We start from the raw sequence: 133,043 nt of genomic DNA on the forward strand, positions 1-133,043 counted from the left end.
TTTTAAGCCTACTCTTAAACGTACAGATGGTGTCTGCCTCCCAAACTGAAAGTGAGGACAGGGAGGTTATGGTTCAGAAGGTAGAGCATGTCGTCCACCAACTAGAATATTGGTTCCATTCAGAAGTTTCCTTGATACTGAATCCCAAAATTGCCCCTAAAGGTCTTGTGTGAGTGGTCTGGATTAAAGTGCTGCATGAATGTGTGTGAATGGCTGGATGACAACATTTGTAGAGCACTTTGAGTGTTCAAGTCTAGAAAAGTGCTATAAAATTACAGATCATTTATCATTGACACAAATGACACACCAATACTTGACACCATTTATTGGGTTGTTTCCTGGCCCATGCCTCATTCCTCCTGTGTGGTGCAGAGGTTTACGTCAGGCTTCCTTGGTGCATGGTGGCAGGTTATGGATGATTGTTACATGTTTGATACATGTATGCTATTGCTGTGTCTCTATCATTGTGTTGCCCAGTTTTGTGTCACCTGATGTAATTTCCTTGGGTCCATGTTGAAAATGCATGTCCTGATTTGAGTTTGTCATTCCTCGGATTTGCTTCAATGGATTTCACAAATCCAATAAAACAAATCAAGTCAAAACTCTCATTTTTTTTATGGTGGCCCATGAAGGCATCACCAGCTGCCTGCTGCGGATTCAGATTTTTTCCCCCTCCTCGCTTCTGATTGGCTGAGGTGGTGGTCCAGGGGGGCGGGAGCTGTGTGAGTGTTGGCACCAGTCTGCCTGGTTAACAGAGAAAGGTGGAGGCATCTCTCACCGTCACACACTCCTGACTGTCACACACACTTTAACACACACTCAGCCACCGGATCGGGACGCAGCTGAACGGTGAGTAGCTTTAAAACCACATTTGTCGTGTGTCATCGCGTGATCGTGGCTGTATCCTCGCGTTGCGCCGTCCTGCCCCGCGTTTATGAATGAACGATGAAAAATTCCTGTCATATTTACTGGGTCATCCGGACAGTGCTGCGCGGCTACGGGCCTGCGTTTCCACTGCATGGCGGATGATGGTGCGCGGTGTTTACCATCTTAATGATGGAGGGTAGTGGGCGTGTGAGGGGAATTGGGAGGAGGAGGAGGAGGAGGAGGAGGAGGAGGAGGAGGGCGGAGGTCTCATGCGGAGCTCCGTGGATCCGTGTCTCTTTGTTATGGTGGTGCCGCAGTCAGGATGGTACACCCCCTCCTGTACTATCCCGGGTGATACAGTAGTACGAAGCTATCTCCATGGCAGCCCCGCATCAGCTCCATGTGCTCACCTTGGATCATTGATGACTGCAGTGTGGCCTCCTGGCATCTAACGACATTTCACATCTTTATATTAATAATCCTTCATGAGTGACCTGCACTGACCCATGACAGTGACTGCGAGTGATCTAATTGCCTGTGTAGTGTTTACAGTAGTAGTGCATCGTTGTCGGAGGGAGTCAGGTGCAGCTCCACAGCTACAAGGCCTTTGTTACATAAAGGGTCTTTTTTTCCGGATTGTTGCACAGCATATGCCCTACACCAGTTTAGGGGATATTGTGTTATGTTCTAGGACTAAATCAGCCATTATACAATAATGCCCCACCCCCCATCAGCCCACTTGACACACACATTCACACAAATTCAGACAGACACACGTACAGTGCATCCTCTGTCTCAGTGTGGATTAGTACACATTGTTCCCCCAATGCTCGTGTCTTTCTCTCTCTGTGGCAGTGTCTGTCGCAAAATGGATCAGTCTTCAGTCTATTTCGTATGTGAAATTGCCTATGCAGTGGCCGAGGGGGATTAATGACCCGTAGATTCTGAAATGTAATAACGTGACGAAGGTGTATGGACATTTTTAATCATCCCCTGAAATTCCCCTTGAAGTAAAAGCTGGTGCTGAAGTTTGAGTAAACATTGTACTATCTGTCCTACATCCTCTTGTCCCTGCGCTTCAATGATGATGCAACGCTGAGATATTTTCAGCCAAGACACACGGCTGCACCGTTACATAAAAGGGACACATTCTGTGCTTCAGCTACACAATCCGGCTACACAACCTGACATGTTCCATCTATGATCCGCATCTTGTGGGAGGTTGAAGGTGTAGAGGAGAAGTGTGAATTATATGACGTTTCGTGTTGGCAGGCTCTGTTGCATCCTGCAGGGTTGAAGAGGTCACAGTCATCTTTTCTGACACTCCATGCTTGTGTGTCTCTTTATGTTGGTCTTCTGTCTCTCAATCTGCCTACCTGTTGCCTTTTTACTGACAGTCACATTGTATGTATTCAAGACATTAAACCTTATTTATCTTTTGACATAACGGCGAGGCAGAATTAGATAAATCTGATTCAGTTGGTGGGAAATGAAAAAAACATTCTGGTAACACACGACATAGCAGATGAAAGATCATGAAAGTGGATAAAATATCTCAATCCATCATCATAAGAGGAAATAAATGGTTTTACATACCAAGTTACAAACCAATCAGTAGCATTAAGCATTAGAAGGCCAGCTTAGAATTTGCAGAAGCACACAAAAGGGCTGCAAAAGCTTTGGAACAACATTTTGTAGACTGATAAGCTCCAAATGAGCCAAACCAAAGTGATAGACAGGAGAAATATTGGAGAAAGAAATGAACTGCTCCTTGAAGCGGTGTCATGGAGACTCACCAATCTTTATGGATGATGAAACTCAGTATGGCTGCAGCAGAGATAATTCTTATGTCTACAGAAACATTTTCTCTGCCAATTTACAGAGAATTGCCTCCAAACTTCATCATGCAGCAAGACAATGACCCAAAACACTCTGCCAACACAACAAAGGGCTTCATCAGAGGGAAACAGGGGAAGGAACAGAAAGAGGCTGCGGTAGAAGGCTGGAAAAGCACCACAGATGAAACAGTTATTCCTGGCAAGCTTTATTCAACCAAGGATTTACTTTGATACTAATTGTTCCTTTATTTTCAAAATGGAACAATCTGACACAAAAGGTGTTTGTCCATACCAGGATATAAAAGATGAAATTCTGTCTCATATTCATCTTTTGATCAATGTCCAATAAAAACCAAGAAATTGGCCTTGACCTCCAAGTTGGTTTGGAAAAAGGAAGGCCTACAACAACAACTAACCACTATTGTTATTATTGATTAATCTTCAAGTTGCTTCCCAGCCAACAATCCATCATCCCTAACACGTTTAATGGATCATATGACTGTGATAAAAGCAGTGAGTCAATTTTTGAAGCCTGAACTATGAAATATTTAAATTGAATGAGCCCTTATTCACAAATCATGTCATTGCCTCATTGAGTGTAAAATGCTAACTTATTATCGCAACATATTGCAGCCTGTTTTTCTGGGGATCAGCTGGTTCATGTTTAAGAATATTTAATGTGCACTTGTAAAAAATAGCTGAACAATAGGTAGCCTATAGTTTGCCTACAGCCTACAGTTCTATTGCTTCATGTTATACCTGAAAACTATAAATACAGTGAGTGCTCCACAGCACAGATCCTCAAGCAGACAGGCAGGTTCTCTGCTTGAAGCTAGTTTCAAAGGCCTTTTCAAAAACTTGATAATAAACACATATCTCAATAATATGAACATTTTTTATATTTTTTATGCTTCACAAAGTGAAGCGCTAAGTCTTAATATGTTCATCTGACTGAAAATGGGGATAATTTCTGTAATCCAGACAAGAAGGCTCTGGCATAGGTTGAGGTTGACCCACTCATACTCCCTTGCCAGTAGACCGATGATCTATTCCTGGTTCAGTGTGTTGTGTGTGTATGTGTGCTGTGAAACATACAGTAGTTAACTTACCCACATTGAATGCCTCAGTAAAGATCCAGGGAGTGGAGTCCTTCCAGCTGCCTTGATGATCCTCAGAGTCTGATGTGTGCCAGGAATCACAAAAAAAGCAGTTTACTCACATGGAAACCACCCTCACTTCAGTGAATTTCATAAAACAATGTAATAATTAGATGTGCCCATTTTGCATTTCTGTGTAGTAAGTTGATATTGACTCATTGACTGATTATGTAAATGCATTTGGGACAAACATCACGCAAATCCGTATGTGTGCCTCTGGACGTTTTCTCATCCATGTGTCTCCTCTTTCAAGGCTCAAATTAGGGCACTCAAGCTCCTCTGTTGGGTCTTGATGGCCTCTTACTGAGAGAGAGGTGGTGTTTGTCATTCACTTCCTGGAAATGTTGTTATTAATTTGTCTTGATGGTGGTCCCTGAAGGTGGCCATGCACCTTATATCATCTGGTGAGTCCTTGCAGGCCATGGCCAGTCTGTTTGCAGCACAAGCCACAGCCCCTGCTGCACAAATGCTGCAAAACCCTTTTCACTTGCCCTGAATTCATAAGCATGGGATTCATCAAACAAAAGAATCTCACTTGGGCATAATATAATTACCCATCACAATGGCTACCTCTTCAGCTCTGCAGAATTTTTTTCGTTGAAAGACCCTTCTTCCAGATTATGTTCTTAACAGCTGCCTTAGCAGCTGTCTTAACAGCTGTCTCAAAAGAATTTGCTCTTTCATCGGCTATAGGTACCAGGTCTAGGAAGAGATTGAGGGAGATGTCCCTCTGTATCACGGTATATAGAGAAAGCATAGTCAAGTAGTCAGTTAGGATTTAATTAGTTAGGAAAGAAAGGGATTCTGAAGACCACGTGATACATTCTCCCATCCTAGAAATGCAATGCAGCCTGGACGTAGATGCTGGAAGTCAGTAAAAACACATCTGTACTGTCGCCTAAACGCTTGTTATGATCTATTCAGATTCTCAGATTTGGTTCATATGATGACTTGAGCTAAAATTTTAAGCATGTCCTGATACGATGATACTTATTATTATTCAAAGGAATGCATTTGAAATTTTTTAAAGAAAATATTTTTCTAATATAAGTATGGGCATTATCTTAGATATACTTAATATACATAATTAACCAAGCTGTTGGCACATATGTTTAGTACATTACACACACTTGCCCGCCCATCAAGGCCACTTGAATGTGTGCCACGTACATATGTTATTTTTTTTTCTTTTCAGAAAGAGATAATAGAGCAATAGAAGCAAGGAAGGCACCAAAGCAAATTGATACTGTAAGTGCTGAGTTTGGAAATGGTAGTCAGATGTAGGTGGCTGTAGTTCTGTAAAACCTTCTGTAAATCCATTGTCTGACAGTTGTTTGTGTATTCCAAGGAAGATGTTAGGCAAACAACAGTTATATGCAAAATACACAGCAATAAAAGTAGCTGTACTGCAAATTTGTTTATCATTTGAAATGCTACAAACTGCTAAACCAAAAAATGCATAAAAAACCACATGTCTTTAGCCATTTTAAGACGTGAACTCAGGAAAATGTCCTGATCCAAATGTCCGTTTACATATTAACAATGTGTTAGAAAATCATCTGGGTCAGATGTGTTCATCAGGTCCGTGTGTGGGTTGGCGTCTGAGTAGAGCATGCAGAAGAAAGGACATAACTCATTCTGTATTAGACACCACATGTTTTTTTTACAGCACATCAACACCAGCATTGACCCACATAGGCAAAAGCTCTTGAGTCTTGTCTTTCCAAGTTGACCTCTTCTCCGACATCTTCAAAGTATATGGTTATTCTTATTCATCCCGAGATATTTGTATTTAATTTTTTTTTCAGTTCTGCATCTCCTGTATGGTAGAAACGTCATCAACAGGCCTACTAGCTAACTGTGAATTCTTTGGAAAGTATCTTGGTGTATTATCACATTGGCTCACTCAGAAAATATTTTACTTTTATTAAAGTTTTTACTAAGGGGCCGTCAGGAAAACTCTGGAGAATGTCTGGAGTAACTGACTCGGCATTTGCATTTTCCCATACTGACCTTATGTACTGTAAGCCTACATACCGAAGCCTAGCTCAATAGAACGGAAGCTCAAAGAAAGAAAAAAACTGCATTTAACCAGGAGCCATGTGAAAGACATTTGATAACTGTGTTAATAAACTGGAATCTGTAGGTACACAAGTATTAACATGTTAAACTTAACAAACATTGTAAGCATGCTAACTGTTAAAAGTTGCAAAGGTACAAATAGATAGCAAGCTACTGTATTCTACAGTGGAGGGTGATATTGTAGAGCTGTGCTTGGTGAATTGGGTTTGAAGTGAGCCAATGCAACGGGTAGTGTGAGCAGCTACACTCGAACATGCACATTTATGAGGAGCATGCACATCTATTAGGAGCATGCACATCTATGAGGAGCTAAAGTTAGTGTGATGAAATAGAGTAACGACAGACTGCTGATGCTAAAGACTACAAGCAATGAGCTTTATGGATTATCAGAGATGTTCTAATGCATGCTTGTTGTGATAATGATGATGCCATGATTTCTGATTTAGGGATTGGTGGGATTACATGCAATCCCTCCCAGATTACCAGCCAAGCACTGTAGGCAGGAAGTCAGGCTAGCAGTCATCCAACCAGACATGGTTAACGTTTTCAGGCAGTGGGCCATTCAGAGGCGGTTATCCACCCAGTTAACCAATGAAACAGACACGCCAGTCACCTAAATGGCCTACGTTGACTGTATAGTTAATTTGTTAAGAGCAATAGTGATCAGCTCTCTGTGCAGGAAATGTGTAGACTCATTCATTAAATCAGTATAAAGATGCTCTGATGAATGTGGAAGGTAAAGTCTTGAAGGTTTAAAAAGACAGTAGTGATGCTGAGTGCTTGTTACAGAGAGGATGTCCTGAGTTCAGATAAGAGGATCTGCAGACGACAGCTGCACAGCCAGGGAGCAGGATGTCAAAAACATATGGATTTGCAAGCAGTAAAGACATGGAGGGGGAAAGTGAGATTTGGATTTACAAACAGCATTTAAATCAGCTTCTATAGCATTTAGGCAAAAGCATTGTATCTGACATTTACAACATGTACAGTTTTGGAGGTGGTGAACTCAAGAAGGAAGCCTGGTTTCTGCAGCAGAGGTGATGTACAAACTGCCTTGTGTTACCCAGTCAAAAGCTATAAGTGTAGCCATTACTGCCCACTTATAACAGCTCACGTTTCAGAAAATTTAAGTCAGACCAGCTACGAGATTAATCATGACCATTAAACATTGGATCCAGAGCGAAACAAAGGCAAAGGTGCAAGACTGTACATCATTATTTTAAGGGTGATAGAACTACGCACTCCACAAACCATTGAGAATGATCCCCTTCTACCAACTTCCTGCTTGCTTCGGGAATTTATTTTGAATTTGACATGTCTTTTATGTATTTATTTGTATAGTGTTTCATAAACTGTTTAGTATAGTAACTTGTGTGGTAATGTGTGGTAATGTAGCCATAGTGTTGTTAGTGACATGGCTCATTGCTTTGTTCCCACTTGCAATCATGGGAAATCATAGTTGCTCTTTGGTAAAGGTATTGATGTAAATGTATTGATCGTTGCTGACATGAATTTTGTGGTTATGGTAACATTTCCATAGTAACAGTGAGCACCACCAATCAGAGATGTCGCTCTTACACCATGGATGGAGAATTTTTCCATGACATTGTGAATTTAACATCTTTTTCATAAAACACAGTTGATACCAAACAGTAGTGTGATTTGTACAGGAGCAAATAACATTGTTTCTCAATCTCGTAACTTGTGGTTTCAATATTATGGCTGATTATCAAAATCTATATTCAGAAAATGAAAGGGATTTTTACTTCCGGAACCATGATGATGAGTTCTGTGTGCCTATAAACCTAGGAATACAGGGCATATATCTGTTTTTAATTAATGTTTTTGTCTGGATGTGCCCCTGGAGTCCTATGAAATCACTCGCTTATGTACACTCCACGCCCCCGCTAAGTAGAGCTCAAAGAGAGAGTGATTAGTCCGGGTTCCTAAAATAAAATGACTCCTTCCTGTATTAGTCTGTCCATCTGGGTATGCTGCCTGTTTATTTACATAGGGAGCTTCTTTAGTGAGTTGGTGCATTATGTAAATAATAGATAATAATGCAATATTGATCTTTTAAACAACTAGTTAAAAAGGCAGATGTGATGATGGGTGAGATGGGCTGGCCAGTTCATTGGAAAGTGAAGTTGGTCATCTTGATCCTGATTTTCTAGTCCTCATTTTCTATCCATCATTCTATGATACAAGTAAATAATTATCGAAATTTGAGTTATGGCCAATGGCAAAAGAAAAATATAATTGAAAATGTTTAATACTCAAAGCTGCACCATATTGTCTGCATTTTAGGTTAATATCTGAAATCTGTGAACATTTTCAAAAACTTGAAGTATGAAAGAAAGTGTAAAAAAGAATATCCTGTATTCACTTCTTTGTCCGGATCTGCCCCAAAATTGAAAAGGCTATTCTTTAGCCCTTTACCAAGTTTTTTATGATAATCCATTCTGTAATTGTGCTTTATCCTGGTAACATACAAATAGAGAGGGGTGAACATATTTTTGTAATTTTTCTTTTGTTATTCTTCTACCATGAATGGAATGAAAGCAAAAGAGAAGGACAAATATGGAGATGCAGATATTTCAGTTTTATATCACAGTACAGTCCAGACTGCAACATCTAAATAACATTAACAAAAGCTCTGTGCGGTTTTGAACAGGTCTTTTGACATCTGCAACAATGAAAATCCTGCTGCACACAGCAGAGAGATATTTCTGACATGTCACCAGAAATCCATCCCATCGTCACACAGCCACATCGATCAGGCCCAATCAATCTATGTGGCAGTTAATGTAGTGCTATGACCCTGCATAAAAAAGTCAAATGACAATTTATCTGGCAGATGTTCAGCCGCATTATAAAATGAGTTGGTTCCGAACTAGGTTTTATTCTGTCCTGTGTCTGATGGGTTGGGGGATTTGCGTCTGGAGAGAGAGAAAATCTGATTGGTGCACTGCTGGTCTGATGCTGTGTGTATGTGCATGCTCAGTAGGTGAGTGTTGTGTGTGCAGTGTCAGCAGTAATCCAACGTGCTGCTCATCAGAAACACTGTGTGTGTCCGTCTGAGGAACTGCTGAGTCACCATGACAACTGGCTGGGCAGCCATGACAGTATGTTGTAACCACGTTATATGCAACACATCTGATGGATATAAAACATAGTTTCAGCTTTAGATTTGGTTTTTGTTCTTCTTTTTAATTCATCTTTTTTCCTCAGAGTTTAACCAATTGAGCAAATGTTTTCTCAGTGTTGACCCCATCATATAATGTAATTCCTATCCTCTAATCAGAATCCAACATTTGTTGTAGTGGATTTCTATTAAAAACATAAAACCAAACATGAAACGAAGGAAAGGGAGAAGGAACTTTCTCCCTTAGGCCCATAGACATGATTCAAACATTTCGTTGACGGTCGACTTTCAGAATCGCAGCTCTGAAAGGAAAATCTAACTGACTCCCAGACACATTTCAGCTGCCCAGACCGAATAAATGAGGCTTCTCATTTATCCTCTGGGTCCGCCGGCCTTCAACATCAACGCATTCTGTCATTTTGGGAAGTTATCAGTTGTAGCTCTCTGTGTAATTTCACAGATGACATTCATTTTCAATCTTCTTAAGATGGGGAACAAAACTTGGTGGAATGTCAGGGAAGAATCCAGAAAATCTTGGATCTTAATCAGGGGCGGATATAGGATTGTTTTATCTCTTTCGCTTAGCAATTGATGGATCTTGATGGAAACAATCAGGCTTGAATGTAAGGAAACAATTGGTAGAGGTATGCACTCTACTGAGTATAAGAACAAGTAACAGTTCTAATAAAAGAAAATGCTCCTATTGGTTTTTGGAAGAATGGTTTTAAGCTGGTTCTACTTTTCTCTTCCTTTCAACACAACATATGACAAGTTCAGAAGCAGCCAAAGTCTTTCAGACTCAGGCTCAGCCTCATGCCTAAAGACTGGGTTCTGCTGAAGAGATACAAATCTTTAGAAGAAAGATCAGAAATTCGGTATTTAAGTTAATTTTTCTTTTCAGGAAAATCGTTTTTAGACAGCAACACAAAGAGTGCAATTTGGTACATCTTGGACTGTTGGCGAAGGTTTTTATGCTCTACTTTATGAGTGTCATTCTATTTTTTATTCTTATCTTCATGTTTATATCACCAGACGAATTGTTGAATGCACATTTACTTAACTTTTTCATATACTTTAGAATTTAACTCTCTGGTTCAAATTTTTTCCCACTGAACTTAACTTGCAGCTTCATGTGGAGGCGAGGAATCATTGGTGAAATTCCAGTCGCACTTTCAGTCTTGCTTCTAAAGAAATGAGTTAAGCTGATCTCCATACACAGTTTTTGTCCTGCTTGTCCTCCAATTTGCTTTTTTGACTAGTGTCAGTTTTATAATCTGTTGCAATTTGCTCAGACTTTAATCCTATGTACAGTATAAGTTGTGTGATGATGAAGAGAAAATCAATGTTTATGAAGGCTTTTGAAAAAACTGTTGATTTAGTGTCCAATTATTATCTCATCACCTTTAATTTATCACAGTTGGACTGGTCAGTCAGGTCAAATGTATTATATCAGATTCACAGTGATCCACACCCTAATCTTAACTCCTCTTCTTGACAACAGTTATTCTTGCAGCATGTCCTGGCGTCTATTTATCTCTTGCACTACATATGAACCTTCAGTGGGGCTGGGAATGAGCTGCAGTGTCCTTCAGTCAGGTCAGAACTGGGAGGAAACTGATGTGCTCCTCTGTTCATCAGGTCACATGAAACTTTTCTGTGCCACTTTGCGAAATACAATCATCATGAAGTCTAGCCATAAAAATAAGTCTTGTTTATTGACACTAACATATAAAGTGTCATAAAGCTTGATATGTTGTGGCTAGTTGGCAATGTAGTGGGTACTCCATTTCATCATGTTGCAACAAAGCCGAGATTTATGGTTTTGAAGAGAGTTGATGAAAGTAGGAGGAGGCAGGTTCTCAGGGTCACTAACCTCTCCATTCACTGCTGAAGCATCATTAGCACAGACACTGAGCAGATATATTCCTCTATGACTCACCACTGAACCGGACTGACCTACGGCTGTAAAGACAACTCACATCACACTGTGGAGCCACAACAGCTGTTTTCTGTAGATTTGTTGTGACGTATATTGACTTGAGGTGTTTGTTAAGCGGGGTATTTTTTTCCCCGTACAACTTAACAACAGTGATTGTCTGACCAATGACAATTTGGGCGGACGACTCTTTGTAGTTAAATATTTAGATTTAGATCTAACGTTGAGAATATTAAGATTTAGTAAGTGATGAGGAGTACATTCGGTTAAATAATGACTTTAGGGTACACACCACTTTTTTAAATATTTTGGAGTGGTTATTTCAAAACATGAGCCGCTTAACAATCATCTTCCCATACAGATGATCAGTTGGTGGAGGCATTTTTTTTTTTTTTCAGTCGTTTTTTTTAAGTTGGAAAAAGTGATCGCCATTTACATCAATTTAATAAAAAAAAATTCTGCAACGCTGTGTACCCTGAGACTCAAAGTGTTGTTTTGCACTCAAACACTCCACCCACCTCTCCGTCGGCATAGTGGTGAGTAGATAATGAGTGAATTTTCATTTTTGGGTGAACAAACTCTTTTAAGACAAGATCAATTATGTAACAGTTTGGTTCCCTTTGGCAAACTCTAGGCGTGCAGTGGATTATTTTTAGAACACCATATCTGGTTGAATAGCATTCATTCAGGCCAAGGACACCAGTCTTCATGCAACCATGATGTCCTTCAATCTAAACAACAATATAATGGAGGTTGTTGGTCCCTATAAACCCTGATGCAACCCCTGAGAGCATTTCCTGAAATACTGCCCCTATGGTGGCAGGCACACTAGACCTTCATTATCATTGATACAATAATTAATGTGGTTAAATGGTCATTTGGATAGGTTTAGGAAGATAAACAACTTGGTATAGTAAATAATCATGGTTTGGGTAAAATTAAATATTGAAGTTTAAAGTACCTTAGTTGTCATGGTTACAATAAGAAACATGCAGTTAAGGTAAATTAAAAGTTATATGTATTTATGTCGCGTTTTCCAGTCTTATCATCCACTGGTCTCACACACTGCCATCACGTGTTTCCATCAGGGGCAATAGGACATTAGTATTTTGCCCAAGGGCGCTTCAGAGTGCAGGCTGAACTACCAACCTTCTGGTTAAAGAATGGCCGCAACTTCACATGCTATTTTTTTCTTTTAGTTTCCGTTACAGATCTGGCATTTTTACCAGTTCTCATTCGAAAAGTTGTTCAAGGATTAAGACTTGGTTTTAAGGTTTAGGTTAGAATTAGGTTTAGGGTAGGTTTTCAGCTTGGATGGCTGAGGTTTCGGTACAAGGGGCTAGGGGATGCATTATGTCAATTAGTGTCCTCACAGCGATAGAAGTATTGTGTGTTTGTGTGTGTGTTCTTGCGTGAGAACTGTCAGTGTTTTGGAGGATGAGATGATTACTCAGAGAGGGCGGGGTGGTGGATGTTGGAGCAGGGGATTGTGGGTACAGAGATAGTCTTTAATCCCTCAGAGTGCAACAGCTGTCCGACGATTCCTCCTCATCGCCATCGTTTTATCTCTCTCTCTTTCTCTTTCTCTTTCCCTTGCTATCTGTCTATCTCATACACACATACACACACTTTTTTTGCCTACCACCAGTTACGCAATATTTGTGTGTACCATTCATTTTGGGCATCTCTGAGCAAGTTCAAGTTGAACTCAGTCCTTGGTGTTGCACCTTTATGGTGAGTTGTTGTACCTAATGATTATTTTCTTTTGAGGCTTATTTTCTGGATGTATCGACTGATCAACAGAAATGTCAGAAAAGATGAAAACCAATTGCATCATTGTTTATTCAAGCTCAAGAAGACTCATTTAGCTATATTGACCTTATTGGTGTTCAAAGTTCTAAAAGTTATTTGAAAATATTTTATCTTCAATTTACATTATGAATTAATGAATGGACTTATTTTTCCAGCTTCAAACTAAATGCATCATCACTGTAAGATATTAAGTTTTCTACAAATGTATTTTACAAGTGCCATTCTGGAGGTTTATTCAGGGTTCTCAGCTCAATTTTATAAAAGTCAATCTCATCAAATTTATTAAAATATAAAAGTAGGTATACTACAACAACCAGCCAGAAGGAACAAACACAAAGCACAAATGGTAAATTATTTGCTAAGTTTAGGAGACTATATACAGACGTATAGTTATTTGTGGTCTGAACTTAGGTGGTTTTGGTATAAGTCATGGTGTGACGACCTGAATCTGTGTGCACAGTAAGCGGACATGTCTTCTCTATGGGGACAAAGAGTCCACGTTACATAATCTTTAAATTTTAAGGCGTTCTGAGTTTAGGTCCTAAGTAAAGGCTGGACTAAGTTTCTAGGAAATCAATGTAAGTCAATGACGTGGCCTCTGAAGTCCAGTTTCATGAAGGAGGTAACTGATCAGCCCAGTGTGAAGTCTCCTATGCATCACAAAGCTCTTCCTGATCCTGTATTCATTATGCGGTGTGGTGTGGTATGGGCTTTGCGGAGGTCCATTCTCCATGTGGTTGCTAAAGGATTGGAAGAATCAATAAAAGCAATACACAACCTTTCATGGATATTTCAAATATGTAAATTAAATAAAAGGAAAAATGTGATTCTGAGTAATCTCAGGCCAAAACGGAAGATAAAACATAGAGCAGCAGGTCCAGCCTCCTGAATATTCTAGCTTATGAAACCTCTCCAGTGGAGCGGTAAATATTGCAGAATAATAGGCCAAGAGGGTAATGGAGGGTAGGAAGCTCCAATTTAGGATTGGTTCATTTTCTTATTGAAAAGATTAAATTATTGAGTTCATTGTGTGTGTGTGCTAGTGTGTGTGCTAGTGTGTGTGTGTGTGTGTGTGTGTGTGTTTGGTACAGTCACAAGACAATGACAGCTTGTTTGCTTGGAGGGTGGATGGAGGGATAAACACAAACCATAGAGAGAAAGGAAAGTTTGTTCAGGGGTCATGCTGTCTATGAGATGGGACCACTTTATATGTTTTATGCTTATGGCATTTGGCAGGAGTAATGGAGTGTAACTCAAATACAAACTCTCTTTGCAAGTCATTGACAAATCATTAAGATTATGTCACGATGAAGCAGATCGACTTTTTCACTTTGTCCCTGTTTGTCTCTGCAATCACTCCGTCACAGCTCATGTGGCAGATAGGCTGGTGTATTTGCATCTGATTTCTGTAAATATAGAGGCATGTACATTAGTATACAACAGTATGTGACACTAATTAGAACGATACCATAGTGAAAGCAATAGCTCTCCTTATTTGATCTCAGAGCAACAGTTTTGTCCCACTACAGTATAAGTGTCCTGTTGACAAAGTCTGGAGCTTTGCATATTCTGTATATTTATGCGTGTATATTAATCTACTAATTCCAAAAATCTCTGTCTGTTGGTCTGTCTGTCTGTCTGTATTTGGCCAAAGTATCTCGAGAACCCTTCATCTTATCGGCTTCACACATGTTGGCACGAGGGTTTTGAAGGGCCAAAGGAGGTGCAATGTTGAATTTGGTGGGGATTTAGACACATGATCAAATTTGAATGAACAGTCAATCAGCACTCAGTAACAGTGGCAGTTGGGACTCATCAGTGTAAGTCCTCAGTCACAACAACAGCCTGCTCGTGATAACTGCAGCAACAACTTATTGGTTTTCTGCATACGGAGTCAAGCTTCATTTAGAATTTTAACAGTTGAACAGCTCATTGTGGAGCAGGACGGAATCCGACAATCAGAAATATTTTGAAAAGACATTTGATATATACACTTAATTGGAGTGTTGTATAACTAAAATGAGGTATGTTTCAGTCTGGTCCATAAAGTGAGGTAAACTGCTGTATCCTACTCTGAGTTGTGGTTTTTATCTAACAAGTGAGTGAAGGTGAAAAATCACTGACAGGCCTCTCAAGTTCTTTTACACAGTCTGCTCCTCTCTCAGTGATCCTTCTTCTGTGACTTATCCGAATGTCTGGGAAGTTAAAGATACATATGCAATAGTCAGTTTTTGAGTGAAACTACATTAAATGGCAATTCCCTCATGTTAAACACAAGTGCATACATTATCAAATCTCCAAATATGGACTATTTGATGATATATATTGTTTCTAGGACATTGGATGGCCAGAGGTTTCATTTATTTCCAGTGCTGAACACAGTTGATTCAGGGGTTTTACCATCAGAGGCTTTTTCAATTAGGTCATCCAAAATTCATATTTTAGGTTTGACCCTCACTTTTCTCAGAGTAACGCTGTCAACCCAGTGCTTCTTCTGGGCACTAAAACTAATCTAATCTCAAAGAGTCATAATCTGAATCAAATGAAAAAATCCAACCATGTTTTTTAAACCTCCAATATTTATATGGACATATTGACTCCTATTTTGACAACAGTCCAATAGCACTGTATTGAACCATTTACATGTTTGAAATATGAGAAACCTATATAAGGAGAAACAGGGGCTGGATTGTGGGTAGGCATGTGAGGGAGGATTGGGGAGTGGAGGCAGGAAGGTATAGAATAGGAAAAGGTATTGGTTATTAAAGGAGAAGGGATGTCCTGCTGTTTTTGGATTCTTTTTTTCGTATTCAATTCTTTACCTCCCCTCATCTTTGTCTCCTCCTCCACCTTTTCATTGTCTGTCTTCTCCATCTTTTCTCCCCTTTTACTGTTGTTCTCCTCCTACTTGTTTTGTGTGTTTGACAAGCTTCTGATATAATAAATAGTCTTGTTCAGCATGCAAACACAAATTCTCTATCACTCAGAAACAAGCGAGCCGTTATTCTGCAGTGAAAGGATCAGCTGAAGCATCGCACCTGCAGCTGTTCTGAGGTCAGGAGGCTGATCCGCTCGTCACTCTGACTTTCTGTCTTCCTTTATTCCTCCTCCTTTCTTAGCCATTTTTTCATTCTGCAGGTTACTCTCATTTTCTACCTCCTGCACTTTCCTCCATTATCTGTCCGGCAGCTCCTGTTGCAGACTCACCTCTAGTGCATCAAGGGGTTTTACCAATACACATTTTTATCATACCTATCAAGAGTCGGTTCGATTTTGGAATTATTGTTTTTCTCGGCTCTCAAGTACAGATATTGGTTTCCGCCCCTTGAGGTTATTGGTTTGGCCATGTCTACTGTACATATAGTACATACATAGCCTAGATATGAGGTCGACTATGTGTTAGCTGTTTTTGAAGAAATAGTAAAAAGCCAGTTTCATTCTATACAAGTTGATTCGGTCTAGACACAGTCCCACTTCTGCTCCAAGTTTAGCTTTTTGTTACTTCACTTGAATGTTGGACCTTCACTGTGCAGAGCAATGTATGTGAAGAGTTTCACACTAAATTACTGTTTTCCCATTCATAGCAGCATTGTTTTACCGAAGTGAATTAACAGAGAAGAGAGAGAGTGAGGCACTATGGTTCCATCTATTCCAATATGTTTTAATTTGAAAACACATCACTGTTGCTACGTTTCTACCTGGTGTCCACGCAACTACAGAGTTTTCAAGCTGAAACTAAGACTTTTGGAAATATTGCTAGCCCTGTTTAAGTTTAAAAACCACAGGTTGAATTTTTGGTTTGGACGTGCAAAAAACAGATGTTTGGGAACGTTTGCTTCCTGACTGGGTCTCACGTGTGTTACTCTGGAGGGAGATTATTTCTGATGCGTAACCAAAATACTCATCTGGGTGTTATTACATATTAGTTTGGATGTAGTCTATGATGTTTCAGTATTCTTTTTTTTTGGAGGATTGTTATTAGCAGACTGCACCTGCAGGCTTTCTGTCAATTGTGTCAATTAGTCATCTGAATTGGGTTTGTAGAAGGTGTGAAGTGATAAGTCTCACACCAATGACATGGTGAGCCTGTGAAGTGGAGTGGGAACAGAGATAATAGAAAAAATAGCAATAAGCAAAGAACAATGAAAGTAATCACACCTATTTCTCCATTTTCTTCACAGTACCAGGACTATGGACCTGACACTGCGAGATGCTCTGGGTGGGGGTGGAGCTGGGGTCCCAGGCGGGGCCCCTGCCGATGCCTTGCTAAAGAGAGACTTCATGGCCTCACTGGAGAAAGAGAGCTATGATGACAAAGTGGGAGAGACAGTCTCCAAGAGTGACTACCGACCTTTACTGGATGGGAAGGACACCAAGAGCGGTATGTCCCCCTGAGCGTCTATGAAAGATTTGAACAGGGAGTAAGAGTTTCTTAAGACAAATATTTGTCTGTGATGCAGTTCAGGCACTAGAATATCTGTCTTATTGCTGAACTACCTCATAAGAAAAGAAAGTCACATCTGGATCTTGAATCAGGCCTCAATAATGTATATGTATCAACTTGTGTTTCACCATCATGCGTCATCATCTGGTTTATTTGGAGCAATATCTGCATTGCCACAACAGTAACCTTTGCAAGGAACTAGTAATTCTTGCGAAAATTGTGTTTTCCACTGAGGAAATGCAGGTGAACAATGGTCTGTAGAGCCTTTTAGTTCCTTGAAGAATGTTCCAGGTACTTTGGTCAAAATTCAGCTCATGTCATTGGATATACAATAAACTGGGCTCATCTTAATTATTAAATTTAGAGCTGGGTGGTCATGAGGCCAGAATGGGACCAACATCAGTCAATCAATCAATCAATCAATCAAATTGTATTCGTATAGCCCATATTCACAAATCACAATTTGTCTCATAGGGCTTATAACAAGGTGTGACATCCTCTGCCCTTAACACTCAACAAGAGTAAAAAAACATCAGACACAATAGTTGAGGAAAGGCAGCAATAGTTAACATTTTCCACGTTGCTTGGCTCCAGAGATTTTTCAACATGGGTGTATTAAGGTTCATCATCGGTGTCAGAAGACCAGTTTGAACTGTTTAGTTATATCATGTATCTTTTTTTGTTCTATTCTTTAAAATCTAACTTTAATTAGTCTTTTATATTGTGTTGAGTTTCTTTTCTTATTGTGTTTTTTGTTTCACATATCAACCTAGTCCCTGGCCGGCCCAGTCATTCATTCTATCTCTTATTCCTTTTTCCCAAACTTGTGTGTTTGCTCTTTCTTTCCGTCTCTGTGCCACTCCTTCCTTTGCTATGTCATCCTACAGGGCTGTATTAGCATCCTCACCATCACACACACACACTTGGCCCTCAGCCAATGGCCCAGTCAGGTCCAGTGGGCTAAATGTTGTCTTGCTGTCAGTGTTCTAAATACAGTTCTAAAAACAGCCCAGAGCTGGAGCAACCAAGAGTTTTGCATCAGCTCTGAACCATGACACTAGGCAACAGGCCAGGCTGGGCAAATTTCTGTTTCTTTACAAGCCTGACCAGATGTATACGTAATATTCACCTCCTGTGCTACATGCTAACACTCTAAGCCAGCATGCTAACAAGTCATTTTGCCAAACTAATACCAATGCTTCACTACCATTCATTTCAGGGGACATATAAGTAAAAGCCCGGTCAAATGGGTCAAGCTCCTTTTATTAACAACATATATTACCAAATCATTACAAGCACTATATCACGACACATAACAGAGTGGAGGAGTTGGACATTGTATGGATGCATTCAAAACAAAACTGTGTCTTTTCTGACACTGAGATCAGTTTATTGAAGTCACATTGTATCTCATGTATATAATGTACAGCATCATAACTCGCTCATCATGATTCATGCTAATCACATAGTATAAAGGTTAGTGAAGGAGAGCAGATAGTGTCATATATATGGATAAGATGTTGGCAGGTTTGACGTATGTGACACTAAACAAAGGTGGCACATCAGACTCTGTTGCACGCAAACCACCAGCCTGTCATAGCCTCTCACATAGCGGCTGACATGCCAATGCACAGCTGGTATGATGATGATCACCAATAGCAGGGCACATATACTGCGGCGGTGTGTGTGACCTTGTGTGTGTATGTGTATGTGTATGTGTGTGTCTGTGTGGTTGTGTCAGTTTCTTGGCCCGACTTTTTAAAACCCTGGTGACTGTATGGGCCTGTAGGCTGTGTTCCTGTTGATACTGTGGAGCAGGCTGTGTGCTGACAGCAGATGTTTTACCACAGGGTTTTCTCAGATGTTTTAATATCACTACTCCTCAGTCCAGCACACCATTAAACCACTGACTCACATATGATGATATTTCAACCAAGGGGCCAAAGGTTGAGCCCCTGACGGATCCATTCTGAGTCCAGCACTTTTCTCATTCAACAGAACAAGTATAGAGGTAATTTGATACTGAGGTTGTGGAGATGGGTGTTGAGCCAAGGCGGCTGTATATTGCAATGTGTCATCTCTATAATCCAACAGCGTCAAGGTCTCCTGCATTTGTCAAACATTAAAAAGTGCCTGCTCAACACAGTGGTTTGAACAGCTCTTTACATTTATTTGAGATGATTGTCTCTTGTACAGGTGGCAAAAGTAGAACTATGTTGTTTGTCGGTTTTCAGCTATACAGTGATGAATTAAACATGATTTAGTTATACTGTATTAGCTTTTTTACAGAACCTCATTTTATTTTATAAGTATGTAACTTTGAGTTTTGGATTGTAGTTTGTACACAATACAATGACCAATTGGAGGTTTTAGGAGAACATGGAAAACAGATGATGGACAGCTGATTTGAGCTATGATGCTGTTTGTCTATAAAATGCACAAATATTTCACCACTGCCTCACTCATTCCAACTGGACAAAATTTTGCTCAGAGAGTAGGTAGCTACTTGACAACTATTCACAGTTTTTTTGTTTCCCAACATCAATAAATAATATGTTTGAGCAAACACACATATTGTTGTGTTAGTTCTGCTGCGCAGAATGGCGACAATAATATGATATGACTGCAGGAACCCAGTCCTACAATTTAAGTCTCATGTCCCTTTACCCACTGATGTGATGTGACTTGATTGCACAAGCGGCACTTGTACTGGACTTTAGTTGCCAACGTTCTGATTATGCAAGAAAACAATTTGGTTAGTTTCATGACAAGATTGGGGTTTGAGTTAGAAAAAGCATTTCCCAAAGGTTAGTGCCTCTGTTGTCATGGAATTATGACAACTTATGTTCTGATGTCATGAGAAATGCACGCTTAAGGTTGAAGAAAGATGAAAAATAATAGAAACAATGTTGTGGGAAAGACAAAATGTGTTCTGACCTCCTCCTTTGCTTGTTTCATAAACACAACGACTACTAGAGGTGCTCTGACATTTCAATGCATCTATGGGTCAGAATAAGTTGCTCACACTGACGCTTTGGCTTGGTTTTAACAGAACAGTCCCAACGCAGATGAAGCATATTCTATAGTTATCTAAAATTTTGAAGCATAGATTGATGATCAGGGTACATCCCTACCAGTCAGGGGATCTCTAGTCGGAGATGAGTGTCTCCCTATCTCTCTCTCTTTTCTTTTATTAACTGGCTCTTTTATTTTCTTTATTCTCCGCCTCTTCTCTGCTGCTTGTTTCCTCATTTGACTTGATTTACAATTGTGTGTTTTTCCTTTCATTAACGTTTTAACAATGTGGAGGCTGTATGGCAATTTGAAGCTGCAGCAGTGAGGAAAGGTGTAAATAAACCTGACTCAAGCTAAAACCTAATCTTTCCTAAACCGCTGCAGCTGCTCTACCCCCACCTTGTGGACTGGAGAAACTCCTTCATACAACACTCAGGCCAAAATACAAATAATACAAGTTTTTTTGTTGTTGTTGACTATCAGGATTCGTTTGAGGAAACCAAAAGTACCTTGTGATTATTTACTGAGAGTATACAAAGGCTAAACCCCTTAGCCAAATTGATCACTAAGTGTTAGATAAAATGTAGACTATAAACGAATTGTGTCCTCCCAGAAACTATGGGTAGGGTAAAGTCCGTTTTTAACTCACTTCTCTCACTCTCTTTCCCTCTTGCACTGACTTGCGAACACAAACACAGGTGGACAACTCTGACCAGCTACAGTTTAAACTTTGCTTTGTTTGAAAACACGCCACAATTATAACACTGATTACCACATAACGGTCGATACTTTTCAGAAATGAGTAAAATCTTTCTTCATAGCTGCATATTCATTCATTATTCAGCTCCGCCTGACTTTGCTCACATTGAGACAAACACCCTGATACACGCACTCAGGCACACAAACAGTGTGATCGGACACATGTGTAAACTCAGACTTGATGATAAAGACAGAATTTGTAACCTTAGACTTTGTATGGAGAGCCAGTGGAGACGATGGGGCGTGCTCGGTTTGGCTCGGCTCCATTGGCAGTGAGAAGTGCGAATGATAGTAACACAGAGAGGAGCAGTAAATAACTGAGAGAGACGGTAAAAACTGTAAAAAATTACAATTTTACTGTCCATAGACCCAAAATGATCACTGTAAGCAGATAACTTTATCTCTATAATTACTTAAACATCATTTGTTTAGGATTCATTCTGTCCCAAACGTTTTGATCCATAAATGATTGATCACTATATACCTGATCTGGTTTTCACTGGATTTCAGTTTGTTGGTATGCTTCAATTTTAATCATTTACAATTTGTAAAATTGATTTTATGTATATAAAAGGTAGAAATAAAATGCTTTATGTAACTTCTGTAATAAATAGCATCTTTTATCATTTCTTAAAAAAAAAATTTCTGCAGCAGCCTGCTGCACTTCTCCTTTTTTAAGATGGTAAAGTTTACATGTATGAATGTAAATTTTTTCACTGCAGCCATCGTTAAATGTGTGAAAGTCACAGATTGTAACATTCTAAACTACCTTTGTTCAGATGTACAGTGTATATGGAGCCTGATTGAAATCGAATCCACTGTGAGATCCTGTAGCAGCTTAATAGAGGTGGAGTTTCACTGCAGTCTGCTGCTGCGTTTGCTCAGGCATGATAACACATCTCCGCAGTGTGTGCGCATGCAGTATGTGCACTTGAGACACAGGGGAGAAAAGTGGGCATGTGTGTGTGTGTGTGTGTGTGTGTGTGTGCATGTGACCAACACATTGAACTCTGCAGTAGCGCTTGTATGTGGGTGTATCCGAGGCTCAGTTGACCAACAGTAGCTTATAGTTCATCACAGAGAGGCCCTGAGGCAAAATAGTAAAGCACAGGTTGTGGCATTAATTGACTTCCACTCTTTAACCGTGACACACAAACTCAAACCAACTAATGGAAGCAACTAGCAACCAGCTGCTTTTATCTACATGCAGTTAGATGTAAGAGAAATCCGATGGAGTAATACATTTTACAAATCACCACCTCCACTGCACTCCCCACCCACTGTAAGTAGGATGCATCACACTGATATAGATTTGTATAAATTATTCAGTAGCACAGCTCAAAATAGTAACACAAAGAGGGAGGGTTCCTGCCACGAGCAAACAACACCAACATTGATTTAGCCCTGGTTTAAGAGCTAAAAGTTTAAATGACTTTTAATGTGTGACTTGTAGTATTGTTGCACAATGTGATGCTTAAGAAAGGAAAATGACAATTCATTTATCACAACATTAATTTGATGTTGTAGTCACCAACATAAAAGCTGGATGTGGGACTATGGTAGAATCATTACAACAATGGGAGGCTGGACTAAAAACTCAAGCAGTCAGACACTGAGACAGTGTTTTCAGTCACATTTGATCTGAATCTAATCTGATCCAAATCATTTAAAATCTCTTATTGAATATTTTTAGGGTGTTGTGAGGGGACCTTAATAAATAACAATAAAGCAATAATAACAATTAAAATAATAATAATAATAATAAAATATTCTAAGACTTTCTAGACACCTAAGGGCACCTTACAATATATGAAGAATCCACTGTATCTATAAATTTACCGCACACTATTCCTTCTCCCTTAATCAAAAATAACAAGTTCTTATGTGATAATGATGAATTATGAACAGTGTGCGCTAGGCTAGCAGAGCTACGTTGTTTACCCATTTGATGTAAGTACGTGTCTGCAGATTACATTTCACAGTAGTGAAAAGTTGTTAGCATCTCTGGAACAGTGAGTCAGCCAAGTCAACTGTGTTGCTGAGTCAGCACATGTTGGAGTCCGTCGTCTTTTTTTTTATTGTGCAGATGCCTGACTTGTAACAAACAGGCCAGAAAGAAAACCTATCAAGGCAGCAAAGCTTAATTAATCAATTTGACTCATTTTTAAATCTATTCTACAAATTGAAATGGTTCATGTCTATGTAAAGCACGGTTGAATTGAAATTGAAAGTTAACATGAGATGCTTTAAGTTGACAGTAATATGAGATTTCCAGATTATGGGCTCAGGTCAGACCAACATGATGCAAAGAACAGAGACATTAGACATGTCAAACCTAAAGGTGGGTGATAGAACGATAATAATAGTTATCTATTAAAAGCAATTCAGTAAATATTCATTATATATTGATATAATGCAATACATAGTGTATACAGATTTGTTTTTGATTCTCTCCTCATAAAGAAGAGCTTTAAACCACAACTTGCACTCATAAACAAAAATCTGTCTATTATAAATTATAAATAATAATATGACATATGGGTGATTCCATCAACCATCGACATGGCTGGCTGCCATCAAGATGTTGATCCAACACTGAATCGGTCCAAACCGAGCACCCTGCCATTTCCTCCTTCTCTTCATACATTGTCTAAGTTTACAAAGTCTGTTGTTTTTACCCAGTCTGAGTTTGAGCGATGGCCTCATCCTGAGAGCGAGCAGAGTCAGTACGAGCTGAAGAATTAACTCATTTAAGAAAAGTAAGGATCATTATGTGTTGATCAGTGTTGATAATGTGGCGTCATTTCAAACAAATCCATGTACAAACTGTAGCGGATCAGAGACCTCAGCTAGTCTGTGTCGGTGTGTGTGTCTCTCTGTGTGCGCCTCTGAGTAAAGTAGGAAACTTTGTTTAAATCATTCCCCCCCGACGGAGTTATCCATTGTGATGTTAAGTGGACATTGCCCAACCCTATTGGCTGTATCGTTCAACACGAGTCAGGCCACATCTAGTGAGACACTTTAATCACTATAAACACACATTTTGCTTCTCAATTGCTGATTCTCCTCTCAGCTCTCTTGACAACGTGGACCCACTTAGTTGAAGGGAGGTTTAATACGCACTAGAGGTAAGAGTATAATCCTGCGATGAGCCTGTGTTTGTTAGCGTAGAAAAGCAGATCTCCCAAAGGTAGCAGCCCTTTTCAGTCTGCCAGTCCTGGATTTGCATCAAGTACTCAGTACCCCTGGGACTGCTCCAGTATAACACAGTGGGGCGGTGTTGCATAGTGGTTAGAGTGGTGGTTCTCCAACACAAAGGTTGCCGGTTCAAACCCCACTCTCTCCCATCTGCATGCCGAAGTGTCCTTGGCAAGATACTTAACCCCTAAGTGGCCCCTCATGAATGTTGAGTGTGCTAATTGAAGGTCGCTTTGGACAAAAGCGTCAGCTAAATGACATGTAATGTAGGTTGTTGTAATGCTCTTGATGGCATTATTTAAAGTGTTCACCATATGATATCACAAATCTTTTTCTCGCACTTTATTTCATTGATTTGTATTTTTTCATTTATTTCTTAAAATGCGTGCTCACTTTATATATATATTCCACCATCACCTTAAAGGGATAGTTTTTCCACTATTACTTACCACTATGACGATGGAGAGGTGGGTGAAGTGTTTGAGTCCACAAAACACTTCAGGGAGTTTCAGGGGGAAAACAGCATTGAAGCCAAATACAATTGATGTAAATGGTGACCACTTAATCAAAGGTAAAAATACAACAGAAATAAACATAAAGTGCCTCCATACTGCTCCTGTGTTGTCATCCAAGTGTCCCTAAGCCCTGACATTCAAATTCAACTCTAAACGGCATCATTTACACCATATTTTAAGCCAAAATCTCCACTCCGATTCTCTTCCTAGTTACTGCTGCATTAACTGCAGCTATCGCAAGTTCTTGCTGATCTTGTCTCGCGAGAACTCAGAAGTATTGCAAGAATTCACAATAACTGCAGCAGTAACTAGGAGAAGGATAACAGCAGACATTTAGGCAAAAAGAAGGTCATAAATGTCTAAATTTCGAGTGGAATATTTTTGGGGTGAACTATCCCTTGTATAATGATAAATTCAACCCCTCTACACCACCCCCTTAGTCTCTCATTCCCTGTCCTCCTGTCAAAAATGATCAATAGAAGAGCAAAGTTGTATTTATTGGCCACTGATGAAAGTCAGCATGAAATGTATTTCCTGTTCGGTGTTGCTTTAAGAACCAATGCCCTCCACTTTAAAAGGTTGCACCCACAAACCGGCCAGGACAGTTTAACAAATGTTTCCCGTTATAAACACACATGCTAGATACACAGTTACCCATACAATCTGAGTTATGGCCTCCTTTTCCTACCACTTTGGTGGTTGAGTTTTTTCCAAGGTTTATTGTCAGTGAATTGTCAAATGTGTATCTATCAATTTGTTTGCTCCGCGACGACGTGCCTAGCTTGAGGCTATCCAAGGCTAATCTTTTGGGGGCTTTTTAGAAGCAGCATAGCACTGAGAAAACATTCACCACTGGTTATTTTATCTTTATGTGATAGATTTTGATGTACGGACTAGTTACTGGTTAGTTTTGTTAGTGACAGTTATTTGAGCAGAAGTGAAAGGTTGTGTCTTTCACAATAAAATACATCCTTGTGGCTGATTATAGACTTCATTAATAAATAATCACAAAAACCTGCTTCACTTCTTACTCACCTTTCCCCCACATTAAGCTAATTTGTACCTTTTACAAATGAATTTAATATTAATATATTTGTACCCATTACACATCTTTTCTGAAGGGTAACACATTTACCTGCAGCAACCTGATCCGGCACGGAACCCAGGGTTTAAATTGTTGTGTTGACTTGAAGAAAAATGTAGATTTCAAAAAGAACTGGGAGCTTTTACTTCACGGCAAAACATACTGTTAGAATCTATATGTTTCATAATACCGACAGTACCTCAGCTCATATACAACAACATTAAATTGTTCATGTGTCAATGATATGAATCTAACAGGCAGTGTTTCACATTCAGCTCCCCATTTAATTAAGAACCATTTTTATTAGGTTCTTTCTGACTACAGCTCAGAGCTTGTCTTACCTGTCCCTCATCCCTCTGTCTGTTCCTCTCCTCTCTTCTCTTTGTCCCTCTGCATTCTCATCCCTCCCTTAATTTTCTTTGCTACATTAAGCGCTTGTCGATCTCTAGAGTAGGCGACAGCTGTGACTGTGGATGGGATGCCCCTGTTTGACACTAACCTCCACTGTCCTTGACATAAAGAGCGAGAGCAAGAAAGACTCAAGCGTTGTTGACAACATGCAGTCTGCACGCAACTATTAGCTGCATGAATTTAAGGACATAGTGCAGGAGAGCATGATGGAGAAGGTCGGGATTTTCACTCTGATATTTCAACTCTATTTTTACTATATTTTGTGCGATACTTTCAGGACTTGAAGAATCTCTCTGAACTCAGACTTGCATGATTTATTTAACTAACCTCTTTAACGTTAACCCTTTTTGGCTATTTTGGCTATTTTTAATTCTTTTCGATTTTGGCTTTGTATACCACATAAAATGTGATGACATTATTTGGTGCCTTTTGTTAATGGCCCATATTGCCTTTAAAACACAAATTTAAGCATTTGTTGAAGTTGAAAATGTAGGTTTTTAAATCTAAATTTATAACTGTAAAGCTGACATAAAATCATGCAATATGCAAATCATATAAATAAACATAAACAGTCACAGTTTATGTAATAGATTATCACTGTCTTTGTATTACCAAAGTGAAGGGAGTTCCCAAATAATGCAAATATAATAAATATATAACAAATATAATATATAAAAAATACTTTTTTTAAGCATCACGTTAGCATAGCAAAACGTGTATTTGTAAGAAGTGGGTCTGAACTTTTACAGTTAACTTGAGCAAATAAATTTACACAGTACATCATTTTTTTTGTGGTATTATTGTTAAATAGGTAGCCTGCATTTATATTGGAATACGTATCACCCCTTTAGCTGGGATATCTTTATACATTTTAGTACTGTATACAAATCTGTATGTTATATTTTTATTAAAATAGGTCAGTTGGTAAGCAGTTTAACTTTGGGTTATAACAAACAGAAAACATAGAAAAACAATGGTCGTGTGGATTGAAATAGAAATCTTATGGAAAGATGATCAAATCTTAATGATTACAGCAGAACATTAAGTTTGAAGCAAATAAAGCAGTGTAATGCTGACCTTGTTGTCCTACTGTAAGTGGCCTATGAACATGTTTACATACAGTGGCAGCAGATGGCCTGCCATCATCTGGAACTGCTGTGAGCTGGAGTGCAACTGGATTCAGTCCCGGACGGTTCTCTCACAGTGCACTTCAGAAAGCCCCAAACCACTCCAGAGGCCCTGCACAGCCGGCCGCCCTGCCCTCTGACCTGTGCAAAAAAAATTAGACTGTCCTCCTCTAAATACACAAAACAACATAGGTCATCTTAGCCAACCGCAGATTACGACCCATAGTTAGGATTTAATGTCAGATGATGTCTTGTGGTGGTAATACGAAGCAAACAAAGAAGTTTGCTGATGTTTTGAAAGAGGTTGTGGTGGCTGGATGCACTTTCCCACAGGAGACTACTGTTTGTTTTCATTGTATAACCAATAACTAGTTTTGTATCTTTGATCCATGATCATTTTCATATATTGTTTTATTATGATATCATGGTACATATTGCTCTGTATAGTGGACAATATATTAATTAATGAGTGATTCATCAAAACATTAAAAAAAATTGGAAACCTTCTCACTCAGACCAGTGTGCTGCAGTACAAAGGTGCTTTTTATTTGTTTTACTTTGCCATGTGTAAACAACACTAATAAAGTGTGGCTTTTAGATTTTTCCACAGCAAGAGTGCCTGCTGTGGGTAGACTCCTAGAGGTTATTACCATGAAGACAAAGGTCTAAATACAGCTTTCTCTATCCTGTCGGTCATATAAAGTGGAACAAGTGGCTTATCATTTATGTTGGAGGACTTGTTGGAAGAAATGTGTAAGATAAACCCTATATCAGCTCATTTAAAGGTGCACTCAAATGACTAAAATAAAAATTATTAATAATTATATTCCATACAGTTATTAGAGCCAGTCAGGTTTATTTTTCTCAGAAACGACAAGGCCACTCCAAAGATTGACATTTCCGTCAAATTAGCAATAAAATCAAAGTGGCATTTTAGTATAAATATAAATATTGCTTTCATTGAAGGACATGGCAAGAATATATGTTGTCCTTATTTTTAACGAATCCTAGATTTAATACACCTTACCCTGTAGTTGGCACTCTTCCCCAAGCAATTTTCTTTTTAACTTAAGAGGTTAATCTTCATAAAAAGGGTTCCTGTACAATTTTTTTAAATCCTCAGTAATTTCCTAAAAGAGCTTGGCACCGCGATTTTAAGCAAGCTTGACTCAAACATTAGAGCATTGGTTGAGTACTATAAATATCTGCAGATTAATACACATTAGATGCTCTAGTGCGTTTTCCCGGCAGCAGGAAGGTGTATGTGGGCTTGATTCTAATAGTGCAGTGCAGCCAACTGACTGCTTAGTGAGTAATGACAGAACACATTTTTTGTTATCAATCAATCAGGTCAAAACCCAAGTACAAAGCAGCAATTATGAAAAAAGTACACTTGGTGATGCCAAGTACACTTGGTTATATATATATTACATCACAATAACGGTGAGGCTAAATGTAAATCTGACTAGGTAATGGCCTGAATGGCAGTACTATGAAAGCCATGTGACCGACTCAATAGATCCAAAAACATTACATCTGTGTCTTTTTAAACTAAACACCCACTGTCATAGGTAACAAAGTAAAAAGCTGTCCCATTTAAGAAATAACAAAAAATGCAATTGTAACTAAAGTAAGATAAAAGGAATAAAACATGTATATATATATATATATATATTCAGAAATGCCTCATAGATATATTATTGGCATACTCTTCTATTACCTATGTGTATGCATCACGCTAAAATGTTTTGACCAACGCTCTCTGCATTCTCAGAACTTTTTACTCTGTTTTTCAAATTTCCATGCAGAAATCGTAAAAAAGGGCGTTTACTTATTCCGTACCTGTGGCTTGGATTATGATGCAGAAGGAACTAAAGCTCACAGAAAACAAGAATAAAAGAACTGCAGCAGATTCTATAAGATGTTGCTGTATTTATCTGCGTGTGTAGTTGGTTGTGTTTTGCTTCTTTTGATCTTGTTTTCAGTTGTGTATTTGTCCGGCACTATGTGTTATACTCTTGATTTTTAGTGTTTATGCAATCGAAAAAAAACTTTAAACAAGATGAGCTAAATAGGGAAAGTCAGCTTTGCATCTTACCAAAGACTGCAATGAAATATGCAGCGTAATGATGCACAAGTTCATGCAGTCGGTATCCGGTTCAGGGTGAGGCCATCAAACTGTATTTCTTCAAACTATGCAACCGAATTTTGACTTTTTTTCACTTGTGCAAAGTCTTAAGGAGCCTCCAGCACAGTCATGCTGCTCACCTCAGAGGACTGTCTAGGTTCTTATTGCAGGCATGCATACACACAGTGTGTGTGTGTGTGTGTGTGTGTGTGTGTGTGTGTGTGTGTGTGTGTGTGTGTGTGTGTGTGTGTGTGTGTGTGTGTGTGTGTGTGTGTGTGTGTGTGTGTGTGTGTGTGTGTGTGTGTGTGTGTGTGTGTGTGTGTGTGTGTGGGCGGGGATGTCTGAGAGAGATAAAATAAGAGAAGAAAAAGGTAAAAGGATGAGAACAAACTTTTTTAATGGAATTCTCCTCATGCTCCACATGGGTCTTATTTATTTATTCATTGTCATTGAGGCGCTACAAATAGGGTAACTATGATAATGTCAAGCCCCTGAAGCGTACTGCACCTTCATGCATGGATGCCAAGAACACAGCATTTTCGTAGCCGAGTAGCCTTCAAAGGTGTACGTCTCCTAGAGCTCACTTTTAATCTCATTGTATCTTATACAATGACAATAAAGCTGTCTCTTCCTTTCTAGTCTGTTCTATTCTAGAAAAGAGCAACTGTCTCTATGAGAGCTAACTGTTTGCATACTGCCCTGTTCTGTAATACAGAAGCACCATCAGATTCTTGCCTATGACTCATCGGTTTGAGAGCCACACATTGAATGAATGACAGTGTGGTCCATTTGATTTTAAATTGAGGACCTAACATATTGAACCTCGTGTTTGTCCGGAAAACATGTTTAACATAATAATGACTATTTTAATTAAAGTGAAAACTGGGACAATGTGGTAGACATGGGCAACACAGTCAACAAACTGAAGGCTCACTGCCCCCACCCCCCACTCCACCGTTGCTACAAAGCGCTGGTCCCCTATTTATTCAATTTTATTAATGTTGAATGTATTGCATGTGTAAATTGCTCCAAACACGGCACTGAACTTCCTTGGGTAATTTACAATACACATTGCCAAGTGTGAATTTGATTAAATGAACTCGAGATATGCGTTTCACATACAGACAGACAGACAGTCAGCATTTGGGGAATTAGTAGGTAGATGTTATTTAGAGAACAGTGGAGGCATTCATTTGTGTATCGTGTGTAACACAACACATTTACACAACTTTAACTGGACCATTCTTTCTAAGCTTTTCAGATAGTGAAACATCCTGAATGCAAACGTAGAGAAAGCATCAAAACAAAGAATGCAAAGCAGTACTGTAAAGTAGTGGCAGCTGAAGCGTGAATCGACGAGGGGGAAAGTAGACAGAGAGAGAAAAAGAACCCTGTGGCGTTCGGCTCAATATGACTCTGCAGTTAATGCGTCTGCTCTTTGTTTGTGTGCACTTGTGTATTTGTTTGTATGGTTCCAGTTGAACCTTTATAGACTGCATCCATAAATAAACACTTGCTGTCACAATCACTAAATCCAACCTCACATTTATTGCTAACTTGTTAAAATTTCATGATATCCACCACAACACTGATATTGTCCTTGTGCCAAAAATAGCTAAATTCAAAACTACTGTATCTCTTTAAAACAGCAACATATTTTAGATATAAAAAAAAGAATTGTATTGCATTTGTCTCAAAAATATTTGATATACCTTACAAATTTAAACATATTTTTTATAATGTTCTACACTGTCTCTCTCCCCCCTGGTATTTCAGCACCATGGACAGATCCATACTTGGAAAGAAAAAAGATCACATCACGTGTGTATTTAATACACCGTAGATAGACCCTTCATATATTATACAATCCAGCTCCTCCTTAATCAACTGGATCAATCAATACGGATATAAGCATGAGTAAAATGCACACACACACACACACACACACACACAAACACACACACACACACACACACACACACACACACACACACACACACACACACACACACACACACACACACACACACACAGTAGCTAATATCTGTAGTCACAGGAAAGGAGGTATATCTGCAGCACCTCTAGTTCATATTTAACATAAATATAAAAAAGCTTCTGTTGAGTCAGAATCTTTCTTTTCAGCTTTGTTTATTTTTAATAAATTATCTTCTTTTTTGACCTGAAATAAACATCTCCAGTCTGATACAACCACACAGTTACAAATATTATTCCGTCAGCCTGAGCCAGGACAGTTTATTTTGCTACTGCATTTGTGCACATTTGACAGTTGTGCAAAAACAGTAATATTAAATAAATAATGTATTTTCTTATTAATTTCTTATATTTCTTATTGACCTATATGTGTAAATGCTGGTATGTGTCATATACCAACACTCACACATATTGTTTCTCTAAGAAACGTCCACCATCAGCAAGTGTTGTCTAGGGAACTGCAGATGCTGGCATCCGCCTCCTGTGTAACCATGGCGATATTCCCCTCAGTGACACATCGGTGTCTGGTTGCATCACCGTCAAAAGATCCTCTACACACATAGATGCATTCACACACACACACACACACACACACACACACACACACACACACACACACACACACACACACACACACACACACACACACACACACACACACACACACATTGTGGTTGAGAAGTGGTACCTGTTTTGATGAAAAAGCAGTTCACAGAGAAGAGTGACACACTGATTTAGGCTCAGTTTTCTGTCTGTCTCAATGTGGGGAGACAGAAGAAAGGCTACATCATGCTGCATCATGCTGCATGTGTTTTAGAGGTCATGAATTCCCTATCTAGGTTGAATATCTTTTTCAGATATGTTAAACCTTAAAATGTGTGTCATAAATAACCTGGGCAGATAAAGAAAAGGAAAAGGAAAAAGGGTTATCGCACATCAAAATAAAGCTGCCCTGTTTTCGGTGATGATTGTGCTAATGCTCTATATCTCCTTCAGGTCCGGGCATGATGTCATCAATGATGTCATCAGGCGGATACCAAGACCCACCTGGGCAGCTTCCCTTCAGCACTGGAGGCATGTCTGGTAAGCGGGGAGGGGATGGTAGTTATTATTCACACAACTTTCCCAATTTCTAATAATGATAATGAAGATATATGTTTACAAAATAAATAACAACATGCATTATCAAAGTGCCAGCTGTAGGTCAATCCTCAAAACAACGATCAAAACAAAGAAACAAAAAAAGAGAATATACCCCTCTTAGTATATACAGTAAACTATAAAAAAGGTGGTCACTTTGTAAAGATCCTGTTGGATGTTCCCATAGTCTGACTTGGGCATTGCCCATTTGTTTTATTTGTCTATCCCATAAATTCATCCTGCCTTTTCACTTCTCCCTCTCATTTTCTAATATGTGAAAAACGTCTCCATCTTTTCACTACATCCCTGAAGGCAGCATGACACATGTAGATAAATCTGCACCCTCTTATTTGAGAAGGGCTGTGCCAGAGCACAGCACCAGTACACATGGCTGCCCACTGTATTTACCTTTAATAAATTGCATGCGAATGACATCGGGCTGCCTCAAAGTAACCTCAAACAACACTTCACATGTCACACTGGTCTGTCATGACTCAGTATTTTGTTGTTTAAGTGTCACTTGACAGCGGCTCAGAAATCTTGTGTCATTGCCATGTGCGTCAGACTTGAGGCCAGTGCGTTGAGGGTTTACCGCTCTGCACCATCTAGACCACAGCAATAGAGAAGCCTCTTTCCATTTGTTGAGCCGTGGTCGTCGTGCGTCACCTTGACCGGGTCAGAGTCAATTTATTAAATACCTCTTTATTTATATCCCAGTTCAGCCAGCCTTTCTGCACTTTGCACCGCTGCACCTACAAGTGCTGAAATAGAACCCCATGCAGACTGTGGTAACCGCTCTCACTTAATACAGGGCCCTCTCAGTGGAGTCTGAACAAGACAGAGAACAGTAGCACGACTTCTTTTATGATCCACTTAACCTTTTGACCTTCTGTCTTATTTATTAAAAATGGTTACTGCATGAAATCTTTCCGTTGGAAATGGTTTTCAAAACTGGGATAGCACTAAAGGTTTTTCTTTTTTAATTTTAGTCATTATTTGGGTTGTCTGTCCATCCCATTCTTGAAAACCGTCTGTCAGGAAAGCATTGAGGGAATTTCACATGGACTCACCGATTGACTGATTCGAATGATGGTAAAATGTCAATGAAACTGGGACCTGATAAAACACTTGTTTGGTCAACTTAAAAATTGTTTTTATATATTATCTCCAAAACATCAAAAGTCAACTTGACTGAGAACTTAAAAAATAAATTTTATTATTATCATAAGTCAGCACCATAACTCAGAAACCGAAGTGGATAATATAACCATAATTTCTGAAGCTTGCCTAGATGGCAGAGTTTTGTTTTGTTGCCATCGTCATGTGCTCAAGAAATCAATTCAATATCCAGTCACAGGCCGAGTTTTTAAATTACATTGAAATTCATGATTATCTGTGTGGTGATCATGTATGAGGGAATCAATACAACAATAAACCTCTATATGGTTTCATATATACACTGATTAAAAAATAATGATGATAAGTGTATAAGTGGATCATTTCATTAGCCTTCTTATCTTTCTTTATCAGTCTTTAGTAATCTCAGTTATATTTAGTATTCATGTTATAGAACAAACACCTTGTTGTTTTACACTGTCAATATACTGTATATGAAGATATGGAATGTGAGGTTAACTTAACTGCAATAGATTGTGTGATCAATCTCAGTGGATAAATCAGACTACACGTTACACATGTAGAATAAACCAATTCATTTGATTTTTTATCACAATTTGGATTGAGTCATGAAACTTGGATTTGATCCCACATTAACACAACGTGATATGGGAAACTGCTCTGTCTGTCACTTATCTTCATTCTTATATAAAATTGCAGTGATATTTTATCTAATGTTTATATTTTTATCAGTAATCTCCATTTAAATTTGAACACAAACACCACATTTACAGTTCACAGACCACCTCTAATTTCTACAGACAGGTTTCTGAGCTATGTCGACTGTGAGAGACGAGCTCCTGAGAGGGTAGACTGATTTGTTGGTAGTTGATTTAGTTGCTTTAAAGAAAACAAGTCCACAATTACCGGTAACAATTTGTCATTGTGACCCTTTGTTGTGTCCATGCTGGATTTTTTGCTACAAATAGCAAATGTGTAACTCTGAACAACAGCAATTAGTTTAGGTCAGTGTGTGTCGAATTTATTTGAATGTTTCTGACACGATTTATTACTGCCGGTAGAAAATAGACGTTATACCACTGAGTGGGTGATTGCGCTGCCTTATTTCCAGATTTCAAGATTTCAAGAACGACTACATCAAATATCTAGAGCTTTCAGCCACTCTGCCCCTCATCTCTGGAACTCCCTCCCCCCTGACATCAGGAACATTAACCCAAATTCAATCACTCTTTTTAAATCTTGCATTAAAACCCACCTGTGTAGGCAGGCATATAACTTTTAATGTTCCTGTCCGCTGAAGCTGTTGTTCTGCTGCTGCTCTGCTTTGTGCATTTTAAAAATTTTAATTAACTGTTTTGTTGACTGTTGTACGGCGACCTTGAGTATCCTGAAAGGCGCCTTATAAATAAAATGTATTATTATTATTATAACAATTATTTCTACATATACTTAAAGACACCCAGTCTTTCATAGTTTACTACCAGCACAACAATTGTATGTACATAATATACAGTACATAGCAATGCTGTGTACAGTTTCTATAGAGGCAGTTTGGTGATGATGATGTAACTCTGTGTTTGTCTCCATCCATCAGGCTTCTCTCAGTCTGGGATGGGAGGGATGATGGGGTCCAGCCTGCCACCGTTCCAGACCAGCATGAGCTCCACTTATGGCATGCCTGTGATCGGTTCAGCTATGGACAGCCAGAAAGGTTCCGGCCTGTTCGGAGTGGAAACCAAAACTACCAGTAACACCATTGGAAGCAGTCCGTTTAAGACCAGTGATCCATTTTCTTCAGGAGGTCCAGGAATCCACACTATGGATTTTTCTGCAGGTATCGGTTGATTGCATGTGCCAGGCTGCGTTCACACAGACATATGCAAAAAACGCAGCACTTCTGATTCATTTGAAAGGGGGGGAAGTGGGCTGGCGTAGAGCGAGGGTACGTTCAGCTGAAAGTTGAACCAGGTTTATCGTTTGCCGCAACACAATCTGCCGTCGTCTGGCACGGTACTATGATGGCCAGTCACACACGTGTTCCTCCAGTCCCTTGCGTTGTTTTAACACAGGCCAACCAAATGTCTTTCTGAATACGGCCGTGAATCGTGCTGAGCAGCAGAGGAGAACAGAGTCAGGAGAATAAGTACCACATAAACTTTCTTGAAAAAAACCTGAGGTGAATAGTTTCCCTGACACTTTGGATCCAGAGTAAAAAATTTAAATGGAGTTTTCATGTATCTTTGAGGAGGGGCTGCTTGGATTTGTCATGCAGGTAATAGAGGAGGGTGGAGCTAGAGATCTGGCACGAATCGATAAATATAAGTTGTGTCAGTCTGGTCATATCGTGTAAACTTTTTATTTAACTCAATACAACCTAAAGTCTTTTGTAGATTGCACATTTTGTGTGTGGCAGGGCAACAAGGGGAAGTGATGATAGTGGTACTGTAAATGCGTAGGACCAGCTTTTACCAGCAGGTGGCAGTCTCTTCTTACTCGTCTCACTTATCAAGATGGAACAGATCCAGCTCCTGCTTATATGTTGCTGGTTGCCTCAATGCATTGCTGTCCGTGCACTTTGTTATTCTCTTTATCTGCTGAAACACTGGATCCACAGACAGGGAGGAGTCAAGCAGCGACTCTTTGTAAATGATACACCAGCTCCTACGATCTGAAGAGGAAAACAGCCTATATGAGATTTCGAGGAGCCTTTTATCATGAATAGTTAATGTTTATAATATCATCCGCTGTTTAAGCTTGCAATAGCTGAGCAATCACTGGTTTCCTCGCAGGAGAAACATAAATCCACTTTAACAACAAAGACAGAAGAGCACTGTGCCTTAATCAGTCCTCCTGTGTAACTGCCTGAACACTACACTAATCTAATAGAGGCTTAAGTTGTTATTTCAGTTAAATGTTATCAAAATTTGACTTGTGTGTAAAAAAGCTATAAAACATTTATTTAGCAACAGACGCCAGAATCCTGAGCTCAACTTTTAAAAAGACTTAATATTTCAGTTTCTGCTCGGACTCATTAAAGATTTAGCCAGAGCTCTGCTTTATTTTTAGCTCTTCTCCCTTCTAGTTTGTCGCCGCACTGAAGATACCTCTGCTTGCTCAAAGGCAGGTTGTTGTGTCACAGTTGCTATTTAAGTTCAGCCGCTGCTGGAGCAGATACACGATACATCACTGATACAGATGACAATAAGCACAACAGATGTGTAGCCCAACAGTTGTGGCTACTGTCACGTTAGAAAGAAACTGTAGCTAGTTGGTTTAGCTGTAAAAATATAAATGAACGCTCCAGTAACATTTAGGTTGTACTGTGAGACAGTGACATGAGTAATTATTTCAAATTTGTATATGTGCCAACACTCCAATGGGCTTGATAATAATATTCTTGGTTCGCAGAACCTGTCTCTTAATAAATGCTGACACAGTCACTGGGGAGTGGCCTTGTTTGATGTACCCTAACCATTGTATTATCCCTATTAGGTGTGTCATGATAAAAAACAGACAGTAATCCCATTTACTTCAACACAAACTCAACACTGGCTACCGACAGTAGTGGCTGTTGTAATGTTTGCCACACATTTCACTCTTGTCTTGTTAGAAGGAAACATGTTAAGCCATACTAAAATATATAAATGACTGCTTGAGTCAAACGTTGAGGTTACACTGTGAGACAGGGATATACCCCATGCTGCTACTTTACATTTCACACTAAATAGCCGCTGACATATTATGGCTGTGCCAATCCCGTTACATTAGGTTGGATGACAACAGTGACAGGGGAGAGTGAAATATAAGCTTTAGAAAGACAAACTCAATCATTGATCTACCACATGTCATCCACAGTGCTGAATACAGACAGGAAATTGATGTGTGACAATTGTAAACAATTTGTAAAATCACACTACTTCCCTCTGTCAGTACTTTTCCCAACATGCCGTCTGTGTTGCCCCCTCTTCTTATGTCTCTGTGTGAATCCCTCTCTATTCACCTTTTCCTTCTGCGTGTGCAGGTCCCACTTGGCCTCAGTGAACTGAAACCCATCTGCACAAAATGTCCACTTGCTGCTCTTTTTCATTCGCAATGCCAGTGCTCCATCATTAATGTTTCTCTGGGCAGTTTTCCAGACCCCAGATTACTGAGTACTCCCATTAAACACCTCATCACATAAAATATAAACGATAATGCTCTGGCCTTGTCTCTTCATTGAGCTGTTTTTAGCTCTGCCAGCATCGACTGTTAAGAGAAAATAGCTCATATTGCATTGCAGGAGAAGGTGCCAGATTTAGAGGGGAATGCACCTTTTTCTAGACTCCCATTAATATTCAGTGATGAAAAATGGACTGAAAACTGAGACGGAGAAAAAGTAATTTTGACAGGAAGAGGACATGATCAGCAGACTGAGATGAGGTTTTTAGGTCTTCCCCTCTACCTGTCTCTTTCTATCTGTCTGTCCATCCATCTGTCTCTCGTTCTCCTTTAGCTGATGAAATGCTCGTCTATAATAATAATTGTAATAAACATGGCTTTAGAGCAGAAAGCAACATTGGGAGATATTTGGAACAGACACATGAAGATCTCATATCAGCCCACACTGAACATTTTTGTTAAAGCCTGCATGTTTTTCTTTTTGTGATTCTGTATTTCATTCCATACATTCAATCAATGTGCAATTTGGGGTAATTTGAGTGTTTATGCATGTGTGTTATTGCTATGAGGTGTCAGACCTGCATGTATCTATTGTTAATCATGCTTGCCAGATATTTGAACTACGCTTTATTTATTTACATTGGTATGGTGCTTGAACGTGTGTCTGTTTTGCTCTCTTGTGCTCTGCACCCTGGATGAGGATAACGATGATGACCCCAAATATGTGTTGTTTGTCTGGCTTAAAGCACATTCAATTCCAGAGTCCATTCAGAATGTTTCAGAAAATATCACATTACAATATAGCATATTTGGACAATATGATATGACCAGAAAATGAATCCTCTAACTTTTATTTCCTTGCATTTTACAAATATTATGATTCATAAGATGTACTCAGAACAAAAGCAAGGATATTAAAATAGTGTGAGGCTTCTTTAAATTATAAATACATGATAGACCTCCAGCCACACTTTGTTTCACAAAGTTAATATGACTATGTGGCTGAATTCGAGAAAAGTTATTAAATGTAAATTGTAAAAAGTGGACCCTGACGCAATTTAACAAAACTGTGGCACAGCATAGCAGATACTATAATCTGAAACCCAGTGCTGATCCAGCACCTGTATCTGTCTTCACTTAAACTGATGATGCACTTGTATTCTTACTGAGCCATAGAACCTTTGTCATAAACTGTGTATCTCGGGTGAGTAAAACAAGTTACTGGTTACATGTAGAGCATTTATAAAAGCAGGCACCATCACACAGATCACATCTTGGAAAATGTTCAAATGTTTGTACCAAGAGGAACCTTAAAGCAAACAGACATTGGTTACTATGGGTGAACACACTATTTACATAAGCATTGTAGACAAGTGTCATTGCGTATTTGCATGGCAAAATGTGTGGCTGCAGCACTAACTCCTGTTGCAGTAGCATACATCAGACATACATTGCACTGTACATAAGCACTGCTAGTATAGGACAACATTACTAGCAACTAATTGCTGCTGCCATAGCCTGTCTCAACAATGTCAGTTGATAAAATGCAGAAGTTTAAAAAAGTAAGGGAAATATGTCTTTTTCTGCACAGATCCTAAAGATCCTCCATCTCGATTTTGCAATCCTTAATATCCACAACTACCTTACAAAGAATGCTATTTCTTCCCTACTCCAATTAAGGTTTGAAATGCATCACTTCTGCGTTTTTTAGGTCTGTCGTTTATTTAGGCCCTCTAGCGGTTATTACATTTCCCAGTCCATTTGTTTTTGATTTTTGTTTTTGAAAACTGAACTTGAACTTGAGTCAACGAAAAAGTATTGTATTATCCCTATTTTATTCCACAAATTGTCAAACAACATCTAAAATTGTACAAAATTGTGCATTCAAGAATTACACAACCTTATCTGGCTGCGTGTGAAAAGGGGAAACAAAACACTTGTATATCCTTTCAAAATTGTCAACTGCAAACCAGTCATCCACCTTTAGTTATTGGTCCCTCTACAATCTCCATTACTTCAAAATATCACTTTAACACATATGGATGTAGTATTTTTTATTAGACCAGTTCTAGCACCAACAATTTAGACCAGAAATAAACATGAACCGCCTATAGTAACCACAGTCTGGTGGCTTTTTGGCAGGTGATTCTCTTGACAGTGTGTGATCGGTTCCTCCTCTTATAAAACCCTCCCCCCCTCGGCAGCTCCTGTCCTCTCTCCTGGCGGCTTAATAGAGGATGACATCAGTGCCGCGTCCTCCAACTCCGAGGAAAGCCCAGAGAGAGCAGGGCTGGGGGACGAGGATGGCAAGCAGCAGCAGAGACGGCGCAAGAAGAGGAGGAAGGGCCGGGACGAGGTCTATGACTTCCTGGATAGCCAGGAGAAGAACATCGGCCAATCAGACAAGCATGGGATTCAGGATAAGGACGGAAATGAGGCAGAGGATAATGAAGATGAGGAGGAGAACTGGGAGTGGGAAATCAGAGAGAGTGGAGGAGGGGGCAGGGTAAAAGGCAAGAAGAATAAGAGTAGGGCAAGACTTCCAGAGGAGTGGGGGGCGCCCCAGCAGCACGTCTCCCCCACACCGGCTACGATCGCTCCCACCTGGGATACAGCCGCTCACTCTGGTGCATCTGGCTTCAAAGCTCCAAACTTGAACCCCAGCCCTGCTCTGCCCTCTGCCTGTGTACAAATACCCACAAATTTCACAAACCAATCCCATGCTATCCTTGTAACAGATTCATCACCACGCTCGTACGAGCCAATGTGTTTAGACGATTTCTCTATGTCTGCAAAAGACGTGCAAAAGGCAAATGAACAGAAAGTTTCCACTGGCAAACCTGAAGCTAATATTAGCACAGCAACTAGTGCAATAAGTGCCAAGAGCAGTTTGGCTGGGGATGCGAGCCGTAGTCTAGCGTTAATGACAGGGGACAACCTGAGCCCAGTATCGCAGACCTTCTCTTTCCTTGATTCAGTCCTCCAGACCCCTCAAGCCTCAACACCTGAATCACAAACTACCACCCCCATCACCAACACTCCCGCCCCTGCCTCGGCCCCCCTGACAAATTCCGGCCCAAAAGAAACTTCCGTCCTTGCCTCAGAAGCTTTCTCCTCTCCCAGCAGCCTCACAGTCCTTACTCCAGCACCCACTGTCCCAGCTGGAGTCGCGTCGTCGCTCAACGTTGATGCCAAACCTTTTGTCCCATGTGCCCCCTCTGCCACGCCCCTTACTTCAGCTCTACCCTCCTCCGGCCCTCCTACTTCATCACCAGACACTCTCCCGACAAGCGTAGCCTCACGTCCTTGCTCGGCCACACTCCCTCCCCCCTTCACCCCCGCAGCCCCTCCCTTTCTCCCTGCACACTCAGAGCACGAGGAGTCCTCATCGCCACAGCTCCCCCCACTGGAAGGTTGGTGAACTACAGGGAAGATTATTAATAACATGGGGCTAATTTGAGCAAGGGATTGTGGGCTGGGATAGCAGGAAGCAGCTATTGATATTTTTACCTGTGTGCATGGCTCTTTGTCTGTGGATTGAGCACTAGGCCTGCTTGGTGCTTAATCTATTCCTATCTGTAATAACCAAGGCGCGAGAGATAAATGCTGAACAGCGTCTGATTTAATCACTTTCCTATTAATTATGTTAAAACAGATCTAGACACAAATCTATATCTTGTTACATTAAACAAACAATAGAATCTCTGAAAACACATCCAGGAGAATCCTCTCAAGCCCCACCAGAGAAACATTTTTGTCCAGGTATATCTCTCTTCCCAGCTGCTGGCATGAGTATGGGATACAAGTGCTGTGCTGATCAGGCCACCTATTAACAAAACTGCAAGGGGGAAATGGATAAGTTGCCCTATCTGATTTCCCTCCGCCTGCCTCTGTGTATCTGTGCCCATGATCATAGCAATGTTTCTGCTACTTCACCTGCTGCTTCTTATAGCTCTGCTGTCTCTGCTTGCTGCACTGTCTTCTGTTTCATGTGACTGTCAGCTCCATGTCCAAGTTCCCACTTCCACTCTGTCTATAGAAAAAACACATATAACTCTAATGGCAAAGCGAACTTGCTTGTTATTTTAATAGACACATTAATAGTTAATAATAATAGTTAATATGTACTAGAGTATTTCTCATATCAACTGCACAGAGCCAATATCATGAATGAGATGGTTATTGAATGAGCAATAATGTTAAACATGATTCAGAATTATAGGCAAAACTTTCAATTATCAAGTTTAGTCTTGATGGCTCTTAGGGGTATTGAGTTTATTTGGGGTTTTTATTATTATTGTTTATAACGTATTAGGCTCAAATAAATGTTTCTCTAAAGATAAAATAGAAATGGAGAATAATCAAATTAATGTGCAAATCTGATTCCTCTAGTATGTTAGAAAATAAACATACGTTTTAATTTTAATCATGTGAATTGTGTACTAAAGTATTCTGTATTTGCACCCATTTGGTGAAAGAGTTCTAATTTAACCAATCTCTCGACCTTCATCAGTGAATCTTGGGACACAACCATAAGTGAGTTACAACCCCTGAGTGACCATAGTTCCATATTTAGTTTTCATGTCCATGGCCAAAACATGCTCTAGAAAAGAAATTGCTAATTAGCTGAGTTTGAGTTAACTGGGTCTTTGCATTTGAAGGATCGTGAATTGAATAAAAATGCAACTGAGCTTGATGATGTATTCTTACCATTTGAAAAAAAAAAAAAAAAACTCTTAAGTTTACAGGTATAAAGAAAATCATAGTATTTGTTCCTGTTTAAAGCACAGTGGAGGTTAGAAATGGAAAATTAAATATTCTCCAGATGTGGTGGAGCTTAGAGACTGTGTTTATAAAAGTTCTGTCAAAAGCACAAATTTGACAGCTACAGCTGACCAGCTCATGTGTAATAGCCATGTAGGAGCAAACAGTTCAGTGTCGAGTGCCACAGCAGCTGCCTGACCCCTGACCTCTTGTACAGTGCGAGAAAAACTGTGAGAGGTTCTCAGTCTAATGCTTTTTCCTCCTGGTGATACTTTTTCCGTCCTGCGCTCTCCAGCTACAGCTCACAGTTTTCTAAATATGAAAGCTTAATTTTCCAGTGTGATGGTTTCTCAGCCCTTTCTCACTGTTACAACCTCACCATTACTTTGGTAGTAAAATTTGTGGGAAAAAGTACAACTCCTTTAATCAAGACAAATAATTCAACCATGTAGTTTTAGATTTCCTACTCTAATAAGAAATTCCTTTAGTCTGACAGCAGCAGTCACTAACAGCGGGCTGTGTTTCACACCGGCCCTTTATCTGTAAAGACGACAATTGTCTATAATATCCTGTAACTTCCAGAAATTCTATATGGAGTTTTGAAACAAGTTCGTGACTGACATTGTTTAACAAAAGTTCTGACTAAGGCATTGCAAGGGTATATGTTGAGAACTGTGTTTATACAGTGATTCTAAATGAGCACTGTCTTATTTTTTTCTCTCCCTCTTCCCCCCTTTCTTCTCTTTCATAATGCCATGATGTCACCCTGAACAACAGGTAATAAAGGTTTCTCTTTTTCCCAGTTTGTATATTTTATTCTCTTATGGTGCTTTGCAGTGGATACGCCTTAGACCAAAGCAGCTGTGATTATGTGGTGGATAATTATTTTGTTTACTCAGCTGCCTTTAGAGAAGGGCTTGGAAGTTCAGGTTCAGAAAATACATTTCAATATCTGCGCCTTACGAATATAATTAAATACTTATTTCACATTCTCTGTTTTGAAGTCAAGAATATCTTTTGAAAAACTGTTTCCCTTAGAGTGTTTTTCATATTTTCCAAACGTAAAAAGTGCTATAGGGGAGAGCGGGGTAATGTGGGACATTTTTTACATTTGTTCCCCTCTAGGCGAGCTAAACTGATATATCAGTAAAATTTACACATTTCCCATTAATTCAGGATGTTTTCTAGCTATGGAAATGATCAGAATGTCTTCAGGACAAAGGGCAGTGAAAATATGATTTTTTTAAAAAAGTGGTCTTGTGTCCCACTTTACCCCAGCTACGGGGTAAAGTGGTCCACTTACTTTTTTCACTTTAACAACACATGTTGTAATAGTTAAAATCCTGACAGCTAGATTGACAACCACTAATATTGGACTAGTAACAGAATCATGGGGATTGGTCAATTAAGCACATTTATGATTATTATGATTCATGTGATCTCTTGCACACCCTAGCTTACCTGCACATTGTTTCTCTGTCCAATTGGCAGGGACAGGGATATTGATTTTCTCTGCGTATTCAAATGCCAGTTCACAGCACTTAACTGGAGCAAGGCCATGGAACTGGTCAGCTAGTTGTTTCAAGTGTTTGGCAAGCTCCTCCTCCATCTCATCTGTGAATATTCTCTTTACCTCAGCTACTGCACCCCAGGCTACTGATTTTACTTTCCCTTTCTCTTTTTTCTTCATGAATCTTTTGAGGGTTGTCTTATTAATATTTCTGTCCCTTCCAGCTTTTCTTAAGGACTTCTTTCCTTGCATGACCTCAGCTGCTGCACTCTCCATCTCTGCGAGGGGTGTTTGGCCCCAGGTTGTCTTCCTAGTGTAGTTTCTTGGCATGATGGCTTTTCTACAATGTTTATGACATTAAGAATAACACATATATAATGTAATATAACATTAAAATATATTTAAGACTAAACTTAACTTGTGCTTCATGGTTGGGTAAAGTGAGACACTGTCCCACTTTACCCCACAGCATTTGTCCCACTTTACCCCGAAGCCACAATTTTAGAAAAACAACATCTTTTATCAATTCAGGCTAATCTTCAGCTAGCATCAATCACATGGTTTTATATGTTGGAAGTTCATCAATATGTATGATATAATTTTTTCTACCTGAATCAATTTGTTTTGACACAACAGTTGATTAAGTTCAGAGCAAGACAATTTACTTTTACATGCAAAAAACAAATTTTTGTAAAAAAAATCCTTCATGGCAAGGGGGGAATGGGAGGGACTTTTAAACATAATAGTCACATGACCACAAATGTGTTCCGTTGCCTAGATACAGGGGGTGTTTCACATCACCCGATGTCCCACATTACCCCGCTCTCCCCTACTATTGCATCTCGATGTAAGCAACGTATGTACACATACATTCATATGAACACAATATGAACCACCTCACATTTGGCTTTATCACAGTGCCCTATAAAGTTGGATATGGGTCAATATCAGTTTCATCCATTTAGAATTTGAACATTTCTACTTTATCACTTTGGCCCTCCAATCAGTGATATGAATGAAACTATAAATCATGAAGAACATCATTGCCATTATGTTATTGAGCTGTTTTTAGTATGTTTAGCATAGCTACCATTGCTGTGAGGCTGTGGTCAGTGCAGGGCTCAAGTTTGCGAGTATATGGTATATTTAGTAAATTTGTTTCAAATGCACCTTTAAATCGCCACAAATATGATTTTGTCTCACTCATCAAACAAAACAGAAATAGCAGTTTGTGTTTAAAGAGACTCTATGGTCCTTCAGTCACCTCTTTGCCCTGAGTGTGTCTCTGCTGCAGGAGCCAGCACCATCCAGCTCAACCCCTCTGCATATTCACTTAGCACTAATTTGTCCTGGGGTGAGTGTGTTACTCTATAGATGGTCCTCTCTCTCCAAACATATGGTGTTGGTTTAAACAGAGCAGGCTTCTGTGTTCAAACACAAGTACTGGTCTGGCCGAAAGTATATTTTTTTTAGCTCCAACTTCTGATACATTTTAACATTTTCATTGATGTGCTATAATATGTGAACACTATCTCGCTAGCTAAATGACTTTCATCAGGTATCTTTCCTGCACTGGTGTTATAATGGTCCTTCAAAGGAAAATGTGGATCCTATACACTAAACCTGTTCTACTGCTGCAATAAGCGTTTGAAACGTGAGTTGTCCAACTGAAATGGCTTTATTGTACAGCTGGTGCAGCTGAAAGGTTTCGCATGGAAACAGTCACTCTGCAAACCTGTGTCACAGCCACTTGGTTAGTCTTGATTTATAAAAACATGGGTTCCACAAAACTCACCATCAAATAAAACAAATTTATCACCCAGTAAAATAGCCACAATAGTATAAACTATGCTCAGGATGATGAACCCTTTTAGAATCATTAGAGAAACACTGGATATCACCAAAGTATCCTCAATTGTATCTCCAGCGCTGCACAGTGGTTTTAGATTCAGAAAATGTATACCACTTTCACCTGTTTCACACAATTGCCATTTTTAACCCATCATCATTATGACCAATAATGACAAAGCAAAACCAGACTGGTCGTCCATTCCAGAAGGCTTTTCAGGCTCTGCGTCTTGAGGCTTTGCTGGAGCAACTGTTGGTCTGCTCCCATGAAATTGTTATCATTACCTGACATCTGTTTGTGGATTTGTTTAGCACTGAACCAGTTTGTACCCCCCTGTGTCGATGGATGAGGTGTGTTCCAAAGAGGAACTCATTAAAGAGTGGTGGGGATCTGGTTAAATCGGCAGGTCCAGGGATATGTCACCACTTTAATTAACCTATGTAAGATTATAAATCTATCTATATATATCTATATATATATCTATATATATATATGCATATGCATATATCTGGTTTTGAGCTGCATGAGTTCGCTGCAGATTACCTCTATCTATTACATTTGCATTTATCGATATTGAGAGCTACAGGAGCTTAATTTAGGACTGTTTGGCTTTGCAGAGGTTTGCATTGGACTGACTACCTTTAGTTTTTAGTTGTGTCAGTTCCATGTTAATCTTGTCTGTCCATCTCCCTGTACATATCTTACATAAATACATATTGATGACTGCAGCTACTGTGTTTAACCCTAACATAATGCAAGTACAAATAATGCTGTTTCTATTGTATTTATTTCTAGGCAAAGTAGTTTATCTTTTGATCATTGAGTGAAATCTCTATCTTTCTCTTTCCCTCTCTCTCACACACACACACACACAGTCTCCCAGACACACACACACTGACCTGCTTTTGTCCTTGAAAGCGAGCCAGTGAGCCAGTGAGATTGAATCAAAGTGAATCCTATAAATTGAGATTCCTCACTGGGGATGCACATGTGTTGTGATTTGCTGTCCAACCTTGCTGATAGATTATCATGTCCCATTGTGTGTGTGTGAGTGTGTGTGTGTGTGTGTGTGTGTGTGTGTGTGTGTGTGTGTGTGTATGTGTGTGTTTGTGTTTCTGGTTTGTGAAGCACGGAGGAGGTTGTTGAGCCTCAGCCCTGCTCGTTGACTCCATCACGTGTCTGTCTGGAAAATTGCAGCTGTGACCACAAAGAACTGCAGCTTGAGGGACATGGCTGCTAATGGTGTAGAGCAGGGGTCTTCAAAGTTTTTCAGGCCAAGGACCCCCAAGCTGGTGGAGAGATGGAGTGTTTTTATATTAAACTGGGCATTTTGCCATGTATAAATATAGCTACCCTGTTACTGTGCATTCAATACTAAACTATTCAAATATTACACAGGTTCATATATTCATGTTTTTAATTTAAACATGTGCAAGGTACAGGTTGGCCATGCCACTGCCATTTATAAACATATATCTTGCATACAACACTGAGCTTTACAATAATTCACAGATTCCTGTTTTTATTTTAAACATACATGTAGAAGAGACAGTGAATCCTCAAGCCATCTGTCGATGGCACACATACTCCAACATTAGTGAGATGTCGGACCCTGATGGGTAGCACACAACTTATCTAACCTTGGACGGATGGAGGTGGTCAGGCAGAGGGTCATATCAGCCTCACAATTTGTTGGATGCATGTTAATGTCTATCCAAAGACATTTAAATATGTGGGGAAAAAATTGGTTGGATAATAAATTTAAAACAAATTAAAAAATTTAAAATTGTCTCAACCGAAATGTCGCGGCCCCTCTGCAGTACCTCTCTGGACCCCCTAGGGGTGGCGGACCCCCTGTTGAAGACCTCTGGTGTAGAGAATTGACTGAGCAGCATTGAACAGAACATCTTGTGTATATTGAGTCATAAATAAAAGTTTTCCAGTGTGTTCCCTCTGAGGAAAATGTAGCTTGTAGCTAAACATGTGTCACTCTTGAATGCGGCTAAAATGATTAGTCACTGTATTAAATTAGTCAAAGAATATAGCAGCAACTCAAGTCATTAAAGTTATCTTTCACACAGACAGTTAATGTCTTCTCAATGGATTTTATTATCTTGCCGAGTTGTATGGCATTTTCTTCTTGACTTCAGTTAGCATTTATCTGTAATAATTTCCCATAGACTAACATGGAGCAGGCAGGGTTTATGGCCTTTACAGAAGCCAGCCACCAGGGGGCAACCGAAATGACTCGGCTTAATTTTGGGGAGCTGTGATGTCGTCTGTCTAAACAGTCTATCTATGGTCTCGGCCAAATATGATCCAGGCCAGACCTATATTATATTATTACAGTTATATTAGTGTCTTTTTACATGTTGTTGAATAGTAGACAGGTTTGGAAACGATCTAATCTCTAAAGGTCAGTATTTATCTTTGTCATAATTCAAATTCAAGAAAATTCCAGATTGTGGTTTATGCTGTGTTAATGTAAAAAACAAATTACTGGCTGATATATATAGTAAACTCATGACTGTTTTTCTCTTTAGGAACACTGGTTTCCAATCATTTCAGTTTACTTGTTATGTCTTGTGGAAATGCTTGACCTGAGCGCAGAATATTATCATAAAACTAGATTATCAGGTGCAGGAGTGTCTGGGTTGGAGGATTGACCGAGGTCCAGATTGTTTCTCAAAATGGAGCATGCAGTGAGCGAGGCTGGCTGAGCGTGACTGGATGTTGACTGAGCAGGTAAGTGATGGACGGGGCAAGAAGTGACAAAGGCCGGTTAGGTTCAGGTAGACAGGCAAGCTATAGCAACAAGAGTCAAGCAGAGCTTTCAGCCGAAGCGATTCTAGCCACAGGCGGAGGGAAGATGTGGTGGAGTCTAATTGGTTGGCTGGCCCTTCAGGAGGGCTGTGGCTTGTGGTTTTGATTAAAAGATAAAACTCAGTTGTGTTGGAGTGTATATGGGGAGATCAGGAAACTGGAGGCCGTGCTCAGCCGGGAGTACACAGCGTCAAAGAGCAGGACTCAAATGAGGTCATGCAGGCAGAGGAGGACTATAGCAAACTCTCCATATTCTGCACATTACTTTGAACATAGACGTAGATGTCCTCAAAGTCTGCTTCCACCTAGTATTCTATAACAGTGAATACACGCCCATGTTTTTAGGAACACCCTACTAATACATTGTAGTCCCTCTACTTCAGGTCACTGGGGTTCACTCAACTCACTTTCATGTTCATGAAACCAGTTTGAAACTTTTATTTGTGACATGGAGTATTATCCTATAGGTGCAGGAAGTAGCCATTAGAAGATGATAAAGGGATAAATGATGACGAAGATGATAAATGTGTGAGGAAAACATTCTGCGCACCATCACACCTCAAGCATCCTGGACTGTTGACACAAGGCAGGCTGGCTCCGATGATTTTATGCTGTTGACTCCAGATTGTGGAGCATAAATTGACATTAATCAGAACTGGTTATGTTTTTCAGTCAGTAACTGTCCAGTATTGGTGAGTCTGTGTCACTGTGTCTTCACTGACCGGAGTCGAACCTGATGTGGTCTCTGCTGCTGTAGATCATCCACCCCTGGGTTGGATGTGTTGTTCACTGGCTCTGCCATTTCTTTTAACATTGCAAGATAGGGCATTTTTCTAAATTTGTCTGGAATTCTCAGAGAAAAATTCCTGGATCTTGAAGAAAAATAGCCCAGGCATGTTTTGTGGACTGATATTTACGATTGTGTGTCATTTGGTGCAGAGCCAGAAAATAATCTGAATCTGGTGAATTTGAATGTGATTTCACAGTTGTAACGATTTGTTAATTTACCCACTGTAGTCTTCTTGTCAGCTCCAACCAGTCTGACCATTCTCCTCTGACTTCTCTCATCAACACAGACTCAATGGATGTTTTCTGTTTCTGAGTAAGAACTGTTGCGACTGTGTGTGAAAACCTAAGGAGATCAGTTGTTTCAAAACAACTGTGGAAACCGGATATAGTGATTACAGATAACTTTTGGGACACAATCGTTCCTATTCAAATGGTGTCTAAACAATTTGATTATGGTGATCAGGTAGTCTGCTTACAGTGTTCACTTTGTGTCTTTTAATTTCTTCCAATTTTTACGGGCTCTGTCTGTAATTTATCATTCGCCCTGTCTAATTTGACAAATCAGTTGTTTTTACCAGTCTGAGATCATACTCAGACTGTGGTTTGTATCCGTGAGAGCTGGGCTGAATAATGAATGCGCACGCAGCTCGGAAGAAAGATTTTACTCATTTAAGAAAAGTAGCATCGATCATTATGTGTTAATACTGTGGCGTCATTTCAAACAAATCGCAGTTAAACTGTGGCAGGTCAGAGACGTCAGCTGAGTCGGTGTCGGTGGGCGCACCAGCCGTTACCTTAACCTCGAATTCTGGGACTATCATATAGAAGCCACAGCAATTTATAACCTATAGTAATCAACCGCTTAGAGTGATCATTTCGGCCTGGGACTAACGTGACCAATAGCGGTTTCCACTGGATTTAAACCGGCCTCTGTTGGGCTTACAGCAACAATCATGTCACGCTCAATGTCGCATTTTTTCTATGCTCTGATTGATTGATGTGAACATTAGCTCCTTATTCATATCTGCATGATTTTATGCTGCCACGTGATTGACCAGCTGGATACTTGCATGACTCAGCAGGTGTTCAGATGTGGTCGGTGGATGTATATCTATGTTTTGTTTTGGTCAGACTACCTTATCATTGTGGGGTAAAAATCTCTTGCAAAACATATGTGTTGTGTTTATATACAGTGAGAGTTTTGGAAATCATAAATCTGAATGACAGCTACTTACCTAGTCTATAACATTTAGTTTATGATCAAAGCCTCAGCAGGATAATGGAAAACCCCATGAGGGCTGTACTTCAGTGACTCATCACATTGTTCTCTCCTTACATATTAGAACTCTCTCTCATCACGAGGGCACGTATAATTTCCCTGCATGTGATGGATGTATAAGGTAGCTTTTCCCTGCGTGAAGCAGATACAAGGTGGGCTAATGAAATCCGGTTTTACAGCCTCTTTTAAGGTGAAATTTTTCCTCATGAATGGGCCCGACATGAGCTCTGCACACCAGGATCTCATTCAAGACACCCTAATGACTGGGTTGAAGGTTGACATCTGTGTTTACCATCTTTTGCACCATTCCTTTCAGTTTTTTCTAACGTCTGTACCTTATATTTATGGTGACTCTGGGCCGTTAGCTCCCTCTGATCTGTTGCTGCAGTTTTTCTTCCTTCTCCACATAACATAATTTGCAAAGACTCATGTGTTCAGACTTATTTACGTCTTTTTTCTAGATTTGAGCTAAATTAGCTCTGGTTCCTGTAATTAAACACTGTATTCAGTCTTTCAAACCAAATTCAGACCATGGGCAGAGATATAGAGCAGATTCAAGCCACTTGAGCAAGAAGTGGGCTAGTGCAGAGTTTTGGGAAATTATTTTTTCCCACTTGTCCTCTTTTTCGCCTTCCTTTAACCCCAGTTTTTTTTTTTTTATCTCTGCTACTGCTGGTTCCTGGCTCTAATTAAAATTAATCTTCCTTTAACTTCTCTTACGTCTGCCTTGACTTTTGCCTGCATCAATCTTCCCTTCATCTGTTGCCCTTCCATCATCTCCCATTCTCTATCTCCCTCATTCCCTTTGTCCAACACGCCCTCTTCTCCCTCCCCCCTCTGCCCTCTCTCCTTGCCCTTTCTCTTCTCATCTCTTTCTCTTCCTCCTCCATCTCAATGCTTTCTGGTGCCACCATCGATATCATGTCTCGTGCCCAGACTCCTTTCGTCACTGGCATCATATTAATCGCTGTCAGGGGTGGGGGGAAGCAACATGGTGATGTGGGTGTGCGTGGGGGAGTGGGGGAGACGTTGTCAGGGATACATGGGAGGCGGTTGCCGTGGAAACAAAGAGACTCTGCGAATGAGGGATGGAGGGATAGAGGAGAGGTGGACTGGGTGTGACAGTCAGCGAGGTTGCAGAGTAAAAATAGAAACGCTGTGACAAGAGCCCCCTCCCTCCTTCTTCCTCCCCTTGCCACACCTCCACCCCCAACTCTCTCTCTCTCTCTATCTCTGTCCCTCTCTCTCTCTCTCTCTCTCTCTCTCTCTCTGTATGGTTGTCTCTCTCTCAGTTTCCTCCATCTCAAGCTGATGTTCAACAATCTGTGACCTTCAAAAGGAGGACGTACAGTGACACCAGGAAATAATCTTTAATTTGAGCCTCCCCTGAAACTCCTGCCTCTTGAAGTAACTTGTATTACTTCATTTGTATCCCAGAGTTTCTCCATGGTCTTGCTTGTTAGTGGTCAAACTGCCAAAGTTTTAGTTTTTAGATATGGTTCATCCAGGAAGCCATATCAACCAACCTTAAATCTATAATTATTACATTTTCCTGACCAGATTAGTCAAACATTTAAGCTGTTTTCGGACATGAATTGAAGAAACTCTAGAGGATGTCCAGAGACTTTCCCTCTAAGTTGCATTTCTATAACAATCAAAATAATAATTGTATTGGGGCACAAACAGACACTTATTAAAGGCAGCTACAGAACTCATAGAGTGAAATGTGGAAGCTACAAAATCAAAATGCTGTAAAGAAGGGGATGTGAATGTGCTCTATTAATATAATACATTCATATTTATGACAATTACTTTCAGTGGTTCTCTGCAATTGATGCAGCAGGTAATGTTTTAGTTTGAATTAACAATGAATTGAATAAGCATTAGAAGACTGGTTCAGAGCGACTGCATGGAGCTAACAAGTCCAACACACTCACTTGGCACTTGATTGGGTTCACCCAGCCAACTTAAATACAACAATCCTGTATTGGATCATCCTACATGAAGGTTCCAATGTTCAGTTTGTGTTGAAACTAAGGTAGTTTTTTTTGTCATTATGGAGGCTGCAGTTTGCGACATTGTTAATTGTAAGGGGATCAGATGTATCTATTATTTTGTCCACCTTATTTATATCAATAGAGGATATATTAAATAACAGACACATATTTCTGTATGTGGTCAAAAGCACCAAAAGCTATTTAATTAGCATCAGTTCAATCAAGACTTCGCTGAAACACTTTAATATAAACTGATGGTAACCTTACTGAGGACACTCTGAGGGAGGATTTATCGCAGGACTACTTGATTACACTGCATTCATTTTAATTCTAGATGCACTTAATAAAATACCCCATAGTTTGATATGAATACTTTTTAAGGATGAGGATTGTGATGGTTTTTATCTTTTTTATCGAAAAACGAATAAAAACACTCAAACCTACGTTAGTCTGTCTTCAAACCAACTTCCCTGCTCTGTCACTATACTCCTCAGCCAGTGTCCCATTCTGTACTACTGTAGCAAGTCTATATGCTAGCAGCTCCGTAAGGCTCTCCCTAATGTAGACATATGATAAGAAGACAATGTGTTCACAATCTGCACTTATTGTTTTAGCATTCTAACATTGGCTACCTCACCAGATTTTTTCACTACACCCTGTTCTCAATTGAACGGTATTAACGGTACGCCTGTGGATTTAACCGATGAATCAGACAGCGTAGGTTGGTAACCAGCAGAATTTATAGTCATGGGAAGGATATATTTAAAAATATCTATCATCACTGGACATAAAATGAGTAACCCCCTGAGTGAAGGATGTGTCATTAAACTGTTTTGCATGAAGAGAAAAATCATGGATTTTGATGTGAAATTATACATTCACAATTAACACCCTTTACAATGATGGAATTCAGCAATTCTGGGATATCATGTGGAAAATGATGTGGAACATGTGGTAGCTGAGCAAACATTTCCACAGGGGTGTGAATCGGACAGAAAATTGACATCTCCCCATGCAGCCGCAGTGAAACTGACATCAGCGGGAGAATCAGATAAAGGCCACTGCCACAGGCATTCAGACATAATAATTTACAATTGAATGAACAGACAATGCCGATTCCCCAACATATGGATTAAAAAAAATCTAATTTGATCCATAATCACACGGAAATGATATCAATTTGTAAAAAAGAGAAATAAAGTCAGAATTTTGCACATTAAAGTCAACTGTAACTTTTAAATTTGAGCTTCTGGAAAATGGCAGAACCTGAGCTGCCATGCACACACAATTCTCTGCTTTAACCTGAGAACCGATTTGATGTTAGGACAAGCCACCTCAGAGCCTGACCCATCCTTTAACAGAGGGCATACCCGAGTTCTCTTGCATAACACCCATCCTTTCCCAGCCTATTTAATCTAAACAAGTGTCTAATGTCTTCCCTCCTCATTCCCTTGGCTCCCTCTACTTTGTGCAAATGGAGGATTATGCAATAATCCTCATTCATCTTCAGTCATGCTTGACAGGAGGTTTTTGACCGTTTGGCAGAGGCTGTGGACGTGTTGGGCTTGCAGAGGGGGTTGGTGGGAGACGGTCCTCTGACATGTGCAGTGGGGAAAAACAATTAGTTGCCAATACTTTTCATAAACCAGCATTTTTTTTAAATAGAGTTTCGATGCAGGGAGTGTGACCTAAATCAGTCTGTCAGACATTTGATTCCCAGTGGTTCCTATGCAGGTTAGAGATATTAACCACTGTCTGCACATTTACCGGCCAGCACTGCTTTCTGTCCCTGTCAAGATTATCACTCTCTGGGTGGCAAATCTTTTGGTGGCACAGACATAAAAAGAAAAGAATACATTTATTAAAATGAGTTGTGTGATGGATATGACAATAAATGGTCTGTATGTATAGAACACTTTTCTTGTTTGTTGATCACCACTCAAGCGCTTTACAGTACAGTTTTTGCCATTCACACACATTCATACAGTGCAAATATGTGCCGCACTTTCTCTTTGGTCTTTGGGAAATACTTCCTTATGCTTTAAGCCACCAGTAAAATCTTCTGTAGAGATGCTGTCAAGCCAGAGCTGTGAATGCCAGATGGTTGACCTCCTCGAAGTAAACTCTTGCTCTCTGCAGCATGCATGCTTTTCGCAATATGATGCACATAATGTCATGAGGTCACTCTGAAAAACATCATCAGCCAGAATGCTGAGAGTGTGGCTGCAAGTTTCAGCTGAAGTTGCTTGAGCCTGCAATTTTATGGAGATAGAATGTGCTGATAGTTTGGATCATCAGTACACAGTTTCTCAGTTTAGCCCAAAAAGTCAGACTTAGGAAAAACATGGAGATAGGAGTATGCTGGAGACCGTTAGCCAATTCAGTTTTAAATCCTCTCTGCAAATATGTTGTATAAACCCTGAACAGAGTGTGGTGAGGTGTTGTGCAACTTTAAAGGAAAGTGAAGGTATAGGAAAGTGGACCATTGTCAGTTTGACTCAGACCATATTTATTTATTTCACAAATAAGTATCCAGTTAACTAGGTAATGTGTTCCTCTGCCCAAGCTTTTGACACAAATGCTTTACAAATGGCAGCCATGCCATAATAACCAGTGTGATAAAGCTTATAATTGACAGTTAGTTCGCTTTTTTACAGTTCTATGCTGTACGTCTGTGGAACTAAATTGGACAGGCCTTCTGCCTTCTTTACAGCAGATATTTTGATGTGCCACAGAAGCACCGGTGAATAACTGATAAGATTAGTGATGACCCAGTTCCACTTCGGTGTCCTAGTAACCATGTCTATGAGCCATCCAGAGTCACCAGGGCACTTCAAATATCTAATTTATCTGTAATGCAGCCATGATTAATGTGTTATTGGCTAACCCAATAACCAACCGTTTAGGCTTTAGTGCTAGCTTGTGATGATAAGTCGTTCTTAGTTTGTGTGTTTGATATTTGACCCTCCCATTAAGACTTAACAGTCTTGAATCAGTCAAGTAGTTATGGCTAACATGTTAGCAAACAAGCACAATTCATACCATACTGTTTGCAAAGATGGACAACACGACTACCCCAAAATTAAGCAAAAGCCACTTGATCGACGCCTGGTGGCTGGCAGCAGTATAGGTCCTAAACCCTATCCCTCCATACTAGCCAATGGTACATGGGCCAATCTAAAAGGTAAAAGTTCACATTAAATGTATTTTTCTCACAGATGTTTTCTGACATTTTGGGTACTCCCTATTACACTGAGGTGGGTGTAAGTGTTTTATTTTTCCAATAAGTCTGGTTTAAGTTAGTTATTTGATGTTATAAAACAGGGTGAAATAGTCTGAGAGCAATTTAAAAGTGTATGTTTGTAAATGATTTTGCTCAATGAAACTTCATTTAATTTTGTAATGCTCTTGACCAATGCACCTTCATAGAGATAACAGGTACAGTATGTGACCTCTTTGACCCTCTGCCAGCTGCACCGTGTCGACTTCAAAACCCACATATCAACCGGCTAATTATATGGCTTCTTCTGTAACTGCTGCTACTTGGCAATCAGGCCAACATGATTCCCCTTTGTGAGCTGTAATGGTTCTATTGTGCCATTTCTTTACTGTAATGCTGAACTCCTTTCCATGCAGTATATCCCACCACTGAAATTATAGTGATCCAGTATTCCTACAATATAAATTTGAGAGCAAGGAATCCATTATTTCTCATTATTGTTGTCAATTATTTCAGATTGATACTGTGCACTGCTGGCCTTTCAGCAGTTTGAGCCTCAGCCCATTCCAAATTTATCCACCAATTTTTTTTAGAAATGAAGTCAGCAGTTGGTTCGTAATCTCTGCCAAAAATCATAAAGCACTTGGTGCTTTCATTTATACAATACATGGCACAAAAGGTCGGTAGCTCCTCTATTCGAAACATTATTCCAAACTTAAAGCAATTTAAAAACATAGGCAATGTTACATCTCTACCCTGGCCTGTGCCTTCAATGAATTGCACCTTTATGTTATTGAATCCATCAATGTAATCAGATGAATCAGTTATAATTGTTAAGTGAGTGGGTGAAATGAGGCTGCTGCAAAGGGAAAAATGGAAAACCCAGTAAAACAAAGATACAAAATTAATAATAATAAGGTCAAAAGGTTCAGGGAACACAGTAGCTTAGTTCACACAGTATTATTCCATTAGTCAACAGGTTAAGTTGTAGCTTAATGATATATATACAGATTTGTATTCTTTGACTTGCTATTGGTGATTACACGCTTCGGTGATGTCTCACTAATCTCTGCTTGTGTCTCTCACTCTGTATCAACCAGTGAGCAGTGGCTGTCATATGGCTGAGTAACTGTGACTGCGTGTGTGTGTGTGTGTGTGTGTGTGTGTGTGTGTGTGTGTGTGTGTGTGTGTGTGTGCTTGTGAATGTTTGTTGCTAGGGTTAGATGCTAAAGTCTTGCCTCTGCAAATGAGGGAATATTCCGGGCTGTCACGTGACTGTGTGATGTCAGAGAGAGAGAAAGAGGAAGAGAGAAAGAGGGAGGGAGGGTGGGAGAGCAAGGTGCAATTTAGCCTCACAGCTGATCCATGCAGTGCTCAGAGAGAAGCCGAGACGAACAGACACACACACTTACTCTCACACGCACTCGTTTTTCTTTGCCTGTAAACACACACACTTTATGCACATCTGCACAGTTACACACTCTCAACTCTGAGTCATTACATCAAGAAAGGATACATTGCTTCATCTACTTTGCAACACTTTGGATACTGAAGATATTTTTGCCTCTTGGACAAGAATAAAAGGACAGTAACTGGAGACAGAAAAGAAGACATGAAAAAAAACTGAAGACGGGGAAGGACGACCTAAAACTACAAGAAAGACAAAGAAATAAACAAGGGGAAGAGAAGAGACAAAACCAGAGAGAAATAAAAGAGGACCTGACAACCAACAGGAGAATGTCCTTCCTGTCTGGCTCGCCGTGGCAGAAGCCTGGTGTTATAAGCGTTAGCAGTGGGTATGGACAACCTTCCAGTGGCCATCAACGGCAGCTGCAGCAGCAACACGTATCTCATAATGTCCTCTCTGGTGCCAACGTCCCTGCAGTCCTGGCCTCCCCTCCGCTGTCACCTTCCAGCCCAGCCTCTGGCCAGCCTAGTGACTGGCACTGCCATGGCCAGATGGCACTGGGGGGGCAGATTGCTGTGGTCACCACCCAGATGGGGCCCATAGTAACTTCAACTGAAGATGAGGTGACATTAGGGAGATGCAGGATTGAGGGGACAACAGCAAAGGTAGCATCAACTCAGAGTGTCGACATGCCATCACTGAAGATAGAGGATGAGGAGCCCAGATTGGGGAGGCGGACGGAGGATGGACACACATCAGGAGGTGCAGGGGTGGGAGGCTTATTGGGGAGTGCAGGACAAAGCCCCAGCAGCCCCCTGTCTTCCTACTCATCCTCTCCATCTTCATTACCCTCCCCTTCAATCTCACCTGGGAGGTCATTTCCAGGTTCCGTGCTCGACCCTAAACCTATTATAACCCCTAGCTATGGAAAAAGCAATCTGCAACAAAATTATAAAGGTAGCAAAGATGGATTTTACATCCAAGGACTTCAAGTAATATCTCAAGACCAGAGTTTGCCTCCTCCTCCAAAACAAGCCTCTGGGCTTGGTGAGAGAAACATATTGAACCCCTCCATTGCTACAGGCACCACTTCAAATCTAGATGATGAAAAGGAATCTGATAGTCTCACATGTGGAGGCCTTCTTGGAAGTGTTAAAGAAAATGTTGTATCAGGTCTGAGTGGAGATCAAACCCTGAAGGCATTTTTAGGGAAGAAAAGTGTGGATACTGCTGGTAGTGCTCTGCCTACTGCTGACCCAACAGGGGGTAAAGCTGGTGCCCCTCCAGGGCCCACAGCAGGCTTACCACTGGCCTCGGCTAACAGAGCTAATGTTGGTGTTGGGGTGGGTGTTGTAGGGGAGAGTGCTATGGAGAGACAAAACACTGCAATCTCACAGAATTTAAACAGTGTTGAGGATGGTAGAGTGGTACCATGTGCTACATTAAATGAAGAAACAAAAACTAGAGAGGGCAGCCAATTGCCACAGCGGACTACAGTTAGACGTGCGATGTCTGACTGCACACATCTGTCTGTTCCCATGGTACTGGCTGGAATGTACCCCACCAGTATTAGAGGCTCACCAGCGATGATGTCCAATGAACCAAATTTTGCCCTGATCGGCTCAACGTGCCCACAGAGAGGGCCATACCCACACGTTGCTGTGCGACGCTCTTTCACTCTCATGGACGGTGCAGAGGCTGCTGCTGTAATGGCGACAATGATGTCGTCCCAGCTAATGACGTCACCTGTATTGCCGTCATCCCCTCCCCCTAAGAGGCACCATGGGAGCTGCGAGACCAACTTTTTACTTGCAGTTCCACCCCCGGCGGTTAAAAGCAACCAAGAAAGCAAACTTGAAACACTGGGTAAGAGTTTTCTCTTGTGCGCTAGACCTATAGCCTAGGCGGTGAAACTGCCAACCTGATCTTCGACTTGTTCAACACTTCTTATTGGTGTGGTGCTGTGCTCATTTCGAGTATAGTAGGCAAGTTAAAGAAAAGTGGGAAATTTTATATCGCTACATGTAGCTAGCTAGTTACCAAGCTGTAAAATATATGAGATCCAAGTAGATACACAAATAATCAACTGACTAAAATAGTCTCTCTACGTCACTGATTGGTTGGCAAGACAACACAGCAGTCCCAACCCGCACCACAAGACTTCCCTAGTCCTGGTACTGAATAGGACTAACATGCAGTCGTGAACATCTTTAATAATGCTGCTTAGGTTCTTTAATCTACTGTGTTACAGATCAAACAGCTTTCCTGGGTGTGCGCTACAGGAATTGGGAAGATACAGTACAGTATTTTATTACAGATACATGTATTAGAAATTGCTTAAAGTTATTTCAATAATCTCACCAACACCTTATTGTGTAGCTACTGCAAATCAAGCTTCAAATTCCAGCAGTTGTTGCTGCAGGTAATTTTGAAATATTTTCGAAAATCTAGGAGGTTGCCACGCAGTTATTTTAATGAAATAGCTAAGAAGCTATTTTGATGAGAGTGTGAGCAAGAAAGGGTGAGACGGCTGAGAATGGAAGAGACTGAAGCCTCTTGTTACTGATTAGAATGACCGGTGCAAGCAGCACCCAGACCCTTTCCTGACCTTGAAATTTGCCTTGCCTGTCCATGTGTTTTGGGGCCAAGCAGTGCATGCACTTTGCACAAGTGAGAGGTGAGGGAGCAAAGAAACAGGTGGCTGTTTTATTCAAATAAAGGACTGCAAAGTCAGTTGTTGGTGGGTTCGACGTCACGTCACACCTCTGGTTAAATCAGGCAAACTGATAAGGCAGTTTACGCAGATTTTTAAATGAAGATGATTGATTCTTACAGCATGTGTTATCCACAGCTGCTTTAAAGCTCACATCTTTATACTGCATGAAATGCTTCTCCCTCAGTTCACTAAGTCCCTGCAGCCATTTCAAGGCAGCAGGAGACTCTTGATAAATGTGCAGCCAGGGAGCACAGTGTCATTAGACACCGCCATCCACCTTTATTAATTCTCCTGAAGATGACACTGGGCATCGACAGAATAACCACACACACACACCTCTATACACTTCAGACTGGTCATTAAAAACTCAGCCTTAAGAGCTTATTAATCTCATACGTCATGACGCTTCTGTTAGGCTTTGATTGCTGTTGTCTTCAGTGGGTCATGTTGCCCTTTTCTCGGCAGAGGCAGAGTCTTCATTTGTGGACCCGTCACTCTTCGCTGTCATTGGCTCACCTGTTTTTTGTGAGAGCATTGTTGGGATTGGCTGACAGCATACAGCTGAAAACAAGCTCTGATGTAACATCTGTTGGTTTGAATGTTATCTGCAACTTTCAGGTTTTTTTTTACAGGTAGTGCACACTTTCTAAATGTTTTCTGGGTGTCTTCAGTTTGTTTTTCAGGGTTTAAATCTTTGTAAATGCTTTCTGAATACTGTTGCACGTATGTTGGAAACTTTTGTTTTGAAAAAAATTTTAAAAATATGTGCGTGCACACATGCACCCATATTGCTGTCTGTTATATCAGAGTTGTGTTTAAAATACTGGAATATGGCATTACATTTATCCAATCATTTTAAACTCTAAATGTCAGTAAATGTATGCTGTTCTCAAATGAGGCTTCAGCTGTCCCCGTCTAAAAACAATACCTTCTGTGGTTTCTATTGATTATTGCACTGAGCTTTGCTGTGGCAGGAGTCAAGTGAGTGTTGCAAAAAAGTCGAGATGGTGAAATCACATGTACGTACTGAATTTAGAAGAAGAAAGTCCTCCCTTCCATTAGCTGTAAGATTAAAGCCCTCTCCTCATCCAACAACAGGTTTAATAAGGTGAATTGATATAGAGAAAATGTGTTTTGCCAGCTGGTTCAGATCATCACTGTATTTCAATTCATTTTTATAAATGTCGCCCAGATATTACATCTTCGTATTTTATTGTCGTCTTTGAAATGACAGTTTGATTTATTTTTTTACAAACTGAGGCTGAGAGTTTAGTTAGAGAGAAGTAAGAGTGTAAGAAAGAAAGATGGAGAAGTGAGTGAGGCAAAATGGCAGAGGATTATGGGGGGAGCAGCTGACGGGTTTAGATCTTGATTGAATGAATGCTGATTTGCATGATAGACTGATTATATGTATCCTAATAACAAGGTTAGTAAATACTGAACCATCCATAGATTAATTCATTCAATTCCCCCTCATTGTAATGTCTTCTATTCATATCTATTCATACCTATACAGCATATACCTGAACTCTATGTTTCTCTGTCTGCGTAGTGATTCACACACCCATCTATAAGTGTGGCCTGTTTTTCAGACTGCAGTCGACAGAGAAAAGCTGGGGCATTGATTAGACATTGACGCTGTACTCATTCAAATATAGAGCAGCTATTTCTAGCAGCGCTTGTGTGAGCGCACATGGTTATGTGTGTGTAGGTGAACAGCTCCGAGGGAATTTTACAGATTTTAAAGGCCCACGCCCCCGCAGTCACAACGACAGCAGACAGCGTGACTGCAACTTTAGGTGTTTCTCTTTTTCTTTATTGAGCACAAAAATAGATCCCAGCTGCACAATAACACACAGTCGTGCACAAAGAAGTACACACAGCTAGAACAGGGGCCTCAAACAGTGACAATACACAAACAATTCATCAGGCTCAGCGACTGGCTGTCTTCATTTAATACAGAATCAGATCCCTGTCCCTTTTCTAATCTTGTTTTTATAGATTTGCAATACAGCTATGAAGGGGATGGCATTTCCTTGAGAGACAAATTACAAAATACAATTACAATTAAAAACAATCAACTGATTACATTCACTTTTAGCTTGTAGCTCTTTGTGTGTTGGCATCTCTGTGTGATTGCAGAGGATTGAACAGCTGCACTAGACAGTCAGGAGGTCCACACAGCTGTGAGAGGGACTTCCAACAGTTTGCTTTCAAGGAAACACATTTAATGCACACAAAATGAAATGTTTGATACAATCAGGATTTAATGAGATCTCTCTGAGGGAAGGGAATACAGTAAATACAAATGTTTTCAGTGGTGTATAACCTTAGAGTGAGCCCTTTAGTTTGGAGGTGGGTCCTCTTCCAGATACTGCACCAACATGTTTCGTCGTCAGAACAGACAAACCAAACCACTGGCTTGGGGGGGAGATGGATGTTTACGTGTCTCCTGAAGGCCAACATAGGTTTTTCCAACATGCTTGAAGGAAGGAGGGTTGAGGGGAGTGGTAGGCAGTCGGTTGCAGTCTGCTAGCTCACCATTAGAAGTGACTGTATCACCCTCTGGTATCAGTCATTCACTGACTGTAAGAACAGTTCCTGTCTGAATTATATGGCACCAAGGGATACCTGAACACATAGAGCTACTTAATATCAATTCATGAATTATTCTTCAATGTAGAGAGTTTCTAATTCTCTGAAGAATTACACATGCAATGGGATGGATTTAATCTCTTTACTGCATGCAGCATCAAGAGAAGACGGTTGTTCTTGCTGAGTTTCACATTGTAATGTTTTATATACCCTCAGAAGAAGAGTTGCCAACTCCTGACCTGGTTGATTAGATCACTCATTTCTCCATCTGGCCTTACCGAGTATAATGGCCCTTTCATGTTACCTTTCATTTGATTGTGATCTGACTCTCATCTCACAGTGTGAACACAGACTATCGCTCAGACATCATCTGACTTCCCAAAAAAAGAAGGCGTGCAGTCTGTCATCATCAAAATGACCTTAACATTCAAACTTTAGAAAGAAATAACAGAGAGCTCAGTGCATCAGACAAGTTTTAGATTTGTTAAATTGAGATGAACCTACTGAACTGAAAAGTATTTCGAAGTCATACATGCAGCACAACACTTTTGCAACACATCTCTGTGACCAATACAAAATCCTGACAAAATGTGAATAAATCCTTTTGTTTAAAACATGTTTTTGTACTGAAATAAACTAAACTAAATACTTCATAGTCTAGGTCCACCATATTGAAACTGCCCCTCATTACAGGTGAGAACATTCTCCAACACTTTCTCCTTAACAAATGTAATAAGACCCATCATTTTATGCATTTTAGAAGCACCTTTGGCTTCAAGTCTCATCTTCTAGCTTTGCTCACTTTAACTTGGGTAGTCCATCCCACTCTTTGGCTGAGCCACTCAAGGAAAGCCATGGGCTTATCCCAGAGCCACCCCAGTGTTCTCATGGCTGTTTGCTGTGGGTCAATGACATGCTGAAAGGCTGAAATGTGCTCTTGTGTCAGGTTGCATGAACTCTGCTGCAAACTTATTTACCTCACTGTATTTAGCTGCATTCATCCTCCATTTAGTTCTGACCAGTCTCCCTGCCCCGGCTGCAGAGAGGCAACCACCATTCTCCACCATAGGGGTATTAGCCAGGTGATGAGCAGTGTCTCAGTTTGATTCAATTCAACAATTCAGAGCTGCCACTGTGCCATTATTGTCTAGTTGATGGAGTGCTGCTGATTGTCCGCCAGCTCTCTAACGTCTTGCCCGGCTAACCCAGGTTGGCTGGATTGCTAATGCTATAGGAGGTAGCTTATATGAACCTAGTTTTTCATGACACAGATGTAATTTTCATTTACTTTCTAAATAAACGTGAATGATGTCAGAGGTGTTGTTGTTGCTGCCCTTTTGTTTTTATACAGGCTTTTATAATTATTTAGTGATTAATTCTACAGTAAAACTGCAGCAAAATATCCTTGCACCAGGTTCATATCTGTGTTAGTCATGCTCTGATTTAGGTGGCACTCAACTCCTTCTCTCTGTTTCTCTCTCTGTCTCTCTCTCTCACACACACACACACACACACACGCTCTTATACCAGCAGCACACACAGCTTGCAGTGTGGTATTAGATGGATCATCTGTGCCCTCAGCCAGAATTTTTATTTTTGATGAGTCATATTGGTGGTCTTACAGGGCGGAGTGATACAGTGATGCAAACTACCTTGTGGAATAAACCTATCGATTTGGTTCAAAATGGTACAATTGTATAATACTGTAGTGTCTCGATTACAGCTTATTTCAGATAAATCTGATGGTGCCAGTTTTATTGCCTGCAGAACCATAAGATGACCTAAGTGAAAATGTGTGCAGCCTCTGTGTTGCTTTTAGCAGATTCAGTCCTGGCTTAAACATGCTCCTTTTACATTTTCCACAGCACAGTTAGGTGTGTAAGTACAGTTCATTGAATCTGATGACACACAAAAGGGCAAACTCCAGCGATTTGACAAATAAAAGTCTGTTTACTGGTCTTGGAGAGTACAAGTGTGTAAGAAGAAAAGGTTGTATAAATCCCCATCTCTAAATGTGTTTCTTCAATTTCAACCATTGTCTAAAAACACTTTCAATTACAAAATGCTATAGTTTTTATGTTTATGTGCTTTTAAACTCATTATACAACTTTTGACTATGGGACATGGGCAGGTGATGGCTGTAGGTTGAGTGATGTGCTGTAGTTTGGTTTCTAGGAGGCAGACAGGCAGGTGAGCAAAGTCCCAGTGTGTCCAGTTTCAGAGCAGGTTGAGGTTAAGGGATCCAGATCAAGGGTTCAGACTCAGCAAACGGGTATTTATAAATGAGTAAGGTCAACAAATAGTTTGTTCTCAAAGTAGAGCGGACAATGATTTAGCTGTTTTTTTACCAATTAAGGTCAATGAACAATCTGGTTGAATGTGTCTGATTGAATGAGTCGAGTATAAATAGAGCAGGATAGTTATGGACTTAGATAATTGGTTGATTCAATGATGTCTAGGTGAGGTTATGAGAAGTCGGTTTAGTGATGGCAACCCCCAGTTATAACACACACAAGACACTTGTGGTAAACACAGAAGAAAACTAGAACGGCACCTAGTAGAGTGCATATCTTCGCCAAGGCTTTTTTGTTTGGACCAAAATTGCACTCACTCATAAATATCAGTCCCTGAAATATTCTGGATTTTTTTTCCATTGAGATCCACAAATTATTCTTTGAGAAGTCAAGGAAAATGGTGAAAAACAGCCTTTCTTGCATTGTTGAAGAAAGTAAAAAGACATTCCTGCATCTGCGCGCCCTGATCCAGATCTACACCAAAATGTAATGGGTTCTTTCCTGAACCCTACTACTACAAGTTTTGTGGTAAATAGGCTGTATTTATACAGCACTTTATAGTTTTGATGACCACTCAAAGCACTTAACAGTACAGTTTTTGCCGGTCACCCATTCACACACATTCATACAGTGTATCTATGCACAGCACTTTCTCTATGAGAAAGGGCGATTTTCTGGTGTTCAGTATCTTGGCTAAGGACACTTTTGCATGTGGAATGGGGAAGAATAGGGTAGAACCATCCATCTTCTGGCTAGAGCACTTTGTAGACATTTTTTGTGTAACCTTGCAACTAAGAACATGGAGGAAAATATGACCTGCTTGGGCGAGGTATTAATGCTGAGACATCCTAACAGTAGAAGTGCAATGGAAAATCATTGGTCTAATCAATAATGCCTGGATTTTCATTTTCTGTAGTGGGTCAGGACCACTAACAGCCAAGTTTGATTTCTGTTTTTACATTTCTCCAAATATAAATGAACATGACAGGCATTTTTCTTTGTAATTTAAGGAAGTACCAGGCAAGATTTAGCAGATTTTTTCATTGTTTGTCCTGGTTATAACGTTTTTGCAGTTATATTCCTGCTGAGAGTTAAATATATTATACTGATGCATATTTAATATGTCAGACAGAAAAATCCGACAGGACCGAAAAAACTGCAAGGAATCTTGGAATCAAGGACATTAAAATTCATGAAACAAGTAGGTGTCACTGTAAAGCCTCGTGCAGCAGCTGCAGCAAATCAAGTCTGTTTTAATGGGTTTATAGGTACTGTTCAGACAAGGAAAATATGCTCCCTCAGCAGAGGACAGAGCTGATATTAGGAATGGTATATTATTCTGTTTGTGGTCCAATCTCAGAGAGGAAAGTCTAGATTTAATAGCAGCATCAGTGAAATGAAGAGACCGACTAAAGCAGCCCTGTTAATGCTGTGTCATAGTCACTGAAATACAGAAAAGCTCATTCTATGTGAAATAGTTTAACAACTACAACAGGAGGAGGTCCAGGTTACTGTCTCCGTCACGAATATGAATGAAAAAACATCTGCAACACTACACAAGGTGCACTAATAGGTTTTCTGTTAGCGCTGGATCTGTAGTCTACACCTTCATCCATTGCAATATTATAAATAAAATGTTGTCTCTGAAGTGTAGGTCTGCTCGCCACCACCTGTGTCAGGCTCAACCACCCGGCCTTTACATCACCAATTACGTGCTCTACTATAGCACAAATATGACACTTGTGGATGAGTGCTCCTCTCTTGTCTGCTGGTTGACAAGGTGTCATTTGCCTGGGAGTTTGAGCAAAACATCTTCACCTAGATACAGTATTGAATATTAGCTATATAATGTGAAGTTTGCTTGCATTGTATCTCTGTGCACACCCTATGCAAGATGCTTGCCAATTATTTTGTGCGCTCACCATCTTACGACAACAGTCTGTTGCAGAGTTGAACAGAAAAATGTGTCATACACACAACCTAAGAGCAGACCTTTTAGTACCAATGGTTCTTGCATGAGGCCCACTAAACTGATATTTATAAAATCAATTACAAAGTGCAGAATGTAATTTTCTGTTACACCTTGACGTATGTGCGTCAATGTCAGACAAGTGTATAAATACGCACGTACAACTCTCACTTATAAGAGATACTCGTATAGCTGTGGGATAGCTACTTGTATTTAATAAGCTCAGAGTAAATTACCGACTCCTCATTGCATTAAAAGTTATAATTTATTGACATTACATAAAATTATGTAAAATAGAAGAGCAATGTAAATGAACACTGCACTGCTAATGTAAATGTGCAGTGCGATTGCGTTCAATGACAGGAAACGGTCATCTGCACAGTAGCAAACAGTTCATATCAGAGGTATGTAGCCAGCATCAGTAAGTTGCCTGACCTGCATCATGGTTGGGCAGCTCCATGCTCCTTGTCCTGCCCTTTATTCAGAAAGAGCTGAGACAAACAAGGTTGAATGGTGCCAGGTGCCACCCTGGAGGGAAACAGGAGCTTGGCTCAGGTGTCACAGACTGGTCTTCTTACACCTGCAGCGTCTGCTCCACTTGGATGTAGAGTGACCTGTGATCTTGTTAAGCTTGTTAATAAGGGGTAAGAGCCAAAGAGGAGCCACTGTTTCCTGCGTATGAACAGAGAACACTTAAATATCTTTTGTAAAGTTCTGTTTTGGCATCATTAACTATAGTCAGAAGAACTGACTATGGACAAACATTGATGGTTGAGTTTTGAGGGGAATTCCTGATGGTCAGATCTGGTCTTGTGCTCAGAGAAATTCTTCAGCTAAAGGATATATATGTTTTCAGAAGAAATATATTTGTTGCTCCCTTTTATTTGGTGTGAGATCTGTTTCAAAATGATGATATCCATTTCAGAGTTTATTTTTTGGCTATAGGCTGGGCTACAGGGTTTATGATTAGTCATCGCCCTCAGTCCTACAAAATTGCAATGAGGGTGTAAAAAATCTTGACAGTGAATATGAAAACAATATAAAACTGCAGAATGCAGTGGGACATCAGCTGTGGTGGAGCGGTGCACAGAGAAGTTTTACAATTTATTTTATGCCACATGTGTCTAATATTGTTGAGGTAAATCAACGGGGCAGCTAAGCCGCAGGTGATATTTTACCTCAAATCTATAAATAACATAACTGCAGTTTGCAATTTCAGCTAACTGGAAAAGAACATTCAGTATCTGCAGAAGTGTCAGACAGTGAGTCAGTTGCATGACTGGCTGATATATAACCGTGTGCAGCTTTGTCGAGTTTGATCTTCGAAGTGGAAATAAGCAGCCCATTTTTAGCTTGACGGTCTGTCCTCAAAAATCGGAACTATGTATTCTGACCCCTGGATTGGTGAGAGTGGGGATTCAACACATACGTAGCCTTGTAACTTAAGGGGGTTACTCAGGATACATGATCTAAAAGTACAATATAATCTCTTCCAATAAAAGGGACCCTGATCTATAGAGAGAGAGTGATGAAGTGACTGTATGTTCAGCCAGTGATAACTGGATTTATGATGTGATTGTATGTCACATAATGAAAAAACTTAAATGACGATATCTCCCTTAAACATATTTGCAAAACTAACAAAACCTTAGCAGTTGCTAATTAGTAAATACATATTTGAATTTTCCTATATCTTTTCCATTGTGGCTTATATGCTTGAAATAAGTTACTTTGCATGTATTAAACGTGCAAATCAAAAGTGTTCCATTGATAGTAACGGTAAACATTTGCTCTATATATCTCTCATCAACTGTGTCAATAACCATAATATATGCATATCCTTATTGGTTTATCACACATATTCCAGTGATGCTCTGAGTCTGTTTTATAACAATCATAAATGTTTATGTACAGTGATAGCTTTAAAAATATAAATTTTTCTTCCAATATTTAGTAAAAAATATCCATTAACCTTTTATGATTTTGATCAAATATAATAACATTGACAATGACATTCTCTCCCTCACAGTGAAATCTGACAACAAGGACAAGCAGCCGAAGATGGACATCATGTCCACGAAGACAGACAAGACTGAATCTTTCGACAAGAAAGAGAAAGAGGAGCAGCAAAAGAAAGACAATGTGCCGGACAAGAACCAGAAGTCTGAGAAGATTCTCAAAGACGAGGAAAAAGCGGAGAAGATGAATGTGGAGAAGAACAAGGCCAACGAGAAGTCAGAGAAGGTGGACAAGCCAGAGAAGACCAACAAAGACGAGAAGAAGGAAGAGGAGAAGAAGCTAGCTGAGAAGAAGGAAGAGAAGGGAGGGAAGGGCACAGCCAAGTCCCCAAATAGCAACGGCAGCAAGACCCTGCCAAGCTCAGACAGCAAGAGCAAGGTGAGGCCCACACACACACTCACACACACACTCGAGCAGAATACTAAAATACACTGCTGTCCAGATAAAAGGTGGAGCAGCGGTGTCCGGTGGTCACAGTGTTGAATTCTGACACAGCCACAGTGTAACTTATTAACTGTGTTGCACCATCCACTCTTATTCTCTGTCTGAGTACAAGAGAAGAGAAGAATGTTATTTACACAGTTATATGGAAGATTTTAATGATACAAATACATGACTGTATCTCCCAAACTGTTGGGAGATACATCATGGGAGTGTTGGGGTTTACCAGTTTTTACGATAAAAATAATACTTAAAACACATTCACACTCCCCTAGTGAGTGTTATTTTATTTTTACACAATTAAGTGAATTAAAGATGATTGGCATTATCTTCTATAGATATCCTGATATTGTCGTTATCGTGAATCCTTTCAAATGATAATGATGTATTAAAAATCTTTCACCAAGCTCCAATTGAAATCTAATGAGCAATTCCCACTAGATTTTTGCACAATGTATAAAAGTTCAACGTCGTGAAAGTCGAAAGATGTTATTTAAAGTATATTTTAGTTAAAAAATAATGTAGAATGATATGAACTGTAAGTCACAACAGTACAGTAAAGAGGTATCACAACAGCTGCTGGACTCCAGCTGCAGGTCCTGCTGGCTGGCTCCGGTGGTGAATTGAAGAGGGATCGACTATGAGATTTACAGACTGAAAAAAGATACATTGGACAGATTCTGTTTATTTCAGTCTGCTCCACCTTTTATTGCTCAGTCTGCCCTTCCGCTGCTTACAGGTTAAGGTGCTTTATCTGTAATTTTTCAATGTAGCCTACGTAACAATGTATTTAGAGGAATCATTTTATTAATAGTCATCACACTCTTTCATATAAAACCCTCTAGAATTAAGTCTTTTGAAAGTCAATTTTTTTTCAGCCATATTGCCCTGCCATGTTTTATTGAATAATAACTTGAGTAACTGCTGCAGATCCCTACAGAACTAGCCCAATTAGAGTTACTTACATCACCAAGCTTCTAGCTCTATCTATCTTTCAACTTTACTACTGACTCAGTTTTTGTTGGGTGTTTTAGCTGATTTGTGATGTTTGTGTATGACAACACAAGAGCAGATATCCACATCGCATTCTACTTTTAGACTGCTGCTCATGTTTTCACATTTCAAACATAAATGCTTTCTTTTACTGCTCATTAGCTTTTTTAAGTAGTTCTAAATCGCATACTTTAATGGCTTGTTGTCAGATGGTTGCTGGCTGAGCTGCCATATCATGCTGTCATTGCAATCAGTGATTTCACTTCTGCTTTTTCTCTCTCTACGTGCTGGATATCTCCTCTCTATCTTTCCAACTTTTTCTTTCGCTCCCTCCCTCCCTCCTCTTTTTTTTTTTGTTGCTGTTGTTGTGGCTTCCTTTTAATTGCATAATCACCAGCCTGACATGGGTGCAACCAAACAAAACGCCACCAAACCCCGTCCATCCACCCTCTCCACCAATGGCGAGGCCACCTCGACCAAACACACCCCAGCCTCAGCTAATAAAAAAAGCCCTGTAACCAAGGCGACCACACCTAACGCTGCCAAGCGGCCGCCTACTTCTGCTAAGGTGAGTATACTGCATGTAGTATTATAATAAACAGATTGTACATTATGATATAGAAAGATTAGTCTCACGCCTCTGTTGGATTGAGGGGGTCTTCCCCAAGTTTGGCCCTCTACCAGAGGCCTGAGTGTTTAAGGACTCTGCACAGGATTTCTTACTACGACTGCAGTCCTCTGGACAGACTTCAGATGTTATACCTGGAAGCTGCTGGAGCTCCTCTCCCAGTTTGGGGGCCACAGCTCCCAATACCCTAGTACCACATGGGACCAAGTTGGACTTCCACACCTTTTCTAGTTGTTCTTTCGGCCCCTTCTTCTCATGCTCTGCATGCCGATACTGCTGTCAACTGTATTTGTCACATCTATCACAACTGCTCTCTTCTGCTGCTGGTCAGCCACCACTATGACTCGTTGATTGGCCAGGAGCTGCTCATCAGTCTGGAACTTGAAGGCCCCACAACTTTTGTGTAGGATTTTAATAGGATGGATGCAGCCTAAGACGTTCCTGTACACTCTCCTAGCAACCTGTTTATGCCTCTTGGTGTACACTGACCCAGCTTGCATGTTACACCCTGCTGCTGTTTGCTGGAGTGTCTCAGGGTCATCTTTGCACCTTGGGTCCTGTCTCTTTGTCAGACCCCAGCCCCTATAGATGTGCTGCTTAGAGCCTTTTCTCTCATAATGCCAGCCACTTCCTTTATCTGGAAATTATACATCCCTTAGAGTGGCTTAGTCTTCCATAATATTTCCGTTTCCTCCTCACCACCGTCTGTCCTCTGCTGCCTGAGGCGCTCCCTCACCAGTTCATCCCAGGGGTCCAGCTTCCTCATATATTCATGGATGCGCCTTGTTTTATCCTGCATCTGCCACTTACTAATCCTCACCCTCCTTCTGTTCGTAGAGGGTCAAACAATCCCTCCATGCATTATGAGCACTTTGCTGTGCTTAATAATTCCAGCTTGATATATGATGACTGGTAGAGTGAACATATTGACTCTTATTATCAGTGTTCATTGTTTATATCTTACTCCTACCATTGAATTGGCTTCTCAGCACGTGTCTCTGAAGGTATTAGGCTGTAGCTAACCTCCTTGAATCTAGGATACCCTAGGTCTTGAATGGCTGCTATCCTACCTTCTAGTGACTCCACCATTCAGTGCTGATCACCTTCCCTCTTTTTGCCTCCACCATGTGACCACACACCAAGTCAATAAGATGGAACTGGAACAGTATATGTTGACCTCAACTCGCATTAAACATAGTTTACAGCTTCGTATCGTAAGGAAAGCATTGAGTTGAGATCATCTTCAGTTACACCGTCAGTGACAATTCTGTTGTCAGGACGCGAGTTGGAACCTGCTGTGTAATATTGAGGAGGGCCTTTTGTTACCCCTCATAAAATAAATGTATTTCTATATAAATCTCTTTTGCATTTTATTTGCTCTTATACTTATACAATATTGTTATAAATCCAACAATATTAAGATCTTAGCCATTCCTTCCTCCCTTGCTATTTGTGACATATTTGTATTCACCATTTTTCATTCTGAACTAAAATCATGGCTGCATGATAGGCCACACAAACATAAAGACATGGCCATAGACTCTTGAAAATGCAAACCTACAGCTAATTTCTGCTCTTTTCTGATTCTTAGACTCCGGACAATGGTACGGCTGAGAAACGCCCACCTGTTCCAAAGGCCACGACCACACCACGTGCAGCTGCCAATAAGAATGGCTCCTCTGCGACCCCTGCAAGCAAAGCTGCTGGTACGTGCTCACTCACATACACTGACACAGCGTGTCACATCTCCTTTATTACACCTGTGACTGCCCGCCCTCTGTGCCTGACTGTGTGACATGAACATTGTTGTCACAGACAGTATCTCCGGTCCGCTTTGGTTGGATCATAGTGTGGCCTGAACTCTCTACAGTAGGAAAAATGCAGCCTGCTACCACTCCAGGCAACAAGCAAATAGAATTGTTGCCATATGTTACTCTTTATCAGATTCAAGAGTTGGCTTTTGAGACACCAGGCTGGTATTTTTTTCACATCACAAACAGTATCTCACTTCACCTACGTGAGGGATCTATGACTCAGTCTGAGCTGTTAGTCAAACAGGCATTTTGCTTTTGTGCACTGCAGCTCAACATCCTCAGAGTATATGATTAATTTATCCAATTCACAGCGATGTGAGCTTTGTACTGCAAGGTTCATAGTTCATTTTAGCTTCAGGAGCGTTCTCCATTATTTTTGCAACTGTTGCCCAAGTGGCTGTTTGGACATGCTCTCACACCTCCATAAACTGTGAAATTATTCACTTTTGCTCTGACAGCAAGTAACACATTCTTCTTGCAGGAAGCCATTGAATATCCTGTACAGTTGAGCAATCTGGAACATGTAACTAACACAGAATATCCACTACAGGAATTTGTCAGACAGGATATCTTCACCCTCTACGGATTTTCAGCCATTACTGGCCCCGTTCCTGCAATTTTTATATGAATAATTATATAATTCATCGTTGAGCCACAGGGGGGCACAATAACTATTATAAAGAAGCCATAAATAATACAGCAAAAAGTCTGTGTATCAGACACGGATAGTAGCATTCACTTGGAGTTGTGAGTCTCATTTTTAACTCCTGGGGAGTTAAAAAATAGGCATTGTTAATTTCTTACAATTTTCATCCGTCCAGCTTTTAGATCAACTGTATTCGATAAGCATTTGTATTGATGCTTTGTATCTGCTCTTGTGTATTATCATCCAAAACCAACAACTGCATTGCCTACTTGTTTGATTTCAGAATGTGTTGCATTAATTCCCCAAAAATATCTTTCTAGTATCTGTCTCTGAAGGTGGCCTATTACACAACCCAACTCAGATAAGCTATCGTGCTAAAACCTGGTTCTTGTCTATCCCACAGACATGAGCAGTCTTGTCCGACAATTGAAGAACAGAAATCAACAGCAATGTAGTGGTCAGGATGTTATATTTCAAATTTTTGTTTGAGGATTTAATATAGAATAGAGTCAGGAAAAGACAAACATGTTGTTTCTTCCTACTCCTTTACGGTGGAAAATGGAATATGAATCTATGTTCATTTATGTTGCTGAATATCTATTTTGTCCTTTTTTGTTTTGTTTTTACTACTACCTATATTGTGGATATCTATAACAAATTGACATGAGTAACTTTTTTCATCCACTTCCATGAACTAAACATTCAGAAATCAAAATTCCAAGATTGTTAGAATCACAGATACCAACATTTAATGACTTCATGGCGCTTCCACCGAGTGTGATCTCTCCAGTGTTGAGTGCTTGTTTTGTTAGTACACAAACATAAGAAAACATACCTGCCTTTGTAAAGGTTAGTGGACCAACACTATATCTCATTCTGCCACACAAATTTCACAGCCTTAAGGTCCAACATGGTGCTTGTCCACTAACCAGATGTAGAACTATGTGAGATCTGCCTGCATCCGGATTTTAAGTTTCGACAACAGTGATGAAGCATCAGAGTTTCGAATGAGTGTTATTAAGGTTGTGTGCTTTCCTTAATACATAGTCAACAAGAATGAAAAGGCTGAGAGCAAGACGGGAGAGGCCAAGAAACCCAAGACTACAGGTAACTCACACAGAGATTGGAAACAGACTAGTAGTAATACTACTGAGTATAACACCTTTCCTTCCCCTTTACTAGCCATATTTACTTATACTTACTATTATTAACTTTTAATAATTCAATTACATTGTCACTTTTAAACCCTTTAACTCTACATTGTTGTCAATACAGATTTTCCAACAGGAATATAGGTTATTGTGACTGACATTTAAGGTTTAGCTTTTAGATTTTTACAAAGAATTGTCTAAGCTTAATATTTTAACTTTTCTGTATCCTTTTTCTTGTAGCCCGTCCTCGCCCTGCCTCCAACACCACTCCTGCTACTCCGGCTGCCTCCATCAACGGTGACAACGCCTCTCACCGCCGCCGGGTCCTCACCAAACCCCCTGTGCCCAAGCAGGTCCCAATGGAGAAGAAGCCGCCAGTGCCCCGTGCTAATCGAACCCCTAGGCCTCTCAATGCACCGGACCTGAAGAACGTCCGCTCCAAGATTGGATCCATCGACAACATCAAGTACCAGCCCGGTGGAGGAAGGGTAGGAAAAAACAGACCGGGATGAATGATTATTTCTGGGTGATCAGAATCCACAAGCCTCCAGACAGGTGCACTGCACTTGTCTTGTTCTGATGTCAAAATAAGATTGCAAGACAAAAACATCGAAGTGACTTTGAAAGCGGATTCATTGTTCAGCATATTTTTCTGGAGCTTTAGTCACATGCTGCTAAATTGACTTGAGTTTAACTAGAACAATAAGAAAGGTCATTTCTGCATTTAGGTCTATGGGAAATCCTTTAGTCAGGGTTGAAGATTTTGGGAGACACAGCACATGTGACCATGATGCAAACCCATTAGTGTTATAATATTTACAAGGAATATATAATATATAAGCTATATGGAAGGAAAAACAGAAGAACGGCTCTTCCTCAGGTGACTGAGAATATCATTGCAGGACTGAAAAAGTTGTGACAGTTACTTAGAGAGGGATATTATTGGTGGATTCTGTGTATAACCCCCCCATTACAAACATAAATACACATCTGAGAGGCTAGTGGTGTAAACAGATGTGGAAATGAGTCATTCTTTGCCTTATTCTCGACAAGTGGGCAACCACTTGTGTTGGGACCAATGTCCCTAGAGGGATAGGACCCCAGGATCGACCCAGAACATGGTGGAAAAATTGCATATCTTTTAATCATCTATCCATATTTAAAGGACAGTCATTTTAAGTTTTTGACTTTAATTACCAAACAAATTGTTTATTTTCGTTGACAATGTGACAGTAAAATCAAATCTCAACTTGAAATTAAATTGACAATGTTTATTGCATGACAGTTTTGTCCAGTAGAGAGCAGCATAGACCTTCCCATACTAAACGCAAAAGCAATGTAGTTTTCATGAGGTTGTTAAGAGGCTATTTCTTCAGTAGACGATATATTTTTAGAAAAACAGTCAACTTGAGGACCTAATTTCAGAAAGTTACTGTAAGATGGAGCTGCACCTCTCAGTCATTTTATTATATTAGACAAGAATAAACAATAAAAGACAAATGAAGAATAATAGACAATAAGATTAAAGAGGCCACAGAATAAAAATGTGTTTAGATTAGATGTTAAAACCGGGAGGGACACATAAGAGAGAATTGTCAGATCTAAGAGGCCTGGGAGCTGAGTCCCGGTGAATAAGGTCTGTGATATAAGATAGGGCTGAACCATTTACAGCCTTGAAAGCAATCAGCAGAGTGTTAAATTGAATTCTGGCTCCCGGACAATGTGTTCATTGAAATGAACAAGGAGACAGTGAAGACAGGCCAGGAAAGGGTTGATGTGCTCGCACATCTTTTGCAGCTGCGTTTTGGACCATCTGCGAGCAAGTTAATGAAGAGTGCAGGGAAGGACTAAATATAGGGAATTGCAACAGTGCAGTCGGGATGTGATTCTGGTGTGAATTGTTTGTCCAGTAACATGGAAAGACAGAGTTTGTTACTGATTCTTAATTGTTGTTGTTTTTTTAAGAACAGAACTGGTTTGTTGTTAAGACAGAGCTTAGCAACAAAGATGAGTTGTTATCTGACTTCACATAGGGGTGAGGTGACTTAGCTCACTGCTTCAGGCCATACACCTGTAAGATGGCTGAAGCTGGAAAATATTGCAAGCAGGAAAAAATGGGATGGAGGCATGGAGGGTTACCAAGTCACATCAAGTTTCTCACAAAACATATTTACCTGGAGTTAGAGTTGCACATTCATCCCTTAGGGCCGTTCCGGTCTTGTGAACATCTGGTATTTGCATTTGGTTATAATCCGCTTAAACGAGTAACTGTAATTTATTAGCTTAGCTGCTTGGTATCTATGCTGCCCTCTGCAGGACATCATTAATGAATCAGTTCAATCTCATTTATATGTAATATTCAGACACTGGACAAGAAAAATATGTGTTCTAAAAAATGGTCAAATCTTGCCACAACATGGTGGCCTTAATTTTATTGTTTCAGCTATTATTTTTTTCTTTTCCTTTATGCACCTTCCTTAGGGTTTTCATTGTGATGCATCTGTCCATGTATTGCATGATTTTCAAATTAATTAGTGTTCTTTCGCATGAGTCATAACTGCCTTTAAGTCTAGAACTGCTTTTTACTGCTTCATCTTGGCTTCAATATGTTGATTTAAAGGTTCATTCGAGGCACGGGTTTAAAATATAACCTTCCATCTTCTGTCTGTCACACCGCTCCATCTTCCCCTTAAACCTCTTCTGCCTGTTGGAGCAGGTTAACATATAGCTGTCACTGGCTGGATAAAAAAAAAAAAAGCAGGTTTAACAAACCATTTAAGGTTTGTCATGCTCAGCGTAGACATCTCCCCACTAGTTATACAGCACGCATGCTCCTTTTTAGCAACAGCCTTTTTCATATTCACAGTGACTCCTCGTTTCCTCCTCGTGCATCATTCAGACATCATCACATGGCCAATTACCATTAGATCAGCATCGAGGAGGAAGCTGCTGCTGTGTCTCCAAATGGTTATGTCCTGTTTTTAATGTATAATATTTAAAAAGCATCTTAAAACAAACTTTCCATCCGCAGTATTTAGGTTTAAATTGGTGGCGTTGGTGGGAAAAATACTACACACTTCAGTAACGTGACATTTGATCTGGTGTTTCTTGGTTGTGCATTTGTGCTCATTCGTTGTGTGCTGATATTTGATTGGCTCTTGCCTCAGACGCAGTGGATTTAAAAAGTCTGACTGTAGTTCTGCTCCAGCTTTCTGCCAAACGAATAGTCATCCATCTCATACAGTATATTAAACGTGTGTACACGTATTTGTTAATCCTGCCATTTGATTGGCCTTTAATTAGATCTCACATGTAATTGGTGTGGCTATTAATTATTTAATGTTATTCATACACCCACACGTTTGGCTAATGGACCTGATTGGTTTTGATACATGTAGCTTTATTCCATGCTGTCATACGATGAGCTTCCCCCTCTTGATTGGCTTTAACAGCCCACACACTCATCCCCCACCCCATCCATTTCACCATCCCCATATCCCCACCACTCCACCTGCTGTTCCACCCCGTTGTGTTGTGGCATGTGGTTTGCTGGAGGGTGTATTGACCAGGGGGTGGTTGTCTCCCCAGGTCTCCTCCACCCAGAACAACAAGACATCAGACCCCTGCACCCCTGTTGCCAAGGCCAGAGTAAGTCTCCACCATCAACACCCTCACACCTCACACGTAGTGTCTGACCTCTTCTCTGCATTCACCACGTACACAGCCCATTCTACATCCACAACTTTATTCTTCCCTGTTGGCAGAAAACTTCAATATACGTAAATAGGACTGTCAGTCAACACTGCAGTTTGGATTCTGTAAATAATGAATATCATAAACAAACGTTTTTGTTAAAAACAGACTTAAGGCATTGTTTCCATAGTCGCTATCTTCTCATAAACAACTTAAATAAGTGAAAATAATGCATTCAAGATTTTACAAAAAGAACTATACATTTTCAAAAGTAGAAAATTATCCCTTTGCCCAGCAGTGGTGCATTATAGTGTTGCACATTAATGTGCATTGTCTGAAAAAAATACATTTTGGTACTATCTATTATAACCTTTGCTGAACAGTTGCCACTGTGGCCACAAGCAGTGTTTACAGGATCCTTGGGCTTGGATTAATTATCATTTGTTTACTTAAAGGTTCAGTGTGTAGAATTTAGTGATATCTAGTGGTGAAGTTGCATGCTGCAGCTGAACACCCTCACCTCAACCTCCTCTTCCAAACATGACAGAGAACCTGTGGTAACCTTCAGTTTTCATAAAAACTCAAAAGGTGTTTAGTTAGTCCAGTCTGGGCTACTGTAAAAACATGGTGGCCTACATAGAGAGGACCCGCACCTGATGTAAATAGAAAGTATTTAAATAGAAAGGGCCCATTTTAGGGTAGCCTAAAGGAAACAACAGTTCATACAATTTAGATGAAACACACCAATGAAGACACTATGATCATTTGATATTCCATTTGTGCCAAAGATCCCTTTCACCTACATCTTACACACTGAACCTTTAACTGAGGGTATTGGCAAATAGCATTTTGTCCCATTTGTCACCTGTGGCTCTTCAATAATAAGATTATTTTTGTCAATGACTGATAGTAAATAATACATTTTATTTCTTGATACTGTTACAAAATATCAAAAACAGTTAAAAAAAAAAAACAATTATTAGCTGCCACAGGTTTGAAATCAGAAACAAAGACCTGATAAATTTTAGAAATAGAAGCATTACCGTTGTTGTATGCTTGTATTAAAAATAATGCGATCTGTTTCCCTAAATGATAAAATTCTCTGTCATGATACGGTTTTGAATGTGCCTATTTTAAGTTGTTGTGCATCAGTCTGTGTTTATCTGGGACACAGACACATATTACAGCAGACATACTGCCACTCCAGACACGACAGATACTAAAACTAATACAAAAACAATGTGAGAACCACCCAGGAAAAACACTGTCTGGATAAATATAAAAATTTCGAACATACAAGTTAAAAGACAAATTCAAACTCATTGGTCTTAAGCGCTAGTATTACACAAATTTCATCTAATTTACGTTTTATTTTTCATTCCATCTTAACATCTCCATATATTGTAAACCACATTCAACCAAACTACATCCGTTTTCACCAATATCATCTTCTATACTTCTGAATCCATCTTTCCACCTCATTGGGCACTGATGACCCATTTTACTCCTCGCACAAAATATAATTGACTGAAGAGCCAGCCATTGACGTCATTGTATAGAAAGTACACCCCATTTGCACCAGTCCATGTGCTCTTGCAAGTCACCACTGACACCACTGACCTCATAGCTCCTTCCGAAGTGCAACAATAACAAATAAAGCTGATATGGTTTAAAGATAGGACGACGCAGCAGGCAAGTACAAGATACCAAAACTACACACATGTAAATGCCGTTGCTGAAAGTGTGGAAAAATACAACAGGAGCTTTTTGTCTATTTCCTGTGCGTTAGTTGTAGATGTGTCCTCTGCAACTCAGAACGGTACACTCCCACAATGACATTACCGCAGTATGTGCACATCCATGGTGGTGAATGGTGTGCACACTACAGCAAAAGAGAAATTGCGTGGACAGACACAGACGGCATCCAGAGAAACAACTAACCAGAGAAACTGTGTGTGTCTGTGTCGTCTGCGTTTGGAAACTTTCAGTCATTGAAATGCAGTAACAAACCCCTGTTCTCCAGTTTCACTTAAGCTTCCCTTTCTTGTCTTGCTGTACTATGGGGAAAGCTAATAACTATTATTAGTATTATGATGGGGTAACATTATCTATTGCTAGTATGAGTCCTAATGGAAAATATAAAGGCCAACCTTGCACCAATCGCAGGTTTTTGAAATTAATTTGGATGTTTACAGTGTGACATTAGAAAGGGAACAATAAGAGATGAAGTCTTCAGCCCTATATACTGGTTCCTGCATTTTGTTTGTGTGTTTGTGTGTGTGTGTGTGTGTCTTTGTGTGTGTGTGTATGTGTGTTTGTGTTTGTGTGTGTGTGTGTGTGTGTGTGTTGCGCACACTCTCACATTAAGCATATAAGTGCTAACTGCTTTGTGAGTCATCCTTTGCTGGTGCTCCCTGCGTCATCATGCCACTTGTATCCAGGAGAGGGAGACTAAAATAAAAGACAGAGAGGACGGAGGCAGGTGTCTTAGGTCTGCTGCAGGGGATTTGACTGCAGAACTGGGGGCTGTGGGAATAAGGGGCCTGGAGTTCTAAGTGTTCTGATCCTTGCCAAACTCTGTGTGAAAGGTTTGACTATAGATTTTATATAAAGATGGACAACGCGTCATTTGCAGCCAGAGTCTGCGCAGTAGCAATCGGAGGATGGAGCCACAGTAGCGAGGTCGCACCGATACATGTGCTCGACTACTAATGAGTCAGTCTCAGCCGTCAATCATGACGTTTTGCCCAATCCATAATGCATTAAATTACTAATTAAAACTAAACTTAACAGAAAAAAGAAATACTTGGATGTACATCAGTGGTAAGAACTAACTTAAATGGTAGAAATGATTTTGAAGGGAACATTTTTTATGTCTACTTTGACTTTTTAGTTTGTCTCTTATCAAATCCACTAACATGGAAGAGGCTGCAGTCAGCTACCAGCTGGCGATTGAGATACTATGGCTTTTGTTTTGGGGAACTGTCATGTCTTCCATCTTTATGCAGTCTAAAAGTTTGGAACATCTGCAGTGGTCCTCTTGAACTGTACCTCAAAGTAACTGCCATTCGCCTGTATTAGTCGCTTGCAAAAGCTTCTGTTTACAACAGCATGTGTTAACGCAAAATCACTTTTTGTCAATGTTAAATTATGTTGCATGTGTTGTGCTGTGTCTTGTTTTACAGTGTTTGTCCTGTGCTTGTTCAGTTTAAGTTAAACCTGTAAATGGAAGCGCTCTGTTGTTATTCAGTCAGCATCCTCTTCATTTGGTAAACCATACTGATTCCTTTATTGTTATGTCCCATCAGCTGTGCCTTCATTTTAAACCACAATGTTTTGTTTTATTATTTATGAACTGATGAAATTACATACACTGCTTTCACTGAACTCATGAGCAGGAATTGCAATTTGATTTGAATCACAGAATTTCTTCCATATTTACAGTACAAGGCTGCTCTGTTTTCTGTTAACTTCAGCAGCCAGCTGATCTGCTCTTTCCTGCCGCTCATGACTTCCTTTCTTTCTTTCTTTCTTTCTCTCGTGCCTTCTTTCTTTCTCTCTTGCTTTCTTTCTTTCATTCTTTCCTTCTTTCTTTCTTGACTGTGTGTCTGCCTGCTTGTCTTTAGGTTCAGATAGTGCACAAAAAGTTGGACTTCAGCCATGTCACGTCTCGCTGTGGCTCCAAGGACAATATCAAACATGTCCCTGGAGGTGGCAATGTAAGTACTGCTGCAGCTGGAGGCAGGCCCTTGTTAGGATGGACACATGTCGTATTTTATTCAAATTTATCCTTGTTTTGAACGTTCTTTCTCAAAATTGCTTCCACCCAATTGGGCTGTATTTACACAGAACTTACTTCATCACATATTCACATGTTCTACTTGAAAAGTATTAATGAGGCTAATAAGACCATCAGTATAGACACTCTATCCTTATTTAAACAACAATGAGAAGATCTGATCATTACTGATAAGATCAAACCATAAATATAAAATCCATAAATCTTTTGCCAGCACACAAATCCAGAAAATCTCATTTCAGTATTATCTGCGGGGGAGACTATTGAAGTTCAACTTGAACGATGCACAAAGTCTAATCTTCCCATATCAGACATTGACGTGAAAAGGTTGTGATTTAAAAGTAACTAACAATCAGTGCATACTAATGAGCACATGATTGTCTCCCACTGTTTGCATATGGGATTGACTTCACTCGATGTCCCTCTGTCTACCCTTCCAGATGTTGTTCTTGTTTGCTCTATAAACACCTGCTGCACTATCACTGTGTCTTTGGCCTGCCCTCACATTCACCACTTTGCTGTCTCAGATTAATTCAACAAAATGCAAGACCTTAATCCTCTTCGGAGTGACCCGATTGGCTGGGTTAGTGTGTAAATAGTTACCAGGTAATAAGGTTTGCTCATGCTACAATATAAAAATGTATATTCCCCAGTGTTGGTCCAAAAGAAGCTGTCGTATCCACAGCTGAAAGTGGATTTACATACTCACAAATAATTTACATACTGTATACCTGCTACATACTGTGTGTGGGGCAACTCTAATTGGTGAGGCAATACAACGCAAATAAAAGGTATTAATTCTAGAGAAAAAGGGACCCAACTAAACTATCAAAAGAAGATAGTTACATGTTCTAAAGTAGCACCATTCTAGTCCCTTTCGTTGTGTTTCCTTCCACAGAGTATTAGGGCCACTTAAATGAAATAGATTTTTTGGAGTAGTAAATGTTTGGTAGCGGTTGACTTCAGAAATATTGGTGGATAAATCTCTGTGATGTTCAAGATGGTTAATCAAGATTTTGGATCGAGAAGAAGTGGGAATTCCAAATTTTTCTGTCTTTATTCTTGTGATATGGCTTGTTTCTCATTAAATTACAACTTTATTCCGGTAATATTATGATTTAACTTCAATAATCTTGTTCTTCAATGTGGCCCTAATACTCATAGGTCATAGCTACCTCAGTCTGAAATGTCCTCATGAACATTTGACTTCCTGGTCAAGAATTAAAATATTTACCTTTCTATAATAGATTTGGTTGTTTAATGTTTTAACTTGTCATCTAACCTCTAATGTTGCTAATATCAATCAGGTAATCAGACTTAATGATGGTTTGTTTGCATTTAAAAGTTTGCATCTCTGAGGGTCATGGTTGTTTTTAAGTCTTCTTGACTGTCATCAAAAAAATAAATCTGATTGACCTTACCGTGCCCTGTCAGGGAGGTCGGGGCGGATGTTCTTTTAGACTCCATTAGTGCCAGCAGCTGTCAGAGCACTTAGGAGCTCTCCCCATGATCCTGAGCTCACGCTCATGTGATGTGACGACGGCCTAACAGCTACCTGCTCCCGTCCTCCAATTTCAGCCTGCCCTGATTCCTCAGCATAAATGGTGCATCATTAACCAGCTGAACAAAACAAAGAGGCACCTTCACCAAGAATAGAACAGGTCAGACTAGGGAATCAAGCACCGAAGGTCATCCTCTCTTTAAATGCCCCAGCTGCATTATCATGGATGACAGGAAATTTCTTAACTATATACACTGTACATTGAAATATACATATATATATATATATATATAGTATTTATACATTGAAGTATATACAGAATACACTAGGAGTGTATACAGTATACACTAGGAGTGTATACAGTATACATTGAAATATATACAGTGTACTTTGAAATATATACAGTGTACAGTAGTACTATGTATATGTTGAAGTGTATACTGTATACATTAGGATCATATATGGTGTACATTTAATTATATACAGTATACAGCAGTAGTTTATATACATTTAAATAGACAGTGTGCAATAAAAATATATACAGTATACATCAAAGCATATACTTTAGGAAAAATTATTTTTACAGTAAACAGTAGTAGTGTGTATACATTGAAGTACATACAGTATGACTGTCATATACATTAAGAAAGTATAGTATGAAGTTGTAGTATATACATTTGTATACATTGAAGTATAAACAGTATGAATTAAAGTACATTTAGTATACATTGAAGTATATACAGAATGATTACTTGTATATACAGTAGTAGTATTGACAATATATGCTGTGCACGTACAAATTATAGTAGATTCATTGTACTATTCCGTTGAATGTGGACATTTTAATCTCTTCTTCTCTACAGGTACAGATCCTGAGTAAGAAGGTTGATGTGAGCAAGGTGACCTCCAAATTAGGCTCTAAGGACAACATCAAATACAAGCCAGGTTTGACTTAAATGTCTGTTCTCTTCTCCTCTGTTATCCTCCATTTAAACTCCATTTCCATTTCATTCTATTCTGTTATACTTTTTCATTCTAGGTGGTGGTGATGTGAAGATTGAGGCCCATAAGCCAAACATTAAGGCTAAGTCTAAGATTGGATCTCTGGATAACGTGGGGCCCGGCAACGGACAGACTAACGGACACAAGGTCAATCTTAAACCAAATACAGACAACAGGCTGGGAACGTCTGTGGTCCTGCCGAATCACTGTGCTTTAACTGACCTACATTACTAGATGGTGTGTTTGCATGAGAGTAGTAAGCTATAAAAAAACATAGTCTTCTTTGTGTGTGTCTGTGTCTAAATTTGCTACAGGAGGAGAAAGCAGAGGAGAAGACATCTTCCCCCCCAAGTGGCGCTCCAGCAACAGGACCAGCGGGCGTTGCCAAGGCAACAGCACCTGGAGGTGTTGCCAAGGAGAATGGGGCGAAGGAGCCCACACCTTCTCCTTTCGGGGGAGATGGACTGAGGGAGCCCCTTACCATGGACAAGCGTATCACTGAGACAAGTGAGTGGAAACACACGTGCACACACACAGCTGCTAACTTGCATATCTGTGATGCCATGAAGTCACTACTTTAATACAAATACTGTTTATATATACATAAATTTAAGGAAAAAGAAAAGAAAAAAAAAGTCTCAATAAATGTAACTGAATCCAAATTATTAATATCATAAGCAGTTATTGTTTTTTTCAGTTGCAATCATCACACCAACTTCAACGTATATTTACCTTGAATTTTAGATATTTTTTTATGGAGGCTGTTTTACAAACTGTGGATCTGAAGCATCATAGAGGATCCAGACACTAGAGTAACTATTTTGAGAGGAAACAATTAAAACTTAAAAGACAAGCAAATAGTCACCTGGATCAGGGATGGGTCATGAGGGACACACATTGACCACGCTGCTACCTCCCAGCCGCCAGTGGTCAAAGTCCGTCAAAAGAGCCACATGACCACATGAGAGCAAATCCGCTGAGCGATATTAGCAACTCTCTTCAAGTAACTGTTTGAGATGAACGTACATACAAATTTAATGACACGAAGAGGGAAAAGGCATGTTTATTGGTACCTGATATCTGCTACATGTCTGAGGGAGTGAGGTGGCCAAAGTAGCAGATGCTTTGCAACCAAATTAAATAATGACGGGCCCTACAGAGTGGAGATCAGGGGTTGTTAGGGGATACATTTATCTCAGGCACTACAGCTGGCCTCCAGACCCTCTGAGTTCAGAGAGACAGCTGACTTCTGCCACCTGAAGCAGTTGCCTAATTCAGCCCTAATTGATGGATGCGCTGTGGCGCTAATACAATCAAAAACATGTTTCATAATGGCAATGACAGCCTGTTAAAGACCATCTGGCTGGTTAAATCTCCTACCTGTCTCTGCATTACTTTCTCTTCTTTTATCACCTTCTTCTTTCTCCCTAATCCAGTTGGTTTCCTTCCACAGATTGAGTCCCAGTGACCTGTAGAGTTTGTTGGGACACGCATGGCCCTCGCCGACCTGCCAATCAACAGACCAACCAACCTACCACAGCGCAGTCACTTCCCTGTCGCCCCGGCCTTCATCTCGCCCACCACAGCACCAAACTGAACGATCGCCTCTCAGTGTTTCTCTGGGGTCTGCTTGCCAATCCTCGGGGTGACCTTTGGCCTCACCTGTAACAGAGAACAGCACTTGCTGTTTGTCTGTGTGGGATTCCACCAGCTTCTCCACTCATAAAACTCCCTGTAAGCACTTAGATGACCTCAACCCCTAAAGCCCCCCCCCCCAACGCAATAAAACCACTATCATAGCCAATGCTGTATTAACTTTATTGAGTATAGCCAGGTTTTTCATAGGATATTTCCATTTATGAGTCTAATTCTTGTTTAAACACTTGTACTTGTGGCCCAAACATCCTCACAACAGAGTATTGAGGCTTCACTCTGCTCCAGCTTTCACAATTCAAAACCACTTTTATCTTTCAATGTCCCCAGTCCTCATCCATTTAGCCCTAGATCACACTAACCCGCTGAGGGCTTGCTAGCAGCCAGCAGCAGGACAAAGACTGTCAAGTATGCTTTCAATCAACACATTCCAGCCTCCCAGGCAACCAGCAATTATTTCTAAATCTATATTATCTACAGCTCTGCACGATGTCTGATTATTGATCATTCAGATTTTCTCTGACATTACTTCTCTTGGTATCACTGCAACAGTTTATCTCTTAAGCATTTAGTATAAGAGTAGATTAAAGTAGATACGGAAATTGATATGAAGAAGGTCGGTGCAGAAGGTTTTAGGACGTCAGATAATTCCTGTTGTGTTTAAAAAAAAGCATTCATTGGCAGTACTTGCGAGGCACTTTAAAAGCTACAATAAGGTGAATGAGTTTGTGATAGTCATCAAGGAAGGTGGGCGTAAAGTTATATGGGGATCTCCTGTGCTTCTGGGTAGCCTTGGCTTGAAGGGGATTTGGCACTGAACACAGTTATTTGATACTGGAGCCAAATATTTTTCTAAGTTAAGAGGAGTTTGACCTTGAAGGAGTGAACCCTGATTCAAGCTGAGGGAGTAAGACTTTACAAGAGCAGCTAACAGTTGATTATTAGTGTTAGATCTTGCAAGCTGCTGCACCCTTAATTGAAGTAATGTGATAGCATTGATGCACAGTATTGTATGTAGCACTTTTCTTGTTGTAGACATTGTGAACCACTTCGCTGCAAGCTGCAGTTTGAAGTCCAGAAGACACCACAACTTAAAGTGGTGAGATGTTTTTGGCAAAATCACTTAACTTCAGCAGATAATCAGTGGTTAGTCTGTGGGCAAAGAAAAATCATGTAAATGTTTCATACTGAGTTTTACTTCAACCGGTGAATTCAAAATTATAAGTTTTCAAAATCTGTTTTTATTTAAGAATCCCCTCGCAGAGTATAAACTGACATAGGAGAGGTAATGCTTTGCAGACACTTGCGACAGAGCCCCTAGAACCAAGCTGTGGATGGGTTTACGTTTTGCCACTTCCTAGGGTGACATGGCTTCAATTCACAATATCTTGAATATCTGTTAGGGTTAACAGAGATACTATTTGGATATGTCAGCACTGCAGTACTCTTCAGTTTGAATTAATGAAAGTATTAAAAAAAGATAAAAAAGCACCTTAAATGTTATACAAAAATAGAACTGTGTCACTTACAACCCCCCAACTTTGAATAAGCTCATACATGAATATGCCACAAACCTAATTGGCCCTGAAACGTTTAGTCTTTTCAGTATGTCTGCTTCTGCCACAGTACAAGTAACCCTCTGTTCTCCCACACCATAATATTTTGATTCCAGCACTGTCTGATCTCTCTGACAGCGAGACAGAGACCAAACCTCCCTAGTATACTTCAGTCCCACTCATACACCTGAACAGAACTCCCCTATGAGGGGAGGGACCCCAGCAGTCACCCTAAGCTGTGTCTAGTATTTATAGCCCACATTTGGCTATGGACAGACAGACAGACGGACCGCACCGTCCTCTTGCGCATGTGGCACTTCCTGGTCATTCGGTCTATCCCAGTGGGATTATGTCACAAACACACACACACAAATAAGCACAGATCCATCCATGAAAGCACACACATGCTTGTTAGTGTGCACACACACACACACACACACACACACACACAAAGATAAAGCAGCACATATACACATATACAGTATGATACACAAACACAAGGCAGCACCCTAAAATACAAGCGGTATACTGCTCATAAAGACATTTCTCTGTTGTAAAATGAAACCAACTCTTTATTGTGTTTTGGTGGTCTATGCTGATATTGTTAAAACAATAATGAGCTGTGTCGGTGTGTCGTTCCTGCCTAGTCCTTGTCTGACATAGGCTCACCTCGTGCTGTCTCATTTATGTCTATTTCCTCCTCCAGTGTTCCATTCCAACATTGCTGAAAGCAATACAGTGATGTTAGCTGGGAACGCTTCCTGTTACCCGTTCATACATATGAGGGACAGACAGACAGACAATGACCAGAGGTTGACAGGATAGAAGAGCAGCGACATTGCTTGCAGGGAGAGCCGTCAGTTTAAGGGAATAATGTTACATTCATGGCAAGTCTAAAATTATCTTTGCAACTTTTACGTTATTTACTTATTTATTTATTAGGTACTCTGTAGTATCTAGTTTATTATCTAGTTGAACTTACTAAAACCTACTAGCCAATTTAGGTTACTACTGCACAGCAGTTTCTAGGAACCTGTTTCTCTGTAGCTTTTTAAAATGCTGTTTTTTATACACTAGTCAAGCCTTGTTTGTACTGATATGATAACACTGGAGTTACAATGGAAATGTTCAAAAAGAGCTATTGCAATTCTTAAATTATTCAACTTCACTGGACACAGCTCCAAAATGCCATGAATGCAGCAGTATTTCAGCGAGGCAAAGAAGGGCCTGCAAATACGGCAGCTGGCACCATCCACAGGTCTTTCTAATGAACAAGTCTTTCTCGGCAAATAGAGACCCACGTTTTAAATGATGAATAATTTAACATAGTAATAGCACACAAAATCGAATCAATGATTAACAAGAAATAAGCTCTAAGTTGTAGGGAATGTTATTTTTGCAGTTTCAACAATTGTTAAATGTCTTCAATGATATACCATGGAGAAAAGGGGGGACTCACATTTTTTTGTCTCGTTTTATTATTTTTAATAAATCACCTAGTTTGGGAATTTTCGATTCTATTAAAACAACACTGTGATGTGACTTTAATTTACAGAGCACAAGCGTTGTGATGTGTCACACCATTGATATAAATCGAAGAAGTGTCTTTAAGGAGAGGGCCCTGTCTATTCACTGTATTTCTATGCATTATGCACTATAGGCCGAGATGGTCTCCACTGAAACTATGAAGGATTGGTGACATGTTTGTGGTGTTTTGCCGTACCTGTCAGATGTGTTAAGTGTTGCTACTGCATCCATCCTGCAGAGAGTGTTGCTTAGCTTCTGGAACACTGATAGTCTGGCTCTGAGACCTAACAAAGGTTGGCTGAGAAACCTCACATCACCATCAAAGGAACTACTGTAGAGTAATACGCTGTTCTCATTTAAACTAGCTTTGATGGCCACACTATATTATTGTGTCTGGAATCGTACAGCTATCGAAACCATATGAGTAATGTACAGTTTCCCCTTTCAGCTCTAAAGTCCTGTCTACTTTGAACACACCCTTGATACACTGAAGCGATATTAAAGTTGCTCATATTTAATATTGTACTGTTGCTCCAAATCATCGTCATGAGATGCTTAAAAGTAAAGCATGATTTGTATCATATGTCAAAAAAAATGAATGGATCTTTCATCAGGAAAAGAAGAACATAGGTATGAACGCTCTTTGATAAGCGATAGCGGTGGTCTGTGTGTATAGAAGTAGGAAGAAGTTCTAGTCTTAGCGTGTGTTGGAAGCTCAGTGAAAAGCATCATATGATGGAATGAGTTCAAGTTGGGTGACACAATTGGGACCCTGTACTGTATCTTGGTCAGCTTCATGGGTTTTAGTGGTACTTTGGCTTTTTATGTTGTGCTGTTGGTATTGATGGTTCAACACTGAAATCTCCAGTCTGCCATCACGTTGTCCCTCTTAACATTGATATTGTTTCCATGAGGTTTGGGGAGCTATAGGCTACAAGAGGACTGGCATCAAGGCTACCTCTGCTACAGCATCATGAGTGTTATGGTTGAATTTCAGTCCTCTAGCATATGGTATGTTAAGTAATGTTAAAAGGCGATGATAGCAACTTGCAGCAACTTAATTTTAATGAGTTGCCTTTGAACCTATGAGGTCTCCTTCCTTGTGACATTGTATACACAGGAAGTGAGTGAAGCCAGATAGACAGCAGGTTTTGGGTGTTGGTGATGATAACGATTGTCATTCTGTTTTAAAATGTATGAATCTACTGGCCAAATTAAAAGAAGAATCAACATATATCCTACCTCCAAAATCTTATATCAGTTGGGCAATATTTCATAGTCTATGCTAAAGCAGCAACACATGGATCTATCCAATAGAAGCAAATGTTTGGTCACGAAACATCACTTTAGATAAGGGAGTTTAACACTAATTACACTAATTAAGTTAGGTATAAAGGTAATGTTGCATCTTTGTAGCTTGGATAAAAAGGAAAAAACAGATTCACTCAGATATCCATTCACAAAAATTTGATTCTACAGTTGAAATGCTGGAATACCACCTCACACTATTATGTCAACTGTCCCTTTTGTGTACAGAACATTGAGATTCAGACCACTTCACTTTTTTTAAACATTCTGTTGTTTTGCATCGTCATGCTAAAATCCTCGCCTGCTAGAATATTGAATACCTACAACATTATGCCGTATTGAATATAGTTTGATGAAATGACAAATTAATTTACATAATTTTAGCATAACGGCGTATCATATCAAAATGTCAAAATAAATAACTGAAGGGTTCTGAATACTTTCTGAATGCACTGTAGTTACAACCATTTTTTTAATCACTCCAGAAGTAACTCAAATAAATGAAAATCAAACAAAAAAAGAAACTTGTTGACTGATGAGCTTTAACATCTGTAAAACTGCTTATGTTAAGATTCATAATGGTATTATCATAAGATTGAAAGCATAATAAAAGGAAAAATATACTTTTTCTTTTTGTCAGTTTGCCCTTTTCCCCGCCAAGAAAGGGGCTGCTGATGTTTCAAGAATGTTTAAAAGAAAATGTATAAAAGACGCAAAAATTATGAAGTCATGTATGAGGTATGTCTCTGTTCTGTTTTGAAGCTACTGTAGGTCACAAATAGAAACGCTATTTTCTGGATTCAAATCAGTAGGAAGGGAGCCTGTGTGTGTCAAGTATGACGAAACGGTCACAAGAAGCACAGGTTTTCAGAATTGGTTGGAGAACTTCACTAAAACAGGGGTAAACTTGACTTTGAATGCTCCAGATGTCACACCTGACACACACTGGTCAGCCCTTTTTTCTGCCCCACCTCCACTTAGACTAACAGTAAAGAGACTTAGTCTTTTGGCATGTGGTAGAAAGTAATGGTCTGTGTTAGATAGCTCCTATGTAGACACCTTGACATACCTACCAACTGAGTGAATTAAGGGACGTTTGGAACCAAATGATCATTAAAAAATGTTTTGACTATTTTCTTTCTTAAAGGGGCAGACATGATTTTAATCTTGCCCTGTCTTTTAAAAGATTGAAAAGACAGCGCTTATCACTAGAAATCTAACTGTGACTTAATACAAAACTGTGTTGGTAGATATGTTATCCAACTGTGTCTCCCACCTACAGGGGCTTCACAGCACTGAAAAGTAGCTTTCTCTGTTTGCAACTTCCAGATAGACCAGTCACACCAACATTCCAGCTTAGGAGCGGGACATTCAATCTTTGTGTTTAAACTGCTTTGTAATGTCTAACTGTTGTATTTTGTTTACTTTTACGTTTTGTTTTTCTGTTCTTATTCAGCCACATGTTCAAATCTGCCATAAAAAAGCTGAGAGGAATCTGCAAAAACAATCTACTTTTCAGTCCTGTGGAGTGGATCCACTGTAGCGTGCTGTATTATACTGTAGGGCACAACACCATAACCAGAGCATGCATACATCAACAAACTGCTGGTTGTCAGAGGGATTTGTCCTATTAGATAGAGCTCATCTCCCCACGCAATTCTGAATATTTCGTATGAAAGGGGTGTTCCTTGTGATTAATTGTTAACCTGTGATGTGAATATTAATCATGAAATAAAAAGATAAGCAAAAGATCAGATAGTGTCTTGTAGTGTTAATTATTCTATTTTTCCCCACACGAGATTTACTGTTTCGTTGACACTCTACTTATTATTAGTATGTTATTATATATAGTATGTTATATAGTATGTCATATAGTATGTTAGTATGTTATTTTTCTATTTTGTAAGTATAGAAAAATAGGGTTAGGATAGATAAATCTAAACCCTAATCCTAACCCTAACCCTGGTGCATGTGACAATAAACTTTGATTTGATTTGATTTCATAACCTTGGTAGATTTCAGTCATTGCTGATTTAGATGCACATATGGTTATTGGTGGGCATTGGTTTGCAATCGTTTACAAAAAAATATACGTCAGCCAATAATTGGCCCCTTTTGCATTATTCTGTGAGCAAGATGTGATCTGATTTCATGTTGCAGATGACAAGTCTACGCAGGACACTTGGCTGATCCTAACTGTCCCATTACTCCCTGCACTATCTCAAATCTAAACTCACAGACTACCACAGTGTATCTTCTATTATTACACTTGTGTTACACCAGTTGAATGCTTGAAGTATGAAAGTCTCTTAAATCATGAAAGCAGTCACACAATGAGTTTTCTCTTCATTTTATTTTGAAAGAATTACAATACATTCCATGACTATTATATATGTCCAAAAGCTAATCCAGCAGTCAATTTTTTTTCCATTTATTTTAGCTGCTAACAGCACCTGTATCCTTCAATTGATGTGAATGATTTAAAACATTCAGCTCTTTCACCACATTTCTGCTGTGATGTTTAGTTTTGTGAGTCAGTTAAGTGACTCAGACCTTCTCCTACTTTAACTAATAAACACTCATCACTAGTGATCAGGATCTGATCAGTACATGAAGTAAGTTAGTGTTTGTTGGATTGGCACCAGAGTTTATGAGACAGCATTTAAACATCATGAGAAATTGCTCGTCGACATTTTGTGCTTAGTACAACACGAGACAGGGCGCTCACAGTCAGGACTCAGTGGTAAAGTGAGCGGAGCGACATGCAGACACCATCGATTAATAACAATCATCCCAATAAAAAATTTAACAAATGAACGTGAACTAGTTCATTTTCATCTGCATGAATTGAATTTTGAACTAGTTCATTTTAAGTGTAAACCCCTAAAGCCTAACCCTAAACTAACCCTAACACTGAGGAGCAGCTTAGGGGGATAAAGGGAAAAGGACAGAGCAACAGGACAGGGGATGGAGGAGGGTTAGGGGTTCAGAGTTCCGCAAGACTTTTTTTTCCCTGGTTCTATTGAAGAACTGGAGGAGTCATCTCAGCAAAGATCGCTTCTTTGCTCTCTACCACCTTTATCATCTCTTCAAGGATCCTCATTTTTCCCATCATTTCCTCGACACACTCTTCATTATCCTCGTCCATGGCCTCCAGAGCTTGATTAATGGTGTTGAGAGACTCCTCAAGTGTGGACATTTTCAACTGCCACTGGAATCTCTCCTTCTTTCCTCCTTCCTGTACCTGCAGCAGAGCTGCCTCTAGCCTGTACGTTTCCTGACTATGATTAGCCAGGATTTGGGACTTTTCCTGCTCCCATAGGCATCTTGAAATTTCGAGTTGGTCCTGGGCTTGGACCAGTGAGGTTTTAATTTTGGATGTTTCCTCAATCTCTCTGGCCAGGCATGTCTCTGCCTCCATTGCTTTCTCTCTTTCAGTGTGGAAAGCTCTCTCACAGTCTCTGAGCTTTTAGTAAGCATTCGACTCAAGCATCCTCTGTTCTGAAAGTCGCATCCCTATGTTCCTTTTAATTCCACAAATACGAGTTATTTCTTGCTTAACATTCTGTGCCCTTCCAATGAGGTCATAGTTTTCTTGTACCAGAAAGTGGATCCTCATGTCCTTCTCATACAGGAGCCGATTCATCTCTTGCTCAGGTATAAAGAGGTTGTGCGTTGTCAAATTAATCCCCTTTCCACATACAGACTGAGGCACATATGCAGACACAAGTGCAGTTGCCTCTGTCTGTGCAGAAAGGTCTTCAGCTGTCCCAGCAGACTGTGTTCCTGTGGACTGAGAAGTCGATGCCTCTACCTGTTGAGATGGAGACTGAGACACTTTTGCTTCTTCCTCCATCCCCAGGACAGTCTGGTCTTCAGTTGTCTCTGCTGACTCTTTCCTCAGGACAGTCTGGTCCTCAATTGTCCCTGCTGACTCTTTCCTCAGGACAGTTTGGTCTTCAGTTGTCTCTGCTGGCTCCATCCGCAGGACAGATATGTCTGTTGCCTTTGTTTCCTGACATGCCGCAAATGGAAGACAATGCACAACTTCCTTTTTTTTATTTAGTGGAGACTGCTCTTTCCTTTTCACTTCAGGTCTAAGGAGTGGAAATCCAATTACAACATTGGCCGAAATGTTCAGAGACCTCTTTTGAGATTTAGCTTTCTTCTGAATCTTCTTTGTCTCACTTCTGTCCTGGTTGGAGATCCCTTTATGTAGTCTTGGGATATTCATTTCATCCAGCTTCAGCAAGGATTTAACTTCTTCTTGGAGATGTATTGTCTTCTGTGGGTTGACAGTTGGTGGCTCTGCAAAACAAGCTTTGGTCTTTTTCCACTCTTTACCTTTTTTTCTTGCATGGAAGGCTTACTTGGACAAGGGAAGAAGTCCTTTGCTTGGGGTCACTTTATTCCTATTCATACTGAGATTTCTACTCATCCATCTTCACAACAATGTGACTCATTTGATGTATGATAAATACGATGGGGGAAATTATTATGGAAGATTATAAACCCTAATGTCATTGCATATCAAAGGCATAAAGAATAATGCCATCAAACAAATCACCAGGGAGTGGTGTCCTTTAGATCAAAGTCAAAGGATGGAACTTTGATAAAAAAATATATTATTGATTGTTGCCACCTGTCAATTTACCAGACAAAGAATAAATTTAGTTTAAAAATGTGTTTTATTTAGAAGACATTATACCACTACTTGAAACAATGCAACAGATTACCAAATGGAATCTCTTTAATGTGAATGTGGACATCAGTAACATTATAGCATTCAGTTTTAAGGGGTTGGTGATTAAAGGCTTTGTTTTTTTTGCTGCATTTGTTAGATTGGCATAGATTTCCAAAAATTAGTTTACAGAGCCTGATAAAGTTATTTGACACACACACCGCGAAAGAAGCCACAAAAAATACCAAAACACTTCTGAATATCAGGCTTTGGGTACCGCTCGCACTTGGTCACGATTCGGATGTAAACAGAGAAAACTAAAGTTATTTTGAAGAATTTTGGCAAAAGGGGGGCTTTTCAACTCTTGCAGGCAGTCTGATATTCCGCCAATAACAACGGTCTTTGTGCAGAGTCAGAGGAAAAATCGACTAATCCAACACTAGTATTGCATTGTCGAAGATGTAGGGAATCCAAGATTTTGCCGGAACACAATGGCGAAAGTGACGCTGGGATGCTTGAATCAGATAAATTTTGATGAAATTAAGCAAAATCACCGGAGAAAACTTTTGAAAATCAGTATGATGGCACTAAGATTATGGTATGATGGCGCATGAGGGCCCTGACGATGACAGTTAAGGAGCTATGTAATTCTTTTAATAAAGACATCAGTCCTAACTTGTCCCTTCCCCATCATTATGTGTGCAGCTGGGATCTGATTTCATGTTGAAGATGAAAAGTCTGTTAACAGTAGCACAGAGAGAAAATAATTGGTTGCCTGGCTGAGAAAATGGAGATGTGTGGCCTGTTGACTGCACCTCTTTTTTTAACAGCTCACTGAGGTTGCTCCTGACTGTTCCATTTCTCCCTGCAATATTTCAAACTTATCCCTTGTCAGAAAATGCCAGAAAAAAACGTTGCCTTGTTTTGTAGACATGTATCATAGAACAATGCAAATGTTAATTGTAGTGAACCCCAGCCCGACGATTGTGAAGCTTAATGATGTTTCCAGAGGCGTTTATTGATATTAAACCGTTAGCCTTATTTTTTCTAACATGAATTGAGTCTCTTCTCCTTCACAACCAATCAAAGAGCAATGGAACATATAAAACACAAATGAGCTCTTGCAAGTATAAACATAAATTAATTAGGGCCCGAGCACCGAATGGTGAGAGGCCCTATTGAAATTGTAGGCATTATTAGGGCCCGAGCACCGAATGGTGAGAGGCCCTATTGAATCTGTAAGGATTTTTATTATTATTATTATTATTATTATTATTATTATTATTATTATTATTATTATTTCCCTTTGGGGGGCTTTTTCAGGGTCTAGACATGCTCAAAAAGTTATGAAACTTTGCAGGAAATTCAAGGTCTGCGGATATTTTAGTATTCTGGAGTAATTGGAATTGGGCGTGGCAAAATGGCTCTACAGCGCCCCCTGGAACCAGCCCCTAGGTTTCCACATAACGGATTTTCATCAAAATCTGGATATAGGTGTATCGTGACCAGTCATGAAAAAAAGTCTCATGGAGCATTATGAAAAACGCAACAGGAAGTCCGCCATTTTGCTTTTAGTGGCCATTTTGGCAATATCCCACATTTTTACTTTTACGTACTTGTCCCAGGGCTTTCATCAGATCAACTTCAAATTCAGATGAGTGTCATCACAACAAGATGGAGATAAAAAATGATTGAGGGATTTTTTTTTTATCACACCGTGTGACCGTGGCATGGCGTTAAAAATTGGTTACACGCCATCAAAACACGGGCATCTGTATCTCGGACATACATGTTCCAATCAAGTCCAAACTAGACATGTAAGACAATAGTCCCCGCCTGATGACATCTATGCATAAATGATGACTTAAAACCGCAGCGCCCCCTGGTGGCAACAGGAAATGTCTTGTTTTTTGCTTGTCTTACACTTGGATGAATTTCTCCTCATCCACTGACCTCAACCATGTCAAACTGTATCAAATGGGTCCCAAGACATTGACAATGAAGACATAAGATTACCGTGACTTTTCGTCAAACGCCATATGAATGGCGTGGCATTAAAGTTCATCAACTCGCCGTGAAACACGAAATTGCTGTAACTTCAGTGTTCATGATTCTATCTCTCTCAAACTACATGTGTGTAACAACAGCCCCCCCCTGAAGATATTCATATGGTTTTAAGAAATGGGCGTGGCAAAAAAACTGACCAGCGCCCCCTATAGGGCAACCCCGGCACTACGATGGCCGACATTTATACAAATCTATCGGGACATGTGTCGTTTCATAACAAACAAAAAAATATCTTGGATAGGTATGCTTGACCAAACAGGGAGGCCGCCATTTTGGATTAAGTGGCCATTTTTTTTCCATATTCCACATTTTTACTTGATGCACTTGTCCCAGGGCTTTCATCAGATTAACTTCAAATTAAGATCAGTGCCATCACAACAAGATGGAGATAAAAAGTGATTAAGAGATTGACCTTTCGTCACACCGTGTGACCGTGGCGTGGCGTCTTGAGTTTGATTAAACGCCATCAAAACACGAGGTTCTGTATCTCGGACATACATTGTCCAATCGAGTCCAAACTAGACATGTAAGACAAGGGTGCCATCCTGATGACATCTACACAGAAATTATGACTTGAAATTACAGCGCCCCCTGGTGGCTACAGGAAGTGACATGTTTTATACTTTGATGAACTGCTCCTGGCTGATTTACAATATACAGCTCAAATCAGATCAGTCAAGTCATTAGATCATGGTCAGAATTGTGACGTTTCCTCAAACCGTGTAAACATTGATGTGCGGCGAAGGATTTTCCTTCGCCAAAGGACACGATGTTATCATAACTCCACTGTGCATTGTCCTATCACTACCAAACTTCTGTCACATGATAAGAGTACAAGCCTGAACAGCTCTATGTGTCAATATTTCCTCAGTGTCATAGCGCCACCTACTGATTATCCATGAAACAGGAAGTACTTTGTTAATCCACACTGCCTTATCCAACCGGCTCCAAACTTCTGACCTATGATCACAATCCTGATCTGAACAGCTCCATATATAAACATTAGTTCAGGGTCATAGCGCCACCTACTGATCAGTGTGAAAATTACATTGTGGTAAAATTTTCCAATTGACACGAAACTGCTCACGCTACATCAGAGCGGCTACTTGAACAGATCTATAAGTCTGTGTGTAATAATAGTGATGGCGCCACCTACTGGCAAACCTACTGCCGCAGAGCGCAAAACGCATGCAACGTGGAGAAGTGCATGCTCGATCGATGATGTGCGCTTGGTCATCGATCGCTCTCTCCACCGACCGCAACAGGCTTCAACGTGCGGGTGCTCGGGCCCGCAAGTGCTACAACGTAGCCCTAGTTAGGGCCCGAGCACCGAATGGTGAGAGGCCCTATTGAAATTGTAGGCATTATTCTTATTATTATTATTCTTATTATTCTCCGAACAATGAATTGGCTTTTTGAGGGCTTCAACGTGCTCAAAAAGTTTTTAAACTTTCCAGTAAATTAGAGAGTGGTGAAAATTTACGTAATCTGGAGTATTTGGAAATGGGCGTGGCAAAACGGCTCAACAGCGCCCCCTGGAACCAGCCCTTAGGTTTTCACATAAGCGATTTTCAACAAAATCTAGACACTGGTGTAACGTGAATAATCATAGAAAAAAGTCTCTTGGAGCATTATGAAAAACGCAACAGGAAGCCCGCCATTTTGGATTATGTGGCCATTTTGGCCAAATTCCACATTTTTAGTTTAATGTACTTGTCGTAGAGCTTTCATCAGATCAACTTAAAAATTAGACGCGTGTCATCACAACAAGATTGAGAAAAAAAATGATCAACGGAATTTTTTTCCGTCACTTCGTGTGACCGTGGCGTGTCGTCAAAGTTTGGTTCCACGCCATCAAAACACGAGCATCTGTATCTCGAACATACATGGTCCAATCAAGTCCAAACTAGACATGTAAGAGAAGAGTCCCGGCCTGATGACATCTACACAGAAATAATGACTTAAAATCACAGCGCCCCCTGGTGGCACCAGGAAATGTCTTGTTTTTTGCTTGTCTTACACTTGGATGTATTCCTCCTCATCCACTGACCTCAACCATGTCAAACTGTATCAAATGGGTCTCAAGACATTGATAATGAAGGCATAAGATAACTGTGCCTTTTCGTCAAACGCCATATTAATGGCGTGGCATCAAAGTTCATCAACTCGCCGCGAAACACGAAATTGCTCTAACTTCAGTGTTCATTGCTCTATCTCACTCAAACTAAATGTGTGCAACAACATCCCCCCCCTGAAGATTTTCATATGGTTTTAAGGAATGGGCGTGGCAAAATAACTGACTAGCGCCCCCTAACGGGCAGCCCCGGCACTACGATTGGCCGACATGTACAAAAATCGATTTGGGCATGTGTCTTTTCATAACAAACAAATAAGTCTCTTGGATAGATATGCTAGACTAAACAGGAAGCCCGCCATTTTGGATTTAGTGGCCATTTTAGCCCTATTCCACATTTTTACTTTGATTTACTTGTCGTAGAGCTTTCATCAGATAAACTTCAAATTCAGATGAGTGTCATCACAACAAGATTGAGATAAAAACTGATTAAGGGATTTCTTTCCCTTCACACCGTGTGACCGTGGCATGGGGTTAAAGTTTGGTTACACGCCATCAAAACACGAGCATCTGTATCTCGAACATACATGGTCCAATCAAGTCCAAACTAGACATGTAAGACAAGAGTTTCGGCCTGATGACATCTACACAGAAATTATGACTTGAAATCACAGCGCCCCCTGGTGGCAACATGAATTGACATGTTTTATTCTTTGATGAACTGCTCCTGGCTGCTTTAAGATATACAGCTCAAATGAGCTCAGTCAAGTCATTGAATCAAGGTCAGAATTGTGACATTTCCTCAAACCATTTAAACATTGAGGTGCGGCGAAGGATCATCCTTCGCCAAAGGACACGATGTTTTCATAAGTCCACTGTGCATTGTCCTATCACTACCAAACTTCTGTCACATGATAAGAGTACAAGCCTGAACAGCTCTATGTGTCAATATTTCCTCAGTGTCATAGCGCCACCTACTGATTATCCATGAAACAGGAAGTACTTTGTTAATCCACACTGCCTTATCCAACCGGCTCCAAACTTCTGACCTATGATCACAATCCTGATCTGAACAGCTCCATATATAAACATTAGTTCACGGTCATAGCGCCACCTACTGATCAGTGTGAAAATTACATTGTGGTAAAATTTTCCAATTGACACGAAACTGCTCACGCTACATCAGAGCGGCTACTTGAACAGATCTATAAGTCTGTGTGTAATAATAGTGATGGCGCCACCTACTGGCAAACCTACTGCCGCAGAGCGCAAAACGCATGCAACGTGGAGAAGTGCATGCTCGATCGATGATGTGCGCTTGGTCATCGATCGCTCTCTCCACCGACCGCAACAGGCTTCAACGTGCGGGTGCTCGGGCCCGCAAGTGCTACAACGTAGCCCTAGTTCTTATTATTATTAGGGCCCGAGCACCGAATGGTGAGAGGCCCTATTGAAATTGTAGGCATTATTCTTCTTATTATTATTCTTATTATTCTCCGAACAATGAATTGGCTTTTTGAGGGCTTCAACGTGCTCAAAAAGTTTTTAAACTTTCCAGTAAATTAGAGAGTGGTGAAAATTTACGTATTCTGGAGTATTTGGAAATGGGCGTGGCAAAATGGCTCAACAGCGCCCCCTGGAACCAGCCCCTAGGTTTCCACATAAGCGATTTTCACCAAAATCGAGACACAGGTGTATCGTGACTAATCATAGAAAAAAGCCTATTGGAGCATTATGAAAAACGCAACAGGAAGCCCGCCATTTTGGATTTAGTGGCCATTTTGGCCAAATTCCACATTTTTAGTTTAATGTACTTGTCGTAGAGCTTTCATCAGATCAACTTAAAAATTAGACGCGTGTCATCACAACAAGATTGAGAAAAAAAATGATCAACGGAATTTTTTTCCGTCACTTCGTGTGACCGTGGCGTGTCGTCAAAGTTTGGTTCCACGCCATCAAAACACGAGCATCTGTATCTCGAACATACATGGTCCAATCAAGTCCAAACTAGACATGTAAGAGAAGAGTCCCGGCCTGATGACATCTACACAGAAATAATGACTTAAAATCACAGCGCCCCCTGGTGGCACCAGGAAATGTCTTGTTTTTTGCTTGTCTTACACTTGGATGTATTCCTCCTCATCCACTGACCTCAACCATGTCAAACTGTATCAAATGGGTCTCAAGACATTGATAATGAAGGCATAAGATAACTGTGCCTTTTCGTCAAACGCCATATTAATGGCGTTGCATCAAAGTTCATCAACTCGCCGCGAAACACGAAATTGCTCTAACTTCAGTGTTCATGGTTCTATCTCACTCAAACTACATGTGTGCAACAACATCCCCCCCCTGAAGATTTTCATATGGTTTTAAGGAATGGGCGTGTCAAAATAACTGACTAGCGCCCCCTAACGGGCAGCCCCGGCACTAAGATTGGCCGACATGTACTTATTATTATTTCCCTTTGGGGGGCTTTTTCAGGGTCTAGACATGCTCAAAAAGTTATGAAACTTTGCAGGAAATTCAAGGTCTGCGGATATTTTAGTATTCTGGAGTAATTGGAATTGGGCGTGGCAAAATGGCTCTACAGCGCCCCCTGGAACCAGCCCCTAGGTTTCCACATAACGGATTTTCATCAAAATCTGGATATAGGTGTATCGTGACCAGTCATGAAAAAAAGTCTCATGGAGCATTATGAAAAACGCAACAGGAAGTCCGCCATTTTGCTTTTAGTGGCCATTTTGGCAATATCCCACATTTTTACTTTTACGTACTTGTCCCAGGGCTTTCATCAGATCAACTTCAAATTCAGATGAGTGTCATCACAACAAGATGGAGATAAAAAATGATTGAGGGATTTTTTTTTTATCACACCGTGTGACCGTGGCATGGCGTTAAAAATTGGTTACACGCCATCAAAACACGGGCATCTGTATCTCGGACATACATGTTCCAATCAAGTCCAAACTAGACATGTAAGACAATAGTCCCCGCCTGATGACATCTATGCATAAATGATGACTTAAAACCGCAGCGCCCCCTGGTGGCAACAGGAAATGTCTTGTTTTTTGCTTGTCTTACACTTGGAGGAATTTCTCCTCATCCACTGACCTCAACCATGTCAAACTGTATCAAATGGGTCCCAAGACATTGACAATGAAGACATAAGATTACCGTGACTTTTCGTCAAACGCCATATGAATGGCGTGGCATTAAAGTTCATCAACTCGCCGTGAAACACGAAATTGCTGTAACTTCAGTGTTCATGATTCTATCTCTCTCAAACTACATGTGTGTAACAACAGCCCCCCCCTGAAGATATTCATATGGTTTTAAGAAATGGGCGTGGCAAAAAAACTGACCAGCGCCCCCTATAGGGCAACCCCGGCACTACGATGGCCGACATTTATACAAATCTATCGGGACATGTGTCGTTTCATAACAAACAAAAAAATATCTTGGATAGGTATGCTTGACCAAACAGGGAGGCCGCCATTTTGGATTAAGTGGCCATTTTTTTTCCATATTCCACATTTTTACTTGATGCACTTGTCCCAGGGCTTTCATCAGATTAACTTCAAATTAAGATCAGTGCCATCACAACAAGATGGAGATAAAAAGTGATTAAGAGATTGACCTTTCGTCACACCGTGTGACCGTGGCGTGGCGTCTTGAGTTTGATTAAACGCCATCAAAACACGAGGTTCTGTATCTCGGACATACATTGTCCAATCGAGTCCAAACTAGACATGTAAGACAAGGGTGCCATCCTGATGACATCTACACAGAAATTATGACTTGAAATTACAGCGCCCCCTGGTGGCTACAGGAAGTGACATGTTTTATACTTTGATGAACTGCTCCTGGCTGATTTACAATATACAGCTCAAATCAGATCAGTCAAGTCATTAGATCATGGTCAGAATTGTGACGTTTCCTCAAACCGTGTAAACATTGATGTGCGGCGAAGGATTTTCCTTCGCCAAAGGACACGATGTTATCATAACTCCACTGTGCATTGTCCTATCACTACAAAACTTCTGTCACATGGTCAGAGTCCAAGCCTGAACAGCTCTATGTGTCAATATTTCCTCAGTGTCATAGCGCCACCTACTGATTCGCCAGGAAACAGGAAGTACTTTGTTAATCCACTCTGCATTATCCAACCGGCTCCAAACTACTGACCTATGATCACAATCCTGAATAGAACAGCTCCATATATGAATATTAGTTCAGGATCATAGCGCCACCTATTGATCAGTGTGAAAATTAAGTTGCGGAAACATTGTCCAATTGACACAAAATTTCTCACGCTACATCAGAGCGCCTACTTGAACAGATCTATATGTCTGTGCGTAATAATAGTGATGGCGCCACCTACTGGCAAACCTACTGCCGCAGAGCGCAAAACGCATGCAACGTGGAGAAGTGCATGCTCGATCGATGATGTGCGCTTGGTCATCGATCGCTCTCTCCACCGACCGCAACAGGCTTCAACGTGCGGGTGCTCGGGCCCGCAAGTGCTACAACGTAGCCCTAGTTAGGGCCCGAGCACCGAATGGTGAGAGGCCCTATTGAATCTGTAAGGATTTTTATTATTATTATTATTATTATTATTATTATTATTATTATTATTATTATTTCCCTTTGGGGGGCTTTTTCAGGGTCTAGACATGCTCAAAAAGTTATGAAACTTTGCAGGAAATTCAAGGTCTGCGGATATTTTAGTATTCTGGAGTAATTGGAATTGGGCGTGGCAAAATGGCTCTACAGCGCCCCCTGGAACCAGCCCCTAGGTTTCCACATAACGGATTTTCATCAAAATCTGGATATAGGTGTATCGTGACCAGTCATGAAAAAAAGTCTCATGGAGCATTATGAAAAACGCAACAGGAAGTCCGCCATTTTGCTTTTAGTGGCCATTTTGGCAATATCCCACATTTTTACTTTTACGTACTTGTCCCAGGGCTTTCATCAGATCAACTTCAAATTCAGATGAGTGTCATCACAACAAGATGGAGATAAAAAATGATTGAGGGATTTTTTTTTTATCACACCGTGTGACCGTGGCATGGCGTTAAAAATTGGTTACACGCCATCAAAACACGGGCATCTGTATCTCGAACATACATGTTCCAATCAAGTCCAAACTAGACATGTAAGACAATAGTCCCCGCCTGATGACATCTATGCATAAATGATGACTTAAAACCGCAGCGCCCCCTGGTGGCAACAGGAAATGTCTTGTTTTTTGCTTGTCTTACACTTGGATGAATTTCTCCTCATCCACTGACCTCAACCATGTCAAACTGTATCAAATGGGTCCCAAGACATTGACAATGAAGACATAAGATTACCGTGACTTTTCGTCAAACGCCATATGAATGGCGTGGCATTAAAGTTCATCAACTCGCCGTGAAACACGAAATTGCTGTAACTTCAGTGTTCATGATTCTATCTCTCTCAAACTACATGTGTGTAACAACAGCCCCCCCCTGAAGATATTCATATGGTTTTAAGAAATGGGCGTGGCAAAAAAACTGACCAGCGCCCCCTATAGGGCAACCCCGGCACTACGATGGCCGACATTTATACAAATCTATCGGGACATGTGTCGTTTCATAACAAACAAAAAAATATCTTGGATAGGTATGCTTGACCAAACAGGGAGGCCGCCATTTTGGATTAAGTGGCCATTTTTTTTCCATATTCCACATTTTTACTTGATGCACTTGTCCCAGGGCTTTCATCAGATTAACTTCAAATTAAGATCAGTGCCATCACAACAAGATGGAGATAAAAAGTGATTAAGAGATTGACCATTCGTCACACCGTGTGACCGTGGCGTGGCGTCTTGAGTTTGATTAAACGCCATCAAAACACGAGGTTCTGTATCTCGGACATACATTGTCCAATCGAGTCCAAACTAGACATGTAAGACAAGGGTGCCATCCTGATGACATCTACACCGAAATTATGACTTGAAATTACAGCGCCCCCTGGTGGCTACAGGAAGTGACATGTTTTATACTTTGATGAACTGCTCCTGGCTGCTTTAAGATATACAGCTCAAATGAGCTCAGTCAAGTCATTGAATCAAGGTCAGAATTGTGACATTTCCTCAAACCATGTAAACATTGATGTTTGGCGAAGGATCATCCTTCGCCAAAGGACACGATGTTTTCATAAGTCCACTGTGCATTGTCCTATCACTACCAAACTTCTGTCACATGATAAGAGTACAAGCCTGAACAGCTCTATGTGTCAATATTTCCTCAGTGTCATAGCGCCACCTACTGATTATCCATGAAACAGGAAGTACTTTGTTAATCCACACTGCCTTATCCAACCGGCTCCAAACTTCTGACCTATGATCACAATCATGATCTGAACAGCTCCATATATGAACATTAGTTCAGGGTCATAGCGCCACCTACTGATCAGTGTGAAAATTACATTGTGGTAAAATTTTCCAATTGACACGAAACTGCTCACGCTACATCAGAGCGGCTACTTGAACAGATCTATAAGTCTGTGTGTAATTAGGGCCCGAGCACCGAATGGTGAGAGGCCCTATTGAAATTGTAGGCATTATTCTTATTATTATTCTTATTATTCTCCGAACAATGAATTGGCTTTTTGAGGGCTTCAACGTGCTCAAAAAGTTTTTAAACTTTCCAGTAAATTAGAGAGTGGTGAAAATTTACGTATTCTGGAGTATTTGGAAATGGGCGTGGCAAAATGGCTCAACAGCGCCCCCTGGAACCAGCCCCTAGGTTTCCACATAAGCGATTTTCACCAAAATCTAGACACTGGTGTAACGTGACTAATCATAGAAAAAAGTCTATTGGAGCATTATGAAAAATGCAACAGGAAGCCCGCCATTTTGGATTTAGTGGCCATTTTGGCCAAATTCCACATTTTTACTTTAATGTACTTGTCGTAGAGCTTTCATCAGATCAACTTAAAAATTAGATGGGTGTCATCACAACAAGATTGAGAAAAAAAATGATCAACGGAATTTTTTTCCGTCACTTCGTGTGACCGTGGCGTGAAGTCAAAATTTGGTTCCACGCCATCAAAACACGAGCATCTGTATCTCGAACATACATGGTCCAATCAAGTCCAAACTAGACATGTAGGACAAGAGTCCCGGCCTGAGGACATCTACACAGAAATAATGACTCAAAATCACAGCGCCCCCTGGTGGAACCAGGAAATGTCTTGTTTTTTGCTTGTCTTACACTTGGATGTATTCCTCCTCATCCACTGACCTCAACCATGTCAAACTGTACCAAATGGGTCTCAAGACATTGATAATGAAGGCATAAGATAACTGTGACTTTTCGTCAAACGCCATATTAATGGCGTGGCATCAAAGTTCATCACCTCGCCGTGAAACACGAAATTGCTGTAACTTCAGTGTTAATGGTTCTATCTCTCTCAAACTACATGTGTGTAACAACAGCCCCCCCCTGAAGATATTCATATGGTTTTAAGAAATGGGCGTGGCAAAAAAACTGACCAGCGCCCCCTATAGGGCAACCCCGGCACTACGATGGCCGACATTTATACAAATCTATCGGGACATGTGTCGTTTCATAACAAACAAAAAAATATCTTGGATAGGTATGCTTGACCAAACAGGGAGGCCGCCATTTTGGATTAAGTGGCCATTTTTTTTCCATATTCCACATTTTTACTTGATGCACTTGTCCCAGGGCTTTCATCAGATTAACTTCAAATTAAGATCAGTGCCATCACAACAAGATGGAGATAAAAAGTGATTAAGAGATTGACCTTTCGTCACACCGTGTGACCGTGGCGTGGCGTCTTGAGTTTGATTAAACGCCATCAAAACACGAGGTTCTGTATCTCGGACATACATTGTCCAATCGAGTCCAAACTAGACATGTAAGACAAGGGTGCCAGCCTGATGACATCTACACAGAAATTATGACTTGAAATTACAGCGCCCCCTGGTGGCTACAGGAAGTGACATGTTTTATACTTTGATGAACTGCTCCTGGCTGATTTACAATATACAGCTCAAATCAGCTCAGTCAAGTCATTAGATCATGGTCAGAATTGTGACGTTTCCTCAAACCGTGTAAACATTGAATTGCGGCGAAGGATTTTCCTTCGCCAAAGGACACGATGTTATCATAACTCCACTGTGCATTGTCCTATCACTACAAAACTTCTGTCACATGGTCAGAGTCCAAGCCTGAACAGCTCTATGTGTCAATATTTCCTCAGTGTCATAGCGCCACCTACTGATTCGCCAGGAAACAGGAAGTACTTTGTTAATCCACTCTGCATTATCCAACCGGCTCCAAACTACTGACCTATGATCACAATCCTGAATAGAACAGCTCCATATATGAATATTAGTTCAGGATCATAGCGCCACCTATTGATCAGTGTGAAAATTAAGTTGCGGAAACATTGTCCAATTGAGACAAAATTTCTCACGCTACAGCAGAGCGCCTACTTGAACAGATCTATATGTCTGTGCGTAATAATAGTGATGGCGCCACCTACTGGCAAACCTACTGCCGCAGAGCGCAAAACGCATGCAACGTGGAGAAGTGCATGCTCGATCGATGATGTGCGCTTGGTCATCGATCGCTCTCTCCACCGACCGCAACAGGCTTCAACGTGCGGGTGCTCGGGCCCGCAAGTGCTACAACGTAGCCCTAGTTAGGGCCCGAGCACCGAATGGTGAGAGGCCCTATTGAAATTGTAGGCATTATTCTTATTATTATTCTTATTATTCTCCGAACAATGAATTGGCTTTTTGAGGGCTTCAACGTGCTCAAAAAGTTTTTAAACTTTCCAGTAAATTAGAGAGTGGTGAAAATTTACGTAATCTGGAGTATTTGGAAATGGGCGTGGCAAAACGGCTCAACAGCGCCCCCTGGAACCAGCCCTTAGGTTTCCACATAAGCGATTTTCACCAAAATCTAGACACTGGTGTATCGTGACCAGTCATGAAAAAAAGTCTCATGGAGCATTATGAAAAACGCAACAGGAAGTCCGCCATTTTGCTTTTAGTGGCCATTTTGGCAATATCCCACATTTTTACTTTTACGTACTTGTCCCAGGGCTTTCATCAGATCAACTTCAAATTCAGATGAGTGTCATCACAACAAGATGGAGATAAAAAATGATTGAGGGATTTTTTTTTTATCACACCGTGTGACCGTGGCATGGCGTTAAAAATTGGTTACACGCCATCAAAACACGGGCATCTGTATCTCGGACATACATGTTCCAATCAAGTCCAAACTAGACATGTAAGACAATAGTCCCCGCCTGATGACATCTATGCATAAATGATGACTTAAAACCGCAGCGCCCCCTGGTGGCAACAGGAAATGTCTTGTTTTTTGCTTGTCTTACACTTGGATGAATTTCTCCTCATCCACTGACCTCAACCATGTCAAACTGTATCAAATGGGTCCCAAGACATTGACAATGAAGACATAAGATTACCGTGACTTTTCGTCAAACGCCATATGAATGGCGTGGCATTAAAGTTCATCAACTCGCCGTGAAACACGAAATTGCTGTAACTTCAGTGTTCATGATTCTATCTCTCTCAAACTACATGTGTGTAACAACAGCCCCCCCCTGAAGATATTCATATGGTTTTAAGAAATGGGCGTGGCAAAAAAACTGACCAGCGCCCCCTATAGGGCAACCCCGGCACTACGATGGCCGACATTTATACAAATCTATCGGGACATGTGTCGTTTCATAACAAACAAAAAAATATCTTGGATAGGTATGCTTGACCAAACAGGGAGGCCGCCATTTTGGATTAAGTGGCCATTTTTTTTCCATATTCCACATTTTTACTTGATGCACTTGTCCCAGGGCTTTCATCAGATTAACTTCAAATTAAGATCAGTGCCATCACAACAAGATGGAGATAAAAAGTGATTAAGAGATTGACCTTTCGTCACACCGTGTGACCGTGGCGTGGCGTCTTGAGTTTGATTAAACGCCATCAAAACACGAGGTTCTGTATCTCGGACATACATTGTCCAATCGAGTCCAAACTAGACATGTAAGACAAGGGTGCCATCCTGATGACATCTACACAGAAATTATGACTTGAAATTACAGCGCCCCCTGGTGGCTACAGGAAGTGACATGTTTTATACTTTGATGAACTGCTCCTGGCTGATTTACAATATACAGCTCAAATCAGATCAGTCAAGTCATTAGATCATGGTCAGAATTGTGACGTTTCCTCAAACCGTGTAAACATTGATGTGCGGCGAAGGATTTTCCTTCGCCAAAGGACACGATGTTATCATAAGTCCACTGTGCATTGTCCTATCACTACAAAACTTCTGTCACATGGTCAGAGTCCAAGCCTGAACAGCCCTATGTGTCAATATTTCCTCAGTGTCATAGTGCCACCTACTGATTCGCCAGGAAACAGGAAGTACTTTGTTAATCCACTCTGCATTATCCAACCGGCTCCAAACTACTGACCTATGATCACAATACTGATCTGAACAGCTCCACATATAAATATTAGTTCAGGGTCAGAGCGCCACCTACTGATCAGTGTGAAAATTAAGTTGTGTTAACATTGTCCGATTGACACAAAATTGCTCACGCTACATCAGAGCGCCTACATGAACAGATATATATGTCTGTGCGTAATAATAGTGATGGCGCCACCTACTGGCAAACCTACTGCCGCAGAGCGCAAAACGCATTTAACGTGGAGAAGTGCATGCTCGATCGATGATGTGCGCTTGGTCATCGATCGCTCTCTCCACCGACCGCAACAGGCTTCAACGTGCGGGTGCTCGGGCCCGCAAGTGCTACAACGTAGCCCTAGTTCTTATTATTCTCCGAACAATGAATTGGCTTTTTGAGGGCTTCAACGTGCTCAAAAAGTTTTTAAACTTTCCAGTAAATTAGAGAGTGGTGAAAATTTACGTAATCTGGAGTATTTGGAATTGGGCGTGGCAAAATGGCTCTACAGCGCCCCCTGGAACCAGCCCCTAGGTTTCCACATAACGGATTTTCATCAAAATCTGGATATAGGTGTATCGTGACCAGTCATGAAAAAAAGTCTCATGGAGCATTATGAAAAACGCAACAGGAAGTCCGCCATTTTGCTTTTAGTGGCCATTTTGGCAATATCCCACATTTTTACTTTTACGTACTTGTCCCAGGGCTTTCATCAGATCAACTTCAAATTCAGATGAGTGTCATCACAACAAGATGGAGATAAAAAATGATTGAGGGATTTTTTTTTTATCACACCGTGTGACCGTGGCATGGCGTTAAAAATTGGTTACACGCCATCAAAACACGGGCATCTGTATCTCGGACATACATGTTCCAATCAAGTCCAAACTAGACATGTAAGACAATAGTCCCCGCCTGATGACATCTATGCATAAATGATGACTTAAAACCGCAGCGCCCCCTGGTGGCAACAGGAAATGTCTTGTTTTTTGCTTGTCTTACACTTGGATGAATTTCTCCTCATCCACTGACCTCAACCATGTCAAACTGTATCAAATGGGTCCCAAGACATTGACAATGAAGACATAAGATTACCGTGACTTTTCGTCAAACGCCATATGAATGGCGTGGCATTAAAGTTCATCAACTCGCCGTGAAACACGAAATTGCTGTAACTTCAGTGTTCATGATTCTATCTCTCTCAAACTACATGTGTGTAACAACAGCCCCCCCCTGAAGATATTCATATGGTTTTAAGAAATGGGCGTGGCAAAAAAACTGACCAGCGCCCCCTATAGGGCAACCCCGGCACTACGATGGCCGACATTTATACAAATCTATCGGGACATGTGTCGTTTCATAACAAACAAAAAAATATCTTGGATAGGTATGCTTGACCAAACAGGGAGGCCGCCATTTTGGATTAAGTGGCCATTTTTTTTCCATATTCCACATTTTTACTTGATGCACTTGTCCCAGGGCTTTCATCAGATTAACTTCAAATTAAGATCAGTGCCATCACAACAAGATGGAGATAAAAAGTGATTAAGAGATTGACCTTTCGTCACACCGTGTGACCGTGGCGTGGCGTCTTGAGTTTGATTAAACGCCATCAAAACACGAGGTTCTGTATCTCGGACATACATTGTCCAATCGAGTCCAAACTAGACATGTAAGACAAGGGTGCCATCCTGATGACATCTACACAGAAATTATGACTTGAAATTACAGCGCCCCCTGGTGGCTACAGGAAGTGACATGTTTTATACTTTGATGAACTGCTCCTGGCTGATTTACAATATACAGCTCAAATCAGATCAGTCAAGTCATTAGATCATGGTCAGAATTGTGACGTTTCCTCAAACCGTGTAAACATTGATGTGCGGCGAAGGATTTTCCTTCGCCAAAGGACACGATGTTATCATAACTCCACTGTGCATTGTCCTATCACTACAAAACTTCTGTCACATGGTCAGAGTCCAAGCCTGAACAGCTCTATGTGTCAATATTTCCTCAGTGTCATAGCGCCACCTACTGATTCGCCAGGAAACAGGAAGTACTTTGTTAATCCACTCTGCATTATCCAACCGGCTCCAAACTACTGACCTATGATCACAATACTGATCTGAACAGCTCCACATATAAATATTAGTTCAGGGTCAGAGCGCCACCTACTGATCAGTGTGAAAATTAAGTTGTGTTAACATTGTCCGATTGACACAAAATTGCTCACGCTACATCAGAGCGCCTACATGAACAGATATATATGTCTGTGCGTAATAATAGTGATGGCGCCACCTACTGGCAAACCTACTGCCGCAGAGCGCAAAACGCATTTAACGTGGAGAAGTGCATGCTCGATCGATGATGTGCGCTTGGTCATCGATCGCTCTCTCCACCGACCGCAACAGGCTTCAACGTGCGGGTGCTCGGGCCCGCAAGTGCTACAACGTAGCCCTAGTTTAATTTAACTTTACATGCTGGCATTAATGAAAAACATTTTCTTATGTAGATCCTTATCAAAAGGCTAATAAAATCTGAACTATAGCATTAGCATAACATTAAATGCAGCAAGCTAAGCATTTCCTTTACACAACACAACATTAGCATCTTGATACAAAAATAGTACATTTGACCACTTAAAGCATAACAACTAATACAACTTTATAAGAGTAATTTACACTCCAACCAATCATGAGTAGATAATGGAACTGTATACAGTTTACATGACGAATGTAACCCCAATGCAACTAAGCCATAACTAAAAATGACCTTATATATATAAGTAAGAAGGTAGAAAACCTTTATAAACTAAAACATCCTGTGGAGACGTTCCCCTTTTTCACGCAGTTTGTTGTGGCCGTGGTGGACCTTAACCCTCCTCAACAATCCATTCTCCATTCATCCCTGTGCACGTCCTCTTCTTTCATCAGTACTATATTTCCAACTTGGTTTCGAAGCCTCAAGTATGACTACTGACGATAACCCTTCAGGCTAGCATCGGAGAAATTATGCAAATCTGTCTTTGTGACCTTTCCAAATTATATGGTGACATTATCTAGTTGTACTAGATCACTTCTCCACTGTTCCGATTGCGGACAAAGCTCTTGTGTTTGGTCGAAGTCCACCCATGGCACCGAGTTCACTTTCTTCTCTGGCAGAAATGGAGCAATGCCTGCGAGCTAGTTCAGGCAGCCAACTCAAGCTGCGCTGTTACAATCATGTTACAATCATACACCAGGTGACAAACCTCCCTCTCCAAAATCATCTTTAATACACACCCGTCTTATTAGGCAGTCTATTAAAGCAGAGAAAATTCCCCAGCAACCCCTTTGCTTGCCCCGCTGCTGTGTGTGGCAAACCCACATGAGAACATAAAGAAGAAAGAAGAAACTTCTGAACTATAGGAGAAGACTGCAGGGTTTAACAATGTCACATTGAAAGTGAGGAGCAGCTAAGGGGGATTGAGGGAGAAGGACCGATCAACAGCAGGAAGGAGTTAGGGTTCATAGTTCAGAGCGAGAGTATGTTTTCCTGGTTCTTTTGCTGAGGAAACGTCTCAGCAAAGCGGCTTCTTTGGTTTGCTCTCTACCACCTTTATCATCTCTTTAAGGATCCTCATTCTTTCCATCATTTCCACGACTTACTCTACATTATCCTCCTCCATGGCCTCCAGAGCTTGATTAATGGTTTTGATATATATATATATAGTATAACTCTCTGTGTTATAGCTGTGTTATCAAATATGTTTTGCGGCTCCAGACAAACTTAATTTGGGGGAAGAGGGGGCAAAATGGCTCTTTTGATAGTAAAGGTTGCCTACTCCTGGTCTAGAAGGTCAGGGGACACATGACACACGGAGCTTCTCTTTCCAGCTTCTCCTTCCTCTTCTCAATCGTTATCACATCAAAGAAATTCATATCTCATCGAAACATATTACTGACTTGACTTCTTCACCGGAGTCCATGGCCACGGCTGTGGCCACATCATGGATTACGATCTGTGGATCGCGTATCAGAGATCGTAATGGTGGATCCAGTATGGTCGATTCTGTATCGTGCTGGCTGATGTGATAATAATGGTGGATTCTGTATCGTGTTGGCATCTGATAATGGATCCTAATTGCGGCAGTGGACAATGACGGTGGATTATAGTGGCATCCGATCTTGATGGTGGATCATGATCTTGCTGGCTGCTGCCCATGGATTATGATTACAACATACTGCTTGATACATTGTATTTCTCCTCAGATACCTGAACATTACTGACAATGATCCATCAATTCATTGACCTTCAGATATGCTTCAAAATGTTTAGCCTTATCAATGCTGCTAAAACCTTTATCTTGATGATGTTATCCTTTACACCTGACATCTACTGCTCTTCTGTCCGTCCTGGGAGAGGGATCCCTCACATGTGTCTCTCTCTGAGGTTTCTACGTTCTTTTTACTCTGTTAAAAAGGTTTTTAGTAGTTTTTCCTTACTCTTGTTGAGGGTTAATGACAGAGGATTTCACACCTTTTTAAAGCCCTATGAGACATCGTGATTTATGAATATGGGCGATACAAATAAAATGTGATTGATTGATTGATCTACATACCTACCTACAGGCCTTTTTTTGATTTGAAGAGATGAATTTAAATTTAAATGTATTGGCAATGGACAGAATGTGTAGATCTGCCCTCGAATACATAACAAAATGTACCTGCTTAGCCTGGGCAGCAACAATATGTTTTTTTGATTGTCCTCCATAAAGTCGACCTGTGTACTGTTGACTGTGGGTTTGCCTTTATACCAAGTTTGTGAGCTCCTTCACTTAGCTGTAGTCTATTCCAGGCATAAGTGGAGCAGTCAGCTCACCGTCAGAGGTCTCATTCCCAGCTGTCCACAGACCTTGTACCTCCAACTTGTGCAATCACATGTGCACACAAGAGAAGATGTGAGCCGCCTTTTCCCTCTTAAGTCTGAAATCTGAGTCAACACTGCTTTTAGATGAGGATGCTATTGTTAGAATACTTGTTGGTTACTGATGGTCACTTGAGAAGGTGCTAAGTGTTGGACCCTGCGTCCATATGTTCTTCTCTTGTCTTGCTATTTCTCCTGGCCTCCACTCAGACAATGAAGTAGGTAGTGGTTGGTGCATTTGCTCTCAGATCTCACAGCTTCCTACAGATTGAAATGCTTTTCATCTGATTAAGATTCAACATTAAGACAACAAGGTAGGGTTTGACTTATATGTTTTTCATTATGTGGAATCATTTGAAAGATATAATCTGAAATTTATGCACATAAAATATGTACTATCTATAGTTTTTGTGAAATCTACTCACACTATGTCCAACTAGAGACATTTTTTTATAATGTTGCTTGAGCTGTATGCTTTAAAAGTGAGGATAATGAGATAAGATAGGAGAAAGGTGAGCAAGCCAACAACTGTCCAACATGCTCTTTTTGTAACCCAAAACTTTTCTTTCCTCGAAACTTTTTTCTCTTCTGAACAATTAATGTAAAGCTTTGCCCAAGCCGAATATTATCATTACGATTTAAAAAATTTAAATTCCCTCAATATTTAATATTTGTCTTTTCTTTTCTAAAAAATCATGGGTTTTTATACTATTATACAATACCATATAATATATGTATTGTGCACCACATGGATCTTTATATGTAGCAGCCTTCTCATTTGGCCAGCTCTTTGAACCGAGTTGACTTGGGTAAACTATAGCAGTGGTCAACAGATCAGTTTGATTATTTGAATATTTTATTTCCCTCATCGGATTGAGACACTGACACAGATGGACTGACCCATGACGTGTGCAGATCTCCATAATGGCCAAAGCAGTCACAGAATCCCTCCTGGTTTGCCAATTTCTCTTCAAAGTAAAACCACAATGTCTGTTTCGATGCTAAATTCCTTCATACTGAGCAGTATCATAGAGCTTTTATTTTGAAAAGTTGTGAACTTGCGTCTTACGATTGTGTCAATTGCTTAACAGACCTCTTAAATACCTGAAATGCAATTTATGAAATAATAATAATTATTATAAGTAAATAATTCAAACTTATATAAACAGCCACACACGCCAACAGCAATAAAGCCAATTCTGTTCCATTTTATGAAAAATATTGATTATTAAATCTTTATTGCAGATTTAATCAGAATGATGAACTCAAAGTTTTGTAACTTCACTTTACACCTTAGATTGTTTATAAAATGGTCTTCATACAAAGTCCAGCACTATTGTAGGTTTGTTTGAAGAGGACTTGCTAATGGCATGAAATAATTCTGAGGTAACTCTGAAGAATCACCACAGGCTGAGCAAACAGGCAAGTTTAGAATGGGCACCGCACTAGTGAAACTTATGTTGTCAGAGACTATGGCCCAAGCTTTAAGAGAGGGATTATTAATACTTGCTTAAGTATCTGCTCTACAAAATCAAACTCACATTTTGTTTATTCACTATTTGCACAGACAACACGCTGTTTGTGTAGAGCTGTCAAGTTTATCTTGCTGGTTAAATAAGAAGGTATGTTTTACATTCTTCATTTATTTCATGTACATTATATTAATTGCTAGCTAGATGCTCAATTTAACTAAATGTATTTGAACTGTCAACACTAACTTAACGTTTTATTTAATGTTCTGTCCGTAATCATATAGTGCTTTATAGTCTTTATGGCCACTCAAAGTGTTTTACAGTAGTGTTGTCATTCACCCATTCACACCCATTCAAACAGTGCCTCTATGTTCCTCTATAACACATTGTTCATACAGTGCCGTCAATTGGGGCAAATTCAGGGTTCAATATCTTGCCCAAGGACACTTCAGACGGCGTTATGGAGCTAGAACTGCCAACCTTCTGGCTAGAGGACAACCTAATCTACCCCCTGAGCCAAAGCAGCCCCAACTGTACTGTAAGTGAATATGATAAAATTACTAATAAAATACAAGATACTGGTTTGAGATGCAGATACATTTATTCTACTGAACAATCAACATGCTTAGGGAGACACCAGATGCCTCAGATACAAGGATCCAACCAGTGAGCTTTACTCCCCACCAACGCCTTTCTAAATAAAGAGACAGAAAAAAAAAACAATTAGAGTAATAAACAAATCTTACAAGATGAAACAATTTTTTTTTTTTAATTAGAGAAGCACTGCACCATTTTGCTGGTGTTTTCTAAGACGTACATAAGAGGTGACTTGTATCCCAAAAGTGGATTGGACAAATGCATTGGCATGACACAGAAATAAAAAAAATGTTTGTTAGAATGTATGAATACGTGTGTGTGTGTGTGTAGATATATTGTTACATATATTTTGGATATTTTAATGATGATATATCATCTAGATGGCAACAACGTTATTAGGGTTACCAACTCAAAAAAAGCTAAACAAATCCAACCGACCTTTGACCCCACATCGCGGCTCTTAGCACGCAACTTGTTGACCTGAGATTCAGCGATGTCAGCTCTCTCTTCAGCTTCATCCAGCTCATGTTGAATCTTGCGGGATTTGGTTAGATTGTTGTTGGCCTGTTCCTCCTATTAGAAAGACAGACAACATCCTTGTCAGTGACTAACTGTATTTTTGTAAAAATAATGTAGCTTCTGTTATGACACCACCTGAGACCACTGAATATATACTTGCACATAAATATATATTTAGATGACAAGAAAAGTCCTTTTATATGTAATTTACTGTGATGAACAGCAAAAAAAACATGGTATTGATGATAGACTAACATGCAGTGGACTTGGATTGGTGTATTTACTTTAAATGACATCATCCAGAATACTTAGATTACTTACAGCCTCCTCTGAAGCTCTCTTGTAGGATTTCACCTTCAGCTGAAGTTTGTCTACCAGATCTTGCAGACGGGCAAGATTCTTACGATCCTCTTCTGACTGAAAACAAGGAAGTGCAAAACTATTTACTTTGGACAGAATTTGTATCTTCAGTGTTCCACAATTTTGTAAATGAACTGAAAATTACCTGATAGGTCAACTCTTTGGTTTTTCTTTCATATTTTCGTATCCCCTTGACAGAATCGCTTGACTTTCTTTGTTCAGCCTCCAGTTCATTTTCTAGTTCTCTGATCTGATAATGGAATGGACATGAAGATTTAGTTACTGCATTTGGGTTGGGGCTGGATAAAGTTTTGCATAAACTTCTTCAATGTGAGGGCACATTATATTATAATTTATATTATACTAACAATCTATCAAATGAGTCAATTAATTATTCATTTTCTCAAGATCAAATCAGATTTCTTAGAAATTATTGACACTCACCCTGGCCTCGAGCTTCTGCACCTGCTTCTTGCCTCCCTTCATGGCGATCTGTTCAGCTTCATCCAGACGGTGCTGCAGGTCTTTGATGGTTTGCTCCATGTTCTTCTTCATACGCTCCAGGTGAGAGCTGGTGTCCTGCTCTTTCTTCAGCTCCTCTGCCATCATGGCTGCATCAGTAATGGCCTTCTTGGCCTTTTCCTCTGCATTTCTGGACTCCTGCACTGCTTCCTCCACTTCAGTTTGAAGCTGGGAAGTATCGGCCTCCAGCTTCTTCTTATGGTTGAGCAGACTAGTGTTCTGGTTGTATATACAATAAGATAATAGATTTCTTGAATATGTTAACAGTAGTAACAAAGAACCGTGCCAAGTACAACTAGTGTATCTTACCTGTGAGTGCAGTAGCTGCACCCTCTCACTAACATCCATCAGCTCTTGCTCAGCAAGTTTGCGACCTCTTTCAGTTTGCTCCAGAGCAGCTCTCAGCTCTTCCACTTCAGCCTGAAGCAGGTTATTGCGTCTCTCAACCATGGCCATGTTTTCCTTCATATCTTCATTGAATCTCAGAGAGTCATCAAGCTGGAGCTGAGCATCCTGAAATGCATAACATTTAAGTGTTAAGCAATTTAATTCAAGGGAAAATATCATCCAATGTATCAACAGTGTACTTTTTGTCTGAATAACATATTTACCTTCAGATGTGAATGAACTGCCTTGAGTTGTTTCTGGGCCTCAGCGGCCTGCCTGTTGGCCTGGCTGAGCTGGATCTCCATCTCATTGAGGTCTCCCTCCATCTTCTTCTTCAGACGCATGGCCTCATTTCTGCTGCGTATCTCAGCCTCAAGAGAGCTCTGAAGAGTGTCCACAGTTCTCTGTTGGTTTCTCTTTGCTTGCTCCATCTCTTCATCTTTCTCCGTGAGCTTGCGCTCGATATCAGCTTTCACCTGATTGAACTCAAGCTGGGCCCTGAGTATCTTACCCTCCTCATGCTCCAATGTGGCCTAAAAAAAAACAACAAGATGTTACATTTCAATTCGTGGATTTTACTTGTTGTGGACACATAAAGATCTTTAGGGGTCTTAACCAAATAGATCCAACATGCCTCTGCTTCCTCCAGAGCTGTTTGTATCTCTGACTTCTCTTGTTCCAGCTGTTTTCGAATCTTCTCAAGCTCGTGAATACTCTTTCCACTCTCACCAATTTGTTGAGTGAGGTCGGATATTTCCTCTGAGAAACAAAACACAAGATTATCAGTTGTTTAGTCAATAGAACAGAAAGAAGTGTAAGATGGTGTTAAATCTTACCCTGGAGATTCTTGTTCTCTCTCTTCAGGGTCTCCAGATGATCCAGAGACTCCTCATAGGAGTTCTTCAGTTTGAAGAGCTCAGTGCTCAGAGACCTGGCTTCTTTCTGAGAGCTCTCCAGCTCACACTGAGACTCCTCATACTTCTGCTTCCATTCTGCCAAGACCTAAAATATGTGTGTTTATGTGTCATTATTTTAAAATTCATCATCAGGAATTGAAATGACTGAGTGAAATTTAAATTCTACCTTGTCAAAGTTTCTTTGCTTCTTGTCCAGAGCAGCAGCAGCAGCATTAGACCTCTCCACATCCACCATGAGATCTTCAATCTCATTCTGCAGTCTGTGCTTGGTCTTCTCCAGAGAGGCACATTTAGCATTCACTGCCTCAACAGCCTCCTCAGCATCCTGCAGACGCTGAGCCAGCTTTTTTCTGGAGAAAAACAGAATTCATATAGGGTTAGTTGGTTTTAAACTTTGCAGAATTGTTGGAAGTAGAAATATGTTTGACTCACTTGGCCTCCTCCAGCTCCTCGGTCCTCTGGATGGCATCAGTTTCGTACTTAGTTCTCCACTGAGCCACCTCAGAGTTGGCCTTGGACAAGCTGCGCTGCAGTTCAGCCTTGGCCTCCTGCTCCTCCTCATACTGCTCCCTGAGCAGGTCACAGTCGTGACGAGAGGACTGCACTGCATGGGCTAATGCATTCTTGGCCTGAAATAAAACATGAATGAATTCTTCTCTTATACCAACTGCACTCAGTGAGGTCTCACAAATATATTTTCCTACCTTCATTTCTTCTTCCAATTGTCTTTTAAGGTCTTCAACTTGCTGAGTGTATGATTGTTTTCCTCTGGTGAGCTGAGACACCAGAGAATCTTTATCCTCAAGCTGCCTTGTAAATTCAGCTAATTTTGACAAAAGGATAAAATCAGTACTTCATACCATCCCCCCAAAACAGTGATTCAAATCAAATGCATACCATTCTCAGTTTGAAGCTTTGCTTTCTGCATGGTGAAGTCATTGATGGTACGCTGTCCTTCTTCTGACTTTGTTTTGTATTCATTCATCTGGTCTTCCAGGGACCTGCACATTTTCTCCAAATTATTCTAAAAACAAAAGAGACAAGGAATGAAAACTGTATTTTATGGACACCATCCATTCATGCATTATCTTCTCATCCTGTTAGGTTTTCAAAGGGGAACTAGAGCTAATCTATGCTGACATTGGATGAAAGGCTGGGTACATTCTGGACAAGTCACCTGTAAATCCCAGTGTTCACATACTAAGACAAACACTATCGATGCACAAATTCAATGTCAATTTGAAGTCTCTAAATGACCTAACCCCAATCTGCATGTCTATGAACTGTTGGAGAACACTAGAGTACCTTTGCAAAAGCCACCAAGACATGGGGAGGACATACAAACTCCACACATATAGGCCCAAACAAATAACATTCTTGCTATGAGGAGACAGTGCTAGGCACTTCGAAGTAGTCTACCTTAGCCTTCACAATATGTTCCATATTGGACACCACGTCATCCAGCTCCAGTCTGAGCTCACTCTTCTCCTTCTCCAGTTTCTGCTTGACTCTCTGCAGGTTGTCTATCTGCTCTCCCAGGTCAGCAACACTGTCAGCTTGTTTCTTCCTGAGTGTGGCAGCGGTGGCTTCATGATGCAGAGTGGCCTCTTCAAGGTCTCTGCGCAGTTTCTGGAACTCAGCCTCCCTCTTCTTGTTCATCTCAATCTGGACAGATGTTGCTCCACCAGCCTCCTCCAGCCGCTCACTGATCTCCTCCAGCTCTCTGGCCAAGTCTGCTCTCTGCTTCTCCACCTTGGCTCGGGCAGCTCGCTCTGCCTCAAGCTCTTCCTCCAACTCTTCAATACGGGCCTAGTCCAAAATAAAATAAAATCCATATATATGCATTTCTATGTTATATATTTGTAAGATTAGACGGAGGGTTGTAACATTTATGCAGTAGTTTACTCAGCTTTCTTTATCCTGTCTAAAATATTACCTGCAACTCCTTTATTTTTTTCTGGAGCTGGGCATTCATCACCTGTTCATCCTCTATTTTGCCATTGAGCTGGCTGATTTCAAAGTCTTTCCTGTAGATGAAAAAAAATGGAAATGTATTAGCTGACAAATAGTTTGAGAAGTGTTTTAAAAATTGCACATGTTATATTACTTTTTCAGCTTCTCTTCAAGTTGCTGTTTGTCATTTTCCAGGTCCATGAGACTTTCTAGAGCTAACTTCAGGTCTCCTTCAAGCTTACGCTTTGCTCTCTCAAGATCCATCCGGACTTTCTTCTCCTGCTCTAGTGATCCTTCGAGCTGTAGGTTGTAATAAATATCTTTTTATAATTTTTTTTATCATTAATATAAAATCCACCTGATCATTTAATTCTTACATCATCCACTTGCTGCTCCAGCTTGGCCTTGGCCTTGGTCAGAGTGTTGACTTTGTCCTCTTCACTCTGCAGGTCATCCAGTGTTTGCTGATGAGCCTCCTGTAAGGCTTTCTTTTCCTTGGTCAGCTTAGCAATGATTTCATCCTGAGCTGCCATCTCCTCGACCAGGTTCTTCACCTATATCCAGGAGACATTTTCATCAAGGACTTCATCAAAGATCATATTTAGGACACAGAGTAATTTTATTGTTATTAGTGTTTGTGGTACCTTGTTCTCGGTGGCATGCTTCTCTTTCTCCACTTTTGCCAGAGTTAACTCTAAGTCATCAATGTCTTTCTTTAACTCAGAGCACTCGTCCTCTAACTTCCGCTTCTTTGCTGTTAGTTCAGCGTTCATCTCTTCCTCGTCATCCAGCCTCTCTGTCAGCTCCTTGGCTTTTGCCTCCAGCTGAATCTTGCTTTTGATCAGCCCTTCACATCTTTCCTCAGCATCAGACAGATTATCTTGCTCCTGTTATATTTAACATAGCAAAGATTTACATTTTACATTAGATTTACACGAAACTTGGTCATATTTTAAAGTATTTTTAATGCTCAAAGATTCTAAACATACAGATTGAACTTGGAGCTGCAGGTCATTCTTCTCTTGGAGAATAGAGACCATTTTTTCCTCAAGTTCCTTCTTGCGGGCTTCAGATTTTGCATAGGCCTCTTTCAGTTTGGTGAACTCTTCCTTCATGTTGGCCATCTCCTTCTCATTCTCTGCTGACTTCAATAGAGGCTTGATTTTGAAATACATCTTCATCCAGGGCCAATTCTTGACCCCCATGAAGGCGCGGATGTTCCATTGGATCACAAAGAGCGCATCCCTGCGGATAACAGATTGTCATTGTTCTTAATTCCCTCCAAACTAGAAAAACCCAGTGCTAACCTGAATGCACAAAGTATATAGCCTGGATGCCAGACGAACTTAGCCCCGCCCACAACATTTGAGGTCGGGAAGTTCGGTCTGGAGTCGCTCCGTTGGGGAGAAATTATGCCCGGTTCGAAAGCGACCGGACCAATCAGATTGTCAGGGCGGGCTTTATACGATGATGGACAGATGATCAACGGTAACATAATCAACCACGTAATCAAAGTGCGCTTGGGTTAAATTCGTTTTCAACAAACATGCCTGCCGCTGGAGAGCTGAGATGTGTAGATGCTGCCATTGCGTCTGCTGCGCTGAAGCATCCCTTCGGCGTCCGGTCTGAACCCGGCGTTAGTAAATAATTCACAATGCCTCGCTTAACATACGTCACATACTACGTTGCTCTGATTGGTTGTAGGTCTATCCAATTGAGACAAGAGGCATTTTTTTTCTCTGGTTCGGTTGAAACACGCCCCATAATCACAGCCCAATGGAGCGGTATCAGACTCACATTCTGACTAGAATTGTGAGTACTGTGTTTTGTCAGGAGATTTGTTTTCCCTTTTTGAGAGGTTGCTTAGTGTTCTTGGTGGAGCTTACCGTATCCGAATTGTTGGTCTAAGAAGCGAGTGTGATATTCTGTGTAGATTTTATAAGCGCCAAGATAAAGATTTGCTATTTTGGTCTTTATGAATATATTTCATTTGACTTAACTTCACTGAGAAAGTTGGGACAATCTGTGAGCAGTTACCTGCGTTCAACAATCTTCTGGAATTCAATTCTTGCTAGAAGTCCTCTTGAGCGGGCTTGAATACCAGTGATGATAAGTGCTAGTCGGTCATCGCGCATCTCCTCCAGCTGACCCAGCAATCCAGCTTTGAAGAACACCTTTTTCAAAGAGGAAGATTCAAATTGAAAATATTTTGGACTGATTACTGAAAATTAACTCAGCTTAACTCATCACAAATATGCAATAATTGTCCCACCAGAGACCCTGCATAGTATGCAAATTTTTAGATAAAAAGTCACAGATACAGGGCTTGAAAATCCAGAAGGATCTGTTAAACGTTTTTTCCTTTGTGAAATTGCAGCCAAAGTGCATCGCTGAAACCATCATACAGATCCAGTCCAGGAGCACAAATGTGTTTTGGTTGATGTGTGGATACCTGTATGTTTCTATATGGAATGTGTATTGCCTGTAGAAATGAAACTCTTTCAACCTACAGTATTTATTGCTCTATCTAGATAAATATATATCAAATAACATATCTGTTATGCGAAACACATTTTCTTTTAATCAGCAATGAACATACTGACCTTAGTGTGCCCCAGTTTGTACTGGTTGTGGTCGATATCCAGCGAACCCAGCAGTTTCTCGGCAGCCTTCTTGTTGTCAATGAACTGTCCCTCAGGAATGGCATTAGGGTTCAAAATACGGTATCTTTGACACAAATAGAATTGATACAATGTTTTGGATGTCAGTAAAGAAATTGTGATGCCCAACAGTCTCACAAGACTGGTTTTATTGTTATTGGTGCTTGTTGGTAACATCCAAACCTCTGTTTGAAATCTCCATAGAGGATCCTGTTTGGGAAACCCTTTCTGCAGATCCTGATGCCTTCCAGAACACCGTTACAGCGCAGCTGGTGCATCACCAGGGGGTTCTCCATGGCCCCAGGAGTCTTGGTCTCATTGGGGATGATGCAGCGTACAAAGTGGGGGTGAGTAGACCTCAAGTTGGTCATCAGCTTGTTCAGGTTCTCCTGTAAGAATTTGTCGGAACAATTGAATAGATGTCATAGCCATTCAAAAGTATGTTTTACAAAGTGCTTGGTTAGGGATAGTATAAGACTGTGTCACTCTAGACATCTCTTTTTTCTCAGCTGTTAAACTATATTCTCGCTCCTTCATACAATACAATGTGTGCATAACCACGCTGTGTCAAGATCAGAGCAGTAACAATTGTTTGAAGATTTGAATGAAAGAGAAATAATTTACCCTGTGCAAAGCCGATACAGTCTGGAAGGATGAACCTTTCTTCTTGCTACCTTTGGCTTTTTCCTGAGCTATAGTAAATAAAATCAATCTGTTAAATCCAGTCATCGGAAACGTTGATAGTTATTGAATCCATATTATGATTTATTTATTTTTCTGTAATTTTTTATAGCCTTTATTTATGAAAGCTCAGAGTGTAAGCTGTGAAAGGGGGACAGAGAGAGAGTTGGGGAGGACATGTATAAATGGCCTCAGGTTCGGAATTTAACCTGGGCCTCTGTGTGTTTCAACATACCTGAATCAGCTCCCGCATACCCAACAAAAAGGATGGATAAAAGTTTAAGGTTAGACTTCTGGAAAAGAGAGACAACAGTCTCATTCAGGGGATCCTTGTTCTTCACAAGCCAGTTACTGATGTTGTAATCAACAGTGCCAGCGTAGTGCATCAGGGAGAAATGAGCCTCTGGTTTTCCTTTGACAACTCTGGGCTTCTGGAAGTTGGCAGATTTCCCCAGATGGTTGTCATAGAGCTTAGCTTTGAAGGTGGCATCAGAAGCTTTAGGGAACATGCACTCCTCTTCAAGGATCGACATGATACCCATAGGCTGATGAGAATATGATAAAGAAATTAAAGACAATTGTGACATGCAATATCAGCAATGTTAAGTTTAAAACACACATGCATTTCCATGGGTTATGTGATTTCATCATGTAAATACATTTTAATTCCCAAATAAAATAAAAATCGCACCTTTTCAATGAGGTCAATACAGGCCTGCAAATCCATACCAAAATCAATGAAAGTCCATTCAATGCCCTCTTTCTTGTACTCTTCCTGCTCCAGCACAAACATGTGGTGGTTGAAAAACTGTTGCAGTTTTTCATTGGTGAAGTTGATGCACAGCTGCTCAAACGTGTTGTACTGTAATGACATTCATAGTTAGCATTACCTCAGGTGAGAGAACATTAAACAAAACTGTTGGTAGAGTTGATCAGCTTCCATTTCAAACTCACATCAAAGATTTCAAATCCAGCAATGTCCAATACACCAATAAAATACTGGCGGGGCTGTTTTGTGTCCAGGGATTGGTTGATCCTCACCACCATCCACAGAAACATCTTTTCATACACTGACTTGGCCAGCGCACTAACAGAATAGCTCACCTTGGGGAAATAAGTTAGGTATTTCTTTAAATTACACTTATAATTAATGCATGAATGAAACTATCATCAAAAGGTCCCTTTCTACTCTTTACCTGGGCGACATTTTGTCCCTTGGTGACCCACTCGTTTCCTACTTTAACCCTTGGGTGGCAGAGACCTTTGATTAGGTCAGCAGAATTAAGGCCCATAAGATATGCGACTTTGTCAGCATCTGAGGAAGTGAAGACAGGTAATCATGTCATGCAGCTCTACCTCTTAAACCAGACATTGTACATGTGTTCTGTGCAATCCTGTCTCCTATAAATTACAACCAACAGAAAATATACTTTTTAGCAAATGTAATTGTGACTGAATCCATTCTATGGAAATAATGAGGATTTGTTGTTTATTAATGTATTCTGCATACATGTATACTGAACATAAAAGTTTGATAAATTAGCTTTCTGCCAAAAAACAAGCCTCTTACCCTCAGTGCCATCAGCCTCAGCCTGCTCCTCTCGCTGCTTTTGCTTAAACTTCATATTGCCATGATGCATAATGGCACCAGTCAGCTTGTAAATACTGTTCTTCTCTTCTTGAGTGAAGCCCAGCACATCAAAGGCTTCCTAATTAAAAAAATGTTAATGTCATTCCGGTATCCCCTTCTTGTTATTGTTAACAAATGTTGTTTGACAAATCATTATTTGTTGAATCAAAGCTCACATCAGTGGCCATCAGCTCTTCAGAATCATTGATAGATGCTACTGTTGTCTCTCCTTGGGAGATGAAGGCATAGTCATAGGGGTTGTTGGTGATGAGCAGCATGTCTAAAAAGATGTTTGACAAGATAATAGATATTTATTGCCCTACAATGTGTGATGCAGTAACAACCATATATCACATTTGTGTGGAGCACTTACCCATAAGTTCGGGTTTTTTCTGTGACAAGATCTGGTAGAAAATATGGTAGTCCCTCTCAGCTTTGAGCTGGTAGGTCACACGAGACTTTTCCAAAAGGTCTGTTATTATAGAATATGTTATGTTATGTTAGATTTATAGGGCTGTACACACATTCTCTGGAACATGCCCATTTTCAGCTTAGAGAGGCAACTAGTAGACTTGAGGTTATTTCTTTTTTAGACCATTATGTAGTTTACATGGGCATAACATTGGATGTGTTGTTACCATGTTATAGGCTGAAATCTCCTTTTAATCAGAGTGTACATTGTTTCTTACAATGTGTAACACATATGTTAGCTCTGTGATAGACTGGAATACTGTCAATAGTGTATCCTCTCTCTCACATGTTGGGATTGGCTTCAGCGCTACATTACCGTTTTAAAGACAAGAGGTTTAAAGAATCGATGTATGGACAGATTTAATTTTACTCACAAGTCTCAATGTCGGCAGAGGCAAGCTTTCCTCGGTTGTCAAAATGAATTCTGATGAATTTACCCTAAGAGGAAAAGAAGTGCATGTTTATATTTAAAACATAACATGTTAAATTCATGATAATAAACTGAATTCACTGCAGTCACTCAGAAACTCACAAATCTAGAGGAGTTGTCGTTCCTGATGGTCTTGGCATTACCAAAGGCCTCCAGAGCTGGATTAGCCTGGATGATTTGATCCTCCAGGGTACCCTGAATTTGTTCCATTAGGGCAAGACTTAAGGTTTACTGCCAACTGATCCATATTTTTGTAGTTTACTATTAAGATATGGTGATGTAGTACAAACCTTCTTCTCAGAAGCTGCATCTTTCTTCCCACCTGGGGCAGCTGCGATGCTCGCAAAGTACTGAATGACACGTTTGGTGTTTACAGTCTTTCCAGCACCAGATTCTCCACTAATGAGAGGAGAAATAGAAAGTTTTTAACCAAGAATGATCATCCTTATTTATTGAGGAGTTGTCTGTTGGCTGAGACTTACGTGATAAGGATTGACTGGTTTTCTCTGTCTGTCAGCAGAAGAAATTATCAAAATATCAGCTAAAGTGACACAATGTCAGAACTGAATATTCAAATATGCTGATGGTTAATGTACCTGCCAGCATGTACTGGTAGGCATTGTCGGAGATGGAGAAAATGTGAGGGGGAGCTTCAGCCCTCTTCTTTCCTCTGTAGGCAGCAACCACTTCTTTGTTGTAGACTGGCAGCGCCTTGTAGGGGTTGACAGTCACACAGAACAGCCCAGAGTAGGTCTAGGAGAATAAAAGAGAGAGAGACAGAGAGAGAGTCAGTTAATGATACAAGACTGAAGTTGTATACACTAGGTAAGGGATATACTCTATACCCATTAAATGTTTTTAAAGCGTCCAACTCACATAGATCATCCATGCTGCGTAACGCTCTTTGAGGTTGAACAGCACAGCGGGCTCATGGAGGAAGGTGAACATCGCCATGTCTTCAATTTTATCGAACTTCGGCGGGTTCTGAGGGTTAACATCACACTCCTTCACAGTGACAGTCTGCAGAAAGAGATAACTCACTTTAAAACAAAAATCCAGACTTGTATTAGTATGTATTTGAACTGAACTGATACGATGAAACTACCTTTCCAAATTCAGTCTGAGCAGTGACTTTGTCACCCTCACGACTGGTGACAGAAGCCTTGACGTACTCAACCTCAGCGTCAGGAACGAAGCACTCCTTCTTCATGTCAAATATTCGAGTCTGGGCCTCTAGCCGCTCCTTATCCGACTTTCTCAGATAAGAAGCAGCAAGCCCAAATTCTGCCATGACAGCATCTCCCATTTTTCAACCTATTGAGAATATCATTCAATCAATCAATCAAATGTTAATTGTATAGCCCATATTCACAAATTGTAATTTGTCTCATAGGGCTTTAACAAGGTCGGACATCCTCTGCCCTTAACTCTCAACAAGAGTAAGGAAAAAATTATTTAAAAAATAAAGTTTCAACTGGGGAAAAACATAGAAACCTCAGAGAGAGCCACATTTGAGGGATCCCTCTCCCAGGTCGGACAGATGTGCAATAGATCCCACGTGTGACTGAGAACATCAGTCATATTTATAACATTGATTATGACAAATAATTTGTAGCATAATGGAAATTAAATGAATTGAGGAGTTATTGTCAGTAATGGAAGAGTGTGTGAGTAGACAAGTTGTATATCAAGCAGTCTTGTTGAAAATAATCCACGCTCAACTGCTACCAAGATCAGGATTCCAGCACCACAATCCAAAATACATGTCGACAATATAAAACACAACAAAAAATGTAAAGTACTAGTTAAGGCCTGTGATTTAGTTTGAACCTCTATTTATGACCCAATGATAATTCATAAAAGACATTCAAGACACAGATTTAGATGATACAGACATAATGGAATCATATAACCATGCAAACACACTCTCTTTATCACAATAACAAATAATACCTAAATTCATATTCCTGTGAGCATGTTAATGTAATCAAGTAACCTTTTATATTTTCTTCTTTTTATACAAAAATACAATGAAGTTATCTGAAATAGATGAAGGTCTATTCTTTACAGGGGTTCTGTCCTGGGTCCTCTCCTCTCTCACCTCTCCTCTCTCACCAACTCTCTCGGCTCTGTCATTCACTCACATGGGTTTTCCTACCATAGCTATGCCGATGACAACCAACTAATCCTGTCTTTTCCCCTATCGGAAACACAGGTAGCAACACGAATCTCTGTCTATCTGACCGACATCTCTCAGTGGATGTCTGCACACCACCTGAAGATTAACCTCGACAAGACTGAACTACTTTTCCTTCCAGGGAAAGACTCTCCCACCCACGACCTGACTATTAACTTTGACAACTCCGTGTTAACCCCCACTCAGACTGCTAGGAACCTGGGTGTGACACTCGATAGCCAACTCTCCCTTACTGCCAACATTACTGCAACAACACGGTACTGTAGATTCATGCTGTACAACATCAGGAGAATACGCCCCCTTCTCACTCAGAAGGCGGTGCAGGTCCTTGTCCAGGCTCTGGTCATCTCATGCCTAGACTACTGTAACTCCCTCCTGGCAGGTCTACCTGCTACTGCCATCCGACCTTTGCAGCTCATACAGAATGCAGCAGCTCGACTGGTTTTTAACCAACCTAAATTAACTCACACTACTCCGCTCCTCCGCTCCCATGATTGGTTACCAGTGGTCGCCCGCATCCGGTTCAAAACACTAGTACTTGCGTACCATGCTGTGAATGGATCAGGTCCAGTCTACATCCAGGACATGGTCAAACGGTACACCCCAGCTCGTTCACTCCGCTCTGCCTCGGCTAATCGACTCGTTGCTCCCTCACTACAAGCTAAACACTCATCAAAAGCACGATTGTTAGCTGTCCTGGCTCCTAAATGGCGGAATGAGCTCCCCATCGACATCCGGATATCAGAAAGTTTAAACATCTCCCGCCGAAAACTAAAAACCCACCTCTTCCGACTATACCTTGAATAAAAAATAAAAAATAAAAAATAATAATAATAATATACTTACAACTTTTGAAACTAACACTTTTACTAGCATTTAAATGGCACTTACTTATAGCACTTTGTAGTTTTGCTTTATTTTGAAGAAATTGTACTTTCTTGATTCTTGTTGTTCTGGGTCTGTACCCTCGGGGTTGAATGCACTTATTGTAAGTCGCTTTGGATAAAAGCGTCAGCTAAATGAAATGTAATGTAATGTAATGGTTAAAACAGAATATCCCAGGTCTTTTGTTATGTTTTGCTGACACGTGCATGTTTGCAGCAGAAGAGCGTGATGATTAAAAAATAATTGGATTAGTTATTGTTGTATAACATCATTAAAAAATAACCCACTGTGACATAAATATGGAGCTGTGACTCTTACCCGAGGTGTTTCTCTCCGGGAATTTAGGAACTGTGCTATTTGTATAACACAGACAGAACACACACAAAATATTATTATGTCATTATTTAATAAAGATGAATCAAGTATATACATTATTGTATTAATACCCCCCTCCCCCAACTCAATTGGCAGCACATACTATCTAAATATAGTTCAGAATAACTTAACCAAGACCAGCACTTAAACAAAACCTAAACAAAATGGTCACTCACACCAAACAGCACTTCCTCACTTAAGTGGGTTTTTCCCTTACCTTTAACCGTCAACCTGTTTCAAGTGAAATGATGGATCCAGTGGCTGCACCGGGTGTCCTCTCCATTAATAAAGGTTCTAAGTGAACCAAATATGGGGATGAATATCAGAGAAATGGCATCCAGGTTGCCTTTCACAAAAGGCATTCTCCAAATTGGGGAGAGCCCAGTGCTGCTATTTGTTGCTCTAACCTTGAGAACAAGGTGAGACTAGACAATGAAAAAAAATTGGGGAGGCAGGAAGCGAGGGAGCCGTGAGGCTATGGTCAATCAATTAATCATCTTCTTCCTAAGTTACATAGAAGTAAAACAAATTTTATTAATTATTTCAACTACAATGAAATTAACTCAATTATGGAATTTTAAGCAAGTAAAAAGTTTATAGGTATGACAACAAACAATAACACCTTGAGGGCCATACATTAATTGGGGAGAAATCCCCTTGTGCACTATAGTGATTCTTAATCTGTGCAGGTTTATCACAGACTGTACCTGTATTTTCTAACTAAATAAAGTCGGCTACCCCACGAGGAGGATTAATGGGGCATTAAAAAATGTCAACCTCTAAATTTCCACAATCATCTGACAAGTGATAGAGTGTGAAATACATTTCAAGAGGGAGAATAAAGAGCAGCAGCTGTTGTCAGAAAGGCAAGACAGCGCCAAGGTCACAGCTGTGAGATCTCTTTTGTTATCAGTCATCACTGGCAACAGCACGGTCTACCATCATTCGTCTGACACTTGTCACATGGCATAGTTTCCTTGTCTTTATAGGTCGGTGACCTGCTTGAACCGGGGGAAAAAACGTTTCCAACTAAATAATATTTTTTTTCAACAATTCTCTCTGATCCAAAGTCAAGCATTTATTCACTTGACTAGTATTAAGACAGTTCAAATAGATAAACTGTTATAAGAAGCTAATGTGGCTGCAATCTCCGAAGCTCACTCACTCCACAGACACGGTTGGTTGGATGAGGAAGGGGAGCAATCCTTTGTAGAGACTAGCCAACATTTTGACTAAGGGATTTCCATAATGTATAAATGGCTAATAGTGCATATAATGCCATAGTGGGTGTAGAGTTTAAAAGATATTGGGTGAAACTAAAACATAGCTCATAACAAAGGCGGACAATAATGGGTACCACTGATTAGTAATAACAGAACAGCATATACATGTATATTTTAGGCTTCAATTAATTAGACTAAAATTATGAGTTGAATTGTTTTTTGCAACTGAGGTATCATTATGTTGCATTTATACTCGAACATTTGCTGTGTATTGGAGAAAGTCTACAAATTTAGATAATTTGTAAATATGATAATATAATCTTGCAGCATTATCATCATTGAAAGAGACAGTAAGCTGAAAATAACAAAAACAGATATCTCCCGGTGAAAAAGAGGTGTGATCACTGCAGTTTATACGTTTCTTCTTGCCTCTGCCTGCTGCACCCGGCTGCTCCACCTCTCGCCTGATGAATGCGGAGGATTTGTTGCTGTTGTGAACGCATGTGTGCAGAGATCCTCCCGCTGTGTATGTGTGAAAGGCAAATTGCGGGTAAAGTCCATAGTCAATTCTCTGAATTTTTTGAAAAAAGGAAAGCTGTCTTTGCAGCAGCAGCACCAATACTAATACCGCTCAAAAGCACTAGG

General features: G+C 40.3%; 2 protein-coding genes across 2 annotated transcripts; one reads left to right on the plus strand and one right to left on the minus strand.

Annotated features, from left to right (window-relative positions):
• The first annotated feature begins 17,028 nt into the window (after positions 1-17,028).
• Positions 17,029-86,442, plus strand: map4l (microtubule associated protein 4 like). Its single transcript, XM_053438931.1, has 15 exons — positions 17,029-17,218; positions 32,507-32,593; positions 35,382-35,621; positions 40,150-41,358; positions 69,188-69,555; positions 71,009-71,179; positions 72,831-72,945; positions 74,747-74,806; positions 75,091-75,338; positions 78,439-78,498; positions 82,170-82,262; positions 84,707-84,788; positions 84,883-84,992; positions 85,160-85,352; positions 86,321-86,442. The coding sequence occupies exons 1-15, from the start codon at positions 17,029-17,031 to the stop codon at positions 86,440-86,442; spliced, it is 3,348 nt and encodes a 1,115-aa protein (XP_053294906.1).
• A 30,731-nt stretch (positions 86,443-117,173) lies between these two features.
• On the minus strand, positions 117,174-131,843 carry LOC128454203 (myosin-7). The gene is made up of 39 exons (XM_053437504.1): positions 131,393-131,843; positions 131,119-131,153; positions 128,824-129,032; positions 128,595-128,738; positions 128,315-128,471; positions 128,201-128,228; positions 128,009-128,117; positions 127,821-127,913; positions 127,663-127,726; positions 127,191-127,289; positions 126,994-127,097; positions 126,758-126,896; positions 126,384-126,502; positions 126,142-126,291; positions 125,879-126,049; positions 125,423-125,732; positions 125,131-125,198; positions 124,690-124,895; positions 124,450-124,573; positions 123,884-124,020; positions 122,836-123,091; positions 122,491-122,733; positions 122,224-122,400; positions 122,001-122,146; positions 121,830-121,920; positions 121,313-121,702; positions 120,791-120,917; positions 120,598-120,716; positions 120,326-120,522; positions 120,060-120,243; positions 119,813-119,978; positions 119,611-119,735; positions 119,201-119,509; positions 118,899-119,102; positions 118,512-118,808; positions 118,213-118,317; positions 118,029-118,124; positions 117,627-117,761; positions 117,174-117,285 (listed from the first exon to the last, which is right to left on the minus strand). The coding sequence occupies exons 3-39, from the start codon at positions 129,022-129,024 to the stop codon at positions 117,265-117,267; spliced, it is 5,811 nt and encodes a 1,936-aa protein (XP_053293479.1). The 5' UTR covers positions 129,025-129,032; positions 131,119-131,153; positions 131,393-131,843; the 3' UTR covers positions 117,174-117,264.
• Positions 131,844-133,043: the final 1,200 nt, after the last annotated feature.

This window comes from Pleuronectes platessa, chromosome 13, assembly GCF_947347685.1.
Source record: "Pleuronectes platessa chromosome 13, fPlePla1.1, whole genome shotgun sequence".
NCBI lineage: Eukaryota > Metazoa > Chordata > Actinopteri > Pleuronectiformes > Pleuronectidae > Pleuronectes > Pleuronectes platessa.

Coding starts and splice junctions, on each gene's coding strand:
- map4l (XM_053438931.1), top strand. CDS start 17,029: ATGGACCTGACACTGCGAGATGCTCTGGGTGGGGGTGGAGCTGGGGTC. Junction 35,622..40,149: donor CACTATGGATTTTTCTGCAG/GTATCGGTTGAT, acceptor CCCCCTCGGCAG/CTCCTGTCCTCTCTCCTGGC. Junction 72,946..74,746: donor CCCTGCAAGCAAAGCTGCTG/GTACGTGCTCAC, acceptor CTTAATACATAG/TCAACAAGAATGAAAAGGCT.
- LOC128454203 (XM_053437504.1), bottom strand. CDS start 129,024: ATGGGAGATGCTGTCATGGCAGAATTTGGGCTTGCTGCTTCTTATCTG. Junction 118,318..118,511: donor TGCAGAAGCTCGAGGCCAGG/GTGAGTGTCAAT, acceptor TTCCATTATCAG/ATCAGAGAACTAGAAAATGA. Junction 117,762..118,028: donor AGAGAGCTTCAGAGGAGGCT/GTAAGTAATCTA, acceptor TCTTTCTAATAG/GAGGAACAGGCCAACAACAA.